General features: G+C 42.7%; 5 protein-coding genes and 1 long non-coding RNA gene across 10 annotated transcripts; 3 read left to right on the forward strand and 3 right to left on the reverse strand.

The window, feature by feature from the left end:
- Positions 1–6,136: 6,136 nt before the first annotated feature.
- COMMD1 (copper metabolism domain containing 1) lies at positions 6,137–72,242 on the reverse strand. Of its 2 annotated transcripts, XM_083606779.1 has the most exons (4): positions 71,440–71,730; positions 45,342–45,623; positions 9,714–9,845; positions 6,137–6,396 (listed from the first exon to the last, which is right to left on the reverse strand). In XM_083606779.1, the coding sequence occupies exons 1-3, from the start codon at positions 71,629–71,631 to the stop codon at positions 9,747–9,749; spliced, it is 573 nt and encodes a 190-aa protein (XP_083462905.1). In that variant the 5' UTR covers positions 71,632–71,730; the 3' UTR covers positions 6,137–6,396; positions 9,714–9,746. The 2 variants fall into 2 exon arrangements, with proteins under 2 accessions (XP_083462905.1, XP_083462904.1); XM_083606778.1 differs by lacking the exon at positions 9,714–9,845 and having other exon boundaries at positions 71,440–72,242.
- Positions 72,243–74,233: 1,991 nt separating this feature from the next.
- Positions 74,234–91,104, forward strand: CCT4 (chaperonin containing TCP1 subunit 4). The gene is made up of 14 exons (XM_083606678.1): positions 74,234–74,516; positions 76,843–76,895; positions 77,993–78,082; positions 80,620–80,728; positions 83,302–83,444; positions 84,476–84,597; positions 84,687–84,819; positions 85,436–85,575; positions 86,078–86,174; positions 86,575–86,685; positions 88,486–88,616; positions 88,710–88,944; positions 90,542–90,655; positions 90,945–91,104. Exons 1-14 carry the CDS (start codon positions 74,384–74,386, stop codon positions 90,957–90,959), a joined length of 1,626 nt encoding a protein of 541 aa, XP_083462804.1. The 5' UTR covers positions 74,234–74,383; the 3' UTR covers positions 90,960–91,104.
- Positions 91,105–93,451: 2,347 nt separating this feature from the next.
- Positions 93,452–104,476, forward strand: FAM161A (FAM161 centrosomal protein A). 4 transcript variants are annotated; one of them, XM_083606471.1, is made up of 7 exons: positions 93,452–93,834; positions 95,824–96,054; positions 97,563–98,747; positions 100,772–100,939; positions 101,118–101,217; positions 102,196–102,356; positions 104,060–104,476. In XM_083606471.1, the coding sequence occupies exons 1-7, from the start codon at positions 93,467–93,469 to the stop codon at positions 104,292–104,294; spliced, it is 2,448 nt and encodes an 815-aa protein (XP_083462597.1). In that variant the 5' UTR covers positions 93,452–93,466; the 3' UTR covers positions 104,295–104,476. The 4 variants fall into 4 exon arrangements, with proteins under 4 accessions (XP_083462597.1, XP_083462598.1, XP_083462599.1 ...); XM_083606473.1 differs by having other exon boundaries at positions 93,628–93,834; positions 95,819–96,054; XM_083606472.1 differs by lacking the exon at positions 100,772–100,939.
- Positions 104,477–107,142: 2,666 nt separating this feature from the next.
- Positions 107,143–109,371, forward strand: LOC310759569. The gene is made up of 2 exons (XR_014546421.1): positions 107,143–108,174; positions 108,209–109,371. It is a non-coding gene; the product is annotated as an uncharacterized lncRNA (long non-coding RNA).
- Positions 109,372–112,869: 3,498 nt separating this feature from the next.
- Positions 112,870–122,538, reverse strand: LOC310759475 (serotriflin-like). The gene is made up of 8 exons (XM_083606765.1): positions 122,443–122,538; positions 121,369–121,430; positions 120,802–120,906; positions 118,800–118,887; positions 117,196–117,344; positions 116,582–116,676; positions 114,613–114,701; positions 112,870–113,123 (listed from the first exon to the last, which is right to left on the reverse strand). Exons 2-8 carry the CDS (start codon positions 121,426–121,428, stop codon positions 112,996–112,998), a joined length of 714 nt encoding a protein of 237 aa, XP_083462891.1. The 5' UTR covers positions 121,429–121,430; positions 122,443–122,538; the 3' UTR covers positions 112,870–112,995.
- Positions 122,539–130,416: 7,878 nt separating this feature from the next.
- Positions 130,417–139,654, reverse strand: LOC310759024 (serotriflin-like). Its single transcript, XM_083605783.1, has 8 exons — positions 139,617–139,654; positions 137,763–137,822; positions 136,787–136,891; positions 136,035–136,122; positions 133,824–133,972; positions 132,364–132,458; positions 130,993–131,081; positions 130,417–130,557 (listed from the first exon to the last, which is right to left on the reverse strand). Exons 2-8 carry the CDS (start codon positions 137,820–137,822, stop codon positions 130,433–130,435), a joined length of 711 nt encoding a protein of 236 aa, XP_083461909.1. The 5' UTR covers positions 139,617–139,654; the 3' UTR covers positions 130,417–130,432.
- Between the last annotated feature and the right edge of the window lie 3,689 nt (positions 139,655–143,343).

Consider the following 143,343-nt stretch of genomic DNA (forward strand, 5'->3'; position numbering starts at 1 on the left):
AGGGAAGCAGTGATCATTGTCTACCAGTACTTTTAATACATGCTTTCAAAAATCCAGAGTTTTAAAGCAACTACATTCCACTAACAGATAAAACTTTATGCTTCAAAAAATAGGAAATAAAATGCATTAGGCAAATGGACAGAAAACAGAAAGTCATCTTGCAGGCAGAGCAGAACATCCTAGAAGACTAAAAGAGTAGGCAGTGAGTTGTATCCAACTCAATTCTACTCAGAGTAGACACAGTGAAATGAGTGGACTTATGTTAGTTGCCTTCTCTGAGTATCACTAACATTCTTTACATTATTATTAGCCCCCAAACCCAAACTCACAGCTGGAAAATTATTCTTGTCATTGTGTTATGCCTGTGAAATCCACTGATAACAAAATAATGGTGCATATGTTCCCAGGGCCAAAATCAGCCACGGAACAGCTGAAGATGAAGATGTTCCAGAGCCATTTCCATGCCTAATATTGAGGACAATCATAGAATCATAGAGTTGGAAGAGACCACAAGGGCCATCGAGTCCAACCCCCTGCCAAGCAGGAAACACCATCAGAGCACTCCTGACATATGGTTGTCAAGCCTCTGCTTAAAGACCTCCAAAGAAGGAGACTCCACCACACTCCTTGGCAGCAAATTCCACTGTCGAACAGCTCTTACTGTCCTCTATGTGACATCCTTTTAGGACAAGAAGAGGCAAGGTAGCAGTCAACAAAGTGCCACATTGGGTGAATATGGGATGATTTTAGTTGCAGAAAAGTTGATATATTCAAGGAAGAACAAAGTTGAAGATTACAAAGGTTTTGGCTGAAATTTCTAAGCTTCAGACAAACAAATGGGGGGGGGGGGAGAGAAGAAGAATAGAGCCCATAATATTTTAACACAGAGGGTTTCTCCCCCAACCCCTTGCATTCAACTTTATCTGTATAAATCAGAAGTAAATGATACTGTTCAATACAGCTGTCAATGGAAGCAGATTAAAAACAAAGCAGATTATTTTGAACTGCCACAAAAAACTGGTAGGAGAGAGAAACAAAGGTTACAATCCTGAACACAGTTAAGCTGTTTACAGGATGAAAGCAGCCTAACTGCATGAACTGCTCAGAAAAACAGTTTAAACTGTGAAGGTATTCTGTGTTAGTGCTTGGCAAAAACTAGATGGTTATACATATTACATGACATTTAACAGTGTCCAGAAACCCATCTAATTAATATGTGCACGTCAACTCAGTGTAGTGCATAGTTTCTTTAACAGGAACTGTAATTTTCTGTAAAGCTAAATTACAGTGTTTATAGCTTTGATTACAGCCTTCACTGAACCTTAGAGCACCACCAGAAGGTAACACATCAACTGCAGTAAACAAGCAATTTTGGAGGTGGCGTACCTGGCATATTGTATTTTCTTGTGTTATCACAATTACTAACTTTCTGGAAAGAGGTGCTGCCTCCACTATTCAGCTATGAACAATAACAACCAGTGAGTATTCTCCAGAAGGAAACTGGTTTGAATGCTTAACGGACAGTGTGATGGTGCAGAAATCTAGTTACAGTGCCTGTCTGGTACGAAGGTTGCAGACATCATGTGCCCTGTACAAATAATGTAGCAGTGAGGTATTGGAAGAAAAATGTAGATTGCTCAAGATGCTGAAGTCCAGCACCTACTTCCAAGGCAGCATTTCAGAAATCTAGACTGGCAGAGCTGAGGGAATTTTTACAAGAAGGCATACCTATGCAGAAGAGAGGTCCTCACTTGGACTGTAAGGAACCAGACTGTTGGCACTTAATGTAAAACCTATTTTGCATTTCCCTTTCTGCTTTGGAGATGGGGATTTTGGTGATAAGCTGGTATTCAGGCTTGAAACTTAAAATTGTGTGCTGAACAGACATAACAAATGTCATTCATATATCTCAGTATTTAATTGAGTTTTTACATTAAAAACAAAGCAAACTTACAAACAGAATGCCAAAATGGTTACTTTAAACCAAAGGCCTCAGGTTGCTAAGCCAGTTACGCCCCACGCCCTCTGCACGGATATGATGCCTTTGTGAGACCAAACCCGCAGTCCTGTGTCCAGTTCTGGGCACCACAATTTAAGAAGGATGTTGACAAGCTGGAAACGTGCAGAAGAGGGCAACCAAGATGAACAAGGGTCTGGAAACAAAGCTTTATGAGGAACAGTTGAGGGAGTCAAGTATGTTTAGCCTGGAAAAGTCAAGACTGAGAGGATATGATGAAGATGATGATTTATTTTATTATTTATTAAATTTGTATACTGACCTATACCTGCAGGTCTCAGGGCAGTCCATAGGATAAAATCAAAAAAGAAAACCACAAACTAATTAATCAAAATGAAAGCAACCTAATCATTCCCCCTCCAACACGTTTTAAAAGGGCATAGGGTGTCAACCAACCAAATGTCTGGTTGACTGATAGTACTCACCCCACCCATCTGACTGGGTTCCCCCAGCCACCATCTTCAAATATAGCCATTTTCAAATATCTCAAGGGCTGTCACGTGGAAGTTGGGGCAAGCTTGCCTTCTCCTGCTCTGGAGGCCAGGACCCAAACCAAGGGCTTCAAGCTACAAGAAAGGAGATTCCAACTAAACTTCAGGGAGATCTTTCTGACAGTAAGAGCTGCTCAACCAGTGTAATGGTCTCCCTTGGAAGGTGGTGGACTCTCCTTCCTAGTAGGTTTTTTAAAAAATGTATTTTTAAAAAATATTTTCTTGGTTTACAAAAGTATGTGCAATCTCTTTTTTTTTTTCCAAGTAACATTTTTTACAGATCAGTTTCATTTGTTGAGACATTAGGAAGAAAAGGGGGGAAAGGTGAGTGGGGGTGGGGGTCAGGTGGGGATGTTTCTATTATACTTAATATATGTGGGGTTTTGTGTCAGCGTCACTTGTGCAGGTTCTTCTATTCACTTGTGTTCCTTGGGTGGTGAGAGAGGTTGGGGTTGGCCTAGAGTGTGGTTGTTCCTTGCAGGTTTTTAAGCAGAGGCTGGGTGACCAAATGCCAGGGATGCTTTAGTTGAGATTCCTGTCTTGCAGGGGGTTGGACTAGATGACCCTCAGGTTTCCCTCCAACTCTGTGATTCTCTGACTTACAGAAATATTTTTCAGTTACTTCAGGATATCATCCATTTTTTTCCCTAAAATGATTCTGACTTTCCTGCCTCAGCAAACCTCTGGTAAGCTATTTCATATAAATTTGTAGTGTGTAAAATACTCCTTCCTGACATCTGCCTTGAGTTTCTTTGCAGCTTTCATTTACACCACACTGCTCCATCCACTGAAGAATTTGACATGATGTAGCTTATTTAAACTGTGTCCTTCAGTTCAAAAAACAATTCTTGTCCAAAGTATATTTGAGCATTCAATATAATTCTGTGATCAAAGGTCACAAGTGCCTCAGCAGTTAGATCATGGTTTTAGTGTTCTTGACTCGTTAGGCAAGATCACATATCATTAACCATTAATATTACAAAAATGTGGCAATAGAAACAAAACATCATTGCATGATAGGAGGCCAGACGTCGTTGTGGTGCTGAAGGGAGAAGTAAAATGAGATGGGGAAGGGGCCTTCAGATACTTGGCCCAGTTGAGGGCTTGGCTTGCAAGGACATCTGCTGCCATGGCACCCATGTGGGCACTCTTGGCATAGCCCACTGCACTTGTCCTATGACGAAGCAGCATGTGCTTTCTAGGGATGTGATTAAGAGGTGGAATGTGGCTGCTTGGTTCCTTATATTCTGTCCGATGTGTATGCTGTGCTATAAGAGGGAGGGAGGACCTTAAATCTTGTCTAATTTGTGCAAATTAAGGAAACCCACACCATTTATTATGTTGCATTGTTTATTTTGCTGGTTATGGGGAAGACCAAGGAGCTATGCCTGAAAACTCAGTTGCTATAAATTCTACTCATCAAGTCATTTAGTTCCTGGGATTCCACAAGGCATTGCCCCATTTCCTGGCCCAATTCAGTCCATCACCTAAATCAGAGGTGTAGGATCTCATGCCTGGGGCGTTAATATAAACTTCTCTATCTTGTCTATAATGCCTCTTGCTTACCTGGAGGTGTGAGTGTGTGTGGTTAGAAACTGCTGACTTTTGCATGGCTGAACTGAAGTCATAAAAGATAAGAGTCACATCTTCGACCCACCTTACTTTTTGCTTCTGGACCCACCTACTATTGCCATGCGGCTCCAGTAAGGTTGCTCCCGCTGGATTCCAACCCTAAAGATTCCTCACCCATGATATAAACCAGGGTTTAAACCAGGGGTAGGCAATCTAAGGCCCGGAGGCTGGATCCGGCCCAATCGCCTTCTCAATCCGGCCCGCAGATGGTCCGGGAATCAGTGTGTTTTTACATGAGTAGAATGTGTCCTTTTATTTAAAATGCATCTCTGGGGTATTTGTGGAGCATAGGAATTCATTCATTATTTTTTCCAAAATATAATCCGGCCCACCACATGGTCTGAGGGACGGTGGACCAGCCCACGGCTGAAAAAGGTTGCTAACCCCTGGTTTAAACTAAGTTGGGTTAGCATGAACTACAGTTCCTGAGCTTGTACATAATGTAGATCTGCAGATTGCTCCAATGTGAAAGCAAAGTTTTCACTCTCTTCCTCTCTTGCAGGCAGAGGACAGTAGAGTAGGAGCAGATGTTCCCAATAACCATCACATCGTGTTCATGACAATGAAACCAGAATCAAACTGTGGTTTGGTATCCAGTAGTAGTCCTTCAGAAAACCAGGTCTTCTGGGAAGAGATGTATTTTCTGCTGCCCCATAAGCAATGTTTTGTTTTTTGTTTAAAATATTATTAAAAATATGGAGGGAAGGGGAGAGAACTAGGACCTAGCATCAAATTATTTCTCACAATACCGTCAGAAAAAGTAGGAATGGGACCACACATGGGGGTCCTGGGCAAGAACCAGTTCTCCTCTTGAGGCAGATGGCCCCACTGAGAAATGGGGGTAATTTGAACCTTGTAAGCAAGCCAATGCCAAGGTAAAACTGAACACTTGACATGCTGAATAAATTAGTTAAAATATTGAAGGATGTTCTCAAAGGAGGGGAAAGAAAAATCCCAATAGCAACCCTGCCAAAGAAGCCCCCAACTCCTCCCCACAATCAAATCCATCCGCAGAAAGCAAGCAACAGTACTGTCACCCCTGAGAGGTTCTGGAGTTCATATATGCATGTCACTTTAATATTTTGCCTTACACTTTACATTTTCAATATGCACTGTAATATACCACAAGGCATTGCTCTAGAGATGTAACAGTTCATGCTGAAAAGTCTTTCTGATGTTAATTTGCTCTCTATCTGAAATTACACCTATTTAGGCTTTTCAAATGACTGCATAATAATTTCCAGCAGGGGGTTTTGAACTTTCATGCATTGTGCTTGAAGTAGCCAAAATACACTTATGCTTAATTTTCCTGATAGGGTCTGACAGCCTGACAATGGTTTCCAATTATGAACTCTTTGTGTATACAAACAAACAGCTGCTGAGTATGAAGGGAAATAAAGGTACATATAGGAATTTACTACAGGGATTTTGCTCCTGGGCCTATTGTCACATAGCAGCCACTGCCACAACTCACTGGAGGAAGGACTAGGCCTAGGCCTCACTGGCGCATAATGTAACTAGCCCCCCCCCCCAATGGAGGACCATCTGTGCAATGGTCTGAGCCACACAGCTCTTCCCCCTAAATAAGGGGGAGCTTGAATGTTTATAGGAATTGAGCCACAATGCACACACGAAGGCCTGTTTAGAGTACCTGTGCCACACATTATGTGCAGCGACAGGGCATGCACCTGCCCTTTCCCCATGCAAGCTGCGATGCCAGCTTAAGATAAATGCCAGAACTGGCCTTCACGTCTGAACCAGGACTCTTGTCTTCATTCCCCAGTACAATCTGTATGCGTAACTTTCCATTCTTTTCACTTTCACATTCGTTCTCATTTGAGGCAAGGGAGCTCTCTTCTGGTCTCAACTGCTGGAGAAGAAAAGTGAATAATAGCAATACCTCCTGTTGTTCTGCAGAGCTCTGCTATTAACTCTATTTTAATCCAATTACATCCTTTTGTTTTAGTGGGCGGAATGATCTTTGCAAGTGTCTATGCATGTTTTTCCTGAGTTACTTTTTTGTCATCTTTATTTCAATTCTTACATGACAGAAGAATAAACTAAAATATTTCACAACAACCATGATGACCAAAGGAATGAACAGGATTTAAAACATATTTTGTGCCATACACAGTTTTAACTCAAAAGCTAGTTTGATTGAGTCAGAGAAGTAATGCTGTCTTCAATCTCCGAAAGCTTCCTCAGCATTTGATTCAATTTGATCTCATCAAATTCCAAAGTCAAAAATTCAGATTCCTGGAACAAAGAAGGAAGGAAGATGTTAGGGAAAAGTGCTGGAAACTTAACAAAGGAAAAAATCAGGAGCAAGAAAGGCTATTTGGATGAGAACATCTGTGGACTGGTTCCAAATAGACATTTTCCTTCACAGAAATGCTTTGGAATAATGGCTGTGGAACAGTGAAAACAGAAAACAGTATGATGAAAGGAAATATGCATATTGATTTTTCTTCCAAAAGGAAAGTCATATGAGTATGTAACAGCAACACAAACTCCGCCTACAAAAGGTACAGCAGTAGGGTGGGGGGGAAGAAGTCCTGTGGGGCCTTAAGACAAACCAATTTGTTGCAGCATAAGATTTCATGGTCCCACTGTCCATCACATGCAGGAAGTGGTATAGATTACTGATGCGCACAGAGAGTCGCCAAGGATAGAGCTTGTCACATGGTCTACATGATCAATCATACAGTGTGAGAAAGTGACAGTCCTATTTTATAAGGCAATGTTTTTACATAAAGCTAATATGCATAAAGGTTAGCTTTCAAACTTCCTACATTCAGAAACCGTTTCTGCATCAAATTGTCTGCTGAAGAATGCCTACACATTTGACATAAATCCCTTGGGTGTAGCAGCGGTTTCTGAGAAGTGGTTGCTAGCATACACACACAGCCAGCCTCCTGGGCTTCATTTTTGCTCCAGAAACTGCTGCTAAACCCCAGTAGATATCCCCAGTATGTGGTTGCACTTTGTGGATTTTGCCCACCATTCCCCATCTTTTCATTTAAGAGCCCCGATAAGCTTTGGAGGAACTCTTCAGAGTTCTGTTGTTTGAAAATCGCAATACCAGGACAGTTGAAACCCAAACCAGACGCCTTGCAAACTAGTTACAGGATATATATTTTATCCGTCCCTGAATGCCAGCTTCAGTCAAGCAACAATGCTGCTCATCAGATAATTCTTATTTTGGCAGAGGAGCATGTTGGGCATTCCTCAGCACTGAGAGCAAGAAGGGCAAAGAAACTATTTTACATGTCAGAACTACTGATACTTACAAATATGCTGTACTGTAAAATAAAAGGATAAATATGGACTGACACATACATTAACGTTACAGAACCTGCTTTAATGTAAACTGAAAGACGCAGACTGAATGTTATACATATTAATGAGAATAATATGTTTTAAACTGAGCTATCTGTTTGTGTCTTTCAAGGAAAAGTCTCTAAGTCAAAGTTATAGTGAAGAATTTGCGGCATTTACAACAAGTCAAACCAAAACTATACATACAGGGATTTAAAATGCACACACGCACATGCACAAACACAACCTTGCTGAGTCAATTCTGGCTATGAAGAATGTATAGGCAACAGCACCCCCCCCAAAAAAAACCAGAGTCAGTTTTTGTTTAACATACTTTATCTAAATAGTCTCTGAACTGATTCATGCTAGCAGTCTTTTTTTCTAACAGAATCAAGCGAAACCAAAACGGTAAACAACCTTTCTGGCATAAAATTTCACATTAAAAACAGAGAAGAAAACAAGGATGAGCGCACTGAGAATGGAGGACCAGATACACAACCTAAGATGAGTTTTGCTCCATATCTCTTATACATATAAGGCTAAATAAGCCATGCTTATTTAGCTGAGAAACTGTCCCAAGGCCATGCTCCACATGAGAGCAAAAAGCACAGAGTCATGATAGTCATAGGGGAGGTTTGTTTCAGGATCAGGCTTCAGCAAAACTGATTGGCTGGCAATTGTGGCGACAGGTCCTCCTAGCTCTGGCAAGTGGGTGAGAAAAGAGACTAAAAGTTTTTCTATTGTTTGTGATATATTAGAACAAATTGAAAAGGTTGGAGATGGAGGAAGATGAACCAGTCTTCTAGGGCAGGCTTCTTCAAACTCGGCCCTCCAGATGTTTTTGGCCTACAACTCCCATGATCCCTAGCTAGCAGGACCAGTGGTCAGGGATGATGGGCACTGTAGTCCCCAAACATCTGGAGGGCCGAGTTTGAAGAAGTCTGTTCTAGGGAAATGCTTACTTGGGTGAAACTTAACTTTAAAAGGGGGGGGGGAGTTGGGGAGTGGATTTGATTCCCTCCTTTGGCCTGAAACCCTCACACTAAGAGAGAAATGTTAGAACTGAAAGCATTTTCCCTCAACCTTTCCTCTTGTGGAAGCAAATTCCATAGTTAAGTATTTGGCCGGTCCTGACTCTTCCAACATTCAGATACACAGGATGTCCATGAGTTCTAGAATTATGAGAGAGGGAGAAAAACTTTTCTCTATGCCAGGCATAATTGTATGTACTTCTGTCATGGCACCTCTTATTTGTCTTTTCTCTAAAGTAAAAAGCCCCCAATGCTGTAACTTTTCTTCACAGGGGAATTTCATCATCCTCTTGATCATTTTATTTGCCCTTCTCTGAACCATTTCCAACTACAATGTCTTTTTTGAGATGAGGCAACCAGAACTGTACACAGTACAGTAAGCCCACAACGTATGCAGAGGTTATGTTCCAGGGATCACACCTAAAGCCAAAATTGTGTATAGCCAAAACACTTTGAGTTCAATGGTGGGTGGGATTGCCAAAATAATTTTCTACTTTTTTTGCCATGCACGTAAAGCTGAACGCACACAAGTTAAATGTGCATAAGTTACGGGCTTACTGTATTCCAAATGCAGTCACACCATAGATTTGTATAATGATAGCAGCAGTTTCATTTACAGTTCCTTTCCTAATGGTAGTTAGCATGGAATCTGCCTTTTTCACAGCTCCTGCATGCTGAGTCGACATTTTCATTGACTCCAAGGTCTCACTCTGGTCAGTTTGGACTCTATAAGCATGTATGTGAAATTAGGATTTTTTTGCACCAATGTGCATCACTTTACACTTGTTAACACTGAGTAGCATTTCTATATCCCTCCACTGTCCATTTATTCCTACGTACAGAATCATAGAGTTGTAGAGCTGGAAGGGACCACGAGGGTCATCTAGTCCCAACTCCTGCAATGCAGGAATCTTTTACTCAATGTGTTCGAACCCACAACCCTGAGCTATCCCATATTCCACACTCTCTGCTTCCTGTTACTTAACTAGGTCCTGATCCCCAAGAGAACTTTGCCTCTTATGCCATGACTGATAAGATTCCACAGAAGTTTTTGGTGAGGCACTTTGCCCAAAGGTTTTTTGAAAGGACAGATACAACTATAAGCAGGGGAATTTTTTTGGGAAATGTATGCAGCCAATGAAATCCATGATTCACAGTCTAGCCTATTTCCTAGACAAGGAAATGTGAAAGGCTATTTTTGTCAAGCCTGTCAGTTCTGCTTACCCAGATTGATAAGTGCTGTCTGCTTTGCTGCAGTCAAATATGTTTCTTATCAAAGCCTTCAGAATGCATCTTCATTCCCCCTGCCATGTTGCCTGGCCTCCCACATTCTTCCCAGTGACATTTAACAGTACTCTGAAGGGACACTAACATCCTTTGCTAAATCGTATTTTAGGGACCCCTGAGTCTGTCCCCATAACTCAAAAGTTCAGTAGGTAATCCATTTTGGACAGGCACTATAATATATTTAGCATATGGGTTAACAAATATAACATGAACAATTTTCAGCTTTACTTTTCTCGTAGAGTCTTTTCTTTCCACATGATTGTCTTTCTAAGCCGGCTGGAGGCTGTAGGACGCATGGGAAAGTGGCGGCTGCTTCTGCGCTACTTGTGCATGTCAGCTGCTGGGCAGGGAGGCTGAGCAGCCTAGAAAAAGCCCCGCTGTGCCTGCAGTCTCTTTGGGGCTTCCTCTGCCCCCACACTTGCTCTGTGAAGGGTTGTCCTCACAAGCCACAAGGACTCGCCAGCTCTCTCCCACAGTTTCCTGGTTTGAATCTATTTACTTCCCAGCATCGTGCAGATACATGGTCAAACTTGAGTTGATCATGCGTAAGTGGGGGGGGGTGCCTGTATAAACTCATTGAGCTGTACCCAATGCTAGCCCTACTCAGAGTAGACATATGGAGGTTAATGGTCATGACTTCATAGTTGAGATTCCTGCACTGCAGGGGGTGGACTAGATGACCGTTGGGTCCCTTCCAACTCTACAATTCTAATTTCAATAAGCCTGCTCTAAGTAGGACTAGCATTGGATACAGCCCATCATTGCAGCAGAGTGGTTTATGGAAGACAGGCATAGGCAAACTCGGCCCTCCAGATGTTTTATTGTTGTTAGCCGCCCTGAGCCTGGCTTCGGCTGGGGAGGGCGGGATATAAAAAAAATTTATTATTATTATTATTTTGGGACTACAATTCCCATCATCCCCGACAACTGGTCCTGTTAGCTAGGGATCATGGGAGTTGTAGTCCCAAAACATCTGGAGGCCGAGTTTGCCCATGCCTGATCTAAGAGGATTTGTACACATGGTATTGCAGGAAGATGGCTGTTCATATAGATGCTTGCAAGTGAGGGGAAGCTAGAGGCACACAGTAGGTAAGAGTATTTCTGTAAAGGCCAAAATGTTCAGGAACTAGTGATACAGGCTCTCTATGCCCTCTCTGTATACCATGTGCAGTGGTCTTGCTTTCTTTGGAGAATATAGGCTGCAGTAAGCATCACCTGAAAAAGGTGCTTTTAAATCAATTTGACTATGCCTTTGGAAAATGTGTTCTCTTATGTTGAGAGTGAAAAATTGCTCACCTGAATTTATATGTCTCAAGAGACCTTGTTAGTTGCTGTTCAGTTAAGATTCCTCCCTCAATGGGACTTGCCTAGATGTAGCTACAAAGCCATTGCTGCTAATATAAATGAAAATAAAAAACCAATATGAAATGTGTGTAGACCCCAGAAAAGACTGTGTGTCTTGCTTTTTGTAGCTGAGTATGACAGCTAAGCACACACAGATCATATACAATGAGTAGCATCAAACAAAGGCAAACAGACATTGCCAAAGTTGCTCTTTTCATATAAAATCAGCAATCTCAGAAGAGACAAACTAGTCCATTGTGCAGTTAGGTAAGGATGTTGAATAAAATTATTTAACATCCTATTGCATCCACTACAACTGAATCCAATTGCAGGACTCAAAAAGTTATTTGAAGGACTATTCCTATCCTGTGAGGTTCCAACAATGTATGATCACCAAATAAAAGCTGGATAATTTCAAAGTTAATGAGATGCAGTACAATCTTAGTGGCCTAGTTGTTTTCATATGCACTACAATCTTGGCAGCAAAAGAAAAGAACAAATCACTATTCATTATAATGTCTCAATACAGTGCTACCTCGGACTACGAACAGCCCTGTTAATGAACTATTTGGTGAACGAACTCCGCAAAACCGGAAGTAGGTGTTCCGGTTAGCGAACGTTGCCCAAGAGGATGAACGGAAGCCAGATGGAGGAAGGGCACTGGTGGCGGGATGCCTCAGCAGGGAAAACACACTTTGGTTTAAGAACGCTTTGGTTTAAGAACAGACCTCTGGAACGAATTAAGTTTGTAAACCGAGGTACCACTGTAAATATAATTCTGACATGTACAGTGCAAACAAATGCATGTCTACCTTGAGGTCAATTAGATTACTCCCAAGTAAGTGGATACAGAATGGCAGCATCAAAATCTTGAAAGCGAGGCTTGTATCTGTGACTCCTTTCCATGGGAGAAGCATTTGATATGCAGAATTTTGTTTGCTCTCCCATAATTAGTTGGGTATTACATGATTTAAGAGGCTATGTTTTATAGGAGGAGGGGGGAAAGTTATCCGTCTTTCAAGAGGAATTGTTCTTTAATTCTTCTAATGTAGAATCAATCATATCCTATTGGAGATTAAATTGAAAGGATTGAAGGGACTGGAGCAAGTCCAAGAACAAAAGGAAAGCCTTGCATTTGCTACAGTGCAGTAAATTTAATTTCACTGCTTTTATGATATTACGTTTTTTCAATCCATCATTTATAACCCTTAAATCAAAGGAGGATTATTTACCAGCACTCAAGTTAACCTTTCCAGGCTCAGCTCCAGTTGGTATGTGTGAAGTATTGCACACAAAGAATTTGAAAGATACGTTCTAACCCACCATAAGCAGAATCCACCGGCAATTCTTCCTATACAAGTCCTGCTGAAATGAATGGTGAAGCACATACAATGCCCCTTTGTTTTCATGTATTCCATAGTAATATGCTGGGTTCTAAGACTGAGAAATACAAATAATAGTATTTGCGTTGCTAGTCATTAAAAACAATTGTACACAAGCTTATGAACTGTACCCTCCTTCAGGTTTCACTGTTCAGAACAAACAAAGTCTTAAGTAGGGTGGTTCCTTATGTGTTGCACAAAAAGAAAATATGTATCACTGAAGACGAGAACAAAGGAGGACACAAAAAACCCCACTAGTGCGGCATTAGCCTAACATGTAGACTCTGCCGTTGAATTTCTGCCAGTTGTGCAGCTGTTAAGGGGGACCTTCAAACACTCAGTGAGAGGAATCCATGTGTTCCAAGAGCAAAGGAAAAACGAGGTAAGGACAGTGGAGGGGGAAGAAAGGTCTCCACACTCCTGGGAGGGAAGAATGGTGGGTGGACTGTGCTTAAAGGTCAGAAGTGCTGTCACCCTGTCACCTGGCTTGCCTAATTTCAGTGGGACTGGCCGCAATTCCTTTGCAGACAAGGAAAGCCAATCCTCTCAATTTATGGTACAGGGGTCCCCACGTCACTCTTTCTCATTACTCCTCCTGCCTTGGGGGGGGGGGACTGTGCAGAAATGATGCTTCAGCCCTTTGGATCAAAGCAGTAACAGGGTGAAAGAACCAATTGAAACAATAGAGTCTTGGACAGTGAGAATTGCGGAAGGGGATGTTCCTAGGCAAAAGTTGGAGAGGAAGCCTGGAAACTGGGAAAAGATGACTGATATGAAGAAAGTCCAAAAGAACAGGGTAGATTTGGAAGTTTTGAGGTTTAGGCAGAAAACACTTGAGGAGGCCTTGGTGGAGAAAGCGAAGCAGAAAGTACCACCTCTGAGACAGAGAAAAGTTTGAAAGGAAGGCAAGTTGGATCTGGAACTTGCCTCAACTGACAGATGTCTCCTGATGAAATTTAAGTATGCCAAAATTAGGAAAATGAATGGGAAATAGTCTGGGAAATGATGATTGTTCATGTGCAAAATTTTGTAAATATTAGTACATTAGCAGGCTGTGATTAAATGCTTTCAATTAGTAGAGATGGGGATAAAATTAGAAGAAAAAATAATAGTTAAGCACAGATGTGGAATGCAGAAAGTTGTTTTAAAGGGTACTCTAAACACTTAAATGACATCTGTGTTAAATAATGGTAAATGATTTGAAGTGTTAGTAAGTTTTGATTAAGTACGGGTAATTATTAGAAAATTGGGTAAATGGATATAGAAATGTAAGAGAATTTTGTTTATATAAAGAACCAGAAGAGGGGATGGAGGGAAGTCCAGAGATTCCTGGAATCTCGAGGAAAAGGTTTTGAAAATATATTGCTATACATGGGGATTGGGGGGTAAAAAATGTTCTTTTTTACTGATGTTAATGTGGAATTAAATTGTGAAAAACAAAACAACACAAAATTTAATGTAGAAGTGCTGTCACCCTGTCACCTGGCTTGCTTCTCTAATTTCAGTGGGACTGGCCACAATTCCTTTGCAGACAAGCAAAACCAATCCTCTCAATTTATGGTACAGGGGTACCCACACCACTCTTTCTCATTACTCCTTCTGCCTTGGGGGGGGCTGTGCTGAAATTATGCTTCAGCCCTTTGCAGAAGAGATTACATCTAGGGAGCAGATGCAATCAAGAGAGGAGGGGGAGACTTTGGCTGTGTACACACTCCAGTTACTTTGCATGCAGTGCAGTGCTACTACTAGTTTATGAAGTCATGTAAGCATGTGGTTACCACATTCCACACTTTGCTTGTAGTTTCTTGAGAAATGCTGCATTTTGATGCATTTATCCCCAACCACTTTTTTATGGAAAGTTACCTTTGCCCTGTGTGTTTCAAATTTAAAATATGTATTAATTTTTAAGAAGTACACTACAATTGTCATACAGGAAGGTAACATGAAATGCTGTTCATTAACATGGCGTTTAAGGTTTATAGGGAGCAATTCCCTGAGTAGAGATGTATAGGATTGTGCTATAAGGCAGCTACAAAAAGTCCAGCGCCAGTGAACGCCCTCACATTTGTGATTCTCCATCTCATGTTTCTCTACATTATTGAAAAAGGGAGTTTTGTCATAATCACTTGGAACAGCTCCCCTCTCTGTGTTGCTAGGACACGGGTCATCCATAATTGATTTGGATTAGCTAGTTTTTAGAGCTGGATGTTTCAATATAAATAAAAACTGTTAAAATATCCTCTTCAAAAGTTTGCAGCATTAGCAGTGATGACATGGAAAGACCACGAAACAGAAGGTAATAATCTAAACACGAGAAAAATGACCACATTCCAGAGCACCAAGCCACTTGGTATGTGCACAGAGACTTGAGACCTTTATTTCTTAAACACTGGCCACCAAACAATGCTACACTAAAGGTTTTTTTTAAACATAAAGGAGTCAGGGGCATAGGGTGACTATATTTCATGAATATTGTTTACTTCTAAATAAGAAGTAGTCAAGGATGTACATATGGAGACCACTGTCTGCATCCTTAAGGGTTTGGATTGCATCCAAGTCAGAAATGTATGGTGGCAACCCAATCAGAAATTCTCAATGTGGCATGGAGATACTGCAGCAAAGTTTTGCATCTGTCAGGTTGATCTTGTTTAGCTCAAAGCTGTTCAGTACTTAGCGTGGGCTTTGCATGTATTTCAAGTAAGCAAGCAAAAGAACATTTGCAGGGCTCTCACCTCGCATTCCCCATCTCAAGGGGTCCACCAAGATTACCTAGGGCAGGAAAAGAGGGACGTGATGGCAAAGGGTCTCCACTTCCTCGGTGGAGCACCCTTTTCTACCAAGGAAAGGACTGGAATGAGTAGTCCCAAGGGGAGTGTGACAATGTTTGCATCAGTTCTTCCACCTCTGTATGAGGTGGCATCAATTGAAACAGGAAGCAGGAAGCACTTTCTGACACCTTGGCAATCTGGCATCAAATAACGTTACAGATGAAGCATTTGCTGAAAACAAAGTAATGTCTCGGAGCTTGCCATAGTCAGGTGATGGGGGCAGGGGAGGGCAAACACCAATGAGTGGGAGGACTCCATTGTGATTGATAGGTGAAACTTGTAATCAGAGGGAATTATTATACCAAGAAAGTAAATCTTTTTTTTCCTACCCCCAAAATCAACTTTAGAAAGTGTCTACCACTAAAGTCTGTCCCTATTTATCTGTATTTTGGCAGATTTCTTACTCAGTGTCACCCCTCTCAGGTCTGCACTTTTCAGACCAATTTTCCACAGTGCTTCCTTTCTCATTGACTATAAAACTGTAACATTTGCTCTTGTGGCTTAATCTTCTTGCCTTCAGAATGGGTCCCGTGCCTACTTTGTTTGTTTAGTTGTTTAGTCGTGTCTGACTCTTCTTGAATTCATGCTGGTAGCTTCGAGAACACTGTCCAACCATCTCATCCTCCGTCGTCCCCTTCTCCTTGTGCCCTCCATCTTTCCCAACATCAGGGTCTTTTCCAGGGAGTCTTCTCTTCTCATGAGGTGGCCAAATATTGGAGCCTCAGTTTCACGATCTGTCCTTCCAGTGAGCACTCAGGGCTGATTTCCTTAAGAATGGGTTTGATCTTCTTGCAGTCCATGGGACTCTCAAGAGTCTCCTCCAGCACCAGAATTCAAAAGCATCAATTCTTCGGCAATCAGCCTTCTTTATGCTAATTTTATTCAATTCTGTGACAAGATTAAAAAGTACAGGCATTTCTTTAAAACACACACATTCAAAACTTTAAAAGTGGTCAGCACAAAACCCCCTGTAATTACCGTATTTTTTGCTCTATAAGACTCACTTTTTCCCTCCTAAAAAGTAAGGGGAAATGTGTGTGCGTCTTATGGAGCGAATGCAGGCTGCGCAGCTATCCCAGAAGCCAGAACAGCAAGAGGGATTGCTGCTTTCACTGCGCAGCGATCCCTCTTGCTGTTCTGGCTTCTGAGATTCAGAATTTTTTTTTTCTTGTTTTCCTCCTCCAAAAACTAGGTGCGTCTTGTGGTCTGGTGCGTCTCATAGAGCGAAAAATACGGTAGGTAAGCTAGTAGGCCTGCAACCATCATCCACTTCTGTTAAAAAGAAAAAAAATTATAGCTCGATAGACCCTGAGCTACATCAAACTGAGGCAGGCTGTTTTCCAAAGCCCCAAATTGGGGTTCAAACAAAATTTGGTGGTTGGTGCACACCCCTGCTAATTATTTGTATAAAGAAGTCAAAGTAATTAAGATACAATTGTACCCTTAATGTCTGAAAGATTAATAATATAAAGAATGCTGCAGAAGTCCCGAGAAGGAACTTAGCTATGCAATAGCTGAGTGAATATTTGCACAGTGTTCTTTGAAGTAAATGAGGACTAATAAGGCAATTATGCCCAGTTCAGCTTTGATGACATCCTCTGGCATAGAATCCTAAAACTCAATTATGGTTTATATATAATTACATACTGCTTCCTTTTACCATTCTAAATTAATTACATATCAATGTCATTGATTTTCATTCTTCTCATTATTCTCTCTTATATTTGAACCGAGAACGCCTGTTATTTCTTGCTTACATGTGCCATTGAGCGGTTTCTACACAATGGTGAAAGTAACCTTCTAGGATAGTTTCACTGTTTGTACCAAGGAGAGAAAACTCATTTTGCTGCTTTTAGGGCAAAGCTTGCTCTTCTTTTTACTCTGAAAGGGCCTGCAAGCTCATTGTGTTCTTTAAACAATTAAAAATGCCATTTGTATAGGAAAGGAAAGGAGAGGAATGAGTAAAATGTGGAATCCTTATCAGATTCTAGAAGTGGAAGGAATACCACCAAGCCCATTTATTTAGCTAGATAAAGGCTGTAAAGTGCTTTGCAGTCTGAAAGTATGTGCACCCAAGAACACTTAGATTGAATTACTTGGGCCTTAACCCCACCCCCACCCGTTGTGGATTTTAATGGATGGGACATGGTTTTGAAACTATTAGTAACTGTGAGCACAAAACACAAAGGCTATTAGCTAAGTATTCCAAATGGGCAGCAACAAAATGCGAACTTGTGTGAATATTAGGACTGCAATTATGGAAGAAGACGGGAGTAGTTTTTATTTTTGATGTTGTATCTGCCTGAAGAAAGAACTGTAAATTATGGAAACAATACTTGATCTTTTAGCTACATGCCTCAGATAATTTTTGATGAAAATGAGTTTTGCTGCTAATAATAAGTGCTGCATAACTTGCAACGCATTTAATATATGTCAGGGAACTGCCATCGGAGCCAGAGGCGGAGGCAAGGCTCCCAAGCGATGCTGGAGAAGGGCCCACCAGGGAGAGAGACAGCTCATCGGCTGGGGAAGGAAATCAGCGTGACACCAGGGATAAAGGGGGGCAGATGGGGGAATCGGAGAGGGGGCTCCAGGACTCCTCGCTGGAGACCAGCGGGGAGAGCACGGGTCCTCCGCTACCCACACCCACCCTGCGCAGAAGACTTCCGCGCAGGGAGAGTAGGCGGAGACTTGGCGTCAAAGAACTTCTTTGCTGGAAGAGGTTCAAGAAACGCCCACTGAAGGATTCTGCTAGCGACTGAAACAGCCACGAAGTGAAGGGCTGTCCAGACAGAAAAGGTTTAACCAGGCAACCTCGCCAAGAGTGGCGGCAACTTACGCACGAGCAACCCCTATAACCATTACAATATACTATTATAGTATCACACTAGACTAGAGAAAAGGGGTTGGCCCCTGATTTTCTAACAGCCCTTTTCCGACCACATGGCAGCAGTCGCTCTTCCCCCCCCAAAACCTCATCAAAAATAAAGTATCACCTCTCCCAGAAAGAAAAACTTACTGTTTGTGATTTTATCATATGAACATTTAAGTTCTTTTTGCACTGCAGACGTAAGAGCAAAAACAAATATTACTGATATAAAACCAGCAGAATACCCTTCCATATTCTTCACAAGGTAGAAGATTCAGAGACTTCTGTCAGGTTGCTCACTGAAAGGTGTACAGCTTAACACAGATAATTTTCCTTGACTGGAGTGGTTGTCAGTAAGCATCCTTATCTTTAAAACCAAACAGCATGATGGAACATTTTGTGTAGGAATGGAAAGGCATTAAAAGTAAAACAAATACAAAAGAGCCAACAGTTAAATTAGGCAGTGTAAGCCAGTAGCCCTGCTGGCAATCTACAGAGACAATGCTTTCAAAGCTGAAATAAGCATTTGTAATGCTACTCCCATTTAAGTAAACAAACACACATTAGAATTGAATAAAATTATTCTGGCAGAAGAGCCACAGCTTCATTTTGTTACTCCATGATGCCTTGGCTTCACTTCCATTTTGTCAAGTGTTTACTGGAAGCAAACACAAAGAGCCCTGCTGTGTCCGCCACTGGGGAGTCAAGACGGTATTGCGCTTGAAGTCTCTTCACTATAGAACACAAAAGCTGTGTAGATATTGTTGTTTTTGGGGAAGCCATGGGAGCCTAACTTCCAGTTTCCTGGCTTTGTGGAGCTTGAGCCAGCACAAGAAAACCTTAACTCTGATTTGTAACCTGGCATTAAAAAATGCATTTCCCTGAAACAAAATACTGGGGTTGGTTAAACATAAGAGTTCTGTAAATATTAATTGTTTAATACAACTGATAGATCTCAAGGCTACAAGCATGTTCATTCGCACTCCAAACTCTAAACTGAACTGCAGCCCATTGCGAAGGGCACACATCAAGAACAGTGTTACTGCTGGATAAAGTTTGGATCAGATCCTAATAATTTATGTGGAAATTCTTCAGTTTGGTTGTGTATGTTTACATGTTTTCTTTACTGTCTGACTACTGCTGCTGCACCGGGAGTGTGGGGGAAGGCCGCTCCCTCCTCAGGCTATTTCCATCTGGCCTAGGGGGCGGGGCCCAGGCTCACCTCTGTGACAGCTTTAAGGACACTGGTGCTGCTGCAGCAAATGTTAAAGATGTTTTTATATATTTTAAGGTGTTTTAAAGGTGTTTTTACTGTTTACTCTGTTGTACCACTGTGAATGGTGGTTTTTATCTATGTATTTTTGTTTTGTTCCGTTCTGTTTTGGTTTGGGGTTGGATATTGAGTGGGGTGGGGATTGGTTTTGTTTGGATATAATTGTTTTTGGTTGTTTTGTTTTTCTATTCTGTAAATGGAGGCCAGTATGAGGCTTGGGATTGCTACCGTGGAGGGGCGAGGGAGGTATGGCGGTGGGGGCAGATGTTATAGGCGAAGGGGATCGAGTTACGGATATGCTCGTACCCCTTCCAATCTGCGCCGCATCCCGAGGGACGAGGGTAGGGTGAGCAAGGATTACTCACCTCCGTCACTGGTGTTGTGCAATGCCAGGTCTATAGGCAACAAAATCGCCACCCTGCGAGATTTCTTTACCTCACAGGGTGTCGACCTGGCTTGTGTGACGGAGACCTGGGTGCGCGAAGGGGAAACTGTTACCTTACGAGAGATGGCGCCCCCGGGTTTCTCCGTCCGCCACCAGTCACGGACTGTGGGCCGGGGGGGAGGGGTGGCGTTATTAATCCGGGAAGATTGTTCTTTCAGGGCTCTACCATCGCCATCGATCCCCGGCATTGAATGTGTTGGCCTAGTGTGGGGCTCCGAGGTGAGCTTGGCTGTCTGGCTGGTGTACCGGCCACCTAGCGCACCAGCAGCCACCCTGTCAGGCCTATTGGAGGCGGTGGCCGGCTGGGCCTTGGAGTTCCCTAACCTATTGGTATTGGGGGACTTCAACATCCATGCTGATGCCACTCCCTCCTCACAGGCTCTGGACCTGGTGTCTTCCATGGCGACACTAGGGCTCTCCCAGTTTGTTTCGGGCCCCACACATCAAGCAGGCCACACGCTGGATTTGATCTTTGGCGTTGGTATAGATGTGATCATGTTTCCTTCGATGAAGGTGCCATGGTCTGATCACTACGCTCTGAAAGCCAGGATTGATGTTCCACCCCCACCCTGCTTAGGTGGTGAGCCGATTTGGGCTCGACCGCAGAGGCTGATGGACCCTGATAGATTCCGTCAAGCCTTGCGGGACCTTGCTCCCCCTGGCGACTCATTGACTGAGCTTGTTGAGGGCTGGAATACCCAGCTCCCGGCAGCCATCGATGAGATCGCACCTAAGCGCCCTCTGCGACCCCGCAGAAACCGGGCTCCCTGGTTTACCGAGGAGCTTCGGAAAATGAAGTGGGATCTCAGACGGCTAGAGCGAGTATGGCGGGGTGCCCGTGACGGAGCCTCAAGAACATCTTATAGGGTTTTTATGAAAACCTATGAGATGGCAGTGAAGGCCGCTAAGAAGTCTTACTTCTCGGCCTCCATTGCATCCGCTAGCTCTCACCCGGCGCAATTATTTAGTATAATTAGGTCTTTAACGTCCCTTGAAGGACAGCCAAATTTAAATAACAATCTGACACACAGCTGTGAGGCATTTGCGAGCTTTTTTGCGGAGAAGGTCCTGTTGCTCCGCCATGACCTTCCTGCCAATTTGGATACAATAAATGAACTGGAGGCCCCTCGACTGTCCTCGGGTCCAGTATTGGACCACTTTGACAGGATATCTCCAGCCGATGTGGACAGACTCCTCCAAGCTGGAAAGCCCACCACCTGTCCTCTTGACCCGTGCCCGTCATGGCTGATTAGAGCGTGTCCAGACGAGGTGCGGGCCCCCCTGGGGGATATCATCAATTTGTCCCTTGGCATCGGGATATTCCCAGGGGAACTGAAGGAGGCAGTGGTGCGTCCGCTCTTAAAGAAAACATCATTAGATCCCTTAGATCCATCCAATTACCGCCCGGTTTCGAATCTTCCATTCCTGGGTAAGGTGATTGAGAGAGCGGTTGCTGAACAGCTTGGTAGGTTTCTGGATGAAACATCGGCTCTCGATCCATTCCAGTCCGGCTTCCGCGCTGGTCATGGGACCGAGATGGCTCTGGTTGCCCTAACAGATGATCTCCGCAGGCAGCTGGATCGAGGCGGGTCGGGGCTGCTGATTCTTCTAGACCTGTCAGCAGCCTTCGACATGGTCGATCACGAACTCCTAGACCACCGCCTTGCCGACGTGGGGATCCAGGGCACAGTCCTCCAATGGCTGCGCTCGTTTCTGTCTGGTCGGGGACAGAGGGTGGCGCTTGGGGGGAATTGTCATTGCGCCACTCCTTGGTGTGTGGAGTGCCTCAGGGTGCAATTCTCTCCCCGATGCTTTTAAACATCTTTATGCGCCCCCTCGCCCAGCTTGTCCGGAGTTTTGGGCTGGTTTGCCATCAGTATGCCGATGACACCCAACTCTATCTGTTGATGGATGGCCATCCTGACTCGGCCCCAGACACACTGACCAGATGTCTGGAAGCTGTGGCTGGATGGTTACGTGGAAGCCGGTTGAAGTTAAATCCTTTGAAGACAGAGGTCCTCTGGCTGGGACGGGACGATATGGGATTGAGGGGGCAACTCCCATCTCTTGCGGGGGTGCAATTAGTGCCAGCACCGTCCGTTAAGAGTTTGGGTGTAATCTTCGATACTTCCCTCTCTATGGAGGCGCAGATTACAGCTATAACAAAGGCGGCATTTTTTCATCTCCGCCAAGCTAAGCAGTTGGCCCCTTATCTCTCTCGCCCTGACCTAGCCACTGTGATCCATGCGACGGTCACCTCCAGACTGGATTATTGTAACTCGCTCTACGTGGGGCTGCCCTTGAGACTGACCCAGAAACTCCAGCGGGTGCAGAATGCCGCGGCGAGACTCCTTATGGGGTCTTCGCTGCGAGATCACATTCATCCGGTACTATACCAGCTGCACTGGCTCCCGGTGGAGTACAGGATCAGGTTTAAGGTGCTGGTTTTAACCTTTAAAGCCCTATACGGCCTAGGACCCTCGTACCTACGGGACCGCCTCTCCTGGTATGCCCCACAGAGAAACCTACGGTCTGCAAATAAAAACATCCAGAAGGTCCCAGGCCTCAGAGAGGTTAGGCTGGCCTCAACTAGAGCCAGGGCCTTCTCGGCTGCGGCTCCAATCTGGTGGAACGCTCTGTCACGAGAGACTAGGGCCCTGCGGGACCTGACATCTTTCCGCAGGGCCTGCAAGACAGAGTTGTTCCACCAGGCCTTTGGTCAGGGCGCAGCCTGATTCCCTCCTCTGGCAACCTGCACAGAATTTTGCTTAATGGTTGCCATCAACTTGATTTTAATTAATTTTTATAATGAAATATTTTTAAAATGTTGGATTATTTGATTGTTTGATTATTTGATTGTTGTTAGCCGCCCTGAGCCCGGCTTCGGCTGGGGAGGGCAGGATATAAATAAAATTTATTATTATTATTATTATTATTACTTGGTTACGGTGCAGTTATATTCCCCCCCCCCCCGTGTTGTAAGTTGCCTTGTGCATGTTTTGAACTGTGGACAGGTGGCATACACATAAAACCATGTATGTATGTATGTATGTATGTATGTATGTAACAATAATGCTTATTTTAAACTGCTAACCACATAGCAATTCTTTTTTGAAAGAAAAAAGAAAAGGAGCAATTTAAATCCCATTATATTCAGTAGGCTAGCATAGGCAAATCTGGTTTAGATCTGGAAGACACCTCCAAAACCTAGGAGCGAGGGGGCCCATTATTATTATTATTATTATTATTATTATTATTATTATTATTATTATCATCCCACCCTTTCCTCTCAGAGAAGCCCAGGATGGCAGTTATTAATTTCATAGTTTAGCCATCAAATGCTTGAGTAAACAGGAATGTTTTTAATAGTGAGGGAGACTGACAAAGCTCACCAGGGTGGGCATTCCACAAACAGAGCCACCACAGAGAAGGCCCTGTCACGGGTCAACCAGGCAGCAGCCAGAGGTGGTGCCACCAACAGGGCTCTTGTGCGGATCGTAATTAATGAACTTGAAAAGCAACTGTATAGCAAACTCCTCTCTCACACCCAACAGCACAGGTTCACTGGTATAAGCCCCTGCATGTGACTCTAGAGAAACAGGAAAAAAGACTCAGCAGGTTATGGGATAATAGAAATAGTGACGACCAACACAAGGAAGCCATAACTGGACTGGGGTTTGATATAGATCTCATATAACCCCTATTTTAAAACAGCTGCAGTGATTCCAGGCGCCATTCAAGGTGCTCACATTAGTCTTTAAAGCAACTTAGACCCCAGATATCTGAAAGACTTCTCCTTCCCTGCAGACCCTCTCCTCTCTGACGGCAAGGTGCAAAGGAGATCTCTTGGTAGTTCTGCCACCCTCAGAAGAGGGCAATCTGTGGCAGCCGCTTACTTGTGGAACTCCTTCCCCACAGACATGCACCTGGCACCTTCACTGTGCAGCTTTTGGCAGATGTGTGCTTTCAGGACTCCTCCTGATGTTGTATTTTAAATTGTTGTCACCCCCTGAGACCTTATGGTGAATGGTGGGACATACATTAAAATGATAACAATAATAATCCTTTGGTAGCTCAGTCAGTATAGCATGAGACTCTTAATCTCAGGGCTGTGTTTGAGCCTCACACTGAGCAAAATATTCTGGCATTGCAGGGGGTTGGACTAGATGACCCTGGTGGTCCCTTTCAGCTCTACAATTCTATGATTCTATAAGCAAAGCAAAGCAAAGCATGCATATACTTCATATACATTATGCCCAGAGAGGAGACAAAGGCTGTACAATAGTAGCTTATATAAGGACTCCCAGTAACTAGTAAATTAAGAGCTGGGTGTACAGCTATGTTTGTGCAGATGTGAGATTAAAAAATAAAACTAAAATATGATAAAAATCCTCAGCACATTTTGCTGTATGGTAATTAGGCAAAGCACAAGTGAAAATGTTTCAGATTATCTTTCGTCAGAGTGTATTAAAACCACTGGGATATGGGGTTATGAATAAGCTCTGAAACAGGCTAATGAAAAAGCATAATTTAGTCTCAGCCTCTTTCACCTCTGCTTAGAGACCAGCACTGGCTATTATTATTATTATTATTATTATTATTATTATTATTATTATATATTTATACCCTGCCTTTTACCCTGTCGAGATTCAAGGCGGCTTACAGATAAAAGCATCAAAAGCTAAAAACATACTGGGGAGAAATCGTTTAAAAAAATTAAGCATTAATAGAATTAAAACTATATACTTATTAAAATATGTTTAAAAACATGAAATAATTACAGTAAAAACAGTAAAAACACCATGGCACCAGCCCATTCATTAAAAGCAGTCACTTCTAAAAAGCCTGTTGGAACCCACACTTTGGGGCTCTCTCCCTGCTGGCACCAGGCAGACACCTTTGCTGAAGCCCTTTTGGCACCTGCACCTTTTAAAAACATTTTTGTTTGGCAGGCCTATCTAGGTATGTAGAGGTTGGCAGGTATTTTTTATCTGTTTACAGCTTAACTGTTGGTTAGAGTTTCTATCTACAGTCAAGCAATATATTTTGTTAAATAAACACATAAAGTAAATAATGGAAAATGTAATGTATTAAAAATACAGCAACGATACACTGAGCACGTTTTAGTGAAGATTGTTCTCACTGATATTCTCTGTCAGCAATGGTGTTACCCAGCTCTCTTTAGATATAACTATTCTGGAAAAAGAAAAAGAAAAAAAATGAAAGAAAATGAACTTGAAGGTACAGAAAGAAGGGTGGAAGCTTCAGTTCTGCAGAGACATCTGTGTGGGCGGACTTTTCTCTTAAACCTGTGCTGAATATCACAGCACACAAAAGGCCTAGGGGCCCACCCACACGGATCCTTTTGTCCTTGCTCATGGTCTGTATTTTCATTAAACATATAATTCATAATTTGTTGCACAAAGTAAGATCAGCTAAAGTATGGGATCTACACTATAATACTGTTCTTTCAGTGTCTTAAAGAAATTGAGCCAATAAAACGGGGCACATCAAAAATCTTTTAGCACCATGTTTGAAAAGCAGCTTTCCCAGAACAAGCTTTTCTACAAACTGCAATATTTCAATTTGGGGAATTAAGACAATGAAGTTTGCCTTCTTCTTTGACACCAGTTTTTGTATCCATAAGACAATAGAAGAGAACAACAATTTAATTATCCTCTATGCCAGGAAGGAGGTCCAGGTCTGTATTCATAAAACATCTGCTTTTCAAGAGGGACAGCTATGTTTGCAAGTGGATCTATATTGACAAACCAAGGTTTGTGATCAGCTAGGAAACCAGAGACAGAAACTGTGGTTTGCAAACTGTTGCTTGGCTGAATGTCTGAATTGACAAGTGATAGTTATAACCACAGTTCTGCTTCTAGAGATTTCTGAATAATGGCTAAGAAAGTGAACTGAACTTATGAAACTGTCCCGAGGATGGAAAACATAAACAAAAAAGAAGCTTAAAATCCATGCCTATTATATACTTGGAAGCTCAGACTCTGGCCAGTGCCCAGTTCACATATCACAGTAAAGCATAATTAATAGCTTACAATGAATGTGTCTTTCTGGGTGGTTTTCTCTTCTCAATTTGCAAACTGCTATTGCATGGATGAAACAAATGACGATCTGTGGCTTAGTGTTACATCTGAAACAAGAATTGTAGCTTATTTTGCTTTGAGCTTGAGGCTCTCAGTTGTTTTAAGGCTGATGAAACAGCATCAGGTACAGCAAGAGACTCTTTTGTTCTAGCCACACATGTTGATTGCAGAGTGTTATTTGATAGTAAAGGCACAGAAAACTGATAGTCTACCAACAATTGACCAATGGAAGAGGAAGATCTGGGACATAATGATCATTAATAAAGTAATGAGATATAAGCACTATGGGATGGAAGGATGCAGGCAAAATAAAATTTTCAACAAAATTGAATGGGGCTTCTTTTGTATTGGAATCAATATAAAACAGATGAATCTGTTACTTTAGATATATAAAGTATGACATAAGTAAGTATGTATAATATTGTACCTAAATATAAAATAAAAAACCTAAATATTAAGCTATTTTTAAAAGGGATACTGGTTTCTTTGAATTTTAGAATCTGGTTAAAAGAGTTCCACTGAGTGCCGCTCTGAATCCAACCCTATGATGGGGGGTTAGGACACAGCTTATCTGCAATAGCAATCATCCTGGGACACACCAGTTAGGATCCCATTGTGACAAAACACTTCATAATTCCACCTGTGCACTAAGTGCTCTCAAGTGTGATGGTTATTATTTTCAAGTCTGTGGGTGTTCTATTCTTCTAAATCTTTTGCTTAAGTAACAATGGCTATCTCCTGAAAAGAGCTTCCTTTAAAAATCCTTCTATAGTCTTTCTCATCAGTCAACTGAAATTATTATTTCAATACAGTAAAAATCATTTTGAACACTTTGTCCTTCGAGTTACCACGTCTGTTTTCCTCTCTTGTCTTTGTGTTTACTAAGCTATTTTTTGCACAGCTTTTATAATATCATCTACTAGTGATTGCTTAAGTTCTCTAACAAACCCTCTTCTCAAACCTTTCACTGAACTTTTGAAAATTACACTTCTTGCATACAAATCTCTCATTTCTGCTGCAGCCTGCTGAAGATAGAAACATTGGAAAGTGAAAAATGAAGTGATTTAACACGCCCACATTTCATTGCATGCCTGGACTGGACAACCACCTTCCTTTCTGTTCAGAACAGAGAGGTGCAAAGTGTTGTTCTCCCTACGTAAGTGTTGTGGTGGTTAATATACTGTCAGCCTCTTTCCCTGCTACTTATGGGGCCAAGGGACCATGCTCATCCCATTTTGTGGCCACCTTTTCAAAATTCCAAATGTGTCTACTGGCTCAGAAACATAGGCAACTTCACATTTAATCACTGTGAAAACATAGTTGGCTTTTATATCTTTAGGTTATAAAACTTCAGGTTCAAAGAACGTAGCCATTCCCACCCCCAACATAGTCAAAAGTGGAGAAGAATGCCAGTACCAAATGCTGCCATCTATTGTTGTCCCTGATAAAGAGAGATGGATTTACTGTCTTTGTACACAGAGTTTCAATTAGCTATCATGTCTAACAGCTATGAATTTGTTGAATTCTTTTCTGAAGCTAGTGGTCATCAAAGTAACAGCATTTATAAAGCTATTTGTTAGGACTCGGCAGTCTGCTTCCTAAAATCATAGAGCACATGTAAAACTCAGATAAATACATGTTTGTTTGTTTTTTGTATTCTTATTCTTCTATTTTGACAAAGTAATAATCATAAATAAGAATAAAAATGTGCACCCCACCACCGAGACCATTCCATTGTAACTATCCAACCTCCCAAAATTTCAACACCTCTTGTGATGGTTTGACCCCTTTCTGTTTTAATGGTACAAATTCTACAAACACCTTCTATATATCCTCAAAATCATTTCTCCTGCATATTCCCCATCTCACCTTAATGGCACATGTTAATTTATCATTAATAGCTATATCCCAGACCTCTTTATACCATTCTTCCATTTTATATTCTGCTTGCCCCTTCCATCTTCCTAGCTATTATAATTTGTGCAGCTGTCAATGAATTTGTGAGCAAGTCCTTCATAGCCTGTGAACCTTCCACCCCATCGTAAATTGATAATAATGCTACCTCTGGACTTTCGGTCAGCTTTAACCCAGTGATTTCTGTTAGCTCCTTAAACAGATATATATACATGTTGAAAGTATCTTATTTCGAAAAGAGGCAGATCTTCCCACTACATACTCCTTACTCATTACAGATATGAGCAACTGTCAAGCAGAAAAACTAACCTCTCCTGATGTAGCCCATGATAAATTATCAGCATACATAATCTACCCAATGAAAACGTACACCTCCCCAAAGTTTTACAAACATCATATCTGCAGAGCTTTAAATGGAGTTAACTAGCTGCTTACCAAGCTGCCTAATAGCAGCTTCTGGGGGCCAAAGTGTATCGAAATGACCAGCTGTGGTCAATTCCCTGTTCTGGTGCCCTGCAGCAGTGTGAGTGCTGATTTTCTTGTGGGTAGTGATGTGAGGTGAGAATATTTTCTGGACAATAGTCTCTGCTAGAAAATTCTCCAGAGAATATTCTCCACAAACTGTAAATTCTGTGTCGTCGACACAGCTGCTTTAAATGTACACACCTCATTAATCAAGAACATTCTCAAGAATATTCTCCAAAAGATTATTCTGGAGAATTTAACATCACAACTTGAGGATTCATCCCACAGCACTGCTGTAACATTTAAAGGTCTGACTGTAGGTCCTAACCAGGGGTCAGCAAACTTACCGCGTCTCGGGCCGGTGTCTCCAGCGCCGATTGCACAGCGGGCCGGAGGGCAGGGGAGCGCGTGCCCATATGCATGCGCACATGCTATTTCCGGTGCACATCTGGGTCGGAGGAGCACTGGAAATAGCTTGTGTGCATGTGCAATGGCCTCCTCCGACCCAGATGTGCACAGGAAATAACGCTTGTGCATGCGCACAAGCTATTTCCGGTGCTCCTCTGATCCAGAAGTGGGCAGCCGCGCAGCGCCGGTAAGAGCAGGCAGCAGCAGCGGGGGTTGCTGCGGGCTGGATAAACGAGTCCCTCGGGCCTTATCCAGCCCGCGGCCCTTAGTTTAGGGACCCCTGGTCCTAACCATACCATGGTTGCTCATGCAGAATCTCATTAGAAGCAGATTCTGCGTGCTAAGGACCTGTTTGACTGCCCCCCTCCCTGCATAATGGCGAACCTTTAATCATTACAGCAATCCTGCAGAAACCATCAGTTCCAATGCTTCTGCTGTAATGCATATGAAGTGCCTGAAATTGTTCAAATTGTATGATGAACAGCAGGGGAGCACCTGAGGCAAAAGGCCCCCCTGCTGCATCCTTGCCTCTGGATGGTATCCTCAAGGGAAAGTCCTTGCAGAACCTTGCCATCAGGAGAGGGTGCGTTGTAGCTCCACATCCTGAGTTTCACCTTGCTAACAACCCTGGCTTTAAACTGCATTGTCATTCAGAAAGAGAGAAGTGAACTACTATGGAACTCAACTTTCAGCCAAACTAAGGATGTGGTTGTCCTCTTTTTCCTGTCAGCATGTACAAATGTAACTAGTGAAGATTTTGCTATCATTTCATCTCAACGCGAGGGACAGCTGCTAAATTTTCACCTATTGGGTAGATGCTAGACAAAACTAGAGTCCTACCAGAAAATAGGATTTTGTTACTTGGTTGCATAATTAATTGGAAAGAATAATTTTAGAAAACAATTTCCCCTAAAATATAGATTAAATCTTTTATAATGATTAGCAGCCATGTGTTCATACCAGCTGGCAAAAATCCTCTTAATATTTGGCTTGGACCATACAGTACTCTGATCTCTCTCACTTCATGTGACTATAGAGCATCCCTGATAAGAGCATACTCACTTTAAACCCTTTAATTACAATCAATCTGTTGAAAGGTAAAGTTCATTTTGATGACACTGTGGAAAGCTTTCACTTCATTAAACTGACATCAGACAAATTTCCAGTAAATATCTGATCAATTTTTCTGTAACACATGGCAAGCTTAAAGCACATAATTTCAGAAAAGCCTTAAGCTTTCCACTACTTTGTATAACATATAGAAGTCAGCCATGTTTTAATGCTCTTTTTAATTTTGTTTTTATTTATTGTTATATTTCTGTGAGAGTTGCCTTGAGTGCTGCCTTTTTCAATACAGAAAGGTCTATAGAACAGATCTAATCAACATTCATGCTTCATTTTAAAATTTGAACAAAATGCTATATGCAATGTAAAAGAAACAAGAGATTACAGCTTTCTTACTAAAGGATAACTGCTACCGCAGGATTAAATAAAAATGAAATCAGTAGACCAGAAAGATTCATGGGTATGTTGCTAGGTAGACTGCACAAAAACATATGTGCTCCCTTCCCTATGCCATGAAAAAAGAGGGGGAAAAGTTTCCTACTTTAAAGTTAACATATCTTCGGTTCAAATATGGAAAAAAATGGCTTTCTTTGGCTGATATGACTGGAGCTCCTGTCAAAGCCATGGCGGACCCCGGGAGCACCCAAATGGCTCAGGCTGTTGACACAATTGCCCCTAAGCTGCCTCCCACTTTGTGGAGCCTGTTTGGCTCCCTAGTATATTCCAGAGCTTAGGGTGAGGAAACAAGCTGGGAAATGGCTCAAACATGAGTGGATGAAAACTCCAGTTGAAAGCAGTTGAACACTGTACCTAGTGGCAGCGAAGGCAGCAAAGAAGACATACTTGGATGGCTCTCTTGCATCCTCCTTGTGCTGTGGTCTAAACCACTGAGCCCCTTGGGCTTCCAATCAGAAGGTTGGCGATTCAAATCTGCACAACGGGGTGAGCTCCTGTTTCTCTGTCCCACCTCCTGCCAACCTAGCAGTTCGAAAGCACGGCATTGCAAGTAGATAAATAGGTACCACTGTGGCGGGAAGGTAAACGGCATTTCCGTGCACTCTGGTTTCCGTCACAGTGTTCCATTTAGCCAGAAACGGTTTAGTCCTGCTGGCCACATGACCTGGAAAGCTGTCTGTGGGCAAACACTGGCTCCCTTGGCCTGAAAGCGAGATGAGCACTGCAACCCCACTGTCGCCTTTGACTGGACTTAAAGGTAAGGGTAAAGGACCCCTGGTCGGTTAACTCTGTGCCATCCAGTAAAGCTTTCCCAGGTAGTGCAGGCAGGAGTGTATGAAGTGGGAGGCGGAGGGGGCGGGTGCCCCGGGAGCCACTCTGGGGTGTGTGCGACAAGATGGCCCCTGCCTCCCCCCCAGCTGTAGAGTGGCTGAGGGCACGTGCAGTCCGTATGGGCACTGCTTGCGCAGCGTCCATACGGGCTGCTGCTCTCACACGTCATCCATATGGGCGTCTGTATGGGCTGCCTCTCGCACGGCGACCGTACGGTCTGCAGCACGTGCGCACTCCATACGGGATGCCACACATGCACAGTCCGTACGGGATGCCACTCACGCGGCAGCCTGCATGGCCGCTGCACGCAAGCGGCATCCCGTACGGAGTGCGCATGTGCGGCATCCCGTTTGGTCGCCGTACATCCGTACGGGCTGCTGCTTGCAGGGCGTCCATATGGGCTGCCACACATGTGCACTCTGTACGGGCTGCCCCGCCCTGGGTGCTGGAGAGGGTTCCTCTGCCACTTAGTGCAGGGCCTTTTATGGTGTGGCCTGAACCAGTGGTATCTCACTGTGACTTGACTGCAAAGCACTGGCGGCCAATTGGATCCAATTCTAAGTGCTGGTTTTGACCTATAAAGCCTTAAACAGCTCTCCAGGCTTCAGGAAGCTATCCACAAGCCTTGGGAGCCCAGCGGGAGTGCCCGCCGGGCTTCCAAGGCTTGCGGGCAGCAGCCTGCAGCCCAAAGCACAGGGCGCACTGCGGAGCACGCCCTGTGCTTCGGGTAGATGTCCGCAAGCCTTGCACGCCCAGCGGGGGGTCCCGCCTGGAGCACAAGGCTTGAGGCGGCAGCCTGCAGCCCGAAGCACGGGGCGCACTGCGGAAGACGCCCCGTGCTTTGGGCAGATGTCCGCAAGCCTTGCGGGTGGCAGCCCCCAGAACGGGTCCCAGAGAGATGCCGAAGCTCTGGCTGCCGTTCTGGGGGCTGGGGTCGGGGGAAGCTCGGGCTTCCCCCGCCCCCAGCCCCGCAAGCTCCGGCATCGCTCTGGGACCCATTCTGGGGGCTGCCGCCCGCAAGCCTTGCGAGCCCGGGGGGGGGGAATAATTTTTTCCCCTTTATTCCCCCCCCCAAAATCTAGGTGCATCCTATGGGCCGGTGCGTCCTATAGGGCGAAAAATACGGTACATTCTTCTTCTCCCAAACTATGGCCTCTTAAACTGTGTTTAAACTGGGGGGTTGATTTTGTTTGTTATTGCGATATGTATTTCTGTGTTTTTATACTGTAACTGCCCTGTCATCTTTGGATGAAGTGTGGTATAGAAATTTAATTAACAACGATAATAGCAACAAGAACCACAGACAATTGAAGTGGACAGTGCTCACTTGAAATTAATGTCCTTTAGATTGATCTATCAGATTGATAGTAGCCTGTCCACGTGCATAATAAAGCTCTTGAGCTGAACTGCCTCCTAGTCATTCATGTTCTGGAAGGTCTTATTGCCTAAACATGAAGAATTAGCTTCCAGTGTGCATAGGTCTATATCCCAAGAATGCATGGCAACAGCAAGCTGAGTCCCACTCTTCCAAACACTCCTGGAAGTCCACAACCAGGCCAGTATGACAAATAACCTTCCCACATGCTTTGTTCCTGGCCTCTAAAATTTTGAACACAGCAACTCCAGCTAGGCATCATTTGTTTTAGTTTTATTTATTATTTTAAAGGTTCCTGCGTTGCCTTTCTGTGCAATCTGTCAGGTAGCAAGCGCCTATGCCTGCTTGGTCAATGTTTTTAAGACAGACCAGTCTCCAGAATTGACATATACTTGAACTGCGCTTCAGTTCAGTTCAGCCCATGGACGTAGCCAGGATTTATGTTGGGCAGGGGGCAGAACCAAGCTATCCGTGATGCTATAGGTCAGTTAGTTAAGCATTTATATTTATTTACTTGATTTAGGGGGGCAACTGGCCCCCTGCCTACGCCCATGGTTCAGTCTTAGTATCCCCATCGCTGGTGTGCAGGACTTCCAAAGCCAAGTCCTGTTGCCCACCCCCTTGTTTTCCCACGCAGACATTAGGCTCCACATTTACATTGAGAAGCAGGCTGGGGTCCGGGGAGCAAAGAGTGGAAAATGTTTGCTATTCTAGGGAAGAAGTTGGGGAATGTCACTAGAATCGTTGATGCCACCTGTCAGGGAACTGACATCGGAGCCAGGAGTGGAGGCAAGGCTCCCAAGCGATGCTGGAGAAGGGCCCAGCAGGGAGAGAGGGGACTCATCGGCTGGGGAAGGAAATCAGCGTAACACCAGGGATAAAGGGGGGCGGATGGGGGAATCAGAGAGGGGGCTCCAGGACTCTTCGCCGGAGACCAGCGGGGAGAGCACAGGTCCTCCGCTACCCACACCCACCCTGCGCAGAAGACTTCCGCGAAGGGAAAGTAGGCGTAGACTTGGCGTCAAAGAACTTCTTTGCTGGAAGATGTTCAAGAAACGCCCACTGACGGATTCTGCTAGCGACTGAAACAGCCACGAAGTGAAGGGCTGTCCAGACAGAAAAGGTTTAACCAGGCAACCTCGCCAAGAGTGGCGGCAACTTATGCACGAGCAACCCCTATAACCATTACACCACCCAAACCAGGACAAAGGAAGATACACCCAAAGCAGCGTGTGCTTTGTATGCTTGGGGCATTTCAGCACTCGCTTGAAGGTGGAATATGAGGTGTGAGGGGGGCTATCAGAAGGAAAATGGGCCGCCATCAGCCCCATACAGACATAGCATTGCTGTGTTTCCACATTTCGGCTTCAGTTCTTTATGAATAAAAACAAGCTTTCATTATGCCAAGCACTGCAAATACACACCCACAGAACTTGGGATGATAATCATGTGAAAGGTCTCACATCTAAAGACCTCAAAATAAATGTTTTGTCATGTTCCACATTTTTTCTGTCACCCAGCAGACATACAGAAAAGCTAAATGAGCTCTTTGATAATTGTCTGCTATGGGACAAAATGAAATTAGTAAAGGAAGAAGCCAACATTTGAAGCAAACCAGCTAGAATTCTCCACGGAGAAATGGGATTTATTGATCTCAATTAGGAAGATTTGTTCTTGCGTTTTTAAGCATTTGTTCAAAAGTATCATTTTCCAAATGCAGAATCTGTTCCAAGAACACAGGAGGCTGCTTTATACAAAGACCACTACATCTAGCTCAGGATTGTTTTATTTATTTTGCATTATTTAAGTTTTACTTTAGTTTTATCTCTCTCACACAACCTGATGAAATAAACCCAACAAAAAGTGGATTCCATAATAAAATATTAGTCCTTTAAGAGCTGCAAGGGAGACTGCTTGCTTCCCTTACCTCTCACAGCACAGGCTATAGCTGATGTTGTCACCCTTACAAAATGTTTAATATAAGTTGTGTCAAATACACACACACACACACACACACACACACACACACACACACACACTACTGTGATGAATAGATCTATGGAAATAGGTGTTTTTCAACTGGGGTGATACCTCAGATCAGGAATAGTGGTTTTTACTAATAATTCTCTTCTCCTCTGCAAAAACCCACCTTGAATTGCAGTTACACTAAGAATTATACCATAGATCAGGTTTCCTACTCTGTTGCCTTCCAGATGTTGCTGTACTGTAACTCCCAACATTCCTGGACACTGGCAATGCTGATAGGGCAGATGGGAGTCCAACATCTGGACAAGGACTCCTTCTTAATGATTTGTTAGCTGCGCTGGGAGCTGTATTTGGCTGAAGGGTAGTGTATTAGTGTATATTTCCTTTAAGTAAATAAATGAAACTTTCAACACCAAGGAGGTGCTTAGAGAGATGAAATTTCCAATAACATCATTAATTGTGGCAGAACCTGGTGACTCACTTCCTCAAGGACCATTACAAACTCCAGCCACAGCATCCTCTGTCACATGTTCCATCTGCAGCTCTACTGTCTCTAGCGTGGAGCTGGCTAGACATCCAAGATGCCAGAAACCAGGAAGCAGTGAATCACTATCAGTGCTGTTTATTTAACACAGTCAAATTTTTCAATATTTTCTGTTTATTTGTGAAACACCCAAAAGGCAATACACACAGGAAAAACTTGCAAGCATATTATTAGAAGAGGTGGTCTCTACTGAAAGCCTTTCCGCTTGTAAAATTTCACGTGCACCCATACAACCTTCATGTAGAAATGTGTGAAAGCAGACATACATCTCTAAGTCTGAGCCAGAAAGAGAGGAACTGAAAGGATAGTGGAACTATAACATGTATCTCAAGAAAAGGAGTTCCAGAAAAGTCTGTGCTTGCGGTGCCTTTTGTATGGCACAGCTGAGAGTTAAGCATAAGGACTAGGTACCAGTATGATCCCCTGGAACTGCCACCACTATTGCCTGGGTACTGCTGAGAGGAGCTCTGAGCTAGGGAAGGAGTAAGCTGATGGCACTTCCAAACATAAATATAAAAGAAAATGTAGGGAAAGATGTATGGATAATGGGTTTAGGAAGGTTTAAACTTTTGTCTCTGGGTCAGAGCCGTTCTGCCCAGACTGCCTTGGTTGTGCATACAGTGGTACCTCTGGATGAGAACGGGATCCGTTCCGGAGCCCTGTTCGCATCCTGAAGCGAATGCAACCCGCATCCACGTGTCTGCATGTCGCGATTCGCCGCTTCCGCGCATGCGCGTGATGGCATTTTGACCATCTGCACATGCACGAGTGGTGAAACCCGAAGTAACATGCTCCGTTACTTCTGGGTCGCTGCAGAGCACAACCTGAAAATATTCATCTCAAAGCTACTTCAACCAGAGGTATGACTATATTTCATACCTTCAGACTATGGGGAGACAGATTCACTCCTTACAGAGCCCTGAAAAGCAACATAATCTTGAAATAGCTGAGGCATGGGCTATTTCAGAAAGGTTTTTTTAAACAACTAAAACGAGGGCTACTCTTAACAAGGGTCCTATAATGAAAGTGTAACCCGTCCAAATATTCAGGCGCATAGAATGCAGCCACTCCCATGAGCCTAGGCTGCAGCTGTAGTACTGAAAAACTTGCAATAATCTGAGAAATATCTGTGGATAAACAGATTATTCTGAATTACAGTTTATGCAATGAATCCTCACAGCGATCCTAACATAGAAAGCAAGGCATAAAAAAACTACATGTGGGAATTGTTTAAGCATCGCACGAAAGATCTAGCTTTCAATAACGCTTTTATTAACTGACATCCTCCAAAAGCACTTCAACATTATCATTCTGTAATTTGCAGGAAAACACTCTTACATCTATAAAGTGCTGCTTACTATTGTTCTAGCTCCAAAGAATGAGCATATTAATAAGTTATAGAACACTAGCAGCCCTGCACCTGGCTTTGCTTGGGAATTCTAAGAACCAAATAATTAAAAAAAATCTAATCAGAACAGTTTTGAAAGGCTCAGTCTACCATCTTGATTCAATATGGCACCCAAGTCTACTATATATAGACAATCTTCTCCTTGTTCTCAGGAACCATTATGCAAACATTGGTTAGAATTTCTGGTGATGCGAGGAATGTTAACAAGAACAACAATTAGAGTTGTTCTTAAAGTAGTGGTTGAAATCGGGACAGTTTTGAAAAGTTCAGTTCACTACCTTGATTAAAAATGGTGTCCAGTTGCATCTAAACACAGATGAAAAACTTACTCCTTGATCTCACAGAATTTGTTTACGGTATCTTAAAAGCAAAGCTAACCAATAAACAACTTTCCAAAATAAACAGTGGATGCGTTGCCACGTGAAATTGTAAAATGATGACAACAGGCTCTAGAGGCTCTGTTTTACTGCTTATATATTCTTTGTTTGACAAAGGAAATTCAAATCTATACTTAACAAAATTACAGGACTTTGTACAAGTACAAATGCTTAAGGATTAAAAGGCTGACTATTAAAAGCAATAGTTTTCTGAGAAACAGAAAATTGACAGGAAGTCATGCAAGAAGGAATGGTGTCACATTCTTAATCTACAATTATAACTTCTTCTTTGGGAACTTCCACATCCTGCCATAAACCACATGCAGTAGTGATACCACCACAAAATGGAAATTCCTCAATACCCCTCCCCCCAAGGAATTACAACAGAAAACAGAGGCGATCAGTTACAGAACAACCAATAATGGCTTGAACCCAGAGTTCCTGTGAGTCAAATTCTGCTCATTGAAAATTCATGCAGAAATGAGAGGAGAGATTTGAAGGGACCCCTGCAACTCACTTTCCCCAGTATTATTTTCCACCGATAAGAAAAGTTATTATGATAAATATTTTTTTAATTAAATAATTAATGTTTTAACGACATCTATATAGCTTCTGGCAGGGTGAATCAACATGCGGCCCTCAGCAACATTTGATGCTCCCTCCCCCTGCCTTTGCGCTGTGTTTCCAAAGCTGGGTAAGCAAGGCACTTGGCTTTGAGGAGTCATGAGAGCTCCGACAGGGTCCTAGAGTCCCTCCGCCTCCTTCCCAAAGCCGAGTTAGCACTTACTCAGCTTTGGGGAGGAGGTGGGAGGGCTATAACACCCTGCCAAAGCGCCCCCCCCGACATACAACAAGGCAGTTTGCAGCCCACGGTTTCTGTATCAAAGTGCTCTTGCTGTGAAAAATTTCACTTGATATGAAAAGTCAGGCCACCTTGGCTTAGGGAGTGCACAGGGATATCTCTGAGTTTGAATCTGGCCCTTGAACTGAAAGTGGTTACCCACTCCTGGTGCATATGAAGGGCGAGCAAGGTTCAGACAGGAAGCAAACGGCAAGAGCTGGAAAAGGTGGAGAGGGAAGAGAACGAAGACTGGTCTTTAAGAACCACAGTTTCTATTAAAAAGACACACAGGAAACATAATTTTACTCTGTACCACCTGTTTGTGTACCTGGTTAGTGTGGGTTGCTTGTTGGCCTGAATTCTTTTTCATATGAATGTTTGAATACTTGGCATTTGAAGGCAGAGGCACATATACTGTAACTGACGTTTCTTGAAGGATTCATCATTGTGGTGAAATCAACATCTCCATCAGACACATATTTCCCCATCTACTTATGGATAAAAGCACTACTATGAATCTCAGTTTGCTAGGGTAAAAACATACTTTAGTTTGGCTATTGAGAGAGGAGCCACAGTAAAAGTGCCAATACATATTTTTGCTAAGATGATTTGAGCACCTCTGTAGTATGGAAGCTAATAACCCTAGCCTCCCCTACATGCTTAGAAAGGATGCATATGGGCTCAGTTTTCATGTCATGGCAAACGAAAGTTAATGTGGTTTACTGTGAAGACACGGAGGTGGACTGTTTTTTCCTTCCTGCTCAGGCTAGAAAGAAACAAACCACACTCCCTGGCTTAGTTTTATGTCCAAATGAGGGAGTATGGTTTGTTTCGCACCAACCAACCATAACTAGTCCATTCCCAAATCAAATTCATCCAGTTAATGTATTTGTAGATACTTTTGACATTCTCTTCACATCATATCTCAATTTTACAATGCATTTAAGTTCAGACATACATATCGGTATGTTGTAACAACTTCCAAAGCAATATAATAATATTAATAAGACTATCAAGGGTTCAGCCTCATTCTTCCTGAACTTTAATCTACATGTCCTGCCAGAAATCCGAGACAGCAGCTCAATGACAGAGGTTAATGGTGCCACTCAGAACGTGAATCGTTCAACCCCTGCTTCTGTTTCACAGCACCCAGGTTAAGGTGATTATTCATGTGAAATGTCAGGTATATACTTTGCGGAATGAGACATCTCCCTGTATCAAAGACCTATCCCTTGGATAAGGGTGTAAGTTCTCCCTCAGGAGTTGTCAATGAAATGTATGCAAGCTGAGATAGGGTTATACCAAGCTACGTTTTACTCACAGTAAACCTATTGAAATTAATGGAGATAAGTTATTCACACCGATTAATTTAATTTAAATGGGTGTACTCTGAATATTTTTAACAATGGATATAACCTAGTGACGGTAAGAGACACTAGTCTAGAATGTCTGAATCAACGTAGTCCTTTTACATTTAAGCATCACATCTGGCTACAGTGCTATATTTTCTTCTGTAATAATAATAATAATAATAATAATAATAATAATAATAATAATAATAGCTATGTGTCATGGACTGGCTGGATGAAGAGGAGTGTGAGGGGGCACTAGCTGGGAACCCCCAAGGAAAGAAGGCTCAGAGCCAGGGGACTAGTGGTAGGATCACGATGAGTAGTCCAAGGGAGAAAAGGGAGCTGACTGGAGGAACAGGTGTCAGAAGCTGAAGAGGCAACAGGGTTCAGTGAACAGGAAGACGCTGTGGCAGAGGAGGGGGTCCAGTAAACAGTCCCATTTCAAGAAATTAAACCATTATCCTTAACATAATCTGCATAAGAAATGGACAGTTAAGATTCTCTGAGCTGCATATTAAAGAGGGTTTAGTGGATTTGAGCATGATCATCTTGCTTCATTTCCTCACCTAAGGTCAGATATGCCAGGCAACTAAACATCACATGATAAATTCTACTTTGATTTAGTCTTTTGAGACATTGGCAGCTGCAGAACAGTTTCCGCCTAGTTCATTCTGCTTCTTCAATTAACCCATCACCACATTCTGTTTGCATGCTAATGAAAAACTAAAGTGACGTCTTTCAAGATTGGCAGCAAAATGAAATCTCAAGAATTACTATTGAGTTCTTGTCTCTTGCCGGTTTCCTTCATATGCACAAAGCTAAAGTCTGTTTAGCCTAACTATGCTTTGTTCAAGTCTCCAAACCCTGCTCTGCAGTTAACCACGGCTTGTTTGGGCCAACAAACCACAATCTAAAACTATGATTTGTTGTTAGCTTATGAATCATGTTTTCTTTTAAATATGGCTTGGTGTTATGTTTGAACCTGGCACCTTCCCTTAACCATGGTTTGATTGCCCATCCTGTCCAAGATGTTTGCTATGCTACAGAGTCTCAAGGCACGAATGGCTCGAGTGGCTAAGTTCACTAGTTCACTAAGCTAAGCGGCTGCTCCTCCATGACAAGCCTTTCCTTGCAAAGCAGGCAGCCTTGCTTCTCAACAATGAGAGGAGATGACTGCAGTCCAGTTAACACCTATAAGGGTATGAATGGCTAAGCAACAATGTAAAATTGTATAAAGTAGATGAATAAATGAGTAAATTAAATTAATATGGAATAGGCAGAAAATATAAAAAATAAATTTAAGGAACCTCAGAAAGAGGGGGAAGGAAGTCAGGTTTCAAAATGTTAAAATGATTGTAAAATTACTGAAATATATAAAATTGAAAATCATAAAAAACAATGTAAAATTGAATAGTACACTAGCACCGTCAAAATTACTTGTATTTTAATTACTTAGATTGAAAAACACAACAGCAATTCAACTGGGAGTGGTGGTGGTGGGGAAAAAACAGAAATCATTATCACTTGTAAAACGGCTAAGGCTTAAGTAGTTCACACAGTAACTCCACAAAATCCTAGGAGGATAAAACCAAACAGTGAGTTTTCAAACAAACCTCAATCCTCCCCATAAAAAGCTTGCAGCCTGCAGTTTGCAATTGGTTCCTCTTCTGCAACCACCTGGAGAACAATCTACACGGTGCCTGGACATCTCAATAACGTTGTCTGGAGCTACTCACTGACCTAAGATGCTTTGGGCATGTGCTTTCACAACACATTTTAGAGGTGGTCTTTTATGATCAGTGCTAAGGGGCTCAGAGATGCTGCTTCTAGAGATCACCATTCTAGGGAGCTCTCACCAAGCTAAATGACACACTGGGCAGCGTAGGTGACCCACAGGTATGGTCTGCAAATTCCTCCTGTCACAGACACCCTCCCTCACTGGCAAGCCTAGGAGCCAACTCCTAGGGGGTGAGGTCTCTTTGGTCCCTCCTAATAAAATATTTGAGAGGGCTGGGCCTCCCCAAAGTTGATGGGCATTGCCATTCAAATGGTCCTTGGAATCCCTTGACTCATGGCAGAAGGCACCCCTGAGGAAAAAGACACAATAATAGACAGAGGAGGAGGTTGGGGTCTTTAGTGATCTTTGGTCCTCTACCAACATCCAGGAGAAACTCACTCATTAGTTTAAGGAAGATGCCATTTTACCTGGCTCTCCAAGGAAATGTGCCAGCAGACCAAGGAATGCCTTGAAAACGAAGAACAAGGAAATCATCACTCGTAGCAAATGCTCAGGAGTGGAACCCAGGATGATGCCCACCCACAAGCTGGCAACCACCCTTCTAGGTAGGAGAGACGCGACTCCTGGCTACGCTGCGAGGAGTGGCATTGTGTTCCTAACCAGCATCAGTAGAACGGTTCACACCAACTTGCACAAGGAAACCAGCCTGTCAAGACAGACTCCTCACTGCATCCTAGGAATCTCAAGGCAGCGACAGGTGCCAACTCTGCAAAGGCCACTATGATCAAGCACTTCTGTTCCTTGGGCAGTACTCACAGCAGCCTTTTCCAAGGCTTGGACTGACTGCACGTGGTACCAACCCAGTGAGCAGCCCAAAGTCAGCCAATGCACTATCACCTGGGACACAGAAAGACCTACAGAACAGCCGTCTTCAAACACCTCCAACATCACTGTATACCAAAAGTTACTATTGCCTAAAGAAGCCATAGCAGTGCTCTAGAATGAAGCTTTTGGTGCTCCTCTTTTCCCACAATAGGTTAGAGGCAAGAACAAGAAGGGAGGCAGGCACTGGAGGAATTGCAACATCTTCTGTTAGCATTCAGTCAGTGCAAGGAGACTGGTTAGAAGTTGAAGATCTATCCTGCAGTGAGTTGGCACTTGCATGCTGGCGGAAGTGAACAGTGGGACAAAGATCCAGCGGACCTTTGAAGATGCCAGCTACAACTTTCACAGCTTAGAGCTCAGAAGCATTCTAGAGATGGAGCATATTCTGGGTGGGAGCTTATTTACAAAGTAGAACTTCCCACCTTTTCAGAAGCAACCTATTATTCCTCTTTTTTTCTGCTTGTTTTAGGTGGCACAGACAAGCAAACCGAGGAACGTGAAAACTGCACTTGCCTTCAGCAACAGGAGAAAGAAAAGGTGCTACTGACCAATGTGCAGGTTAAGGAACTGGATAAAGAACAGCATACATACACCGAAAGGAAAAATTTAAGAGCAAAAGGGAGTAACAAAAGATGCACCAAAGCCTCCCCTGCCACCTTTCTCACAAATGAGGCTCAGGTGCCAGAAGTGGACTCAGAGATGGGTGGGGGTTGGGAGTAAGTGGCAACAGAAAATATTCAAGGTGATCTTGTTCCCAGCTGTATCCTGCTAACACACATTTTCTTTTTGTTCAGTGTTTGATGATGTAGTAGAGAAATAATGTAGAGGAAAAATAACCACTGACATCGTGCACAGCTTTTAAACAACTGCATAATAAATCTGTTTTATTCCACTTCTCCCTCAGCAATGTGAACCTTGCCCTTTTATTATTGTTTTCTTTTTGTTTTTCACATTTCACTTTATCCAGTTACATAACTGTTCCAGCTAATACGTATATTTTCAAGGTGAACAAAGCTCAAGCGATTACATTTATCCTGGTCACTAGGGTGACCAATTTCTAATACTTTTCACTTAGGAGATAATATATTTTTAATAAATTGCCACTATTACACCTGTCATACAAAAGTAAAGTAAGAAAGACATGTAACAGTCGGGATTAAAGTTGCAGGAAATGGGAAAACACTACTGCACCTCCACATCTGTGCAACTACTACTCTAAAAGACATTTTGCATGCTTTCTCCTGCCTCTTAACACCTCTAACTTCGCTGCTTCCTTTGCTGAGCCTACTTCTAAAAAGGTAAAGGTAAAGGAGCCCTGACAGTTAAGTCCAGTCGCGAACAACTCTGGGGTTGCGGCACTCATCTCGCTTTACAGGCTGAGGGAGCCGGTGTTTGTCTGCGGACAGTTTTTCTGGGTCATGTGGCCAGCATGACTAAGCCGCTTCTGGCAAAACCAGAGCAGCGCATGGAAACGCCGTTTACCTTCCCGCCAGAGCGGTACCTATTTATCTACTTGCACTTTGATGTGCTTTCGAACTGCTAGGTTGGCAGGAGCTGGGACCGAGCAACGGGAGCTCACCCCGTCGCGGGGATTTGAACCACTGACCTTCTGATCGGCAAGCCCTAGGCTCTGTGGTTTAGACCACAGCGCCACCCGCATCCCTTAAAATATATGTAGAAACCACTATTTCATGTGATCAGTCTGTAATGGCAATCAACTCAAACAACACAAATTTGATACAACCACAGTTTTCCAACTTTCTATTTCTTCCCCTTTGAGATAACTGTAAAAATTCCTACACATTGCAAAGGATTCTGAAATAGATTCTGAGGGCATTCTCAGGTCATGAAGGGTGCCACCCAGGCCTAACTGCTTCTCCATTAAGTGCGCATTTCAAAATGCACTCAACATTCCCCTGAGATAGTGCCTTTCACAAAAAGTCCCACAGTTTCTCACAATCTGTGTACTTGGTTGCTTGTCCACCAAGGCTAAGCATCTCTTCAAGGAATCTCTGGTCAGTTTCTGTGGAATGCCAAGTTTCCTAAGAACACAAACTTAAAATGGCTGGCATATGGTAAGGATAACAAATGCCAGCACATTCTGAAACAGGGAGGGGAGAGAGAATTATTCAGGTCGCTTAAACTATTTGTACAATAAACTATCTGAGATAAAGGTCTTGAGAAAAATTCACAGGATGACGTTATCGTTAGCTTTGACCAGTTCAAGGAATATCAGATGAAGGATCTGATTTTAGTTATTTGGGATGAGTGTAAAACTAAAATGAGAAAGTGACTTTAAGAAAGTAATGCATTTAAGAGATGTAATGCTTTCAGAAACATATATTAAAGCAGTAAATACTTTTATCTTGAGCAGAGAGTTAGCCATAGTGCTGCTGCATGACATGCTTCTGTTTAACATTAGTAGGTGCCAAGAAGAACCAAAAAGCTGAGAACAGATCCCCCACCCCAAAATCTGGCTAAATCCTTATATATACCTAACTGTTCCTCCAGTGAACTGAGATAGCATTTGAACTTCGCAACAGCTCTGTCAGCTAGCTAAGTTGTGAAAGAGTGACTTGCCCAGTGAGCTTCAGAGCCAAGTAGATATCTCAAAATAGGTTTTTGCATGCGCAATTGTAAAGCTCTCATCGCAACAACACCAAGGCTCTCAACCAAAGACTCTCTTCTTCACACATGGTGTTTTTCTTACACAGAAGGTAACTGGGAGTCAGCTCCTGTTCTGCAATAATTCTACATGTGTAGAAGCAGGCTCACACATGTGTAATTATTGCAGAACAGGATTTGTGCAGAAGCAGGCTCGGGGACGCGGGTGGCGCTGTGGGTTAAACCACAGAGCCTAGACTTGCCAATCAGAAGGTCAGCAGTTCGAATCCCCATGACGGGGTGAGCTCCCGTTGCTCAGTCCCAGCTCCTGCCAACCTACCAGTTCGAAAGCAAGTCAAAAGTGCAAGTAGATAAATAGGTACCGCTCTGGCGGGAAGGTAAATGGTTCGCCAGAAGCAGCTTAGTCCTGCTGGCCACATGACCCAGAAGCTGTCTGCAGACAAACACCGGCTCCCTCGGCCTATAGAGTGAGATGAGCGTGCAACCCCAAAGTCATCCGCAACTGGACCTAATGGTCAGGGGTACCTTTACCTTTACATATATTTACCTGAAAATAAGTAAAACACTTTTCAACCATATTCACATCTAATGTACATTTGTTTAGGACTGCAGACACCAGTGATCAGCTGATTGGTAGTGCCTGGAAACAATCAACTGATTGTCGGGACTTTGAAAGCCCATGCACAGCACTTTGCAAGTCCTGATAACCAGATGCTTCTTGGGGCTTGCAAAGCACTGTGCCTTTGACTAGATTCCAAACTGTGCATACTAAAATGCTTCACCTGATATCATTGTGATGTCACGTGACTGACAAACCTGCCAGTCTTGTTCCACAGAGGATGGGGGAAGATAAAGATCAGTCCTGTTGGTGAGAACCAGTTCTCTACCCCTGAGTAAACAATAAACTCTAAGATTGTATCAATAGACACCCACAACTTGGCAGAGTGATCTGTGCCTGTACAGTTTCTCAGTTGTCTGACATTGTTGGAAGCTGAACCCCATGTTTAAGAAACATTTTCACACTGATAAAACAAGATAAAAATGGCTCACCTGTCCTTGCTTCCCCAGTTCCATTTCAACTATTGCCACAGGGTTGTTTAACTGGTCAGCGTGTCTTGACTGAGACTTTAAATCCACTCTCCAGCTGATGTTTTTCAAACTATTTTCCCACTTGCTTTGATTTATAAGGCTGTCTCGAATTTTCACTCGGTGGCTTTTCCAAAATTTGGCAATAACTGCAGCTTGCTCAGTTGTGATGCCTCCTGGTTTCTTCGTCTGTGCAGTCAAAAAAGCCTCTAGCTGATTTAAATCCATGTCAGCCGAAGCTATTGACTGAAACGAAAAACAAAAAATATAGATTCAGGTAGGCAGCTGTGTTGGTCTGACGCAGACGAAATAAATGGTCCAGTAGACAATTTTTTAAAAAAATAAATAAATTAAAAATATAGTCTGTATTAGTGTACTCTTAGAAAACTGAGGTATGGAATACAAGTCCCTAATAATACTACATTAGTTACCACTCCTCATTCTTGCAGAAGGAAACATAGAATGGATTCAGTTAACCAGTTCCCAAAACATAATGCAGTAGTATATAATCAAGGAAGTGCGGACAGTGAACAGAAAAGGCATAAACTCTTCCATAACATACATTATTTGGTCCTTAATACACGATAAGCAGCTGTGTGAACTGCAGGCCACCATACTTTTGTGCCTTCTATTGTAGCTGCAAGCCATGTGCCACTTCCTGTCAGGTTCTGAGTTCAGAGTTGATTTCCTCCCCACCCCCATCCAACTAAGTTACCTTCATTTTCCTTTGATTTAACGGCCTCATAGAATGGAGAACAGTGAATTCTGTCACCTGGGTGAAATACCTCAGCCCCGGATGTACCCCATGAAGTAATTCTTCTCCCACAAGGCAGAACTTTTTCGAGAAGCACAGAGAACTCATGAGAAGCGTGAGCGGTGAAAGCTGCTTGGTATTAGCCAGCAGGTATGTGAAATTGTGGAACTCTGAATATTTTATATTTAAGCAGGAAAAAGAATCATTAAAGGCTCTTAAAAATGAAAAAAAAAAGTTTGCTAAGCTGCCTAGAATAAATCTGTTATGGTTCTATTTGTTCCAAACAGCTGCCTTCTCATATCTCACCCTATGAAATAGTAATACTCAATCAATCTTTATTACGGTCCAGAGACCCAACAAATCGTTACAAAGCAATACACAATTCATACAGCCTACCTCCAGGTTAAACATGCATTTTGTTCAGAATATAGGGATCATTGGTTCTTGCAACCACCGATAAAAACTTTGCCACTGCTAATGTTCTAGCATTTGTCCGGTCTTCCAATAGGAACCTGACATAGCGAGCCTCTGATTTTCCCAGGAAAGGTACCAGCAAGGGTAGTATCAGTTCAGCCCTGGCTTGCTCATATTTTGAACAGTGCAACAAAATATTGATGTCTTGAGCACACGAGCAAAGTCTGTCCTGGTAGGTAGGGCACTCCTCTCAACCTGCCATCCAACAATACTTTCTAATGTTACTTTCATAATGAAAGAATAATTGATCAACAAGATGGTTTTTATATTAGATCCAAAAGGAAAGCAACCCTACTACACACACAACAGGAAATACAAATATAAATTCATTATGTTTTCTGAGAAATAGAGTCTGACAAGCAAATCACTATTAGTTTCCTGAAACAGAACTTTTCTTGACGACAGCTGTGGCTGAGATCCAGGAATTTGCCAGGCCAGGCCATGGAGACATTTCGTTTAGCAAACCCTCTAAATTGCAGATTGCTGCCATTCTGTAGGACGATGAAATGAAAGGCCTGGGGGAACAAAAACAATTCAGCTTCATGTACCATTTCATTTTTGGCTCTCTGCATAGGCAGGGAGAAGTTCAAAGGAAGGAGTCCCTTTATCACAACTTGAATGATAATTCTACTAGTATAAAAGTATTCTGACATCCTTTACTGGGGCTTATGGGATTTTCGACACAACATTATCTGCAGGAATCTATGTTCAATAGGCAAGCTTTACTGGAACAAGGTATATTGCAGTGGGTATGTGAAAGTGGGAGAACACAAACATAAGCTTCGCTTAAAAAGGGACCTGCCATTTGTTAAAGGTACTGTGAATTGTACCTCTGCGAGGGGGAACTATAGTTCCCAAGATTCTTTGCCTTAAATGGGTATTGGTGTGGATCTGGCCTTCGTCAAGTCTAAGCTTGGCTGAATAGTTTTCATCTTATGACTATCAACTGTGCACAAGAAGCAAATGGTTCTTGTTCCCATTTAAAAGAACATGTGTTTGTGAAGAGATGATGAAGCAATGTTTGCAGCAGCTCTCATGTGCAAAATGCACCAGGCCAATTTATAGCCCTAGGCACTGGCAATGACAAGCCATTCAATGCAACTCAGCCTAAATTGCGCCACAGCATTACTATGAGGATGAACAGGGTTCTCCTCAGGTATAATTGGTTATGTTTGGAACCTATGTAGAAAACGTATACAGTGGTACCTCGGGTTAAGAACTTAATTCGTTCTGGAGGTCCGTTCTTAACCTGAAACTGTTCTTAACCTGAGGTACCACTTTAGCTAATGGGGCCTCCCGCTGCCAAGGTGCTGGCGCCGCGCAATTTCTGTTCTCATCCTGAAGTAAAGTTCTTAACCCGAGGTACTATTTCTGGGTTAGTGGAGTCTGTAACCTGAAGTGTTTGTAACCTGAGATACCACTGTAATCAAAGCTGAAGGTACTTGACTGAAGTTTTTTTTTTATATATATATAAATTTTTATTAATTTTCCAACATATATTAAAACACAATACAAAAACAAACAAACATAAAAACACGTATAATTTCATAACCTCTTTTCCTTAAACCTTGTTTCAACGACTTCCCCATACCTCCCTTTTCTGCATCCCTGTTTTAAACTTTTCCAGCAACCCCTAATTTCAATTACTTATAATTCACTTTCTTTAATTCTTTTTCTCTTACCCAATTATTTGTCGCTGCAATTCTGTTTTACATTACCCATGACATTTTAGCACTCATCAATTTTACAACAGTTCTTAAGATAAACTTTAAATTTCTTCCAATCTTCTTCCACCGTCTCTTTTCCTTGGTCGCGGATTCTGCCAGTCATCTCGGCCAGTCCCATATAGTCTATCACCTTCGTCTGCCACTCTTCCAGCATGGGTAGTTCTTGTGTCTTCCAATACTTTGCTAAAATAACTCTTGCTGCTGTTGTAGCATACATAAAGAACGTCCTATCTTTCCTTGACACCAATTGGCCTACCATGCCCAGGAGAAAGGCCTCTGGTTTCTTATGAAAGGTACACTTAAGTACCTTCTTAATTTCATTATAGATCATTTCCCAGAAGACCTTGATCCTTGGGCACGTCCACCAAAGGTGGTAAAAGGTGCCTTCAGTTTCATTACATTTCCAGCAATTATTATTGGGCAAATGATAGATTTTTGCAAGCTTGACTGGGGTCATGTACCACCTATAAATCATTTTCATAATATTCTCTCTTAAGGCATTACATGCCGTAAACTTTATACCGGTGGTCCATAACTGTTCCCAGTCAGCAAACATAATGTCATGACCAATATCTTGTGCCCATTTAATCATAGCTGATTTAACCGTCTCATCCTGTGTATTCCATTTCAACAGCAAGTTGTACATTCTTGACAAATTCTTAGTATTGGGTTCCAACAATTCTGTTTCTAATTTTGATCTCTCCACCTGAAAGCCAATTTTCCTGTCCTGTTTGAATACTTCATTTATCTGGTAATAATGAAGCCAGTCTCTTACTTTAGACTTCAATTTCTCATAACTCTGTAGTTTCACTTTTCCCTCCTCTTGTTCTATAATTTCCCAATATTTTGGCCATTTAGATTCCATATTAAGTTTTTTCACTTCCTTAGCTTCCATTGGTGACAGCCACCTAGGGGTTTTGTTTTCCAACAGATCTTTATACCGAATCCAAACATTATATAGTGCTTTCCTAACTATATGGTTTTTGAAACCTTTGTGAATTTTTACCTTGTCATACCATATATATGCATGCCAACCAAACCTGTTATTAAACCCTTCCAGATCCAAAATGTCTGTGTTCTCAAGAAGTAGCCAGTTTTTCAGCCAGCAAAAAGCCGCTGATTCATAATACAGTTTTAAGTCTGGCAGGGCAAACCCCCCTCTTTCTTTTGCATCAGTTAATATCTTAAATTTTATTCTGGGCTTTTTGCCCTGCCAGACAAATCTAGATATGTCTTTCTGCCACCTCTTGAAACAGTCCATTTTATCCACAATCTGCAATGTTTGAAACAAAAACATTCTCGGCAAAACATTCATCTTAATAACAGCAATTCGGCCTAACAAGGAAAGTCTCAAATTTGACCATATTTCTAAATCTTTCTTAACTTCTGTCCAACATTTCTCATAATTGTCTTTAAATAAGTTCACATTCTTAGATGTCAAATTAATCCCCAGGTATTTCACTTTCTTTGCTACCATTAATCCGGTTTCACTATGAAACCTCTCTCTTTCAGCAACTGTTAGATTTTTCTCCAGTACTTTCGTTTTCTGTTTATTCAGCTTAAAACCTGCTACTTGACCAAATACTTGTATCAGCTCTAAAACTCTTTTCGTACTAGTGTCTGGCTCTTGTAAAGTTAATACTAGGTCATCTGCAAACGCTCTCAGTTTATTGACTGAAGTTTTGCATCAGGTGGGGGTTAAGGCAAGGTGAAGTTTTGTGTCGGGCTGTATTCTCACTATGGAAAATGTGAAGCGAGTTACAAATATTGGGTGAAATAGGCTGTGTGTGTGTGTGTGTGTGTGTGTGTGTGTGTGTTGCTGTGCCTCAGTAAGTGGACCTAAACAGTAATGCCTTAACTCCTCTTGATAACCACCTATCAGAAATGTGGTTGGAGGTGGGCCTGCTCCTGCTCTTGCTTGTCCACCAGGTTTCTCTTAAGTACAGCAGGCCATCAGGGAATCAGCAGAATTCTGATTCTGTCAGAATTCTAGGTCATGTAGGTGAAGCTGGGATTGCAGTGATTTTTAAGAAGTCCTTCGTTTTCACCAGGCGTCCTATTAGAGACCCATTTTTCTAAGTGCATGTTTCGGAAGCTGGATAATAGGGGCAGTACAGGATTCCTATTAGTGTACCGACCTCCCCGCTGCACCAAGGATTCCTTGCCCGAGCTGCTTCAAGTTGTGGCGGGTGTTCTCCTAGAGCTACCTAGTTTGGTTGTCATAGGGATTTTAACATCCATGCCGACACAACCTTACAAGAGGGTCACTCAGGACTTCATGGAAAACATGGCCTCCATGGGGCTGTCCCTGAATAAATCTGACTATACTCATAGCAGTTGACATGCCTTAGATCTGGTGTTTACCTCTGTGGATGTGGGTGATCTGACATTAAGTTCCAGTGGAACAAAAGAAGTGTCATGGTCTGCTAGACTTCTCTACGACCCTTCCCCTCTGCAGGAAGGTGGGACCAAAATGAATGGTCTGCCCCTGCCACTTAATGGATCCAAATGGCTTCCAAAGAGTGGTAGCGAATGTATTAACCCATGCAGATAGCCTTTCGGCTGATTTCCTGGTGGCCCACTGGAATGCAGAGTTAACCAGGGCTATCAACTGTCTGGTTCTGAAGTGCCCTCTCCAACAGCATGGCGCTCTCATGGCCCCATGCTTTTCCCAGGGGCTGAGGGTGACGAAGGTCAAGGTCAAGGACCCCTGGACGGTTAAGTGCATTCAACAGTGACTATGGGGTGCGGCACTCATGATGAAACAATCACTGAGACGGCTAGAGCACCGGGGGTGGAAAACTCACTCCAAAATGGACTTAACACAGGATAGAGCTCAACTTTGAGCACACCAAGAGGCGATAGCAACAGTGAAGTGGACCCTGTTTGCTGCCTCTGTTGCATCTGCGGAAAACAGTTCAAGGAGACTCTTTCAGGTGGTTTGTAGTCTAACAGAACCACCTTTACCATCAGGATCTGGTAACGACTCCAAGATCTCCTGCAACGATTTTACAAAGCTTTCTGCAGATAAAATTGCTCAAACTCGGAGAGAGGTAGACTCCCCCATTGTAGCAGGGCTGGGCTGGGGAGTGCCCGTACTCTGTTGTATGGGACCAATTTCAACCTGTTACCTCTGAGGATGTGGACAGGCTGCTTGAACAAGTGAAACTGACCACTTGTCTCCTTGCCCCTTGCCCACCTTGGCTCATAAAAGCCAGGCAGGGCTGGATAATGGGCTCCATGGGGTGGTGAGTCTTCCCAGAACAAAAAAACATCTTTGGACACAGCCATTATGGTCAATTATTTTCCAGTCTCAAATATTCCATTCTCGGGTAAGATGATTGAGCAGGTGGTCACTGAACAACTCCAGGCATGCCTGGAGGATGTGGACCATTCACATATCTTCCAATCAGGCCCCACTATGGGACTGAAATCACCCTGGTCGTGCTGCTCAATGATCTCCGGTGGGCTAGGGACAGAAGTAAAAGCTGTTTCCTGGTTCTACTGGATCTCTCAGTGGCTTTTGATACCATCAGCCATTGTATCCTTCTGGACCGTCTAGAAGGGTTGGGAGTTGGGGGCCATGCCCAGAAAGTGGTGCAGGGGGATGAGTGAGTCCATGGGCTCTCACTTGTGGGGTGCCTCAGGGTTCCATGCCCCCCCCCCCGCTTTTCAACATCTATATGAAACTGCTGGGAGAGATCATCAGGGGGTTTGGACTGGGTGTTCACCAGTATGTGGATGATACCCAGCTCTACCTCTCGTTTAAATCTGAACTGGTAAAGGCAGTGAATGTCCTGTGTGAGTGTCTGGAGGCAGTTGGAGGATCAGCCAAGTCTCAGGGGGGTATTCCCTGGAGGCAGAGTCCGTATGCAGAGGGCCTTCTTGGTGGTGGTGCCCACTCTGTGGAATGCTATCCCATCAGATGTCAAAGAGATAAATAATTGTTCAATCTTCCATAAACATCAGAAGGCAGCCCTGTGTCAGGAAGCTTTTAATGCTTGATGCATCGTGTGTTCTTTTATACTCTGTTGGAAGTCTCCCAGAGTGGCTGGGGCAACCCAGACAGATGGGCAGGGTTCAAGTAATATATTATATTATTATTATTATTATTAACAACAAAAACAACCAGGATCTAAAGTGATACTGCTGAATGCCAGTTGAGTACATTATAAAGCATCTGTGATATAGATTCAGGTAGGTAGCCGTGTTGGTCTGACGCAGTCTAATTAATATATATATATATATATAATTGTCCAGTAGCACCTTAGAGACCAACTAAGTTTGTTCTTGGTATAAGCTTTCATGTGCATGCACACTTCTTCAGATACCAATCTTCTTCACATCTGAAGAAGTGTGCATGCACACGAAAGCTTATACCAAGAACAAACTTAGTTGGTCTCTAAAGTGCTAATGGACTATATATATAATCTGTGATACAGGATTTGATCTTGGATTAGAAGGTTGACCAAGCTAGCATTACAGAGACTTACAAGTTGAATGAAGAAGGGGAGTTAATTTCTCCGAGTTGTGCCTGGCTGTATCCTCATTACAGCATCAGCCTAGACCTGGTGGGTAGGGGGTACACGAGGTGTAGCAGTATATATAAATATTTTAAATAAACAACTAAATAAATGTATGCATGTTGGGCTCCTTTTAGAAAGGACAAAATATAAATATAATAATAGGAATCTATTTTGGGGGGAAATATCCTTGATTCTATAAGATTAAAAATATAATAATAATCACAATTCACAGAGCACATCAGGCAAGTGTGTTTAATGCTAGCTTTTATAGTTCATATATTATAGAAGTTCTTAAAGTGTAGGCCTCTCTCTTTCATCTCCTAAAAGTATTTGTGGTTTTAGTCACTCCTTCAACTCTTTCCCAAATGGGTACTAAAGGTAGCGTAACACTTTGTTCTATAGAAAACTTGGGCTTTCCAAACAAAGACATTCTCTTGAAAGCCCTTTGCAAGGTCACAGCACTTGTGTGAGCTGAAAAGGAGTTTGCTTACACCCACGGATCTTCATAACCAGAAAAATGCAATCACAGGCAGGAAGTGTGCTGACCCCATTACTTCCTCACTGAACATAGAAACTGCAATGCTGTATTGCTCTGCCCATTAGGAAAAAAAAATAGTTACAAGTTGAAATAAGCATCCTAGTTATGCTTATGATTTATTTCATTATAAAAGTTGTACTTTGTCAGACATGGCTCCAGGGGGGTAGCCATGTATTCTGTTTCACAGAGCTCAGTCCTTTATTTCAAGGTTTCCTCTAATTGAAGGGCTGCCAGGTCCAAGGCCAGTTTAAAGACAAAGAACCGTAAGAAGGCAGAGACGGGGCTTTCAGCAATTAGCACCTGGAGAGCAGACTGAGCAGGCATGCAGATCACCTAGTCACGGTCTTTCACACTATGGTGAGACTATTGTATTTCTGAAGTTGCATCTACACATATAAATTAGCATTTGCAAATTGTATGCAAATATACCCCATTTTACCCACTTTTCGTTGATGTCCTTTTGACAATACATTATCTTGCCACATCTGGAAGCCCTCACAGGGGCAGACTGGTCTTTCAAATGTCAACAGTGCAAGAGCAAAACTTGGCGCCTCCTTCCACTTCTTGCCTCCTGTTCTGCTCAATTCACTACATCACAGTTGCAGCCGCCTGCAGCGCCCCCTAGACTCAGCGCTCAGTGTGGTGGGACCGGTCACGCTGCCCTAAATCTGCCTCTGGCCCTCAGGTCAGCTGACACCATACAGTATTGCTTTATATAAAACCAGTGCCATTTATCTTTATCATAAAAACAATACGACAGAGCAAAACAGAATAACCTGCCCAGCAGATTCTACCAAATACCAGTGTCAAGTCATGCAGCTGAATTACATCCCTGGTCTAAACCACAGAGCCTAGGGCTTGCTGATCAGAAGGTCACCGGTTTGAATCCCCACGACGGGGTGAGCTCCCGTTGTTCGGTCCCAGCTCCTGCCCACCTAGCAGTTCGAAAGCACGTCAAAGTGCAAGTAGATAAATAGGTACCGCTCCAGCGGGAAGGTAAACGGCATTTCCGTGCGCTGCTCTGGTTTCGCCTGAAGCGGCTTAGTCATGCTGGCCACATGACCCGGAAAAACTGTCTGCAGACAAACGCCAGCTCCCTCGGCCAGTAAAGCGAGATGAGCGCCACAACCCCAGTCATCCGCAACTGGACCTAATGGTCAGGGGTACCTTTACCTTTACCTATGTAAGAATTCCAATACTTTGGCCACCTCATGAGAAGAGAAGACTCCCTGGCAAAGACCCTGATGTTGGGAAAGATTGAGGGCACAAGGAGAAGGGGACGACAGAGGACGAGATGGTTGGACAGTGTTCTCGAAGCTATGAACATGAGTTTGACCAAACTGCAAGAGGCAGTGGAAAACAGGAGTGCCTGGCGTGCTCTGGTCCATGGGGTCACAAAGAGTCGGACACGGCTTAACGACTAAACAACAACAATGTAAGAATTAACAGTCCGAGATAGGACATATTCCTTAAGGAGGATTCATTTTTAACAGATAAAGAACTGCATTAAATGCAGCCTATTTGGTCTGTTGTCTGAAAGGCAACTATTTCAAGGGAACCAAATGGGGCAGGAAGGGAGGAACCTATGGGAAATGGACGACAAGCAATAGAACTTTTAAATGATCTTCGTTGCCCTGGAGAGGTCATGTGAATTACTCACCCTCCTTAACCTTTCCATAAAAAAACCACGAGTTCCTATTTATTACATTTCTTCAAGCATTCTGGGAAACCAGCTTGCTGCTTTGGACTGCTCCTCAATGTCTCATCTTGTTTCACTTAGAAAGCTAAAAATAGAAGACGGGTCAGCTCATGTTTTGAAGACACGAGGGACAAAAAGTTGCAGTTCTCTCTGGCTAAATTTAGCATAGCAGCACTCACTCGAGGTTACTGTAGGCAATTACTGCACATTTTGTTTTTTCTGCACACTACAGTAATGAACAAAGATGTGGACTGCTCCACAGAACAGTGGAAATACTGTATTGTTTCACAGACAGTTAAGAAAGGAATACATCTTAACGCTTGAGAGCTTCCACTTATTTGATTTCCAATTATGATATACCTAACTGTAAACAGAATTCATCTGAAAGCTTGTGTAAATAATACTCTAAAGCAAGCTGGATTTGATTTAAATCACTAGTCAGTAAGACTTCATTTAAATCATCCCCCCCCCCCCCGAAATCATCAGCCTTGCTGGCATCCTCTTAATATTGACAACCAGATGAAGGTTTCATTTTTCGAATAATGAATTTTCAGAGAAGTTTTTACAGTTATATAAAAAATTACTGATTTGGTTATACTATTAGAAATGCATAGACAGATAATTATTAAATTATTGTGAGGTTTAATAAGTTAACTGTTTATGTTTGGACAACTTTTCCACTGTGCTTTATTGGAAGGAGAAAAATAATCATTTCCTTAATAACAATGTAAACAATTTATTTAACTAAAAGCAATAACATTATAGCATATGTATCCATGTTTGTTAACTGATGTGGTTAAATGTTTTTTTTAAAACAAAACAAAACAAAAACTTTGACTGAGTTTTAGTACACATGAAAAACTTAAAACAAATCCTTATTTCCTGATGAATAGCCTTTGGACTATAATGCAACGTAAACAGAAAACTATATTTAGAAAGATTTTCCCTCCAAAAGCATTTTATTTTAAAAATCTGATTTAAATTTTAAAAATCCAAATTAAATTTTAAAAATTGGATTAAAAAAAATAATCTTTGATTTTTATCCACCCAGCTCTAAAGTTTTAGCTATAATAATGTGTGGACATGGTGCTTCAACATCACACTTGAGACATAGCCAAACCAAGGCCATGAGGTGCATAGTAAGATGTCACAATCCTGATATTTATTCCCCTTAAGCCCATAAGAACTAGACATACATAAGTAGTAACAGGCTCGGCAGCCATGCATATCTACCAATTAATAGTTTGCAATGTCACAATAAGATTACAGCCTGGGAGCTTTGGTTGTTGCACCTGGCCCGCAGTCCTGCAGTAGTCAAGGGCCACCTGCTTGGTGGGAGAATCTTGGCTCTCTTCTTTAATTTCAATTGTTTCCACAACGAAAACAAGCAGTTAATGTCAAAAGCCATTGCTTAGTGGGCAGAGTGCTGGACTAAGGGAAATCCAGGGAAGATGCAGCTATGAAGCTCCGCAGACAGTGTTGCATCTGTCTGGCTTTCTGAGCTGCAATGCATCACCCTTCCCCCTCCAAGTTAGTGATGACATTCAGTGTTGGGAAGGCAGGGGGGCAACACACACACAACCCCACCACCTGCGGCTGCATTTGTCACCCGCTCTTAGCATAAACTACATCCCAGGGCTGTAGCAATGAAAATATTAGAAGGGAATTATGCATGCCAGCCTGAAATCCTTGGGGGAAGAGGAGAATAAAAATTTAATAAAGTTGCTTTATTTAAGTTAATGCAATGGCTTTATAATTCACAGCCATCAATCAACATTTGCTGATTACAAAAAGTACAAAAACTTGTCGATTATCTTCTTGGGTTTGTTTGTTTTACAAAAATTATCGCTTGTTATTTGGCTGGTCAACTGAACAACATTTACTGTCCACGCTACAGGTTTACCATGTTAAATATTGAAACGGATTTCATAGTTTAAATACAGCTACTTCAAGAAAAATGGAGTGGTTGGGGAAATCAGGAGCTACCACAAGTTGTTTTGCACTGCTCCAAGACAGAACAAATTGCTCCCACTGAAACATTAACAAAAAGGAAAAAGGCAGAAATGATACACATAAGCCACCATGGCTGCCATGTTCTGGACTTGATTGGCCCTAGCATCTCCTTTGCCAGACGACCATGTTGCTTTTGTTTAACTTATCCGGTATATGAGACAGTTGCCTGTTCTTTCTCTACAACTATTTAGGCCACATTCTCTTAGTATCATGGAGAGTTGTACCAATTTTCACTGCACAAACGTACAACTGCAGTTTCAGCCAGATGGAAATGCAATATGGCCCAATTTAATAAACAAAACATGCAGACAAGCTGGCCTATCTATATAAAACTGAAAATAATTGGGAGTACAGAGTAGATTTAAGACACCCACAAAATTTAAGGCCCCTGCCATGCAGTGTTATGTGTGTCTACAGGATGGTCACCTCAAGAGCTGGAATGTGTTTCAAGCGAACCCCATGGCGGCAGCAGGCGATGCTCCTCCCACAGCTCCTGCACCACGCTGACCTCCCCATGCGTGGCTCCTCCCCCTCTTGGTAAGTAGGGGCAACCCTCAGCAGAACCAGGCGCGCAACTCCATCCTCCTGGCCCCGTTAGCCGATGGCACTATCAGGACTCCTTTGACTTGAACCACTGGCTGCTCAGAAGATGCTCAGCTTGTCTTCTGTTAGGAAAACACTGGAGAAGCTAGAAGGAGAACCTCCCTCTGAAAATTATTTGTACCACTGAGCCTAGAGCTTGCTGATGGGAAGGTTGGCGGTTCGAATCCCCGCGATGGGGTGAGCTCCCATTGCTCGGTCCCTGCTCCTGCCAATCTAGCAATTCAAAAGGACATCAAAATGCAAGTAGATAAATAGGTACCGCTCTGGTGGGAAGGTAAATGGTGTTTCTGTGTGCCACTCTGGTTCACCAGAAGTGGCTTTGTCATGCTGGCCACATGACCCAGAAGCTGTACGCTGGCTCCCTCGGCCAATAAAGCGAGATGAGTGCCGCAACCCCAGAGTCGTCTGTGACTGGACCTAATGGTCAGGGGTCTCTTTACCTTTACCTTTTTGATACAGCAATTGTGCAAATGGGCTGCGCGTCATCCAGAGAACTGCTAAGGTGATCTCAGACACCAGTACTTTTTTCTCTTTCCCTACTTTTTAAAATCCCACAAACTGCTTTTAACTCCCCCTGCTTTCAAAAGCAATTTTCCATGCAGCACAAGGTAGTTTTCACTACTGAAAAACGAAATTTAAAGCCCTCCTAGACCACAAGGAACTACCGGTAGTTTTAGGGTCTCTTTAATCCTTGTAATGATATTTAAGTCTAAAATAATTCAGCTAAAGAGATTATGGGGGGGGGAAGTCACACACAATAAAAGGGGAATAGTTATAAATGTTTTAAACATTCCGTCCAACTCTGGAGGTGGTTCTGTATTTTGTAGGGTTGTGAACTACATTAAGAAAGGTTTTATGGAATTTCAGGGACACTGACCTTTAAATAGAATACAGTTGGATGAGCCTGTTCATGCTAAAGCTTAGAAAACTGAAAGAGAAATAACAAAATCCTCTTGCCTCTAAAAGGAAAGGAAAAGGAAAGTGCACTCAGAAAAGTATTTAATGAGCTCTTCCAAATGGCAAGCAGCTAAGCCCTTGCCTTTGTGAGAAAGAGAGCTGTAATGCTTTGTACTTCAGAGGTCAAGAAAGAAGATCTTAAGCAGAAGAGCCTGGGATGGGGAAAATGCAGCCTGCCTCCAATCAATAATCCCTGTAGTGCACAAGAGGACACAGGCTCGGTCTTTATTGATTTATGCAACGCCTGGATGTAGAGGTGGTGCTTTAGAATCTAATAAGACATTCGAGGTTTGCTACATTCTGTAACCTGATTCCGAAATATGAGGAAACTGCAGGATGTATTCTGCAGGACTGCTTCGTGTGCAAGGAAGGGTTGGAATACTGTACCACCAAAGGGTTGTGAACATGTAAGCATACTATATGCTAAACACCCTGGAACTTTAGGTCGACCCTCAAGACCTGGAAATCTGATTTAAATCCAAACATGAGAGAGGGACAATTCGGAGAAAATGTGTGATACTGTTAACTGAATTCAACCTCATCTTCCAAAAATGGGTAGCTAGACAACAGATCTTTAAATTTCTGACTCACAAATGTATGTCTTATTTTCAGAGTGTTCTCAAAGTGCGCACACTTTATCATTTTAGTTGTGCCAAGTTAAAGGGTAGTTCTAGTTCATGTTTTAAAACAGAATTTCTGTCTTTAGTAGCACTGAATCTAAACTTGTGGAGGAAAACACAGGAGACTAGTACTTTAATGCTGGCAACACATAATTGCCCCGTTAAAAGTGTGTGAAAGAAACCTGGCCAGTCCAGAGTAAACTCCTAGTGCTTAAGCCCCTAGTACTAAAAGCAATACAACAGCATGCTTAACTTTGGCTATATTGTTCTTTTTAATTCATTCCAAAAAGCCAGACACATTTGTTTATCACAAAGTTAAACCAAAGTTACACATTTTATAATAATTTACACATTGTAAACATCGTGACCTACCTGTTTCAGGTTTAGTCTGTGTCAGTTATAGCTGACCAAGATTAACAGTGATGCGAAATAAGCAAAATAATAATTTGAACCCCTTATTTCATTTGACAGCATCAGCTATTCAGAAGTTTCCTGTTTTCTTTTTTGCTATTTATTTTATACGGTGTTGTTCAACAGAGATTTTAAATAGGAAAAGAAAAGAAGGCAACCAGAATCTGAATTGTGAAAGCTGGAGAAAAACTGAAGGGTTTTCAAAATCTTTATTCTCTAACTATACGATTAAGTAGAAATAAGCAATGTGTGTAACAGTTCTGTTACTTCATTAAGCAGGAGAAAGGGCAGAGAAAAGCAATAACAATGGAGTTGGAATATCTTCCCTACATATAAAGAATTATGACAAGGACTATGTTAACAAAAAAAGAAAAGACTGGGGGAAGATTGAAGACGATGGCTCATTCATTAAGACTGGAATAGGTTTAGGAAAAACAAGAATATGCCGTCTGTGAGCTTTCGGAGAAGGTGAACCTTTGGTATGATTCAGCTCTTTCTTACATCAACAAGATACAATGAAGTGCACTTTGTGCTGTTCTCATTTCTTCGCTTGGCCAGTAGGCATCAATAAATTAGACAGTTAACTGTCACAGTACATACTGTACAAGCCCACAAATTAAATGAGGCACTACAACAGTAGAAATAAACATTTTCAATTAAAGTAAGGAACACAGCACCTTGGCATAGTCACAGACCCCATGGGTGATATCACATGTTCATCATACTCAGAGTAGACCCACTGAAATCAATGGCCTTAAGTGATTTATTTCCTGTCTTCGGGGGCGGGGGAAGCGATTTGCAAAGGATTGTTGAAAATGGAAATCTATTCTGTGCAGACTTTATTAAAAGGTAGTAAATGTAGGAGACAACAAATGTTCTTTCAAATAATGAAGTCTTCAGGGTATAAAAATATTTATTTATTTGTGTATTTATAACCTGCACTGCTCTAAAAATATTTCAAGGTGCAGTACAATGTTAGGAGGAGTGTCACAAAGTAACAGCAAAACCAAAGAACTGCTTCTGAGCCAGAGATTTCTTATCAACTCTGCCTGTCAGTTCCTTCGGTTTTCAGCTGATCTTTGCCCCACACTCAGACTGGGCAAGCTAGTTTGGGCAGCCCATTCAAAGGCCAGGGTGAACGGCAGCATTGTTTGCTCATTAACTAGCATTAATTGTAACCAAGGCATGCTGAAGCTAAAGGAAGTCTTTGAATAACAGGACTGCATAGTTCACCATATTAAGTATTTTGGCTGATCCCCAAATCGTCTCTTCTTGTGAAACAAGCGATGTCGGCTCAAATGCTAGTTCTACCATCACTACTTTTCCTGTATAATGTTTTACTTACAGACTACAGTGGTACCTCAGGTTACAAACGCTTCAGGTTACATACACTTCAGGTTACAGACTCCGCTAACCCAGAAATACTGCTTTAGGTTAAGAACTTTGCTTCAGGATGAGAACAGAAATCGTGCTCCAGCGGCACGGCGGCGGCAGCAGGAGGCCCCATTAGCTAAAGTGGTGCTTCAGGTTAAGAACAGTTTCAGGTTAAGAATGGACCTCCGGAACGAATTAAGTACTTAACCCGAGGTACCACTGTAGTCTGAAAACAAAGCCAGTTAAGAAAAGGAACACATTATTTATTCCTTGCAGCAATAGCCATGTGTAATGCTTCTCTTCCTTTTCATTTTATTTTATTTATTACATTTCTTTCCCCTTTCTTCTACCATGGAAACTCAACTCAGTGTACATACAGGGAGGAATTCAATGCTGTGCTATTACAATCAGTGCAAGCGTATCTACTTGTTTCTGGCGACAGAACAATCTCTCCCCCCCCAACTGTTCTGGGGTCCTCCCCACCCCCCAAGATGATCAGGTGATTGCGCAGGTGGAGGCTGGAAGTGGGGGGAAAGCCTTCAGACTATGATCCGGCGCTGCTGTGGTCTAAATTTCCATACTTAGTAAATTGGGAAACCCATGTGGGTTTCAACAGGAAAGATGCTAATGATTCAATCACACTGCTTTGCCTTTGGCAATTCTTTATTGTGCCCTGCACCCATTTTTCCATCTATGTATTAATCCCATCCAGACCTGATAAGTACAGATTAATATGCAGCCCCCAAGATACCCACAAAAGGTTTTTGGAGAGCTAACTCACATAGAGAGCTTTATTGAGAGACTGAAGCAGTGGTCAACTTTGTGAGAGGTCTCTGATATAAAAGATAACACGGCTTCAGAATGAGAAATGCGGCCATTGCTTAGAAACACGTTCAGAATTGAAGGAACTTGAAAACCAAATCATCACATGAGCTGACTATAACCTTCTTGCAGAACAACAAGTCTTGTCGTGGCTTAGTGAGCCATCTGTACTACAAGGATGAAGGTATGTGTTACACTTTATTGTTATGAAAGTAGTGCTCTTCCTAAAGTGCAGTAGCAAACTCATGCTTCCATCTGCAATGCAATCCTAATCCCCGTGGTTTCTCTGGCAGATAGCTGAAGCACTCTGGTAACTGCTGTTCAATAATTAGCAGAGGTCAATCACAAGCATTTTAATTCTTAAGGATGAAAAGCACTGTTCAAAAAATAAGCCTGAAGAGGGAGTTGCTGCAGGAGAAGCTCTGTTGTGCTGGCTCCCTCTAGCACAACTACTCAGTTGAATCCGGTCCACAGGGACCATAAAAGACAGATCACAAGACTGTCCCACTTCCTCACACAAAAGCCTTACCAGTTCAACATACCATTAGACCCATTCAGACCTGCAACAGTGCCACTAACACGTGAGGTCCTTAGGCCTTTGTGCTCATGAAGGAAGAAACATATAAGCTTGTAAAATGATTTCGTGCAGGACAAGGCTATGAGTGGCTCCTAGTCATTATGTCTTTGTCCTATTTCTACTGTAAGAGGCAGTGATGTCTTTGAATGCCAGGTGCTGGGAAATGCACATGGGCAGGTATTGTGCTGCTCACATCCTACTTGAAAGCTTCCCCCAGGTCTATGGTTGGCCACTGTGAGAACAGTGATTTAGCAGGCTCTTCTAACATTCTTATTTGTGTCTTCCCTTTTCCAATTCACCACAATTGCATCATTCAGTTACATTATGCTGTAGGTACTTACAGCTTCTCAACTACTGAATATAGAGGGAGAACCAACAAAGCAGTCATGTACAACATAATATCTAGCATCTCTGAAATAAGCTAAGCAAAAAAGAAGCAACAGATTTAGGAAGCAATCCAAACTCCACCTTTCCACTGGTGGGGCTTTGTGGAATGGGGAAGCCAATGCCTCATACACAGCTCTCGGCATTCACATCAGAAAGTGGGGGGGGAGGGGGCAGGAAGATGAGTGGGCTTGTTTCCAGGTCAATGCTGTTCAGTGCCGGATTTATGTGTAAGCTAAACAAGCTCTAGCTTAGGCCCCACTCTCTTGGGGGCCCCCAAAAAAATTAAAGGGAAAAAAACCTGGATGTACCACATTTTTCGCTCTATAAGACGCACCAGACCACAAGACGCACCTAGTTTTTGGAGGAGGAAAACAAGAAAAAAAATATTCTGAATCTCAGAAGCCAGAACAGCAAGAGGGATCGCTGCGCAGTGAAAGAATAAATCCCTCTTGCTGTTCTGGCTTCTGGGATAGCTGCGCAGCCTGCATTCGCTCCATAAGATGCACACACATTTCCCCTTACTTTTTAGGAGGGAAAAAGTGAGTCTTATAGAGCAAAAAATACGGTACATTTCCAAAATATCAGATAAATAAAAGAAAGCCTACATACAGCAACAGTGTTTTGTGTTGTGTAGGTTCCTATTTGTGATGTGGAAATGGCTTTAGATACCTATTAAAGGTAAAGGTACCCCTGACGTTAGGTCCAGTCGCGGATGACTCTGGGGTTGCGCATTCATCTCGCTTTATAGGCTGAGGGAGCCAGCGTTTGTCCACAGTTTCTGGGTCAGGTGTCCAGCATGACTAAGCCGCTTCTGGTGAACCAGAGCAGCGCACGGAAACGCCGTTTAACTTCCTGCTGCAGCAGTACCTCTACTTGCACTCTTATGTGCTTTTGAACTGCTAGGTTGGCAGGAGCTGGGACCGAGCAACAGGAGCTCACCCCGTCATAGGGATTTGAACCACCAACCTTCTGATTGGCAAGCCCTAGGCTCTGTGGTTTAGACCACAGCGCCACCCGCGTCTGAGATACCTATTAGGTCCATAAATTACTATATAGCATATATTCAACACAAAAAACAGCGACAATTTGTTGTTGACAAAGCACAGCTGGACATATAAAGGGCCCCATTACCTTCAGTAGCTTAGGGCCTCATCAAACCTAAATCCGGCTCTGATGCCGTTGCACACTGGCTCTTTCTCGCCTCCTCCCTTGGAATGCCCCAGGAGGCCTCTTGCTCGCCCATGTAATTTTTGGAGGGCATCTGAGCTTGGAAGAGCAACACCTCTGCCTAACCTCAGCAGCCCAGCTTAAGCAGGGCTTGGGTTGCTCTGTTAGGCTACACTCTTAAATACACTTAACATGAAAGTGCATTCTCTTGACATCAGCGTGTTTTGCTTCCTAATGGGCTTGGGACATTAAAATATATGCATGGTTTTGAGAGAATTGTATGGCCTGCTTTGGATGCGATTGCGCTTACCCTACAATTAGGCTTGCAGGTCGAATGTTCTCCTAGATCTGGAATTTCTGGGTGTACAGGGTCATCAGTAGCCAGGATGTCTGTAAACAGTTTCAGCTGGTGTTCTAAGTTATAATCTTCTCAAGGGCAACGATTGGGAATGGACCTAACCAAAGTCATTAATCTCCAGCTCTCATCCCAACCAGACTACTTTTACACTGCACACAGGCTGTCATTCAAATGCACCTGGAATTTCTGACTTGCTCAAAGTGCAGAAGCTGTATTATTAACTAGCGTATGCTGTGTGGGACATGCAACACCAATTGGTTTCATCTTTTTGGCTAACTATTTACATCCAGGATTAATTCAAAATGCTGATTAAAATTGTAAAGGTTGTAAACAACGAAAATAATTCAACAGGGACAAATGAAAAGTTCTACACTTATGCAGAAAGAACCAGCTGCACAAATATAAGATGGGGGACACCTGGCTTGCCAGTAGTATACGTGAAAAGGATCTTGGGGTCTTAGTAGACCACAAGCTTATTAACATGAGTCAACAGCAAAAAAAGCAAATGCTATTCTAGGCTGCATCAGACCACACCTGGAATACTGTTTCCAATTCTGGGCACCACAATTTAAGAAGGATGTTGACAAACTGGAAGGTGTGCAGAGGAGGGCAACCAAGATGATCAAGGATCTGAAAACCAAGCCTTATGAGGAACGGTTGAAGGAGCTGGGTATGTTTAGCCTGGAAAAGAGGAGAGATGAGATATGATAGCCATCTTCAAACATCTTAAGGGCTGTCACATGGAAGATGGAGCAAGCTTGTTTCCTCCTACTCCAGAGGGTAGGACTCAAACCAATGGCTTCAAGTTGCAAGAAAGGAGATTCCGACTAAATACCAGGAAGAACTTTCTGACGGCAAACACTGTTCGACTGTGGAGCGTACTCCCTCAGAAGGTTGTGAACTCTCCTTCCTTGGAGGATGGATGGATTATTAAGCAGAGGGTGGATGGTCATATGTCCTGGATGCTTTAGCTGAGATTCCTGCATTGCAGGAGGTTGGACTAGATGACCCTCAGGGTTCCTTCCAACTCTGCAATTCTATGATTTAGCTACCTGAAGGACTGCCTCCACCCAGAGGAGCCTGCCTGCCTTGAGACTCTATTCTACGTCCCACCATCCAAGTCAGAAGTGGGCACAAGGGATACAGCCCTCTCAGTTTCAGCATCTAGATTGTGGAATGCCCTCCTGAACGATGGCCACTGGGTGCTTTGCCTATCATATTTACATATTGAACCCCCCCCCCCTTATTATTTCTGTGGGCTTTCGGCACTGCACGAACTCTATGGTTTTAATCTGTTAAAAACTGTTGTTTTCAACAATTAACTTTGTTTCATTGTGGCCCGCCTTGCAGTTCTCATCATCAAAAGGCAGGCTAAAAAAGCATTTAATAAAATATACAATGATATTGCATAACGGTTATAGCTTAAGTAAGATTCCATATTAATTATGCAACTTGTTTAATATTCAATCAGAGTTGAATAACAAAATGCTGCAGAAGTCAGCATAATATATTTTGTATGTTCTAAGAAACGATACATATTCATGAATTTTAAATCCTGAATTTTAAAACAAGAACTATGACCCACCTACCAGTGTTTGAATCGAAGCTGATATTGTATTGCCACCTAGAGGCAGAAAGTGAAGTAGCCTCGGCTTAAATTATTTCAGTAAGAAGGATGGTGTACAGATAACAAGTGGAATAATTTCAACTTTCAAGGCTAGACTATACATCCATAGTTTTTGCAGATGAATGTGAAGTTTCAGTCTGAAATATAGGAGACGTTACTGCTTGACAACCAACTATTCCAATTACAATTTCTATGGTAAACAGGCTGGTCAATGAGATGGCCAGCATCTAAAGTGGAAAGAGAATGCAATTGCCAATACTGGTGGGGTTTGCACGTCACTCTACACCATAATTAAAATGAACTATTGTTTAATGTAAGGTTTAATGCAAATAGGCAGCATGCTGCTCCAAAGTCCACACTTCACTTTGCCCTGTTGGAGAGGAAACAAGCCAGTCTGGCTACATTCAAGCCTAGGCTCATGGTTTGTTTGTCTCCAAACACAATGCAAGCAGAAGCCAAAGTTTGTTTCCTGGCTTACCACTCCTCATTTGTTTGGGGGAAACAAACCATGAGCCCAGCTTCACAGGCAGTAACAAGGCAGATTCTAGCGAGTTTCTTCACTGGCGTGGTAGCAACAAGAGCAGAGCAGAGAAGCGTGGCCCTCGGAGCGGCAAGCGCCAGCATGCTGCCCATTCACATTAAACCACATTTAATTTAATTAGGGTTTAATGTGACCTGCAAATCAGATCACTATGTGAGCAAATGCAGTACCCTCATGAAAGGGAATACCTCTGAAATACCAGTTGCTACAGATCACAGCGGAAAGGGGCTCATTTTGCTGATGCTCTGCTTGGGGGCTTCCCTGAGGCCTCTGACCAGCCACCGTGAAAGCAGAGTGCTGAACTTGGTGGGTCTTCTTATGTTCTTTTGAAAATGATTCCAAAAAGGTGTTCTGCAGGCCTAAAATGCAGTATTACTAATTCTTCTTGCAAGAGTACTAAATCTTTTTGCGCCGATACATTCCTACACAACAGAACTTTTTCCAGCATCATTATATTTTATTCGTTTTCTGTCAGGCACATCACTGCAGAAACTATATTTGCCCACACACTGCTAAGTCATGGGAGGAGGGGTTAACGAAGGTAAGACTCAAAGAAGGCACACAAAAAGAAAAGTGAGCAACATGTATTTGTGGGGAGGCAGAGAAGACCCAGACCCAAGAAATTTTTATTGCCACATATTAAACTGGAAACATCCAGAGGAACAGACAGGTAACAATAAACAGAAAACACTACAGAAAATATAATGTGTGCAGACATGTAAACTGAAATAAATTACATAAATGGGAAGAAATCAGAAGGCCCTTACCATTTGGCAATGTCAGAAGAGAATGTAAAATCACTCGCAAAATATTTAACAATGAATTACAGTACAGTGGTACCTCGGGTTAAGTACTTACTGTAATTCATTCCGGAGGTCTGTTCTTAACCTGAAACTGTTCTTAACCTGAAGCACCACTTTAGCTAATGGGGCCTCCTGCTGCTGCCACACCGCTGGAGCACGATATCTGTTCTCATCCTGAAGCAAAGTTCTTAACCCAAGGTACCATTTCTGGGTTAGGGGAGTCTGTAACCTGAAGCGTCTGTAACCCGAGGTATCACTGTATGTTAATTTCTATCCACCCATCAGAGGTAGAATGTCCTAGCTGCGTCCTTCACATAGCCTGAAGCACACTTATGAAAATAAATTATCTTAAAACAATTGTCCTGCCTCCCCAACAGTGATGTGGGTTTTTCGGGGGGGGGGGGAGATGAATTAAAAGTAATTTGCATTGGAAAAGGTTAGCTAGAGAGTAAGCAAATTTTGTATGTTTCTTGTTCTTCCGTTGAGTAAACAAAGCTAAACACTTTGAAACTACCAAGTCTGCCTGATATTTATTTGCAGTTGGCACGCATTCATTGCTACTAATGAACTTTATGAAACAGATTTTGTTTTACTTCATGGAAAGTTTTTGCTCTGCAGCATTGCTTCACAATAAGCATAGCTCAGGATGGGAATCGCCACCATCCGGCCCCCAGGGGCCCCTCCCTACCCTAAGGGCCACCACAGGGGCTTCTGCAGAACCCCTTCGCCCTGAGGGGAGCGAGAAAAAGAAGGAAGAACTTTTTCTAAACAAAGAAGTTGCATTTTCCATTCAGCTGTAATTTTTTTAAAAAGCAATGCTTACTGTTATAATAACCTTACATAAAGCAATTTGTGAGGTCCACCTGAAAGGAGCTATATAAATACAACAAATAAATAAGTCTTGCTTGCTCACATGGAGGTTAGAGAAGCGTGTGTGTGTGTAGAAACTACCCTATTGTACAAATTCGCATTTGTTGCATCACATACATTTGTAGTAGTTTGTTGGTTCCTGAGGCCTGTACCACCATTCCTAGATACTTGTAGTTTGTGACTTGTTCTAATTTATGGCCTTGGAGTTCCCAACTTCTAACCTTTGGTTTTTCCCCAAAAGCGAGTATCTTGGTCTTTTGATAGTTGATTTTGAGACATTGAGATTCACAGTATGCTGCGAGCTTTCTTAGTGCTCTTTTGAGTCCAATGGGGGTTCTAGATAGAATTACCGCATCATCGGCATATAGCAGGACCGAAATATGCCGATTTGCAAGCTTCGGCGGGTGTCGAGTTCTGAGTCATTGAGTGCAGATACTAAGTTATTTAGATAGAAATTAAATAGTAGAGGGGCCAATAGGCACCCTTGCCTGACTCCTTTGAAGGTTTTAATAGGGTCCGTTAGGTGTCCTAGGCGGCTGCACCTGACTCTAAGAGCCGTGTTTGCGTGCAGTGCCTGAATTAAGAGCAGGAGCCTTCTATCTATATTGGTATACATTTGCAGTATATTCCCTGCCTTAGCACATGGCCCCACAGAGATTGCCTGGAAGGGAATGTGGCCCTCAGCATGAAAAAGGTCCCTGCTTTTGAATGAGGTCACAACAGAAATGCCCTCAGCTACAGCATAGGGGCTCATTCTCTGAAGTAATATGCACAAATGAACAAAGGGATACAAATCTGGCATTCAAAATAAAAATAGAAATCTGACGTTAAAAAAAATCACAACATTCAGAAAGAAATGGTAAAACACTTCAGTCTCTCAGGATATTTTGTGGATGACCTAAAAGAAAAAAGCTTTTCAAACTAAAGAATTTCAAAGGTAAACTGCAACATTATATCGCTGATCAAAAATTTCTCAGCATCTTTAATTCTAGTTTAGAGCTCAGTTGGTACCAGGGATCTCTGTCCCAACAGAGATGTTGAAAGTAGTTTAGGAAAGACTCCTGCTAATTGCTCCTGTTGAGAATGATCACAGTGCTTCTATCTGCATATATTTGGGCACAGGCCTGCATTTCATGGTCTTTGGGGCCCACTGTTCAAAAAATCTCCTAGTCTGTACCTATATAATAGAATTTATACATGTAGTTGTAATCCTATTAAAATTTAATTGTTTTTTTAATTATTCTTTGCCTCTCCCATCCTGTTTTCAGCTGCTCTTATTTTATCCATAAGCCACCTTGAGTCCTTATCAGGGGAAAAGGCAGGATGTAAATATAATTTAAAAAATAATGTGTTTCTACATTCTGTGCCACCCAGACTGAGGTGAGCCCTGCTCCTTCCTTGCCAAGTATCTCATCCTGTCTCTCTCCTGGCGGCTGGAGAACAATGGTTAGTGTGTTGGACTGTGACCTGGGAGACCACAAAGCTCACTGGGTGACCTTGGGCCAGGCACCATCTCTCAGTGCAAGCCTACATGCCAGGGTTGTTGTGAGGATTAAATGGGGAGAGGAAGAAGAAGAAGAGTTTGGATTTGATATCCTGCTTTATCACTTCCCGAAGGAGTCTCAAAACGGCTCACATTCTCCTTTCCCTTCCTCCCCCACAACAAACACTCTGTGAGGTGAGTGGGGCTGAGAGACCTCAGAGAAGTGTGACTGGCCCAAGGTCACCCAGCAGCTGCAGGTGGAGGAGCGGAGACGCGAACCCGGTTCCCCAGATTACGAGTCCATCGCTCTTAACCACTACACCACACTGGCGGCATGTACACCACCTTGAGCTCCTTGAAAGAAAAGTGTGAAATATTAATGTAATAAATAAACAGAGGCATGCTGCCAGAGCCCCCCCCCCCAATTCCTGGAACCACCCCCCGGGGTTTTTTTTACTTGGCACTTGCTTTATGAGCAATGCTCACCACTTAAAAGCAACTAGGAAAATTTCCCAACTCTGGCTTTTCAATCTCCTTAGGGTTTGAGGGCCAGGCAAAGTTGTTGAGCTTTTCTGGCAAATTTGCAACAAGAAATGAAGGTTTTCAGTGACTTTTTGAGGAAAATTACTGAAGAAATGCCATTTAAGATTGCCATACGTCCGGATTTTAGCGACTTCCGTCCGGGCATGTCTGGAAATTTCTGGACGCATGGCAACCCTAACATGGTGTTTCATGAGAACCCAAGAAGAGCCCTGTACATTCATACCTCAGGCTGAGGTAGCTTTGGGTTGAGCGTTTTCAGGTTACGCTCCACGGCTTTGCCGCTTGCGCAGACGCACGTGCAGAGTTGCGTTCGCTTCAGGATGCCATTCGCATCCAGAGGTACCACTGTATCCTGATCAGGCCAATGGTCTAGCCCAGCCTCCTGGTCTCCCAAGTGGCTGAGCAGCTGCCTCTGGGCAACCAGAGACCCGGATCCGAGCACGCGATATCCAGAAGCATTGCTGCTTCCAATGGTGGAGCCATCCATATCGCTGTCTCCTCTGTGAATTGATTCACTGCATTTATATCCCAACTTTTTCTCCATGGAGGTTCTCATTTCATCCCCACAACAACCCTGAAATATACTCGGAGTCGAGTGTGGATTTCATGCTCTTTATTCAGCTCATAGTGGTGAGGAGGAATGGAAGTTTCCCCAAACTGTCTGCTTTATATACATTATTTACACAATGGGCCCCATGTGATTGGCTAATTCCGGGATTCACCTGTAGGCCAATCAGGTTGTGGCTTCCCTTCCACCTGGAGTTGGACTGGGTGGCTCCTGGGGACCAATCAGACTGCTGCATTCTGGATCCTATTGTTCTAGGACCAATCAGACTGCTGCATTCTGAATCCTCTTGTTCTAGGACCAATCAGACTGCTGCATTCTGGATCCTATTCAACTCAGTACATAACAAACCCTGTGAGGAAGGTTAGGCTGAGAGTGAGCTACTGGACCAAGGTCACACACACCCCCCCCCCCCCCGTGAGGGGGGATTTGAACCCCGATCGCCCAGGTCCTGGTCTGACGCTCTAACCACTAGACCACCCGGCCTGATTTGTCTAATCCTCTTTCGAAGCTATTGGCTGCTCAGCCGCGCCGCCCCGCCTTCCGCCCGCCCCGACGCCCCCAACGCGCCGCTTCATTGGCTGCCCGCAACTCTACCTGGCCCGCTGCCCCGCCCCCGTTACCTTGACGACGCCCGTCGTCTTGGCCAGCAAGGCTCGGAATTCCTGCGGCGCCGTTTCCGGGTAGAGCTGGTCCCGCAGCAGCTCCTCCGTGATCTCCGCGTTGCCGTAGTAGGTGGCCTGGGCGATGCCGTTCAGCAGCCCCAGCAGGGGCTTGGCGGCCTCGGCGGGAGGACGGTCCGCTGCGGCCGCCATCTTTCCCGAGGGGACTAGGCCGCAGCCGGGAAGATTGGTTCCGGCGCGACGGCGGCCGGGCGGGGACAAACCAAGCCGTAAGCGGAGCGATCCTACCCAGCTCGGCGGCGACCCCTGCTGGTCGCGGTAGTAATAACAATGGTAACAAAACAACAATAATAAACCACGTTGTTAATTAACATCGGAAACATTGTTTTTTCACGTTTGAGCTTGCAGGGATTTTTAAAGTGTTTTTTTTTTTTAACAATCAAGCGCTGCATTCATTTTATGAAGTAAATAAAAAGCACTGAAGTAAAGGCGTTCTCTTCAACGCAGGTTTCCCATTGACATGGCAGTGGGGCGTCGTCGGTGAAACCTCCATCTACACACAATGGCCTTTTAATGCATGTCTGGAAGTTGCTTAAACACAGGACCTTATTTTAGCCAAGCAACCGCGCAGTGCACGGGACCGGGGAGGGCTTCGGTGTAATGTGCAAAAGGCCACAAGTAGCAGGAGAAAGGCTTTGTGACGCTTTCTAGGGTCACATGGGAAACGCAATTTCCATCTTAAGCAAAGAAGCCCGTGCCCCTCAGGTCCTTGCTCTCTTCCTCATTTTTGCACATTGTAACTGTGATCCTATTTAATAGTTACAATCAGTGCTTTTTTCGTAAAAAAATATTTAGGGGTACAGTGGACCCTCTGGATACGGATTTAATTCGCTCCGGGGGTCCATGCACACCCCCAAAAATCTGTAACCAGAGGCGCTGCTTCTGCGCATGTGCAAGCGGCAAAACGCAGAAAAATACGTATTACCTATCCAGAGAGTTGCATAACCTGTACTCTCGTTTTCCTACTCATTGAAATACTGCCCCTCAATGAGGCCAAACTTAGATTCACAAAATAGGGGTATGCATACCCCTGTGTGCCCCCAGAAAAAAGCACTGGTTACAATAACTTTCTCGCTAGGTGCTGAGCTGGTCTCCCTATAAGACCAGATGAGGCAACCCTCTTAAACTGGCCTTTGCTGGAGAGGGCATATTTTATTGATTCCCCCTATCTGAAAAATACAGTAGAGAACACATTTCCTTTTGAGCTGCTCTTATTGACTCATGGATGAAGAGACATAGGCAACATTCTTTATAAATGTGAAAAGAGGTGTGCTACTAACACACATGTATTTCCATTCAAAGTATGTTTGTAAGGAATAGACAACTCATCGTAACCATGTAAACTTACATGAATCTCTCTCTACATTGTTGAAATATCTCTGTGGATCCATATTTAAAGGAAATTGCCTCCTTTTCACTGATATGTTGTTGTTATTATCACTAAAAATAGTGGTGCTCTCTCTTGTCACATTTAATTTATATATCTGGTCTATTATTCAGTGTATTAGCAAATCAGATAGGGTCACATGCTGCTCTTGTTGCATTACGGTAGTAACTTGCCTTTTTGTCCCATGACCAGTCAACAGTGTGTACTAGCATGAAACAGTGGAACAATGCGTTGTCGCCTGCCAAAACTACCTAGAAAAAATGTTTTATTGGTAACATATACTGCTTTCGAAATGTTTTGTCTGCACTTGGATGATTAGTTGGAATTTTAACAGCCCAGTCCTGTGAATGTTTACCCAGAAATCCCACCAATTTCAGTGGGGCATATGTTCAGGTAAATCTGCACTTGACAAAGTCTTATCTCGTATTTGTGTCAACCTGCTCCAATCTGCAGAGTTTGACCTTAACTACGGTACTTTATCTAAGGACAGTTTCATATGCTATGTTGTAAAAGTAGTAAGTCTACAGATTGTAAATTCATTGGGGTCAGGAACCTGTAGTCTCATGCACTGTGAAGCTTTATATATATTTGTTTATTTGATTAAATTTATGTACTGCCCTTCAGCTGAGGATCACAGGGTGGCAAAATCAGTATTTGTTTTATTTAAAACACTTATATCTACCTTTTTCACAAAGCGAGTTCAAAGTGATAAAGAACAACAGATCCATTATAAAAATGTGGAGTAGTGGTTGGATCTGGGAGATAAGGGTTGAAATCCCTGTTCAACCAGGAAGATCACTGGATGACCATGGGCCAGCTGCTGTCTCTCAGCCTAACCTACCTCAATGGGTTGATGGGAAAATAAAAGTGCTTATGCCACCTTGAGCTCCTGGGAGTTACAGGTGACATATAAATATAATAATAAAAATTAAAAAATTACAACAAATAAACACCAAATAAACATCAGTAACAGAGGTAGCGTCACTAAAATAAAACCAAGAGAGCAATAATTAAAAGCCTTCTGGACAGCAAAGTCTTTGTCAGACTGTTAGAAGGGGAAAAAGTTGATGAATAAATAAACGATATTACATTTTTCACTCTGAGATCAGAATTCAGAACAGCGCTGCCTGTAGGTGCCTATCGCACTCGCCAGTTCCTATTCTTCCCCGTTTGTAAATGTTTTTGGCTTCTTTCAGGTGTCTGTTCTTACGTGCTCCTGCTTCTCTTCTCCAGAGTTATACCACAGCAAACCATTTAAAAAATAATAGTAATTTATTTTTGGTGTGGAGGAAAGGCATTTGCGATAGACAGCCTTTGTGAATGGCATGACGTCATTCTCGGCGACTGCGGGAAAGGCCCTTTTCCTCCCCGGCGCCTTCTGGAACTTTCGTGCCGGCGAGGAAGCATCGGTTGGGCTGGCGCCGGAGCTTGGCGGGCGGGGGGAGGCAGCGCAATCCATCTCCATCGGGGGCTCCATCGGGGCATCCGGGGTCAGTCATGCCGGAGAATGCGGGCACGAAGGGCGGCCTGGTGGGCGCGGGGAGCCGTAGCTCCGGCGGGAACCGCGGCTCCTACCAGGACAGGGACAAGCCCACCCAGATCCGCTTCAGCAACATCTCGGCGGGGAAAGGTAATGTCGGGGCCCAGGCCGGGAAGGCGCCCCTTGGCCCCAGGCCGCGCGGGGGGGGGGGGAGAATGAGCGGAAGGCGCCATTGTCTCCTGGTAGGCGGCCGGGGGGGGGGTTCCTAGGCCGCGCCGCGCCCCTCGTCGCCCCTCCACCCCTCGGGGAAAGGGGCCTCTTGGCTCGTTCGCGGACCGGGCAGCGGCTCCCCTTCCCTCCTTCGCAGGTGGCGCTGTGCAGAATCCATTGAACGTGCTTGGGAACATAACACAGGGGGTTGTTGCTTTGTTTCGTTTTTCTTCTTGCTTTTATTACGTGCTTTGTATTCTGCATTTCTGTGCTGGGAGCCGCCCTGAGATTTTAGGAGGCAAGGCGGTATACAAATTTAATTAATAAGAATGATAGCAGTAGTAGGATTATAACCAAGCATGCTAGACCGTGATTTTGCAGAAGCACATTGTGATGCAAGTTATTTATTTTTCAGCTACAAATGTACCACTTGTACATACTGATTAAATATTGTGCTGTGAAACTTTGGATGAAAGGTGGTATATACAATTAGTTAATAATAATAATAACAACAACAACAAGAATATGAGCCTCTCTGGATCAATAACCCATCTAATCTAGCATCCTATTCTCACAGTTGCCAACCAGATCAGTATTTGGGGAATGATTCATGTTCTGCGTTGTTTCCTACTTTCTGGATGTCCCATGCTCCTATTATAAAGGAGTTGTGTTCTATGTTATAAATCAAGCACCGAAAGCAGTTGTGCCTTTTTGTTTTCCAATGCATTTCTTATAAACAAAAAACTTGATGTGGCAAGTTTATTCTAAAAGTGTGACCCAGAGGAAAGTTTGAGAACTGCTAAGTTATGGTGTTAGGATCAGCACAAAGGTAACCATGCTGAAGATTGCTGAAGTCAATCTTTTGCTGTGTGAGGGGAAAGGAAAGGGGGCATCTCTTCTGCAAAGCCGGAAGAGCTCCAAAGATGAAACAGTATTAATAGTGCAAACACAGCTTGCTGAATAAAAGCTATTGGGAGGACGGGACACTTTCTGTGTTGCTCATTCATGTACATACCTACTCAGAAATCAGGCCCTTGCTCCTTTACTGTTTGAGACTGCATGTGCCATGTAAGACAGAGTTGTTCCGCCTGGCCTTTGGCTTGGAGCCAATTTGATTCCCTCCCTCCCTCCCTCTCTTTCTTTTTTCTTTTCCTTCTCCTCCTGCGATGAGGCTACATTTTAATATTTTAATGTTCCATTATTTTAATGTTGTTTTTTATTTTTGTTTTTAAGTTGTAATCATTCATCTTGTTTTTATTATTGCTTGTAAGCCGCTCTGAGCCCGGCCTTGGCTGGGGAGGGCGGGGTATAAATAAAATATTATTATTATTATTATTATTATTATTATTATTATTATTTACATAGATAATACCATAACAATCATGAATAATTTGGAGGTGTGCATCTTGGTTATCAGAGCAAAGTAAATCTAATTGAACATATTGGTGGACTGTGGGCCCCGCAAATACTAATATAGAATTACAGTGATCTGAAATAAGCTTCACCTTTTATGAAAGGCATTCCTGTATTTTGTGTAAGAGAGTTGCCATTGTAAGATAGTAACAGCCCAGAGGACTGAGGAAGGCTTTCATGGACACTGGTGCTTTCACGAATTGGGCTGGAGATGACAGGGTTAACTTGTATTGAAAGCATTGAAGCAGTGTACAACAAACATAAAATCAGGATAAATGTAAGAAGACTAAAAGCAAAAAAAGTTGTAAAGAATTCACCAATCACAAAATCATAAAAAACTGGCCAATCTCATAAAATGTGCATGCATACCTGGAAAGGCCTGTTGACACCTGGAAGACTTCAAAAGGCACCTAAACATAAGTGAAGAAAATAAATTTAGGGGGCATCATAAGGTTGTTTGGGAACCTGACATGCCTCAGGATGTCAGCAAATACATTTTTACTGCTGCAGGGAACAGCTCCTCTTGTCCACAGAGAGAAGGGAAATTCCCAGAGGTGGTGGTGCTTTCAGTCCCATCCTCCATCACCTCCCAGGTATAGGCTGAGTTTGGCTCCAGACAGGGATAGATTTGTAATGGGATCAGAGCCCAAGGATTGCATGGGGTAGCATTTCTACTAGCTCCATCCCATCAGTTAGTGGTGTCCATGGCTAGGCTTTCCTGTGCAGCCAGCAGAACCAACTTAGAATAATTAGATGAGCATCAGAGCTTCAGGGATCTGCCATGTGTGGTTGCTGCCTGGTTCATTCCAATGTCTGCTGGAAAATAAAAATTACATTTTCACTTTTATTTTAGCGGTCGCAGATGCGGTTAGGACAAGCCTTGGACCAAAGGGAATGGATAAAATGGTACGTCTTGAGTGTATGCCTATCATCTTGTGTATGTAGCAAATTTTTAAATGGTGCTTATGAATTCTACGTAATCCATTTTCTAAGCTGCTGTGAAGTTATTTATTGTTAATAAACTTTTTCAGTTGTGTGGGGAAAACGCTTCATGATTAAATTGTCATGGAACAGGTTCCATGTTGAGTGGAATTGATTATTTTGGTTAGCACTAACTATACAGGCAGACAAACATAAAGAGATTGTGCTGAGAATGCAAACAAAGTGAGGTTGTTGGGTGGCAAGATGCTTCAGGATTTTGAATAGTGCAAAGGGAGGGCATATCCTTTGGGTTGAAGAATAAAGAGGACCTGGAAAAGAGTAAGGTGGGATTAAACTTTGTTCTTGACCTTTAGAGCAAAGAGGGTACCTAATGCTTCTTGTGGCAGTTGTGTAATTGGTGCAAATATTTCAGTTTTTTCCACCATAAACATGTGAAATGTAAATGACAGATTTATGTCTTTAAACATGTTTGGGGAGTGATAGCCTAATCAGGGCTCCAAGGTAGATGTGCTTATATGTTGAAGGGTGTGTATCTGTTCTATGTTATAAATCAAGCACCAATAGCAGTTGATGAACCAGCTTTGCCCTTTACAAATAGACCAGATCACTGTGATCATCTGGAGAAGCTCTCCTCACTGTCCCAGTTTTCACACATTTATTTAGCTTCAGCAGAAGCCAGAGGGGCCGGCTCATAGGGGTTGAGAATTTTTGGGCCCCTTCAGTATTTTCATGGAGGGGGCCCAGCCACCCCAATGTATGGGGTGCTCTGGTGCGGTGCCTGGCCTCCCGACTGCGGGGTGCCCAGCAGCGCCTGGCTTTCTCAAGATGTCATAAGCGAATGTCTCATGTTGCACATGTAACATCACAAGCATGCCTTGCGTGCATGTAGCATAAGGCGGCCCCCTCAATCTTTGCTGCCAGATGGCACTGCTGGTACAAGCCAAGGCTTTTAGCGTAGTAATTTGGAACATCGTGCCTTTCACAAACAGGCAGCCTAGCACGCACTCTAGGTTTCATTTTTCTCTTTCTTGAGTTGGTCTACAACACTTGTGTTTTTTCAGATCCAAGATGGCAAAGGAGATGTAACAATCACAAATGATGGTGCAACAATTCTGAAGCAGATGCAGGTCCTTCACCCTGCAGCCAAAATGGCAAGTAATATTTAAATTAAATTTCCTGTCAGTCCCCAAGGTGACATCAAATCATGCACATACAATCCTACACATTTTTAGCTGTTGTTTAGTTGTTTGTAGAAAACAACATCGGGCCTAGAATTTTGTGCTCTTCCTAGAATATGTGGAGCTCTTCCTTCTGGCGGCATCTGTCCAAAAAAGAAATATACAGGACTGTTACGATGATTCAGTACACATAATGTTGATCCTTTTGCGGAATCTGGGACATTACACGGCCCCTCCCGAAGAAACAACTGGCAAAAGTGCCACAGAAAACCACTACTGTAATTGTAAAAGGCTTATGGTCCACATAAGCCTGGTAAACATTTTTTTTTTTTAAACCTGAATTAGAGTTATTGGTGTACCATTCCAAGTAACAATGGACAAATGGCCGTTGCCAGAACATTCTAGTTAAAATTTAATGTTCATTGTGACAGATTGTTACAATGGATTTTCAGGCTGAGTGGCATGAATTAAATTATTACAGTATTTGACCATAGTGCCCCTTGGCAATAATAATAATAATAATAATAATAATAATAATAATAATAATATATTATTTATACCCCACCCATCTGGCTGGGCTTCCCCAGCCACTCTGGGCGGCTTCCAAAAAAATAGTAAAATACTATAATACATCAAACATTAAAAGCTTCCCTAAACAGGGCTGCCTTCAGATGTCTTCTAAATGTCTGGTAGTTGTTGTTCTCTTTGACATCTGGTGGGAGGGCGTTCCACAGGGAAGGTGCCACTACCGAGAAGGCCCTCTGCCTGGTTCCCTGTAACTTGGCTTCTCGCAGTGAGGGAACTGCCAGAAGGCCCTCGGTGCTGGACCTCAGTGTCCGGGTAGAACGATGGGGGTGGAGACGCTCCTTCAGATATACTGGACCGAGGCCGTTTAGGGCTTTAAAGGTCAGCACCAACACTTTGAATTGTGCTCAGAAACGTACTGGGAGCCAGTGTAGGTCTTTCAAGACCGGTGTTATATGGTCTCGGCGGCTGCTCCCAGTCACCAGTCTAGCTGCCACATTCTGGATTAGTTTCCAGGTCACCTTCAAAGGTAGCCCCACATAGAGCACATTACAGTAGTTCAAGCGAGAGATAACCAGAGCATGCACCACTCGGGCGAGACAGTCCGGGGCAGGTAGGGTCTCAGCCTGCGTACCAAATGGAGCTGATAAACAGCTGCCCTGGACACAGAATTGACCTGTGCCTCCATGGACAGCTGTGAGTCCAGAATTGCACCTGGTCCTTCAGGGGCACAGTTACCCCATTCAGGACCAGGGAGTCCTCCACACCTGCCCATCTCCTGTCCCCCCAAAACAGTACTTCTGTCTTGTCAGGATTCAACCTCAATCTGTTAGCCACCATCCAACCTCCAACCGCCTCCAGGCACTCACACAGGACCTTCACCGCCTTCTCTGGTTCTGATTTGAAAGAGAGGTAGAGCTGGGTATCATCCGCATGCTGATGAACACCCAGCCCAAATCCCCTGATGATCTCTCCCGGTGGCTTCATGTAGATGTTGAAAAGCATGGGGGAGAGGACAGAACCCTGAGGCACCCCACAAGTGAGAGCCCAGGGGTCTGAACACTCATCCCCCACACCACTTTCTGAACATGGCCCAGGAGGAAGGAGCGGAACCACCGTATAACAGTGCCCCCAGCTCCCAGCCCCTCTAGACGGTCCAGAAGGATGTTATAGTCGATTGTATCAAGAGCATATAATTGATTAATGACAGCTAAATCAGACCCAGTTGTGTCTACTTTGAGTATGACATTGGATATCACCCATAACCAATATTTAAAAACATTTCTTCAAGTGGTGTAGTTAGGTAATCTTATGTTCTGGGCTTAATGGTCTAACATAGGGTTGAGATTGGTGTTGAAAACTCCCATTCTTCTAGGTGCATTTTGTGACAGGGAATTTCATTAGCACGAGCAGTTTCTGAGCTCTGGGGCAGTACTGCGCCTAAGATTTCAGATTAAAACTGCAGAGTGGAAGGAAAGGAGGACCTTTTTCTGCCTCCCCACTTCCAGCTGCTCTCTGAAGCCCGTAGAAGAGACCCTCTTAAGAATATTAGGGGGTAGGCAGGGGAAGGACTAGACCATGTGGAAAATGAGCACAATATTTTAGCTTCAGTTCATTCATTTTCAGCTTTGCATTATTGTTATAAAAACAGCACCTAGACATTCCGTTGTTTCACCCATAACTTAGTTTTATGGTGCCATTTAGCTCCTAGCTTTCATATCTCAGTTTGTAGCACTGGTTGAGAGATTTCATTAGATGCTAATACGTATTAACTTCAATTTCCTCAAAATGTGGTAAGCTAGATCTGCTGCGTTTGGGAGCAGCACTGATCTCAACTGGATTAATACTTCCCCAGAGTTACTGCAGTGAGGTTTTGCAGCATATTCTGTATACTGTTAATCACAGAATATTATTTTTTGTTCTTGCGTTTTTTCTTGCAATTCAGGGCAAATAATAATAATTTTTTAACATTTGGCAACACACAGCTGGTGGAGTTATCCAAAGCGCAAGATATTGAAGCTGGGGATGGCACTACTTCTGTTGTTGTCATTGCCGGAGCTCTGTTAGATGCTTGTTCCAGACTCCTTCAGAAAGGTAGGTTTCACTTTTTAAAAAATACATAGATAATTTTGGCATATGAAATACCGTATTTTTCGCACCATAGGGCGCACCGGACCATAGGGCGCACCTAGTTTTGGGAGGCGGTAAACAAGAAAAAATTATTCTGAACCCCAGAAGCCAGAACAGCAAGAGGGATCTGGCTTCTGGGATACCGTGTGGCTGTTCTGGCTTCTGGGGTAACCGCGCCAAGCCTCTTCAGGGCAGCGGGATGAAGGCTCCCCCTGCCCAAAGAGGCTGCGCAGGGCTAAAGCAGAAGCCAGGACAGATGCGTCGCTGAAGGGGCACTGCACCTTCTCTCTCTCTGCGCAGCGCCCCTCCTTCACAGGAGAGGCGCTGCGCAGAGAGGGAGAAGGGGCAGCGCCCTTCAGCGAAGCTGGAGAAGGAACAGAAGAAGACCCTTCTGTTCCTCCTCGGGCTTTGCTGGACAGGCGCGTCGCTGCGAAGCGGGAGGAGGAACAGGAGACCCTTCTGTTCCTCCTCCGGCTTCGCTTGATAGGCGTGTTGCTCAAGGGGTGCTGCGCCTTCTCTCTCTCTCTGCGCAGCGCCTCTCCTTCACAGGAAGCTGGACAGGAAGCTGGACAGGCGCGTCGCTGCGAAGCGGGAGGAGGAACAGAAGGAGACCCTTCTGTTCCTCCTCCGGCTTCGCTGGACAGGCGCGTTGCTCAAGGGGCGCTGCGCCTTCTCTCTCTCTCTGCGCAGCGCCTCTCCTTCACAGGAGAGGCGCTGCGCAGAGAGGGAGAAGGTGCAGCGCCCTTCAGCGAAGCTGGAGAAGGAACAGAAGGAGACCCTTCTGTTCCTCCTCCGGCTTCGCTGGACAAGGAACAGAAGGAGACCCTTCTGTTCCTCCTCCGGCTTCGCTGGACAGGTGCGTCGCTGCGAAGCAGGAGGAGGAACAGGAGACCCTTCTGTTCCTCCTCCGGCTTTGCTGGACAGGCGCGTCGCTGTGAAGCGGGAGGAGGAACAGGAGACCCTTCTGTTCCTCCTCCGGCTTCGCTTGATAGGCGTGTTGCTCAAGGGGTGCTGCGCCTTCTCTCTCTCTCTGCGCAGCGCCTCTCCTTCACAGGAAGCTGGACAGGCGCGTCGCTGCGAAGCGGGAGGAGGAACAGAAGGAGACCCTTCTGTTCCTCCTCCGGCTTCGCTGGACAGGCGCGTTGCTCAAGGGGCGCTGCGCCTTCTCTCTCTCTCTGCGCAGCGCCTCTCCTTCACAGGAGAGGCGCTGCGCAGAGAGGGAGAAGGTGCAGCGCCCTTCAACGAAGCTGGAGAAGGAACAGAAGGAGACCCTTCTGTTCCTCCTCCGGCTTCGCTGGACAAGGAACAGAAGGAGACCCTTCTGTTCCTCCTCCGGCTTCGCTGGACAGGTGCGTCGCTGCGAAGCAGGAGGAGGAACAGGAGACCCTCCTCCGGCTTACAGGACAGGTGCGTCGTGGCGAAGCCAAGGAGCCTGCATTTGCTCCATAGGACGCACACACATTTCCCCTTCATTTTTGGAGGGGAAAAAGTGCATCCTATAGAGCGAAAAATACGGTAAATGGAGACTCAAAAGGATGAAAATGAAAGAGAAAACTGAAGATATAAACACCTGTGTAGTCCTAAGTATAGCATACGTGTTTTCTTTTCCCAAAGTATGTGTACTAGTGGGTCTGTGGGAGGAAAGGGGAAAAGGTGGTTGTCTGTTTTGGACTTACGATTTTTTGGATACGTTGATATATCATCCAAAGCCAGTTTGAAGTCCATATCATGATATCAGTTTCACAGTTTTTAACCTGGCAATATATTGTGAATCATTGTGTGTGTGTGTGCGCGCGCGCCATGTAAAAATCACAGTGTGTGGGGGGGGGAGGAGTGAAGCCAGCCAGTGCCTCTGCATGGCTCCATCCTTATTTCTGACATTATGATATATCAGTGTATCACAATGTTTAGCTGGTGATATATTGGCATGTTGAAAATCAAATATTGTCCAGCCCTACTCCTGACATGATATGATTATTGGATGTATCTAAATTTTTGTATTGGCACTATTACGTACCTGTGGTAATTGCAACATATCTCCCCCGAATGGATTTTTGTGTATATGTTCAGTGATACAAAGTTTTTGGAGGTTAGTAATAATAATAATGATGATCATGGATGATGATGAAGGAAAATATTCCAGAAAACTTTATTATAATTTTATTAGGGTTTTGGGGTTGTTGTTTTTTTGGAAGGAATTGGATCTTAATCAGAAAAAGAAACAATCGTTTTTATGATGGGCCTAAAGTGTTGTTTCATGCATTGTGTTTTCTCTAAAATAATGGGGGTGGGGTTCAGCTAAAATGGATGATTAGTGTTTTCTTTTAGTCAAGGCAATGGAAGGTTTGGAATTCTATTGCTAGAGTTCATTTGTCAACCAGTTTAATATTCAGGATTAAGGGCAATAAGTGGATGTGAGCTATATTAATGTGCAATATTGCAAAGCATATTTTATATGCTAATTCAACTGGAAACTTCGCCCCCAATGACTTGTTTTTAAGTGTTGTTGAATAAACTTAAATCAAACTGTTTTCTAGGAATTCATCCCACAATCATCTCTGAGTCATTCCAGAAGGCATTGGATAAAGGCACTGAGATCTTGACCAGCATGGGGCAGCCTGTTGAGCTGAGTGACAGAGAAACCCTACTTAACAATGCAGCTACTGCACTGAACTCAAAGGTGGGTAACTTGTGACATATGTGGTTACAGCATGTCTAGCTCGTGCTTTAAATAAAAATTGCATGCAACTGTATTAACTAATAATTGAGACCAAAGTTTGGACCCTCCTTACAGTAATAATGGACGCGGGTGGCGCTGTGGGTAAAACCTCAGCGCCTAGGACTTGCCGATCGCATGGTCGGCGGTTCGAATCCCCGTGGCGGGGTGCGCTCCCGTTGCTCGGTCCCAGCGCCTGCCAACCTAGCAGTTTGAAAGCACCCCCGGGTGCAAGTAGATAAATAGGGACCGCTTACCAGCGGGAAGGTAAACGGCGTTCCGTGTGCTGCGCTGGCTCGCCAGATGCAGCTTGTCACGCTGGCCACGTGACCCGGAAGTGTCTGCAGACAGCGCTGGCTCCCGGCCTATAGAGTGAGATGAGCGCACAACCCTAGAGTCTGTCAAGACTGGCCCGTATGGGCAGGGGTACCTTTACCTTTACCTTTTACAGTAATATTAGGAATGCTTCAATTACTTAGAATTGCCAGGCATTTCTTGAGAGGAATGTTTTATGGTGGTGTTCTGATCCTGCTTGCTAGCATTTAAAGAGAGGTGCTTCCTCTGCAGGATCCTTTGAATGTGTGTGGCATCATTATTTACTTGCAATGTTTCCTTTTAAAGAAAAGAGCCTTTGCAACTGTGTATTCTTTCCCCTTAGATCTTGCCCTGCTGCTCTTTAACTTCACCACTAAAATTGTATTGCCGAGTCAGAGATTTACTTAGAGATTCAGAATGGGAATTGCAACCTCCATACTGCTCTCTGGTTCTGTCTTAAATAAGAAAAGAAAAATTAAGAAAACAACATGCCAACTACTTACTGTTATGAGTCCTACCTACAAAGAAACAATATAAACTGTTGATCTCAGTTTGTTTAATTTAATGTAACTGTTAGGTAGATTGAAATTCAGATCTGTTGGTGGAAGTTCTTATGGAAATGTGCAAAACCAATGAAAACCCCCCCAAGTAAAATGTGGGTCTTCACTAAATCCCTGCAGGTTGTATCACAGTATTCTAGTTTGCTTTCTCCAATGAGTGTGGAAGCTGTGATGAAGGTGATAGATCCAAATACAGCTAGCAGTGTGGATCTTAGAGACATCAAAATTGTTAAAAAGCTTGGGTAAGTAGTAATCTCAAAATACAAATTCTGTAACCTATTTATTTTAAATTATTATTGTGCTAGTTTACTCTTTCAATACTTCTTTCTAGAGGAACAATTGATGACTGTGAATTGGTTGAAGGGCTGGTCCTCACCCAGAAAGTGGCCAATGGTGGTATAACCAGAGTTGAAAAAGCTAAGATAGGTCTCATTCAATTCTGCTTGTCAGCTCCGAAAACAGATGTAAGTTGCTTTGTTTAATTTGTTATGTCTGCATCATTATGAGCTATCTTTACACATTGATTGCAGCTTCTTAAAAATTCTAAGTATGCTAACAGTACATTATTTTATTTTACTTTCTGAATAGAATTACATGTCAAAAGCTTAAAATAGGGGTGGGCTGACTTGTATGATTGGTTGTTTACATAGATTTTATGTGGTCCAACAGCATATCAGATATTAAGCACTCTTGTTTTTAACAGTCAAAATCTTTGTTAAGGTTTCCTGTTAAGAATCAGCAGGAACTATTGGCCCACTACTGAACTGCCTGTATTTCTTCAGTTTAAGCCTGAAAAAGAGGTATTAGCATAAAAGAAATAGTCATTAGTGGCATATTCTTCTGTAAACTAAGCTTAGGCTTGCAACTGCTTAGCTTGCAACTGAATGCTTTGATTGTAGACAGTGAGTTATACTATACTACATATGGAAATTTTGATTAAGGGTAGCCAGCATGCTGGTTCCAACTGCCATCAGTCCCAGGCAGCATGGCCAATAGTAAGGAATTTTGGGAGTTGTATCACAATGTCTATCTCTGATTTAGATGCTTAGTTAAGCTTTATTATGCTTCTTCTCCTGTTAGATGGATAACCAAATTGTTGTTTCTGACTACACTCAAATGGACAGAGTCTTGCGTGAAGAGAGAGCTTACATTCTCAATTTAGTTAAGCAAATTAAGAAGACAGGATGCAATGTGCTGCTCATTCAGAAATCTATTCTGCGGTATGTTTATTCCAGTAATGTGCTTGCTGTCGAAGAATGAATGATATTTGGGATTAAAATTGTTCACAGTGTGATAAAGTTTAAGAGACTTGCTCTGAAACGTATTCCTTAAACCAGGGGCAGGCAACTGAATCTGGCCAGACATTCAGCCACATTTGAGGCTCTGACCAACTGTCAGATTTCACCCCCACACACGTGGTTGAATGTTTAGTCCAACCACCTATTATGTTAGGTGACTCAATTTGAGTAAAGTGGGAAGTAGAGAGGGAGAGGGCTTGTAGGCCTTTTGGAGAGATTTAGGAAAAGCTCCAAACCAATGATGCACTTCATGACATCCAGTTGGGCCCAGGATAAATAATGACATCTAGTTGGGCCCAGGATACGTAAAGGTATGTTCTGAGTCTTGGGAAATTCTGGGTCTGATCAGCGTAGCTTGCCCATCACTAATAACGCCTCTGTGATTCTGGTTGATTTTCTAGCTCATTCATTGTGTTGATTTCAGGGATGCTCTAAGTGATCTAGCATTACATTTCTTGAACAAAATGAAGATAATGGTGATAAAAGATATTGAAAGAGAAGACATTGAGTTTATATGTAAGGTAAGGAGGAGCTCTTAACTAGTTCTGCTGTAGGTGAATATTTGATTCAAAAAGTAATTGAAATTGGTCATAATACTGATTGGCGCTGCTTTGGAATTTGTTACACACTTTGTATGTAGGCTGTGGGAGGAAACAATACGTGAAAGAATTAGTAGGCTCTGTTTGTCTCACTTCTTCCCAAGGAAATAGTAATGTGTCATCTTGCTTATAAAGATGCAGCTGTAAACTGTCTTACTTCAAGCTTATACATGAGTGGTCAGAAGTAAGTCCCACCAAATTTAATGGGACTTCTTCCCAGGTAAGTGCATATAGGATTGCAGCCTGAGTATAAAGTATAGCGTATTGAACTATATCATATCTTTTTAATCTATGGTCCCTGTGTTGATTTATTTTTGAAAAGACCATTGGAACTAAGCCAGTTGCTCACATTGATCAGTTTACTGGGGATATGCTGGGATCTGCTGAACTGGCAGAAGAGGTCAATTTAAATGGATCTGGAAAGCTAGTAAAGGTAAGCAGAACTCCTGTTTAGCTATTTAGCTTGCTTCTTTATGACACTTGAGGAAGTAATTTTCATTTCATTTTCATAAAATGTATACATCGCTTGATTGTAAAAACCTTAAAACAGTTTACAAAAAGATAAAACCATAAAATCAGGATTTTTAAAAATACAATACATTAGAACAGGGAGGCCCAACTTTTCTTACTCTAGGTCTCTGTCAGAGCCCTCCTGCCTCCTTCCCAAAGCCCAGCGCCTTGCTTACCCAGCTTTGGGAAAATGGGACAGAGAGGGGGTCAAATGTTGCAGGGAACTGCCAGAAAGGCCTCACGGGTGGCGGATGGCCCCTGGGCTGTGTGTTGGACCACCTGCATTAAAACATAGAAAAAGTTAAAAAACTAAGATTACAATTCATATCATTACCAAGCATTTGGTTAAGCTTGTATAAACAGGAATGTCTTTAACAGAGCCCAAAACAAATGCAGTCGTACCTTGGATCCTGAGCACCCTGGAACTCTGATGTTTTGGCTCCTGAACAGAAGTGATTGTTCCTGTTTGCGAACTTTTTTTGGAACCCAAATGTCCAACAGGGCTTCTGCGGCTTCCTGCAGCCAATCAGAAGCCGTGATTTGGTTTTCGAGCGTTTTGGAAGTCGAACGGACTTCCGGAACAGATTCCGTTCGACTTCCAAGGTACACCTGTACAGTGAAAGTGTATCTATTGTTTGATATAAATAGGCAGGGAGTTCCACACTAAACTATTCAGGTATTACAAACGTGGAAGGGCTGTTATGTGGCACCTGTAGTGGTGCCAGTTCCACCGATTGAAGTTGTCAAGTGGGCACATGTTTGGTAAGGCAATCTCGTAGGTAAACTGGTCCCAAGTTACAGTTGTACCTCAGAAGTCGGAACGCCTTGTGAGTCGAATTTTATGGTTCCTGAATGCCGCAAACCTGGAAGTGATTATTCCGGTTTTCAAACGTTCTTTGGAACCCAAACGTCCAACGTGGGTTCCGCAACTTCTGATTGGCTGCAGAACCTTCCTGCAGCCAATCAGAAGCCGTGCCTTGGTTTCTGAACTATTTGGAATTAGAACGGACTTCCGGAATGGATTCTGATCAACTTCTGAGGTACGACTGTATTAAGGGCTTTGTATACTAATAGTAACACTAATAGTAATGTGTGTGAAACGCAACCTTCCATACAGAATGAAACCTCACCACCTTTGAGTTAATGATCCCTCTATCATAGTGCTCCTTCCCAAAAGAAATTACACTGAAGCTTTTACTGTGGGGTATTTTCATAACTTTTGGACTACTGTGAAAATGGCTCATTGAGGCTCTCATCTTCACCTGGCAAAAAGATAGTCCACCCTTTATTGGTATCTGGAGATTGTAGCAGGACTCAGGGAAGACAGTCATCTCTAATTTGTGATGGGCCAAGCCACTTATAACATAGCCTCTACAGCACACCATTAATGGAACACTGGGGTAATATGCTTCTGCTGATACAGCCCTATGAGGGAGTTAGACTGCTACATTTCTCACCGGTTGAAGCTTCCAACAATGTGAAGAGCAGCCTCAAGCAGGCATCACAGTATTTTACGTGGTTTGATGGACATGCATGATTGTCATCTTACTTCCATCTGATCAAGAACTTTATTCATCTCCATTGGGATTGTCCGGATATTGGAGTCAATTCTTTCTGCTCAGTCAGATCTAGAATGATCTTTGGGAGTGCTTCATTGACTCTCTCATAGGAGCAGTGCTGCTAAATCTCTAAATATTGTAGTGACACTGTTTTTGTCCTGCAGATTACAGGTTGTGCTAGCCCTGGAAAAACAGTAACAATTGTGGTCCGTGGCTCCAACAAACTAGTAATTGAAGAAGCTGAACGTTCAATTCACGATGCTTTGTGTGTCATACGCTGTTTGGTAAAGAAAAGGTAATGTATAAGATTTATAGACCAGTAAAGTCACCATTCAACTTTACAAATGCCTTTTGTTAACATTTTCAAACTGCAAAATTCTAATTTCAGGGCCCTGATTGCAGGTGGTGGAGCACCAGAAATAGAGTTGGCCTTACGCTTGGATGAATATTCTCGCACCTTGAGTGGCATGGAGTCTTATTGTGTACGTGCTTATGGAGAGGCCTTGGAAATAATTCCATCCACCCTGGCTGAAAATGCAGGCCTTAATCCTATTTCTACTGTGACTGAGTTGAGAAACAGACATGCACAAGGAGAGAGAACTGCAGGAATTAATGTCAGAAAGGTAAGGTGCAAAGTGGTGAGACAAAAGAAATACATATTATTGTATATTATTCCATAGAATTTTGTTTTTTATATTGGAGTTTATTATGTAGTTTATTGTATGCTGCTCACTGCATTATGCATAACTCAAAGGAACAGTCAAAATATCATGTATTTGTTTTCTTTATTTCTGGTGTTCCGCCTGTGAGTGTAATTTTACATGTAGCCAAAATGGTACCATCTGTAAAGAACAGAGAGATATCAAAAGGTTTTGCAGATTGCTGAGGTACAGGGTATATTTAAAGGCAAAAAAACCGGGGGCGGGGGGGGGGGGGCTAGAAACAGCCTGATTAAGATTGAACTTGATTAGTGGCCACAAAATGCTGACTGGTGGTTTGGCTGGTTGAATAGAAAACCAGGTTTGAAATGGAGTAGCTGGACTCATGAACAGCAGTTAAGCACTGCAACATTTTGTTGCAGTGGCTGGGGCAACCCAGTCAGGTGCGCAGAATACTACTACTAAGTGTAATTTCAATAATAATTGGCAGCCTCTGCAAAGGAATACAATAGAGGACTCTCTTGGGTTGCATTCAAAAATCAGAGCCGAAATGTTGACCCCAATTTAATATATTCAGTTTCATAAAAACAGCGTTGACATAAAATTCACTTGCATTCTCAAGCCTATTTTGCTGTTCAGCTGTGACAGTTGCTAAATGTATTTTTATTTTGTTTATTTGAGTTGTTTAATATTTTTAAAAATTCTAAGTGGTGTACAAGCAATACAAATTAACATAAAATGGCAAAATGGTATCATAAAAACAAATCTAGTGATACAGGGTCCAGTTAGAACTTAGACTCGGATGGATTCATTCAACACAGATCTTGGTCCAGTTGGTTCCAAAATATAAAACTTTATCTTAAATGCAAGAGCTACTCATTGGAACTTCGCTTTACTTATGTTTGAAAAATGTCAAGTGTGGTTTTTGAAGCTTGATAGTGGAATGTACCTAGAGATAATTGATTGTTGGGGCTTACTGATCCAAGGAACCAAGAATTAAATATTTGGCTCTGTCTGTAGATCCATCAAAAGTGACCTTTTATTGCCCAGAGTTAAGCAACAGAAGAAGTGGTTTGCTTTTATTTTCATGTTGTGAAATTTAATCTTTGATGGAAACCTACTATGTAACAACTGAGAAGTCTTTTATTATTATGACATTTTACTGGTGTTAGAAAAATAATTATATATAGAACTTGATTGCACAACTTATTGCGGTTTTATTAAAAATGGTAAAGATTAACATAGCGCTATAAAATATTTGATTATTTTAAGGCTACTTCAACTAGAATTAGTATAATTAAATATATTCCTTGGCTCCATGCCATCAGTGCCTCATATACTTACTGCACAAGAATATTTGTTTTTTCCAGAAGATGAGATCATGTACAGCATGCTCAAAAATACTTGTAAACTTGGATGTGAATATGGTTAAGTGAGTTGACTGGCCACCTGATGAGGCAGAAGTGCATTTCTCCAGAACGAAAATGTTGAGATACATAATTTCATGTAATTTATGCTAGTAATTTGTTTATAAACTGAGGTTTCCATTCTTAATTTGTAGGGTGGAATTTCCAATATCCTGGAAGAATTGGTGGTCCAGCCTCTGTTGGTTTCCATCAGTGCTCTGACCCTGGCGACAGAAACAGTCCGCAGTATTCTTAAGATTGATGATGTGGTAAGTTACACTTAAAGGCTAACATTCTTGCAAATGGATATTTCATAGCAGTTAGCAAATGTTAAATGACAATTCCTATTATATCACAATGTGAATCTGCAAGTTAACATGCTGCATTTGTAACTAAATGATGAAAGTTGCTGTTCAAATTTAAAGAGACAAATAACTTAGTGAAAGTGTAGATTAATGCTGGATGCAAACAATGATACAAAATAATGTTGGTGATGCAGAGACATTTGAAGGTAATGGTTAAAAGTATCATTCCATACCATTCTGTTTCTCTTTGCAGGTGAATACTCGATGAGATGACTAAAGAAACAGGACAGTGCAGCTCAGCACAATGTCGCAAATTTGGAATGCAGTTCCTTCACTGGACATTGCATAACTCCCAGTTACATTTCATGTATACTTGTCAACTTAAATTAATAAAACCTTAAATTCTCAAGGCATATCTTGTTTACATTGTCTTTGTAGCTAAACAAAGTGCCCCCGGCAGTTTATAACAATTGATTCTGTTAGAGTTAAAACCAGTATTGCCACAGAAACTAAAGTTGCCACTCTTGATTTCAACTGATAATTCACTTAAAAACGTTTATAGTTATGCTAGGCAGTAAGCCATGGTAGCTTCAAACTCAAAGTCAAACTTAACAGAAGAGAAGCCAAAGGGTTTTCTGAATAAGGATGGAAGTAATTTGTGTTTCTTGTCTGTCTGTAATTCCACATCTTTGCTTCAGCTGAGATGACATGTTTTCATTTCAGCTTTAATTAAACGCCTAAAACGAATGGTGTCAGAAGTTACATCAGTTCATGCTGCTGGTGACATGAGCTCTTGTACCATAAATCTAGGTCAGTCTTCTAAGGTGCCTCAAGACTTTGTAACAACAGAACCTACAACTAATACAATTGCCTCTACAATTTGTCCTGAGCGAGTCTGCCTAGACTTGCTGTCACCATTGAAAAAAAGCCAGTGTAATTTAGTGGTTAGAGTGTTGGGTGTGGGAGATCAGCATTGCCACTCTGCCATGAAACTTGCTGGATGGCGTTGGGCCAGTCACTCTTTCAGCCTAACTGACCTTGCAGAGTTGGAGGGGAAGAACCATGTAAACCATGTTGAGCTAGGAAAGGTGGGATATAAATGTCATAATCTGAATTAATAAAAACAGCTTTTATATTCTTAATGAAATCTGTTACACATCTGTTCAGAAGTAAACCACTTAGAGTATAATTAAGCTTACTCCCAAGCGTGTACATGATTGCACATTAGTGCAATGTGCAGGGATAGAAAGAAAACTAGAGAAATACCCAAATTCCTGTTTTATTTGGGACCTCTGCATACAAATCAATAGAGCAGAATGCACATGCGCTAATTCGGTGCTGCCATTGGGTTCAGAGGACCGCTATTAAACCATACTTACCTGTACAATAAACCGAGGTGCATATTTGCTGAAAGGTCTCTTGCAGTATTATCCATTATCAATGCAATTGCTACTTTTCAGTAAAGCAGACAGGGTTAGCTAAGTCAGTTCAAGGGCAGTAACCATACATCTTCTCTATCACCCAGTGCTCTTTTCAACTTGGGTAACCATATAGTTGTACAGCATAGAATGAATGGAGATCTGCCCCTGATAATGTATTTCATCAATAGAAACCCAATAAGGTAATAGATCTTGAAATTTATAGAGAGCTGTTGTAAAAAGTTTATTTGGCTATGCCTGAGGTAAGCAAGAACAAGCAAGTGGTAGGTCCTCTGCGTGGGGAACATGGAGAAATGCTGTTGGGTGACAGAGAGAAAGTGGAACTACTCAACGCTTACTTTGCCTCTGTCTTCACCCAAAATAAAAGTGATGCTGCCCAACCTGGTGATGACAGAATAAATGATGTAAGGAGGGAGCTGCAGCTCAAGATAGGAAAAGAGGTAGTAAGGGAACACATAGCTATTTTAAATGAATTCAAATCTCCAGGGCCTGATGAACTGCATCCAAGCGTACTAAAGGAGCTTGTGGATGTAGTTTCAGAGCCTTTGTCTATTATCATTGAGAATTATTGGAGAACAGGTGAGATCCCTACACACTGGAGGTGGGCAAATGTTCCCATCTTCAAAAAGGGAAAGGAAGACCCAGGTACCGTAACTACAGACTGGTGAACATGACATCGATACTAGGGAAGGTCGTAGAACAGATAATTCAACAGTCAGTCTGTGAGCATTTGGAAAAGGATGCTGTGATTACTAAAACCCAGAATAGGTTTCTCAAAAGTAAGTCATGCCAGACCAATCTGATTTATTTGATGGAATTACAAACATATATATATATAAAAATAAACCAAACTGCGGGAGGCAGTGGAAGACAGAAGTGCCTGGTGTGCTCTGGTCCAGGGGGTCATGAAGAGTCAGACATGACTAAACGACTAAACAACAACACATAATAAATAAATAATAATTATAGTAACAATATCCCTCACACGGCCTGCTGCTGTCACTTGCACACATCACGGGGTGTGTGTGCTGATGTGATGTCCACGCTGCAGAGTGGAACTTGGGGGAGGGAAGGTGGCCCCTCCATTTAAAAATTGGGGGAGCCCAGCCACAAGTCAGTGCCTATGCTCACTACAGTGTGGGAAGAAATAATAGTGGCCTGCCGTGCAGGAATCTCAGCTAAAGCACCCAGGACAGGTTGCCTCATATATATTGAGTTGGCGCCCGCCTGTCTCGGGAGACAAGGGAGATTATGCGTATTAGGGTCAGTGCGCCTGGATGTCACCCAGAAATCTGTTGGTTCGAGCCCAGCCAAGGACAAGACGGGGCTGGACTAGATGACCCCTGAGGTCCCTTCCAACTCTGCAATGCAAGAGATAAGAGAAAGGACGAGAAGAGCATCTTGGCTTCGCAGCCCCGCCTCGCCAGGAAAGGGCCTTTCTGGGAGAGGCGGGGCTCCGCGTTCGCCCGCGGGCGAGGGCTTTCTGTCCCGCGGGAGGCGCCGTCGCGCCGTCGCCTTGGCAACCGAGCCGGGCAAAGCGGCCTTGCGCTGCGCCGCCCGAAGAGAGCCATGGACGCGGCCCACCGAGCCGCCCTGCTCGCCGTCTCCTGCCTCCACACGCCGGTCGACCCGCGCACCAGGGCCCCGGTCGCGCTTTACGAGAGGGAGGGCGGAAGGCCCGCGCCGGGGGGCGGCGAGCGGCAGGTAGGCCGAAAGCGGGGGGGGGGGGGGGGGAGGGGAGGAGGCTGCCCCCTGGTGGCCGCGGGAGGGAACGGCAGGAGGCGCCTTTGCCCTTCCTCCCAGGAACAGTGGCACTTGCTGCATGTCTCGAGGCAAAAGAGCGGAGGGGAGGAGCTTATTAATTAATTAATTAATTAATTAATTAAATTTAATTGTCCCTTGTCCCCTGAAGGTCTATTAATACACACACGCACACATGCAGTAACCACAAAGAAAGAAAAATAATAATGAAGAATGTTCCCACCCAGTAATTAGCAGGCTACTATTTTGTCAAAGAGCAGGGAGGGGGATTAGGCTTAGATGGAAGTAAAATCTTCTCCTTGTTTTTGTTTATTTATTTATTTCGCACAATTCATACACCGCTTGATGGTTAAAAACCTCAGAGCTTTTAAGTAAAAGATAAAACAATAAAATCGAGGAAAATTCACAACTATAGTTTAAAACCTGCGGAAACAGATTAAATTTACCTGAACTTTCTAAGCACCTGGGTAGGCTTGTCTAAACAAATTTTTTAATCTATTTTTTAAGCTTAAAAAGGTAAAGGTAAGCTTGCTAGTCGCTTTTTACCCAGAAGATCACCAAGTGACTTGCAGCCATGAACACAATGCCTTAAGAGAAGGGAAAATATTGGGCCATGGGGAATTATACATCAATACATTGTCTAACGTAACATGTATGAAAAAAATAAAAGCAGCACAACCACCGTGTAAATAACTAGGAGAAATCAGCAACCAAAGCTTTTCCAGCTGTGATTGCAATGATTGGAAATCACAAATGCTAGCAGCTAAGAAAAACAGTTGTTAAACCAAATATGCTTAATAAGAAAGAAAGAGAAACACTGCAAGATTGACAACTCCTCTCAAAATCACCCATGCTTGTACCTTGAATGACTGCCAGGTTGGCACACATTTAACCAGCAGTGCTTTTATTAGCACAATGAAAACTCTGCTAGAGAAACATGTGCCTCTTGTGCACTTTTGCTTTAAACGGAGGTGGCAGGTCTTTCTGATGTTGGGAGTAACCATGACATATTATATATGCTGGGCCGAAAATGCTGACAATCCGATATTGCTGTAGGTCCAGTTTTGTTCTATATGAGTGGAAGTTGTACCTTGCCAGGCTGTGCTAAGGTCTGCCTTTCCTCTCTGGCATGAAGGAGGTGCTTATTGTAAAGTCTGTGTGCCTTTGTGTATGATGGATTAGGCTCTATGACACATGGGTCGTCTTCCTGCCTCCCCTCTTTTCTGCTGCCAATCATGTCACTGGGCTGTCACTTAGAACAAGAAAGGTAGCAGACTGAAAACCTGCTGTTTAATGAGTAGTAGTGTTCTAAGAATAAAAGCTTGCACTTTTAAATTTGTCAACTGCAAAGGTAATAACACTGCAAGTTTCGAAACATTCTAAATTCTTTAACTTGCATGCTCTTTTTTACAATCAAGTGGTATATAAATTGTATGAAACAAAGGAAAACCGATGGAATCAATTCTAAATTGTTTTACTTCTCTTATTGCATTTTGATTGAAGACATTATCATAGGTAATGTTTCTGAGAATTTGTAAGTCACAAATACTATAGGAACCAGATGGTATTTGTATACCAAGCCTACACAAATCTCTTAATGAGCTTTACATCAAAGGAGTCAAAATGAGTTTACGTGCAGCTAACCAGAAAGGTACATAGTGTTGTAGTATATCTGTTGATGAAATGCAATTATTCATTTGAAATTAGAAATAAAAATGGATTTAAATGTTTATTACAGTTGAGCAACTTTGGCTATAGGATGATGTCATGCAGATTGGACCCTACTTTTACCATGTCTCAGCAGTTTTCAGTGATGAGAGACGCCAAGTTCCACAGTTGATGGCACCTACCACTTGACCAAATTATTAGCATTTTATACTTATTTCTCCAAGGGGAATGAAAACATTATAATAATATTCTGTTTTAGGATAGTTTGAATCCTGAGAGACAGCAGCGTTCTACTGGGCATGCCGATTGCAGAGACTGGATAGACCTCTCCAAAATGTACCTTTCGAATCAAGAATATTATTTAAAGCTGGAAGAGCTTAAGTATGCTCACCTGGAGACCATGGCAAAATTGGAAAACATGTATCGGAATAAACTGTATCTAAAAGATGTTCAACCTTTAACAAATGTGGATGTGACCCACAGTATGAATGATAGGTATGGTTTATAATCTATTTTTGTAGTATTATTTCTCTGAAGATGTTAAATATTGTAGTTACAGGCAGCAACCCTTTTAGGGGTTGACACGTGATTGCTGACGCGCAGGTCTTTTGGACCTGGAAGAGGGCAGAACAGGGGGGACAGGGCATAATGGGGTGGGGTGTGCTTATGTGTGCTCTGCTGACACACGCAGGGGCCAGGAACGGAGCCCCTGCATGAAATAGTTGCTGCCTGTATATTATGGAGGAATCTGCATGCTGATAATCTCACCAAAACAGTGTTTTATATACTATATGCCAACAGCTTAATTTTTTAAAACTGCCAAAGAACCTTCAGTTCTAGATTATTGTATCTGGCCGCACTTGTCTCCCTGCAGGTAACTCAGAAAGAACAGCTGAAGAAGGAAGAGAACTGAGTATTGTGTGTGTGTGTGTTTCTTGCCTTGATTTGTTTGAAAATGTCCTTAATTGTAGGATAAACTCCTTAATCCTACTGAAAACGTCAGAACACCAACTATTGTGGTGTACAATAGGTTATATATAGATATAGATAGATATAGATGTTGGAAGGTAATTATTTAACTTTCAGAGTTACCGAGTGTGTAACACTGCTAATTGCTTAACTATGCTTAAGCAATTGGGAGTGCAGGGTTGCATCCACTTTCTTCCCCACTCGATCCTTTTGGACTGGAGTGTAAATTCTTCCTAGTGATTTAGCGCCAATTAACTATTACATCGGATGGTGGCATTAGCTGCTGCTAAGACTAACCAGGCTTCCTGCTTACACCAGAATCTGAAGCCATAGCTTAGAAAAGTAATACTGAAATGGGACTGAAATGAAATTTTGGGAACATAGTATGCGGCTTTAATACCAAGTCAGCCCATTGATTCATCTAGTCCCATATTGCCTCACTGACTGGGAGCTGCTCCCCAGAGTTTCCACTTGGCTTCTTTCCCAGCAGCACCTGAAAATTCCAAGGATTGAACCTGGGACATTCTGCATGCAAAGCAGATGCTCTGCTAATGAGCTGTGGCCTGTCTCCCTATTCATAGTAACAAAGTACTTTTGCATAGGGTTTTCCAAAGGTTTTAGAACACTGTGCAGATACTCCTTAGGGAGCGCCTTCTAAAATTTATTTTCAGTTTTGCTAATAGGAATACTTCTTATTTTTACTTCTATTCTCTGTCTTTCAGGAGACCAGTGATGTGAGTTCTGATTGCAGACATAAAGCTAACATCCAGCCTATGGTTGCTTGGTCCTAACACAAATATTTCACTAAACTGTACATTTTATCATAAGGAACAAATGCAGTTTGGGGAGAGCTCTTTTTCAGGCTTCTGGTAACAAAGGCGATGAGCTGGGACACAACCAGTATAGCCCAACCTGCTATACTGGTGGGATTCTTTAGACTTGAAATGCTCCTCCATTCTGTTATTCATCAAAGCAGTCTGGTTATATTTTGCTGCTTGTAGAAAACTAACCTTCACATTATTATTTCCTTTTAGATCTTGGGAGCCAAGCCCTTTTCAACCTCAGAATATGTGTAAATCATTTTCTGAGCCTGATTTGAACAATTCTTTTCATTCAGATTTATCTCATATATCTGATAAAGAATTAGAGTTAGAAGAAAATGACAGTGAAGACAGATCACTTACATTTGGTAAGGAGCAAGCTGAAAATTCATGGGATGGGTCATCTTTGGAGGACTATTCTCACTGCAACCAAAGTATTTTATCCAAATTGCAGACTTTGAGGAAGAGCAGGAGGAAGGAAAAAAAGTGGTCCCCAAAGATCACAATACCTGAGCCTTTCCAGATGACTATCAGAGAAGCTAAGATAAAACAACAGAACATAAAGTCAAAGTCACTGATTGAACTGGAAAATAACTTGCTGAAGAAAGAATTGGAGGAGGAAGCAGAATGTCAAAAGAAATTCCGAGCCAATCCAGTGCCAGCTTATGTCTTTTTCCCTCTCTATCATGATATTATGCAGCAGAATGAAGAACGTAGAAAGTCACTAAGAGAGAGGAGGCGAGAGATCCTTCTAGCTACACAAAAGCCATTTCAGTTTATTGAGCGGGAAGCACAAAAGAAAGAAATGAAGAAAATGCAGTTGAAGGACGTTTCTTCACCTGAAAAGAAAGCAAAAGTATTCAAAGCAAAGCCAGTTCCTAAATTTGTTTATAGTTCAGAAATTAATGAGAAGCTAAAGGAGGAAGAACTTTATAGAGATATTAGAATTCAGATGAGATCAGAAGAACTTCTGCGCAATTCATCTCTCCCTAACAGTAGGTTAGGAAACAGAGGCATTAATAAGAATAGGCAGCAAAATCATCTTGAGCTGACTAAAGAAGTGGAACAGAAACCAAAGACCAAAGCCAAGGTCCCAGATTTTGAAATTTTACATCAAAAATTCCTGAAGCGGCTTCAGAGACAGAAGAATGTGAAACACATTACAGCCTGTGAACCCTTCAATCTCTGTACACCAAATATAGCATCCCACAAAGAGAAAATTCTTGAGGACATTCAAATGGATGAAGAAAAATTAAAGGAAACACGCTGGCCCTATGCTTCTTCAAGAGCTAAGCCTCAAATGAGGTCTTTGAATGCAAATTCATCTCCTTCAGGCTGTGAAGAATCTGTATCTCCAAGAATTACAGAATCTACAAGACGACGACTACAAGCAGTCAGGTGAGCTGTTCACAGGCCTGGACTGATGTAATTGTCGTGAGTTTAATTTCAAGTTGCTTCTGGAAAATAAAACCATGTTGATGCAATAAAGTACTAAATACTTGTTTTAGTTATCACTGCATATCTTAAGTGAAGTTAAAACTACGATCCACATGGGATAAATAAAACTAGTATTCTCTGTTTATAATGGTTTTACTAATTGCATGTGGATATTTTTTTATATAAGTAATTTTTATTGGTTTTCGTATCTGTTTAACAACAAATAAGTAGACAACTAAACATAATCATGTTAATCATATTAATTTTGGTTTTTTTGATAATGAAATATGAAGATTATCTTTGAATGTGTGAAATTCATGCTATTTTGGAGAGGAATTCAGTGTTGCAGTAAGGCATCATTTCATCAGAGCAAGCATTTCAGATGAAATGAACCCCCCTTTCCTTCCTCCATGTGCTGTTCTGGGGCTTTCAGGGAATGGGGGCGGGGCGGGGGGGAGTCCTTCTTCTCCCCATAATTGTTTTAAGCCACACTCCATTGTCAGCAGCTGATTTTGCGTCCCCTCTTCCCAGATCTTGTGTCTGGTGTTGGGGCACCAGTCACTTTGCCCTAGTTACACAACTGGCAAGACCAAGGGGGGCAACCATTTCCTGAGTTCAGTGTTCTGATGTAGTGGTTGTAGCAATGGATGTCTCCAGAGAACTGTGGATGGATGGTTGGCTATGCTCTCTTTTAGGGCAAGGAAACCATCTTTGATTAGTCTCACGGTGGAGTATTAGAGGAAGTACATTGTTACATTGCATGTATGTCTGAACTCACATGCATGTTCCACACTCGTGTATTCATACACATGCTACTGAGAGGTTTAGGATAGAGTTATGATGTGCGTCCGTTGTGCCAACAAGAAGTTCCTACACCAGAGATGTATTCTATGAAATGAAAGTGTCAGAATAGATAAATGTTGCTTCAGAAAGCAAAATTACAATTTAAGCAGGCAAAGAGTGAGTGAAAGAATCCTTAACTGTTCTCAAAAGCCTATAGAAAATGAGCACGACAATTTCACCACAGAACCCACACTAATAGCAAGTCAATAAATGGAGCGGGGGAAGGTAGACTTGTCCTTGAAGCGAAGGTTGTGTTGTTTCCTTTGGAGTGCTAAGTAAGAATTCTTTCTTGGAGCTTGGAGAGCTAACTAACCATTGAAAACCACTGTAAAATTTTTAGCCAATTCATTCTAATGGAGAAGGAAGGGAGCTCTGAGATGAGCAATTCCTATAATTTTAGTATTTCTATTGTTCTGTTGTTTCTTCCCAGAGTTTCCTGCCTATTTCCCATTTTCTTTATTTTGCTTAATAAAAAGTTGAAAGGATCTAGTGAGCAATGACTGAACTGTTTATCCTTGTTTACTTCCTGTCTTAAAGTTACCTTACTATTATCGTGATCATCCATTCAGGTGTTGATTAGATGTTATTAGTTGCTGCTAGATTTACACGTGCTGATATTTACACAAGGTATTTGGAGCTCAGGATGTCTCTTCAGTGCCTTCCAGGACATATTTTTGAGATACGGCTGGTACCAGCATCAAGAAAGTTCATAATGGGGATCTCCTGTTATATTAAGTTATGCCAACCTTCTTACTCATTCCATGATCTACAATAATAAGTCATAGAAAAAGTTGAGATTGACACATACCCATTCACATCATTTTTTATTAAATATATCACAAGACTAACAAAATATTCCAGCAATTCAAAAGAAAGAAAGAAAAACAATTGCGCACAATCATGTATAAGGGTAAAGAGATAAAACATATTTTTAAATAATAAAAAATAAACTTACACAAAAGAGGCAACATGGCAGTATTCCAAGACAGGACACAGGCACCAGATGAAATAATATTTGGGTGGGATTTGCCATCTGTGTGAAGTACATTACTTCTTGATCTGTGTAAGTTTATCCTTGAAAAATTCTATAAAGCCTTTTCTCAATTTAAATTTATTTAGTTCTACTTTATTTTGTTATTCAGGGAGTCAGCAGAGGAAAAAAGAAAGGTAGAAGAAGAGAAGAAGAAAAATAAAACAAAACAAAAAGAAAGAGCAAGAAAGCTACAGAGACTTATATACACCCGGGCTGAGGCAAATGATCCCCATCAAAGTCTAGCTCAGATGCATAAATCAAAGTTTAAAATACTCAGGTATTCTGCTATTGTAGCCTCCAAATCCTGACCCAATAGGTGCAAGATCATTAGTTCCGTAGCAGGCCCTCAAAGTGTGTAACATAGTTTAGTCTTGCTGCTTCTATTTTTATTTTGCTGTCAAAGTTCATGATTAAATTCCATACTATTTCCATGTCATGGTATATTAAAAAAACAGGAAACATGAAAAGCAGAGAATGAAAGAATATCTCCAGGAGCTGGAAGAAATGGAAGAAAGAGTGAAAAAGAGGCCGCTGTTGTTGGAACAAGCCACACAGGTTATTGACATCTCTCATATATTGGGGTGCCAGCTTTCTTCTTTATCTGATGATCAAGAACTGTCATTGAGGTGATGCAAGTTATGCCACCCTCCCAGGCATCACTTCTGTACGCCTCATTTCATTTGTCTGTGCTTTCTCAACCAGCAATGATTGCTGCCTTCCTGGTTATAATTGTGTACAGTAATGTCCCAGTTAAGCTGTCTTATTTTATACTCTGCATTCCTAAGCCACCCACCACAGTGTGAATTTAACTGTGATTATTTACACTTGTTTTGTTTACTTGCTTGATTTCTAGTCTGCCTTTTGATCCAGAAGGATCCCAAGCGGCTTACTTAAAATAATGCAAAACATTAGGTTTGCTTCTTCCATTTCTGGCACATGGTATTGCTCTGTGGTAGTATGTCTTCCCTTCTACCTAAGGCTGCAAGTCAAGGGCAGAGATGGATGAACCAGCCCTAGCTGAGCAGATATGTAATCTAAACTTTTAATATTTTTAACATGTAATTTAAACATTTAATGTGTTTGCCGGCGCAGAGGTGTTGAGTACCAAATTTAAAAACGCCACTGTCTAAAGCTTTGTGTTTGTGTTCCACAACATTTTCATGCTCTGAGGTCATGGATGTTTGGCAAGCAGTGTACACATCAACAGCTGTATACAGTGGTACCTCAGGTTACAGACATTTCAGGTTACAGACGCTTCAGGTCACAGACTCCACTAACCTAGAAATAGTACCTTGGGTTAAGAACTTTGCTTCAGGATGAGAACAGAAATCATGCGGTGGTGGCGCGGCGGCAGCAGCAGGAGGCCCCATTAGCTAAAGTGGTGCTTCAGGTTAAGAACAGTTTCAGGTTAAGAACGGACCTCCAGAACGAATTAAGTTCTTAACCTGAGGTACCACTGTATATTCTTTAAATTTAAGAGTATCTTAGTAATGTATTTTGTTATTCTTTTACTCTACCTCTCCTAAAATATAGAAAAATGCACAAATAGCAGCCGAGAAGCATTACTCCGGTATTCTTCGAGAGCTGGGACTATGTGAAGAGTTTGTTTCAAAGAAAGGTGAAACAGCTACAGAAATGCTTTTGCAGGACCATTCCAGTGGTGGCTCTGACATTTTGACAGCAGACGGCGAAAGGTAAATACTGCCAGTGGTTGCCATAGATCAGGATGGGCAACTTGTGGCCTTCCAGATGTTGTTGGACTCCAACTGCCAGCAACTGCCCAGCCAATGTGGCCAAGGATCAAGGATGATGGAAGCCGTGGTCTAAAAAAATTGGGAGGGATGCAGATGCCCCATCCCTGCCCTAGATGTTTTAAGAGGGAGACTGACAACTTTAATCTCAAACTGCCCCTTTTGCTGTAGCTTATTCTAATAGCACAGAGCTCTAAAATCCAAAGCCTCATGTCCATGTGGTATGTCTGTGCCTCCTCTCTGGAGAGAGACTTAAATCTCCATTGGGTGACAGCATCATGTGAGTCAGCATCGACTTCCCTTTCCTCGTTTTTCCTCTGCTATCCCAGTCTGGTCTAGTGGGTTCCCCAACTCTCCAGAGCACATTTGGGGGGCATGCAGGGGACTACATGGGAGATGGTGGGAGATCTGTCCTGCCAGCTGTGGTCATTCTACTGGCAGATGGACACTGTTGGATTTCACCCATTGAAAAGAATGTGAAAATATTAACCGCCCTTATACCTGCAGTTGATTGGTGGATTGATGAATTGATGGTAAAAGTACTCAAAGTAAAGCAAACTGCCAAAACCTAAAAGTCCACGGATGCTTCCTCTATCTGGGATTATGCTAAGTGTGCATTTCCCTTTTTACTCAGTTATTAGGTTATTACATCAGAACTGCAAGAACTGGAATGGGCAAGGTAATCAAGCAGCCAAGAGGTTTTATTTGCAGCTTTAGGAAGATCAACAGCAGACTTGGAGCTCTCTAGTGGACATGACAATAGCTGCCCTTATTTTTCAGGAGTGTTCCCTAGAATGGAGGGGCTGTGAGGCCACCCCCTGAACCATCCCATATATACCAATCATGTTGGAACATTAGTAATTTTAGCTTGATAACTTCTAATGGAGCTGACCTAGCTGGGCTTGTGGCTGATTTTGGAGACTGACTGGCACTTATAGCTAGAGCTAGGTCCATGAGTATGAGGACCAACCACATGCATGGCTCCAATATCGGAGTGCTGATTTTAAAAACAAGGCTATTCTGTATATTGCTTCACACAGAAAGCTGGCTGTTTGGAGACTTGCTTCAGGATGTCCTCAAGAAAGGACACAGTGATGGTTTTATCACTTACTGTTTTCTTACAGTCAAGATGGAGAAGGGCAGGCATTTAGACTTTGCATGCTGCTCCAGGATTCTTTGTTCTTGTGGGCTTACGATCCATTTCATCTGGGGGACAGTGATCTTCTGTACCAGTGCACCCTTTGAATATATGTTCATGGCAGCCTGATGGCTTCTTTGTTCATGAGGCATTCCGAGACTGATGGTTTTGTCTCTGCAGATGCCTCCTTTGAGGGTATCTGGGAGGGTTCAGGGCACATGGGCGGGGGGAAGGAAAAGTGAGAGGACCTGCTGCACAAAGCATAAATCCTTGCACTGATGGACCTGTGACTTAGTGCTGCATTGGATGCAAGCCATAATGCTACACAAGTTGAAACTAAATTTTACAATGCAATAACATTGTCACCAGTGCAGTAACACGAAATCATGCCAGTTGACAAATTTGAAAATAGCTGCTTGTGGCTGTGATCTGATTGGGTCATAATATGTATTCAGCTGTTCTTCAGAGGAGGCCAATGGGCAGTGTTTTTCTTCTGTTTCTCCTGCAGTGATAATGAAAATAAATCAGGAGATGGAGAATCTGAGAGAGAATGGGAGAGCTCACAGCTCCATTCTGCCCAGTCTTGTGGAGAGGAGGATGGTGATGAGGAGGATGTAGAAGCCTCTGAAGAGGAGGTGGACATGGAAGCTAAGCCAGATGACGATGGCCAGGAGGCTCCTGAGTATGAAAGTGAAAACAATGAACAAGCTGCCACAGAAAAACCCAGTGATGATGAAGGCTAACTGAAATGCATGTTGTGTGGGTTTTTGTATTTTGAATTTATTCTGTTGCTCCAAATAATATAAGAGAGGGAGAAAATGAGACAACTGGTGCAAATAGAGTTTTGAAGCATTTCTAATGTGCTGATCAGCTGTGAGTTTTCAACTGGCTTATTTTATTTATTAAATTTGTAGACTGCCCTATATCTGCAAGTCTCAGGGTGGTTCCCAGGATAAAATCAATATAAAACCACAAAATTCATAATCAAAACAAAAACAACCCAGTAATCCTCCCCCCACATTTTAAAAAGGCGTAGGATGTCAGCCAACCAAAGGCCTGGTTAAAGAGGAACGTTTTTGCCTGGCACCTAAAGGTGTGTAATGAAGGCCCCAGGCAAATCTCCCTGAGCATTCCTCAGATGGGGAGCCACTGCAGAAAAAAACCTGTTCTTGTGTTGTCGCCATCTGGATCTCGTGGCGGAGGCACACAAAGAAGGGCCTCAGAAGATGATCTCAGGGTCCGGGTAGGTTCATATGGAGAGAGGCGGTTCTTGAGGTATTGTGGTCCTGAGCCATTTAGGTAAACGCACTGAATCCACCAGGATCAGAATGAGCACATACATTAAAACCAATATCTGGGAGGATTTATATATTTTGTGGTATACAGGGTTCTGTATTCTGTTCTCTGCAAAGACTGGACCTGGGAAGCATTAGGTAGGGACAGAATTGGAAGTCTCCATTCCCTCTGTCAGAGAGGTTTGGTCAACATACAGCTGATGACATTGAAGGGATGACTATAATACATGTGATGTGGCACAAGAATACCATACGGGAGTCAGATGACATATCTGGTCAAAGTATGGATGGATTGATTGATTGAATTTGGATACTGCCCTATAACTGCAAGTCTCAGGGTGGTTCACAGGATAAAAGCACAATATAAAAGCACAAAAGACAAATAAATAAAAAAGAACAACTCAGTAATTCCCCCACCCCAACACATTCTAAAAGGACATTGAATGTCAGTCAACTAAAGGCCTGGTTAAAGAGGAACATTTTTGCCTGGCACCTAAAGGTGTATAATAAAGGCCCCAGGTAAACCTCCTTGGGGAGAGCATTCCATAAACGGAGGAGGCCTGTTCTCGTGCTGCCACCCTGCAGACCTCTTTTGGAGGCAGCACATGAAAAAGGGCCTCAGAAGATGATCTCGGGGTCCGGGTAGGTTCATATGGAGAGAGGCGGTTCTTGAGGTATTGTGGTCCTGAGCCGTTTGGGGCGTTATAGGTTAAAACCAGCACTTTTCATTGGGTCCAGAAACTTAACGGGTAGCCAGAGCAGTTGGACCAGGATTGGTGTAATCTGCTCAAACTCTCTTGCCCCAGTGAGCAACCTGGCCGCTGAATTCTGCACTAGCTGAAGTTTATGAACTGCCGTCAGAGGCAGCCCTACATATAATGCATTGCAATAATCCAGCCTAGAGGTTACCAGAGTATAGGCAACAGTAGTTAGGGGCATGGCTGGGCCACCAGCCAAAGCTCATAAGCTCTCTGGGCCACTGAAGCCACCTTTCATTTACTCCTTTTATTATAAAAAGCAAAGGTAGCTGTGTTGGTCCCTAAGGGGAAAAAACCCCTCCAAAATCTGTTGTGTATTGAGTCAACAAAATCTACAGTTTGCAATACCTTATTAGGACAAATCGAAATATCACAAAGCAGTGGCAAGCATTTGTGTTTTCCAAAATTCTTAATCAGGCAAGATATTACATAGAGCAAGGGCAGGGGAATGAGGAAAAATAAGCAAGTATAAAGTATATAGATTTTAGTAGAGGTGTGCATCAGCTGTGTGTAGAGGCTGAATAACAAGGTGAATTAGGCTGATTTGAGGTATCCCCCCAAGCTGAAGCACAATGTATATAACCTCCCTTCTCAAAACTGGGTAAGTGCTCCCGCAAGGCCATGTGATTTTCTGCTTGTTTTGTACAGAATAGTTCTGTTTTTTTTGTATATCTCTCTCTAGGTCCATGGGCTTTGTAAAACACGAGACTGCCAAAAATGTTGCTTGTAGAGCCCTGAAGAGATTTGGATTGAATTTTGTTAAAGCACAGCAGCAGAGGATACTTTTTAAAAGTTAAAATTTACGTCTTTTTCATAAATTCTTTGCTGCCCCGCTTTAATCAAACCAAAAGAAAGCTCTCCAGGACGTTTTCTAGAGAGCCTCATATTGTGAGGCCTGTATCAGACGTCTGAAGGCCTACCTTGGAGGACACAAACAGCCACAGGAAAATTTTTTAAAATGTAGAAGCAAGAATACACGTCACATGGACCTTCTATTTATTGTTTTAAGATAAGAAAGAGCAAGAGACAGTCCCCTTTGAATAGATGCAACTGCTATGGATTTGGGTGTTTTAGTTGGCCTACTGAAGTCATTGCCCTAATATAGATTATGAAGGAAATTGACAGCACAAACTCCAACTGGACAGGCTTTGTCTGCAATTTGGCGGCCTTAATCCATTCTGGAGAAGGCCAGTTATGCCTCTGTATTTTTTCTACTTTGGCCAAAGCGGGGGGGGGGGGGGGGGGGCAAGTCCTAGGTATTTTTTGATTCTGCACTATAGAGCTCTGTTTTATATAATGCAGCTTGGAATCCAAAACATGGATTGAAGTGATGAGAGCACAGAGCATGGCAGGAGCAGAGAGAAATTACATATAGATTCAAAGCGAATCTTGGGCCCTGGGGACAGTCTTAGCTTTCAGACACTGTTCCAGGGTAGAGATTGCAAACTGGTAAGTCTCTGTTTAGTGCTGTAGGTATCAGGTTTTGCATTTGGGATTCTGGGACAAACAAGCAATGGCTGTTCCATATATATATATATATATATATATAATGTGTGGGTGTGTTTGTGGGTGTGGGTGTGTGGGTGTGTATTTATTTCATAAAATTTATATACCATTTGTTTGGGGGGGGGGGGAAACCAACAACCCTCAAAGAGAAATGTGGCATTCTAAATGTTAGTAAAACTAGAGATTAATTTTAAGTGATATCTTAAGTAAATTAGTCAATTGAAGCCCAAACTATTGCATAGGGGTTGAAGGGTGTGTCACTCTCAGAACGCAAAGTTCCTCTATGAATGGTAAAAATCATCTCCCTCTGGTTATACATTTTGCTCTGAAGCTTGGAGAAGCAATGGAAGCTTCTAGTCCACAAGAACCCCACACCCACCGTAGGGCAATGTTTTCCATTAGGAAGCACAGCCCTACAGCGCCATCTGGTGTTACATGTTTATAACAATAAAATGGATGAATGCAGCTGAGTCCCAGGTGAATCAGTGCAGCAGAACTTAGAAGTGGGGGAAGTTGCCAAGAGCTGTACTTCTAATGATTGCCAAGATTCATCTCTAAGATACAAATACTAGATTTGTAGCATCTGTGAACACTTGTTACTTCAAAACATAGTTGTACCCTATTATTGACATTTTTTAATAGTTTCTAACTTTTATTTATACTGTCTTCGCTATTCCTTTCCATCTGAAGAAATTTCAGATCGCAAATTAGATCATCACACAATAATTTTATTGAGTGAGTGGTATGGCATGCACTATGACAATAACTGAGGTGGTACCTATACGTTCGGTCTTAGCGCTTGCCTAAGATTCCTATGCTACATCATTTATCAAATTATTTCTACGTCACATTTTGGGGCACAGTCCAATCAGGTGGCTCACAGTATAATATCAATATAGACTCATCCTTTGAATTTTCAAAATGTAAGTTTACTGTTCTGTAAAGGGGTTGTGAAAATGATACTTTTCTCAGCAGTCATGAATCTCAGTATAGTGATAAAACCTTTATACCAAAAGTTTTTTGAGAGTGATGAGGAAAATATAAAAAGTACAAAAAATAGGTAAGTGTTGCAGCCATTAGGTTACTTTTTAATTATAGTTGGAAAAACAAAATGACTTAATATGCGTAGCAGTAAATGCTTAGCTCAGGGGTCGCCAGTGGTACTGTAGGTCTCCATAAATATCTCTTCAAAAATCCACAGTACAGAAGAACTTGTTCTTCCTACTCAGTTCCTGTTTGCATTGGCTCACCTTCCCCCGCGCTGAACATGCCCCCATTTCATCTGTTTTGAACAGAGGAGAGGTCCAAAGAGCTTCCTTCTGAGAGCAGGTGTGGCAAGGGCTAGTCTAGTTGCCTTGCTTTAATGAGGCAGATTGCCCACATCACTTTGTGGTCCTGTCTCTCAGATGCAGTAGCAATGGCACCCCCCCCCCGTGGCAGCCATGTTGTGTTATGCCACACTTCTGTGGCAATCCTTTTGTATTATACCACATCTCCATGATAACCCTGTTCATAGGATCATAGCATTGTGGAGTTGGAAGGGATCTCAAGGCTCATCTAGTCCAGCCTCCTGTAATGCAGGAATCACATCTAAAGAGTCCTTGAGAGATTAGCCATCTAATCTCTGCTTCAAATGAGTGAGTGTCCACCACCTTCCAGGGAGTCTGTTGCGATATGCCGTAAGACATTTTCTCAAAATTTCCTCACATATGACCACTGACCCCAAAGAATTGGCAAACTGCATCTTAAACAGACATAGCATGCAAACTGCACATTTTTTATTTATTCAGATAAGATTTCATCAGTTACTCCAAGAGTTCCCCAGGTCTCAATGCTAGTCTACTATCAGGAAATCTGAACGCTTTAAACCTTTGCTTATAATGTGGCTCCTTTAAAATTCAAAAGGACTTTTGCCATTGATTCAGCATTGTGTGGCTTAATCAGTGTTGCATTGATGCATTACTTTAAATATATACAGCATTTCAAAAATAAAACTTTCTTACTGTTACAGTGTTCCTAAACATTTTAAAAGCACAATAGTAATATCAGACATACACTTACATTGGCTATTAAATAATTATATTAAAATGATGAGTACAGTGAAACAGCTTGATGGATGCTTCTCTTGATTTCATTGAGAAGGTTACACTGGTTAAACTTGTATCTGGGGTCCTTAACTTGTGGTCCATGGATGGGCTTGAGAGGATCCATGAACTGGGCAGAAAAGCAATGATTTTTCCAATGCAATAAATTGAATGCAACATTTTGTGTTTATGTGCTTTCATCAGATTCTCAGGAGGGTTCATGACCCAAATAAGGTTAAGATCCTCTGCCTTACTTGTTAACTCGATGTCAAGTTTAAGGTTTCCATTTCCATGTTCTGTTTTTATTTCGCCTTTCTTCACCATCTATCTTCTATATGGAGCTGCTTTTTCCAGAAACCATTACATCTCATAGAAGACTGTTTTCCGTCTCTCTTTAAAAAAGGGTGTGTCTTTTACACTTGGACATTGAAAACACAGTGAATTAAGTTTGTGTTTCAATATTGAAATTAAGAAATTGTAAAATGGTTCAGACATTTCAAGACTTAGCCCTTGAAGTATCATAGTATTTTTCTATTTACTGTCCAATAGACATTCTTAAAGCCATCCAAAAGTACAAACATACCGTAATAATTTTTCCCCTCCTAGAAAAGGCTTTCTCTCAACAAAGAGAGGGAACATCTGATCGGCAAGGTAATGTTTCCTGGCACCTGAGTTTCCTGTCCACCAGAGGCCTTGAGATGTTTCTGTTTCTTGAATAGCAGTTATCCCACTGTGGTTAGTCACAGGGCAAACGTCCTTTAAAGCTGGTGGAAGCACTTTGAGATGTCGGGTGGGAGGTGACAGTTGTCATTCAATGTGTGTGTGTGTGTGATAGAGAGAGAGGGGGGGAGAGAGAGGGAGGGAGAGAAAGAGTCATCATAGCTACTAGAGGGCTGTGAAAATTTCTGTCCCGGGCTTTTTAGACTCATCTACCCCGTGCTTTTTTTCTAGAAAAAGAGGTGCTGCAACTCACCATGAACGCCTCTCTTCTTCTCATAATGACAATGGCACCCACCTGAGAGGTGCCAGAACCGAGTTCCAGTGAGCTCTGGCTGAAAAAAGCCCTGAGCACCTGCCATTTGCATCAGGAAGGCAGCTGAAAATAGGGGTAACTCTTCTCTACTGTTCACTTATATATGTTTATTGCAGTATTTATATCAGAGCCTGGCAATAGTTTCAATAAAAGTGGTTTGGATCCCAAGATATGTTAAGGAAGCTTCCAGCGCCTTCCTTCCCTCTAGATCCCACTGGACCCCTTGAAAAGTCTCTCCAGGAAGCGAGGCCACCATCTGAGATAAACAATAAAGCTCTGTATTTAGGAGCATAAAATCCAAGGTGCAGATATATGTTTGAGAAGGCCTAGAACAACAGGAACATTGTTTCCGGACCACAGGAAGTAATAGTTTCACACTGTTCTGTGCTGATCAGGCCACATGTGGAATGCTGTGCCCAGTTGTGGGCACCACATTTTAAGAATGACACCAATTGCAGTGTCTCTAAAGAAGAGTGACGAGGACAGACAGGGCTCTCAGAACCAAGTAATAGGAAGAGTTGAGTATGCTTAGCCTGCAGAAAAAACGGTTTAGGGAGAACGTGATAGTGGTCTTCAAATACAAGTTGCACGTAAGTTGCAGGTCCTCCATGTGTCCCTATTTTCCAGCGACGTCCCTAATTTAGAGAAGCCATCCCCGTTTCTGATTTGATCCCAGAATGTCCCACTTTTCCTTAGGATGTCGCTATTTTCATGGGAGAAATGTTGGAGGCTATGGAGTTATTTGACCTCCAAGCCATCTGAAGGCAGTTCTGTATTGGGAAGTTTTTTTTAATGTTTAATGAAGTTTTTATATATGTTGCAAGCTGCCCAGAGTGCTAAGGCCACCAATAAGATGTGTGGGGTGTAAATAGTAAAATTATTTTTATGTAATGGGACGTCCCTATTTTCATCAGAGAAATCTTGGAGGGTATGAAGTTGGGGACATCACCTTGCCAACAAAGGTCCGTATAGTTAAAGCCATGGCTTTCCCAGTAGTGATGTATGGAAGTGAGAGCTGAACCATAAAGAAGGCTGATTGCCGAAGAATTGATGCTTTTGAATTATGGTGCTGGAGGAGACTCTTGAGAGTCCCATGGACTGCAAGAAGATCAAATGCATCCATTCTTAAGGAAATCAGCCCTGAGTGGTCACTGGAAGGACAGATCATGAAGCTGAGGCTCCAATACTTTGGCCACCTCATGAGAAGAGAAGACTCCCTGGAAAAGACCCTGATGTTGGGAAAGATTGAGGGCACAAGGAGAAGGGGACGACAGAGGACGAGATGGTTGGACAGTGTTCTCGAAGCCACAAACATGAGTCTGACCAAACTGCGGGAGGCAGTGGAAGACAGGAGTGCCTGGCGTGCTCAGGTCCATGGGGTCACGAAGAGTCGGACACGACTAAACGACTAAACAACAACAACACATGAAGTTGGGGCAAATTTGTTAACTATTGCTCCAGAGGCAAGAAGTAGAAATGATGGACAGAAGTTTCCAGAAGCAAATTTCAGCTAAGGATTAAGAGAAGCTTCTAATGGTATGAGCTGTTCAGCAATGGAACAGGCAACCTCAGGAGATGTAGGCCATTTTTTCTGGAGGTATTTAAGCAGAGGCTCAACAGCCACCTGTCTGGGAGTGCTGCAGTTGCATCCTGCATTGTGGATACTGGACTCAGTAGGGGGCTGGACAATGACTGCCAAGGTCCTTTCACGTTCTGTGGTCTTATGAATAGAGGGTGTGCCGTAGGGGACTGCTGAGGGAAATTCCTAGATCGAACAGAGAGCTTCCTGGCCTTCCAGAGAGGATTTCAAGGGGGAAAGAAAGGGATGGGACATTTTCCCTCCTTGAATTTCCTTAACTAAGGATCCAACCCTGTCTCTTCCTAGAATGGATTTATCATAGTTCTTCTGTTCCTTCCACATGCCCCTATTTCTTTGTGTTCTCTATACTTGGTTATATGATTCTTAACAATACTTTCCATCAGTTTCCCCAGAAACATGAAACTAATTTCCAGGATCCTCCTGCCTCCCTTTTAAAAATTGCTGTTACATTGGCTACTATCCAGTCCTCAGGTGTGCCATCTGATCTGAAGGACAAGTTATATATTTTCGTTAGAAGATCAGCTACCTCATATTTGAGTTCTTTGAGAACTCTTGCGTGGATGTCATCTGGACCCAGCAATTTTTCAGTTTATATTTTCTCTGTTGATGCTACTGTATTTAAATAACTTTTTTTGGTCGGTTCTAATATTTTTAGCAATGTGTTCCTGTTCCACAAATTCTTTTTTAAGGATCCCTTACTGTCTGCTTACCATTTTGTGGCCTAATTTTGTGTTCCTTTTCATTCCCTTCATTTGAACAGTTTAAAACCTCCTTAGATTCCACTTCTTAACTGCACTGGCACCCTCTTGGTCTTCATGTTACCTTTGCTGATCTGTGGCTTGCACTCCAGTTGAGTTTCTAATATTGTTTTTAAACAACTCCCTAGCATTCTGGAGCGATTGTTTCAGTTTCTCATTGGGCATAGGATGTTAACTATGCTATGCAGTGTGAGCCCTGGTGTAGCAGCTGCTAATTTTGTAAATTGTAAATTTTCTTCCCGTCCCAACTTCCAGTCCCACCTTACACAAAAAATACATCCATGTATGCAAGATAATTTATTTTTCAATTTTAAAAGCATGTTTACAAATTTCATTTGGAAAAGATCATTAAAAGATGCTGAAGGTGAGTTTGTGGAGTTCAACGAAAATCATAAGTGCCAAAAGGAGACCTATTTTATTTCATTCTTACACAGGCAAGAAGCAGTGCAGTCTTTCAGCATGTTTGGTTTCGTACATCCTTCTGACTTCACTAAGTCAGGGCAGTTGATGAACTTATCAGTATGTTTGCAAGGGTTGGCTGAAAGTGAAAAGAAGAACACACTACCATCAGTCTGGACATTAACAAAAGCAAAACATCCCCAATAGATTCAAACTCTAGGGATGCTTTCATTTTTAGTTCATATACTGGAGCTTAAGATCAAAACTGAAGATTATACAAAAGAAAAAAGAACACTGAACATATTATTTAACAGTTGTTCTAATGGATGTAATAATTAAATGCATAAACAGTTTAGCAACCCTGACCATAACTCAGAAGAAAAGGCCTGAAAAACAAGCCTTATGAGGAATGGTTGAGGGAGTTGGGCATGTTTAACCTGGAGAAGAGGAGACGGAGAGGTGATATAACAGCTAACTTCAAGTATCTGAAAGGCCGTCACATGTAAGATGGGGCAAGCGTGTTTCCTCCGGCTCCAGAGGATAGAACCTGAACCAATGGAGTCAAATTACAAGGAAGGAGATTCTGACTAAACATCAGGAAGAACTTCTGACAGGAGGAGCTGTTTGACAGTGGAATGGACTCCCTTGGGAGGTGGTGGACTCTCCTTGCTTGGAGGTTCTTAAGCAGAGGTTGAGTGGCCACCTGCCCTGGCTGCTTTGGTTGAGATTCCTGCAATGCAGGAGGTTGGACTAGATGACACTTCCAACTCTACAATCCTGTGATGCTGTGAAATTGGACAGGCTTTGATTGCCACATCTTAGGAACATTATGTAGAAATCCCTACATTCACCTTAAAAATATAAAAGGTTATTGTGACTCAGGAGGCAGAAGCCTTTCTGCAGGTGGTATGACCTCCCCACCATCGATGGAGAAGTGGTACTGCCATCAGTGCCAGTTTTGGGCAAGATGGTGTCCATTTGGGGCAAGATCTTTGGTGCTGATGGGAGCGCTTCTTCTCCGCCTTTGGCAGATGCGGCAGGGTGCGCGGTAGCAGCAGGAGCAATTAGGTGGTGGTGGGAGTGGCAGCAAGGCAAGGCAGAACTTCTCATTTCACCTCTAGTGGTGAAACAGGATGTGCTGCCCTGGCTTCCATCAAATTCAGTGGGATTTTCTTCTGAGTAACTAGGTTTTAGCATTCAAATTTAGAATATAATTGGCGATATCCCTTCCATTCTACAAAAAACCTTGTAATCTTGGGGGAACAGAGATATCTATATATCTATATGGATCTTCGTAAGCAGCAGTGGATCTCTGCCTGCCCATCTCCTGCTTTCTTCCTGGCTAAACTGTCCGGGCCGAGCATCCCTTTGGCAGTGTATTGTGCATGCAGTGCAGAAGTATCATATCTGGATGCAAGACTTCCACATCACACCAGCGCTGCTCCCAGTGCACATTGGGGCAGATCCAGAAGTAGGGCCTCTAAGCAGAAATCAGCACAGCTTTTCCTACTATCCCTTATACTAACTTGGTGACAGTTAACAGGCCCAGTGAGTTCTGAATTCTAACTGAGTGCCCTTTCTAAAGAAAAGATGAAGAAGCTTTAATATTTGAAGTTATTTGTACGTACTGCATAATTTGTTGTCACAAGCATGACGGCAGTCCCCACAAGATGGTCCGGACTTATATGGGGTTTTAAGTAAGCCGTGTATGTTCCCTCTGGAATGAGAAATGCAAAAAAGTGCACAGTTTTTTTTATTTATTTCATGAAATTTATATAAATATATATTTTTTAAAAAACCCCAAAGCAGCTCAGTCCTGGTATGCTGTAGCCGGTTGTTTGTATTCAGAGGGAGCAATCTAGTGGCGTCAGTTCAGTAATGCTGTGCTCTAGGTGCTAGTGGGAATGGAAATGAGGCTGGGATGCCTTGGCTGGAGAGTGAAGAAGTCTTGCCTGTAGAATTACTAGAAAGGCAGGACATCACATTGGGAGGGATAAAACACAACTCACTTTATTTTCCTATGTGCAACCTAAGCTGCTTGCACAACACCACATCCCTGTTTCTAAAGAGGGAAGGGTGACAACTCAACATCCAGAACAAGCCAATGCAAATGAACTTAATGAACACAGCACGTTGTAATTTGGATTATTCTAATGGTCTGTGAAGTTTATTCTGTCCGTTGACAATCTGCTATTAACTCCCTTTATCTTCTGCACCTCCCAGTGTTATGTAATCTCTCAGGAATGTTAATAGCCGGATACCTCTTCCAAAGGGCTGGGGCTGTATCATCAGTAAAGAGAATCTCACGGGCGTTATTCACAGACTGTGCCATATGTGCCCACTAGCAATGCAACAAAATATGATCAAGGGGTCCCTGTATCTCCACACACTTTTCAAGAGCACCCTTTACCCTCCTGGGTAAAACTTCCTGGGTTCTGAACTTTTAAGAATTTGGCTCTGCATTGCTTGTCAAAGATGGCAGCTTTTGTTAAGCCCCTTTGAACAGGGCTTTGCAGCTGCCACTGCTCCGCCTAACAGAGGTGCCTGAAAATCTTTTTCAGCTGAGCCAGGTCTTTGTCTGCCCCCATCTGCTCCTATATGACATCAGGTGTAGGGCAGGCAGGTGTGGCTTGGCTTGGCTGAAATATCCTGGTGGGTCAAACAGGGAAGCCAGGTTGGAGGTTCCCAGCCCTGGTTTAGAGCAAACTTAATAAATATGTAAATGAATAAAAAAGAACATTCTTTTCTGAGGCACTGTGGCTCACTTAATGCTGAATATGCTGCTGGTGTGAATTGGTGGATGACGGAAGCTATGGGCACTAAGAGAGGAGGATTGCAAGGAGTGGGGGCACTGCCTTTTGTGCCTTTCCACAGTATTAAAGCAAGGTTAAACCATAGCTAAGGGACTCGGGTGGCGCTGTGGTCTAAACCACAGAACCTAGGGCTTGCCAATCAGAAGGTCGGCGGTTCGAATCCCTGCAACGGGGTGAGTTCCCGTTGCTTGGTCCCTGCTCCTGCCAACCTAGCAGTTTGAAAGCACGTCAAGTGCAAGTAGATACATAGGTAGATTCCGGTGGGAAGGTAAACGGCGTTTCCGTGCGCTGCTCTGGTTTGCCAGAAGCAGCTTAGTCATGCTGGCCACATGACCTGGAAGCTGTACGCCGGCTCCCTCGGCCAGTAAAGCGAGATGAGCGCCGCAACCCCAGAGTCATCTGTGACTGGACTTAACGGTCAGGGGTCCCTTTACCTAAACCATAGCTAAACTGCTGCACCAAACCTTAACAGGACTAAAGGTCTCCAACTGTTGCCAGAAAATTCTTTTGGGATTTTGACTCAGCCAAACACAACACAACACAACACCAGCTGCTGCCACCTGATTACCCAAGGTAATAGGAACAACCTGGCTGTTTTTGTTTACTAGTTGGCTAGCAACCATTGACATTCCGAGTTACTGCTTTACTAGTGTGCAAACTTCCTGTGGCTGTTATGAGAGTCTAATGTATTTCATATTTATGTTTAAAATGTGTTGTTAAATCCCTTGAAGACGTTGTGTAACAAACAGCTAACAAGCTCAATAAATAATTAAATAGTACATACGCAGGACAGTAGTGGCAAAAGTAGAGGTATTTCAAGCGGTTTTGAGGGCAGTGGGCAGCATAACAACCAATTTTGTAAGACCTGTACCAAACCACCTGTAGATATAAAAACATCCACACAAGAAAATACGTTAGAATCTAACTGTTTTCATAATGAGCCAGAAAAACATACATTTAACATCAGCATTAAAAATAAAACAACCCCTAGATTTCATCACTTTGTGTTGTGTTATTAGGAGCACCTTGAAAAGGGGGTATGATACTAAAGAATTTAACAATTTCCAAGTAACAATTCCAATAATTTTCTTCCTCTGGGAGATGCAGCTCAGAAATGTATACAGCTGTGAATGTGAATGGCATCATGGGGGTCTGAAGAAACCACAGAAATAAACGCACAGCAAAGATAAAGACAATCCATTGTCTGAACTTCTGTGTGAAAAATATGGAAAAAGTACTGGGTGGAACGCGAGGGAAAAACCCACCTTTTTTCGGTTTTCTTCCTTCCTTCTGTGAGGTCCCAGGCAGCAGCAAGCCAAGATGTGAGTGGGCTGTCAGGCATGGATTGACTAGCTGAACCATGCGCTTGAGAAAGATACAAAACGGTGTTTGAGTTACCTGAGTGAAATGGCCAATTACGGCCCCTGGACGGACTGCTCCAACACCGTACTTGAAATCTTTCACCTCGTTGTACCAAGCTTGAATCACGTCATTCCATGAAGTAGCGTGAGATGATGCATATATATTTTCACCGCATGAAAAGCCATCTAGAAGTTGAGACGGGAAGCATTAACAAAACTCATGATTCCTGACCTAGGAAATTCTGTAAACAAGAGGAGTCATCCCCTGCTTCAGGGGAACATGCTGCAACAGGTAAACGCTTGTTTATTCAAGCAGAATTTGTTCACCCGCAAAGGAGAGATTTTATTTACCGTATGTAACCCATTTGAGCCAGTGCTTGAACAACACAGAATCTTTGCTTAATTGGGAATGATAAATCTTATAACTTCTTTGATACAGTTCTATTTGGGATACCTTTTGATGTTCCATGTTTCTTGCTTAGCGTTTAGGAGTTACCTATATCTGATTAAACTGCGAAGCAGCTGTTCAGTTTTAAACTATGGGGTGAAAGGGGGGATATAAAATATGAACTGGGCACACTAAGGGTAGTGATTGATGTATAATTGCCCAGGTATTTGTCTTTATATTAAATTTTTGTTATACAAGAATATCTTTATTTCAACCAATATTATAATCCCTCTTTAGAGACAGAAGTCTTTGTTTCAGTAGGGTACATTCTTAGCTAGAAGTGTTTCAGCTTAAAGCATTGTAACCACGTCAGTGGCACAATGTGATATCACACATACAGTGCATATAAATCACTTTTTCTTTACCAGTCTAGCTGAGTCCCAGATGTGGGCAGAATTTGTGGTTTACATTTGATATGGAAAACTGAGTTGCAATGAAAGGTAGAGGAAGAAAGAAGAGTCTGCATTTTGGTACAAGCAATAAATAATGAAGAATTAATTTTCACAAGTAAACTTATTCAAAGGTGTTACCAGAAAGAAACATTTGTCAGTTACTTTTAGTAAATGTTAAATGAGCTTCCTTTTTCATCTGATTCTGATTCTTTGGTGATTAAATTACCAAATTAAAATATTCTGAATTTAGAACCTGTCAGCGTATAAGACATTAAACATATCTAGTATACAGTCCAAAAAGGCTAATCTCAGCTGTGCTGTATAAATTGCTCAATAGCTGGCATCCTTTGATGAATTCCAAAGTAATACCTTCAGTGGAAGAAAGTGGAAGCTGAAAGGTCTTGTTTTAAAATGTTACCATTTCTGAATTGTTAGTGACTGCAAAAGATTTATTATTTTAGTGATTAACTACATACTTCCAGGATCCGGAATGAACATGTATGAACTGCTGTGTGGTGCTTTAAAAATTGTATGCATCTAAGGTGGATGCTGCATGTATAGAGGCAAAGGTATGCTGATTTCTGAGTTTGGATGTTAGAAAGAACTCGAACATTCCTCTGTATTATTCCCTTTTTGTGGCATTCTTCCAGTGTTTTTTTTTAAAAATATGCTTTTTAAAAATTATGCTCAGACTGACGACTGCAAGGTTGTTGAAGGAATAAGTGAATGCTGATTGAATGTGGATTATATTATAGATCTCTCTAAAACATTTCTACAGTGCTTACTGACAGCTCTACTTGCCAGCAATTCTTTGGTCTGGTGGGCTGTGGGCAAAACGACATTTCTTTGCCACGCGTTCGGCATTTGCTCTCGCAGCAGGACTCCATTCCTAAATGAAAAAAGATGTAGCAAAGGTGAGAATGGAGGCATACTGTAAAGATGGAGAAGATAATATCTGTCTGATCGCTTGTCACCTTTCAGCTTTCTTCAAAACCTTGATGTGTATGTCCATGTGTGCACGCATGTTCCCCTTTAATGATAGTTATTTTGTGGCTGGGTCATGGCTTGAATATATGAAGGAAAAACAGAACTGCCGTCCTTTCCCATCACTCTTTCCAGTCCCAACCCAGCACTTGCCCAAGATATATTGACACCTGAGACAAAACACAAAATGGTGCCCCCCACTAGGAAAGAAGGGGGGAATGAGGTTCTACATCAGAAAAAATGGGGGGGGGATAAAGATCAACAATGGGAACAAGCAGGGAGTGAAGAACTACATTGGGAACAAGGGAGGGAATCAAATCAGCCTTACCTGATGGTTGAGCTGGTAATCACAGGCTCTCATGGGGGGAAAGGGGCCATCTCTGAATCATGCCAGGTGGGTGCAGACCCCAGGAGACCCCAGAGGGCAGTCCCAGCTATTTCCTCCTTAGAAGTGGGAGGGGATGAGCAGTCCCTCCTATTTGCTGAGGGGGAAGCGGCATGGGGGGGTACCAAGGTGGTAGCAGACCTGTCCTCCGAGGAAGGCACCACTGTGGCAACAGTGACAGGCAGCATGTTCCTTGCAGTCAGAACTGCTGCCCCTGTGGATTCTGCTGCCTGAGGCGGTTGCCTCAGTTTGCCTCATGGGAGGGCCGGTTCTGCCCCAACCCCAACGCCTGGATGATCTTAACCATGGTTTAGCATCACATCTGCCTGACTCCTGTCAGCCCTGCTTAATGGCAGTAACCATCATTCAAACCCTGATTAAGAGACTGATGCGGGTGGCACTGTGGTCTAAACCACTGAACCTCTTGGACTTGCCGATCAGAAGGTTGGCAGTTCGAATCCCCACAACGGGGTGAGCTCCCATTGCTCTCTCCCAGCTCCTGCCAACCTAGCAGTTTGAAAGCATGCCAGTGCGAGTAGATGAATAGGTACCACTGCAGCGGGAAGGTAAACAGCATTTCTGTGCGCTCTGGTTTCCGTCACGGGGTTCGATTGCACCAGAAGCAGTTTAGTCATGCTGGCCACATGACCCGGAAAGCTGTCTGTGGACAAACGCCAGTTCCATCGGCCTGAAGCGAGATGAGTACCACACCCCATAGTCGCCTTTGACTGGACTTAACCATCCAGGGGTCCTTTACCTTTTACCTAGGAGACTGAGTTAGGCACTCTCAGCTACTACTAAGTTACTACTGAGGTAAGTGCATATTCCTAGCCCACTACATGGACAAGTGGAGGAAGGGAAAGCATACATGGTGTTTTTTCTCCTGGTTGGACAAGAACATGTAGGAAGTTAAAGCAAGCAAGGGCTGGATTATATCTGTCCAAGGGAACACAAAGTGCAGAGGTGAGAAGTGGCATCAATAGACTCTGAGCCTGCACTATTATTACTAATGATTACCGCAACTCATTAAGCTGAACCTTGCTTGCTGAACATGAATCGGCATGACTTCCTTAAGCTGACTCTAATATCGCAAGCTAAGAACACCCAGCCAGCCAACTGAGGAGGCACCAGGGGTAGCCTGGTTACAGTCTGGTTCCCCATTTGCATTGTATTTCTGTTGAAATCATACTGATTAGTTCTAAATTCGCACTTATACCTATGAATTAGCATATGCAAATATCATGTGCCTGCTTGTCCTTTTTAAATTAAAAAATGATATTTAAATGGCATTCCCTTGTGAAATGCAAATCTGCTTGTGAGCCTCATTCTTGAAGTGATCAAGAACAAGTTTTCTGCCTGCAAGAAAGTGTGGTAAACATGCAAAGCACTTGCCAATGCACTTGGAACTATGAATTTCTCCTCTTTCTATCTTACCATCTTCAGCATGTTGCTTGCAGTGGGCTTCACTTCTCTCCGCAGGGCATTGTGCTTGTCAAGAATTTGCTTTTGGTCACCTGGTCCAACCCCTAGTGCATGTGCCTAAAGTGAGAGAGTGATTAAATTCCTCTTGCATTTATTCATAATATATTACACCAATATAATTTTAGCACTGTTTCTGTAAGAATCATGGCCATGGTGAAAACATGCCATAAATGAAATCTGACATAAACAAAATCTCAGTTGTAAGCTGTTGTTAACTGTTGGGCAATGCCATGGCATTAACGTCTCTCTGATGTACTCTGGATAAATCCACAGTTATTGAAATCAACTTCCTCCATTAAGTATGATCTTCTTAAAATGTATTGTCTTCACAGATGAAGCAGTGAAGCACATTTTGGCTAATTAAAGAGAATGTTTAGGTTGACGAAGCTCCAATCCCGTATTTGAAAACAACCCAGCTAAATTTAGTAACTTTTCATGTCCCACTGACTGAGATAGGAGAGAGTTAAGCATCTCTCAGTATTGCTACACTACACGACATAAAAAACAACCACACTTTACCCTTGAAGCAGGCTGTTGCAGCACAGCAGCAAGACTCAGCAACACGATGAGCAGGATCATCTCTGAAAACAAAATAACACTGGAGATATTATCTTAGAGTTTCTGTTTAGATAAAGAACGTACTTATTGAAACATGGTGCCACTCTTCTGAGTAGTAGTTTAAATTTCAAAATGCTCATGTGGCACCAGCTGAGAAGTAGATTTGTGCCTCCTAGAACAGGGTTGGTGGCAGATCAGAACCTGCTGGAAGATCTCTGGATGCAATGGATGAATAAGGCTTGCTTAAGAGTGGCAATTTATTTTAGCAGATTTATACCACACCCTCCCAATGAATGCACAACGCTTAAAATAGCTTACAACTTGCTGAAACCCACCCCCACCCCAAAATCAGGCAGTTAGAAATAATTATTGACCTGCAGTAACTCGGATGCAGATTTGTATTTACACACACTGTATTTACACATACAACGCGGGTGGCACTGCGGTCTAAACCACTGAGCCTCTTGAGCTTGCCAGTCAGAAGGTCGGCTGTTCGAATCTGTGTGACAGAGTGAGCTCCTATTGCTCTGTCCCAGCTCCTGCCAACCTAGCAGTTCGAAAGCAGACCTGTGCAAGTAGATAAATAGGTACCGCTGTGGCAGGAAGGTAAACGGCATTTCCATGCGCTCTGGTTTCCATCACAGTGTTCTGTTGCGCCAGAAGCGGTTGAGTCATGCTGGCTACATGACCTGGAACACCAGCTCCCTTAGCCTGAAGCTAGATGAGCACCACACCCCATAGTCGCCTTTGACTGGACTTAACTGTCCAGGAGTCCTTTACCTTTACCTCCCACGAGAAAGCATGACAGTAAACTTTTGTAAAACATACATTAGATACACCCCCAGCATTACAGCCAATGAAGACAGATGGCTTGAGTGCAGATTCTTCAGTAGGAATTTGATCAATAAGATGCATCCTCCTGAGCAATTATTTTTATACAATTTATCTTAACTCTCCTAGCAACCTTCATGTAGGTGGTTATGGGATACAGCGGGCTAATGTATAGGTTAACAAACACCCCCCCTTAAACCTTACCTTATTATTTCAAGGAAGACTTGAAGTACCTTCTTTGTAGCTTCAAAGAGGTTATGGAAATCAACGGGCGATGTTATGCTTATATACCTCTCCTGTTTCCTGCTTTGCAGAATGACTCAGTGTCCAACCGTAAATTACACACCTCATTGACCAGTCAGAAGTTTGAATCTGTCACATGTCTTTTTAACAATGTTTTATTTCCTGAAAAATTCCAACCAGCATCTTATGATGGATTGATATCTGTGCCTTTTCTTTATCCTGTGGCATCATTTTATCGCTGGTAGATCTAAACACATCATTGACTCAATATACATTGTAATGAGAGGAATTCACAAGCTATTGCTGCTACCAAAGAGGTTTCTTCCTTCCTTCTTTCTGTGTATGAGGTAATGCACTGGTGGTGCCATAATCTAGTAAACAAGGATGTACGGTAAGTGTTTTTAACCTGTTACTGCGGATGTTGAAGTGATAGGAAATCTTCTTGTTTTGAAAGTTGGACCCATTCCCTCCCTCCCCTGCCCCACTCATTTGCTGATTCCCGCATCTATTGAGGCATTGATGCCACTCAGCTGGTATTCCTGGAGATGATGTTATCACACGCCAACGGCCATTTAAATCTTCAGTATTTGCTTATGTTCAATTAGCATCACAGTGGAGATATAATTTCTGCAAATACTTCCTGTTGCATGTGCTCAGTTCTGGATTACCCAATAAGCAGACCAAGAATGTCCTTACGGAATCAGCAAAGCAGAGGCACCATAAAATAAATAATAAACGAGAGGATTTTTTTGTTGTTGAAAACTTTGATACAGTGGTACCTCGGGTTACAGACACTTCAGGTTACAGACGCTTCAGGTTACAGACTCTGCTAACCCAGAAATAGTACCTCGGGTTAAGAACTTTGCTTCAGGATGAGAACAGATATCGCGTGGTGGTGGTGCGGCAGCAGCAGGAGGCCCCATTAGCTAAAGTGGTGCTTCAGGTTAAGAACAGTTTCAGGTTAAGAACGGACCTCCAGAACGAATTAAGTTCTTAACCCGAGGTACCACTGTATTTCATATTTTTTTAAAAACACTGAAGTAGTCACTGCGGGGAAAATGTTTGATAGACTTCCTTACACTCCACCCACTTTTCTCTTCCTTTTTTATTACTTCCCCCCACCTAAACCACAGGGCGTCTTACTCAAGTAGATAGCGGTAATGTGACGAAATCAGATCCCCATCATGTGTTGTAACAAAACTATGTCTTATTATTGATATAGTCCTCTGAGTTATGGATATAATCTTATTGAGTATTTGAAGAAACAGAAAATCAAGTGCTACATTACTTGTGCTGAGTTTGCAGAGGTCAGTTTCACGCTATTCTCTGTGGCTGCCCCTAAGCACATGCCCCCGACCGGCACATTCATGATGCAGAATGCTGAAGACACACCCCTTGACCCCGACTTATTTTTATGGTTGTAACACAAACAGGCCTAAAGTGGCTGGGAACAGAAGAGCAAAAATGTATTATCATTACAAAGTTTAACGCTACAGTGGTACCTCGGGTTAAGAACTTAATTCGTTCTGGAGGTCTGTTCTTAACCTGAAACTGTTCTTAACCTGAAGCACCACTTTAGCTAATGGGTCGATTTCTGTTCTCATCCTGAACCAAAGTTCTTAACCTGAGGTACTATTTCTGGGTTAGCAGAGTCTGTAACTTGAAGCGTCTGTAACCTGAAGCATCTGTAACCTGAGGCACCACTGTAATTCATTTCAAGACACAATATGACAATCCAGTTGATTTGTTTTGATGATACAGACATCCATTCATTGTAAATTAAACTTACAAAATTCTGAAATAGACTTTAAAAACAAATCACTTGATACCAGTTGGCTAATACATATAAAACTGACTCTGGATTTATAGATATGGGTACAGCTGCCCACAAACCTGACCAGGCTGTGACAGGTGTGGAGGAGGTGTCTGAAGTTACTCCTTTCTCCTAAGATGGAGGGGACACACAGAGAGACACCTTGTTGCCCATATTGTTCTGTCACCGAATGTAACCCAAGTCCAACTGTACAGTGAAACACACCTTTGTAAACCCCTCCATGGCCTTCTAACATCTTTCTGTTCTTTTTAAAATCTGAAGCATTAATCAGGGCAATGCCTTTTCTCTTCCTGATGCAGAACTGCAGAGAGAAAGAAGCACTGAGGTGCTCATTAACATTTCAGACTCCGCCAGCAGATCACAGGGATCACACAGATACCGATCCAGGAGCCGGCTATTGAGCCTCTTCCCATAAGTGAGTCCTGGAGTTCCCGGATTGATAGTGCCAACTCTATGTCTCTTAGAAGGGAATTCCACAAGGTAGGAGGCTTTAAAAAAAATGGTTCCACTGAGAAAAGTAAGAAATTTTATGGCTACTGCCGACTTGCCTGCAGAAGACATATCAAAAGATATATTGCCTTATACTGACTGCAAAGAAAGCCCAGTACCGCGAGAAAATTATGAAAAAACAAGTAAATGGCAGTGCGATAGGAACAGCACTGCACTTCAAAGACAAATTTCTGATATCTATGCTGTAATTGAAGTTGAAGCTAATATGAAGAGTAGAGGTGAAGAAGCACCAGGTAGATTTTCTTTTCTAAAGCATATGCACTTATCTGATGAACAATATATTCTCACAACGATGCAATATGGAATGATGGAACACAGTGTGTATTTCTAAGTGTGCGGAGGGTGTACAATGTATTTTTCTAACAAGTGCTCTGCCCTTTTTCTCAGCTAAACAGAATAAAGAACTCTCAGGACGGACTTGATTCCCTTTCTGTGCTGTGTAGGGAAGCAGACATGCAGCGGCGGAGCAAGCGGATCGGGTGCTTGGGGCGGTGGGTGGGGCCAGCTGCCCGTGGGGTGAGCCGGGGCAGGACACTCCGCGGGGCCTCCAATGAGAAGAGTTTGGATTTGGTATCCCATTTTATCACTACCTTAGGGAGTCTCAAAGTGGCTCACAATCTCCTTTCCCTTCCTTCCCCGCAAAAAAACACTCTGTGAGGTGAGTGAGGCTGAGAGACTTCAGAGAAGTGTGACAGGCCCAAGGTCACCCAGCAGCTGCATGTGGAGGAGCGGGGAAGCGAACCTGGTTCACCAGATTGTGAGTCTACTGCTCCTCCCACTCAGCCGTCCTGAGTGGAGGCAGAGGGGGAGGTGGCGGGAGGACCATTTAGGCATCGTGGAGCCTGCGCGAGCCTAAGCCACCGTGTCTCTCCCAGGAGAGACGTGTGGCTCGGGTGCACTGCAGGCCCTGCGTTGAGTGCCGCCCGACATTTTGTCACCCTGCTCCCAAGCGGTGGTCTGCCCCCACCGCACCCCCTTCCTCCGCCACTGGAGACATGCTTCGTCAAGTCAGCTTCGATGAATTCATCCAGAATTTTGCAATCAGAAAATCTAGACAGAACAGTGATTTTAATTTCAGCGCATGTAAGTTTCATGTCATTTGAAAAATATTATTTTATTTTATGGTTTCGTATTGCTTCTTTAAAAATCACATACAGGGTTGCTTAGGGCTTCTGTAGGTCTTAATCCAGCCCTTCCTGCGCTTCTCTAACCTATTTAGGTAGAGCATGACAATCGGGAAGCAAAACACAGTAAGTAATATTGTAAGTAATTTCTTGATTTTTACAAGCTGTACTGCTCAAAATCAAACATATGACTAGAACAAACTATATCTTGAATGCTTCTTGATAAGTTGTTGTTGGCACAGGGCCAATAATATGTCATTCATACCTCACTTACTAGATTGAAGTTTTGCCTCTTGTTTTGGTTTTCTAACACAATATGGGTTGGTTTGGGAAATAGTGCGAAGATTGTGCTGGGCTCCAATACTATACCTGTCCTACGGAGTCAGGGGTCTGGAGGGTGGTCTCAGTTCTGCATTGGGAGGCTTTCTTTCATCCACTTCTCTTTAAAAAGAAGAGCAATCCTTCCCACTTAAAAATCAGCGGCCAGGGTGTAGAATGAGGATTTATTGCTCAATTAAAGTACAATCATGGCCTTATATGCATATTAAATTCTTAGATGGTTAAGTCCACAAACCCATTGTCCATGAACTGGCCTATTGCAAACTGAGTCTGAGTGGTCCCATTGTGTTAATTCTGGCTATGAAAAATATTAGTCATTTCCATAAATATATTTCTAAAAAGAACACTTCCAAGTGTTCTTACAACTGAGGACCAGTGAAGGTGGCTTTTTGCATTTTTAGACCCAGAGACCTCCCCCCTAAATAAACACACAATTGACTCAAATTTTAGTTTTGGTTTTTGGCAGAATTTAGGCCACAACTTTATTGATTTACAGAAAAGTGAGTGGTTGCATAGGCTCTGGTTCGACTAGCTCCCTGCACCCTTGCAGGTAGCGCTGACCCAGAGCTCTATCATAGGTCAGCCAAGGGTGAACACCTGAGGTAGGTGAAAAGCCCAGGAACAGACTCTGTCCACTCCCCAGATGCTCCCCTGGACTCAGGCACAGACACAACCCCCCATTCCCCCATCCCTATCACCTGAACCAGTGCCTATCCACAACCTTACAAGTTGTGACGATTTGCTACCCAGCAGGCAAAACCCAAATGGCAACAGCCAATCAGCCAATTGGGGAAAATTCCTGCCCTGCCCCTGTCCCAACGGCAGATGACACACAACAGCATAGCAAGGTCAATCAGAAAATGGCCTAAAAGTAGGGAGAGGTGGGCGGGTGTTCCGATGCACGAGCCGAAAGAGGAAGCTCTGGGTCATGTGCATGGGTATAAATAGGTCCCTCGAACCGTTTGGACTGCGTCCCATTGGCCAGATTGTACCCAGCAACGAGGGACCTACCAATCGGATGTTGTGGCTGTCCAATATACCCACCCACAACCAGGAGGTCAGTCTCCAGGTCTCACTGCAACACGTGCCCTCTTTTAAGGTGGACATGCTATATAATCATTTTCACCACTGTGAAATAATGTTTAAAATTCATCTTATAGCAGGTATCTATTTGCACTCCAATCTTGTGAATGGTTCAGCCTACAGTATATGCTCAGGTTGCTATGACTAAAAGATTTTTTTAAAAGCAACCTATGTTTGGAACATTAAAACATTGGCCTCTTCTCAGGCAAAATGTTATACTTCCCCCCGCCTCATAATATAAGAGGAAACTTTGTCTAGGACTGCCTCCACTGATTGCAATTAATTTTATTAAAGAGATTATTAAACATTGTTGGTTACTTTGTCATTATGGAAACAATATGGGCTGCTTGAATTAGCTAATAAATGCAAAGGCATCAAAAACATATCAGGAAATCAGAAATGAAACAGCAATCCCCAAGTAACCCCCCCCCCATATTTGCAAAAAAAAAAAAAAAAAATAGCCTTCAGATTATTTCAAAAACAGGGACAAATCTGGTGAAAAACACCATTGAAACCTTAATGATTCAGGATCATAAGAATTTACTTAGTAGGTTGGGCCTAGGTGGAAGTCAGATGTGTTTGGGGCATTAAAGTGTGCCCGGCAATTGTGGTTTCTTCATGGCTCCTGCTCCAAGGGTTATCATAATCCATGGAGATGGGTTGGCAGCTGCAGAAGCTGGGGTGAGTGGCAGGTGTGGTGGCCTCATCAAGATCACCATGGTGTATGGCCTCTGGGAGCTGGGTGGGCATCCTGGCCAGCTTCCCCCACAACAGTGTGCTGTTTGGAGCCCCCTGAGAGGCAGCAGGGTTCAATGGTTGCAGTGGTTGTGGGGGTTTCTCCTGGGTTCCCTACATTCCCCTTCTCCTCCCCCTATTGTGCAGCCCATCAGGGGGCAGTTTTCAGTCCTCCCTGCTCCATTCAGGGAATGCAGGGTGGTTTTTCTGTGGTGAAGGGGGGGTAATTTTATCATACACACCCATTTGCTCTTTGGGGCAGGTTACTGTTAATGTTTGGGGCTCCTGTCAACATTTTTCAGCCTTTGACAGGCTAAGAAGTTCCATAAATTATGACGGAAGGTAGATGCAGTGTGACTTTCCCATAGCCCCCCCCCCCAAGTTCCCCCCTTGCCCATTTGTTCTTGAGGGTTATTGTGTGCCCTAGTACTTTGCATGCTTCATACTCTCAGGGAAGAAGGCTTATCCCACTAGCTCCCTCCATACACCTCTCAGTTGTTTTATTGGAGCTACAGGAATTCCCCTACCAGTCAGTTGTTATACACCTACACTTTACAAGGATGCATACATACTGTACATGGTTACATGCACCACAAGTCATCCAATGGGGGCTGCGTGATGACAACCGTACATTTTTATGTACCGTATTTTTTGCTCTATAAGACTCACTTTTTCCCTCCTAAAAAGTAAAGGGAAATGTATGTGCGTCTTATGGAGCGAATGCAGGCTACGTAGCTATCCAAGAAGCCAGAACAGCAAGAGGGATTGCTGCTTTCACTGCACAGCGATCCCTCTTGCTGTTCTGGCTTCTGAGATTCAGAATATTTTTTTTCTTGTTTTCCTCCTCCAAAAACTAGGTGCGTCTTGTGGTCTGGTGCGTCTTATAGAGCGAAAAATACGGTATATAGGAAGAAAGGCAGCACACTTGGACAGTGAATGAAATATTATGGGCACAGAGGAACGTGCTTAAACAAACACTCCAGTATACAGTTAGATTGTCCTCCTCTGGCCAGTGTCAGGCTAGCAGCAGGTACAATAAGTTTGTTTGATTTATTCTGCTGACCTGGGAGCCCCTTACCTTCTTGAGTCTCTAGTGGGACTTGGATACAGACATGCCGTTGTTGCTAAGGGTGCTCAACACCTGCTGCCATCTGGCAAAATATCACCTTCATGTTTTGGCTTTCTAAATTTATAGATGCTTGGATTATCTTTCAAGTCAGTGAAGCCAGGGCTGAAGGCACTTCCCCAGACGGTGGTCACCCTATTTGATGCAAGTCTTAGGAACCCCTGCCTGGATTTAGCACGTGTCACTTCCAGCGGGTGGGCCGGAAGTATCTAGATTGCCCCATGCCCAAGCCAAACCTCTTTCATCTGTATTCAATAAAACTGTGGCCTGTTTTGACCCCAAAACCAGTCTTATTTGTCTCTTATTTATATGGGTTGGGGAGCCTGATGCCTGGTCCCACACGAGTCAGGGCCCCCCTCTTGTTTCTGGGCCCTTCTCTCCCCAACAACTCTAAATATACCTGCTTAGGGATCTTTCCTGTTTAGAGTAGCTGGCCCTCCAATATCTCACTGATGAAAATGGGTTACCAGTGTTATGCTCCCACAAAGGGGCCAAATAAAACTAATGCCAACTCTTGTTTTTGTACTGCTTCACTGGGCTACAGCATCACACCAGAGAGACTTTTCTTGCCCGTTGCTGGCGAAAAGTTCAATACAAATGTGGGTCCGTGTGTGTGTGTATAAATACATAAATAATGTGATGTGAAGAAACTCATGACAAAGCCAAGAAAGCAAACATTTCCTCATCCTCTGTACTTTGGTTGCTACGTTCCACTCTTGGTACACAAGCCACTTCGCAGACCTTGATAAACTGCAACAAAATGCTCTGATCATGTGCAGTCTCACATTCTAAACTCAATTAACTCATCAATTTTATTCTCTTCCTGGCTTGAGAATTTTCACCTGTGTTATGTCAGGGTGGGCCCAGGTGTAGCAGCTGCTTATGCTGTGTTGATTTCATTTCATTTGTCCGCCTTCCATTCACATTTCATCAGCCATACATTGTGTCCTTCTTGGGATCTTTTGCATCTCTGTGTCTGTTATTTTTCCTGCGACTGTAAGACCCTACTCCCAACTTCCATTCCTCCCCATTAGGCAAAAAGAAAGAATGAAAACATCCATGCATGCAAGACTTTTTATGAGTTTTCCGATTCAAAAACAAATAAACAAATTTCATTTGGATGGGATTTGTCAGAAGATGCTAGAGGATGAAAATTAAATGAGAATGCAGAGTTCAACGAAGATCACGTAGGGGGACCCCCTATTTTATTTCAGTGGGACAATAGCAAGAAGCAGCACAGTCATTCGCAAGGCTGCCCTTGCACCCTTGCGATTGCACGGCCTCATCACAGTTGCTGTACTTATTATCATGTTTGCAAGGATTGGCTGAAAATGAAAAAGGACAAGAACACATCAGAGTTAACAAAAGCAAAATGCCCCTGTGATTCAAACTCAAGAGATGCTTTCATTTTTAGTTGCTATAGTGGAGGTGATTTACAAGAAAAAGCCCCCCACTTAAAACATTATTTAGCAGTTGTTTTAATGAATGTAGGAACTGAATTAGTAATTAGTTTAGCAATCCTGGCTGTAACCCAGAATAAATTGGGCATGTTTTTAAGGGTGGATGTGCAGGTCATGAGAACATTTACATAGACATCCTGCAACCACCTACAGAATAAGGAAGGTTATGGGGTCTACAATTTTGTGCACATCTACTCAGGAATAAGCTTCCATCAAATTTACTGGGATCCATTCTTATTAAGTGCCCTTTCTAAAGTACAAAAAGGCATTATGATAATATTTGAAGTTATTTCTACTCACTGCATAATCCATTGTCGCATGAGCCAGGGCAGTCCCCACAAGGTGACCCAGACTTATATGGGGTTTGAAGTGATCCTACTATGTTCCCTCTGGAATGATGAAAGTGAAAGAGTAAACAAGGATATATTTGACTAGAATGATCGTATAATCTCAGTAAATGATTTTCTTAATTAGAAAAGTTCTATTCCATTTATTTAATCAATGACCTTATAGCACAAATATTGTGCAATGTGAGGAGTAGGGCTGTGAACTGGTTTCAGCTAAAGCCTTCAGCCTGAATTGATTAAGGTTAATTCAGGTAGACCTGGGCTTTGGATGAGTTGGGTGGAGACAGCACTGATAGGATCACCCTCCCAGAGTGTTTGGGCTGTCAGGAGAAGGGACATTGTGTGGGAAGAAGGAACTTTGGCTGCACTCCTCTTCCCAGCAGGGGAACACAGCCAGGTGGTCAAACTGAGCAGGAGTGAACACTTCTGTGCCTGCAGTGCAGCTGCAGGAGTGGGGGGGGGTGAGAGGAGGAGATGCAGTATCTTCTTTGCCTCCCAAATATATGTTCAATTAGGCCTATTACTATGAGTTGTTCTATTCAAGTCCAGGAAAATGTAGACCAGCCAACTAACTCTTCAAATGACAAAATCCAGCACCTGGTGGGGCTTGAATGGCTGGGAGCAAGGCTAATTAGGTCTCTGGGTTGGTGGTTCCCACACCTGGTTTACAACAAGCTTAAAAAATTAGACTAAATGAGAACATTATTTTCTGAGGCACTGTGGCTCACTTAATGTTGAATATGCTGCAGGTGCGTATTGGTTGATGACAGAAGCCATGGGCACTAAGAGAGGAGAGCTGCAAGGAGTGGGAGCACAGCCCTTTGCTTCCTTCAGCAACAATATGAAGGTAAGGTTAAACTGGATTCACCAGTGCACCAAACCGTAATGGGTGGTGAAATTAGGGAGGGCCTGTCACTGAATATTCACCAGAGGAGGAGTGAAAATCTCCAGCTGTTCAGAGGACCCAATAAATAAATAAAGTTTTCCATAGATTGCCAGAAAATTCTTTTCTGGGGTGTTTTGACTCAGCCCTTTAAAAAAAAATCCACTGTTGTTTCCTGATTTCCTGGCAAATGGCTCAAAGCTAATAGGAACGACCTGGCTGTTTTTGTTTTCTAGTTGGTTGGCAACCATTGAAATGCAGAGTTAATACATTACTAGTGTGTTGCCCATGCATCCTGTGGTTCTTAATGAAGTTGTTTCATTCTGTTTTTATAGTATAATGCCTTTTTATTTATGTTTTAAATGTGTTGTAAGTCCCTTAGAGACCTTGGGTAAGAAATGACTAAGAGGTTTAATGACGGACTGACTGAATGATACATACGCAGGGCAGTACTGGCAAACGTAGTAGTATTTTAGGGAATTTTGAGGGCACTGGTTCACAGAGCAACCGACTTTGTAAGACCTGTACCAAACCACCTGTAGATATAAAAACATCCACACAAGAAAAACAGTTAGAATCTAACTGTTTTGAGCCAGGAAAACATTCATCTGACAATACCATTTAAACTCCCCCCGCAAAAATAAATCAATCACCACTTTGTGTTGTGTATAATTAGGAGCACCTTGAAAAGGAGTACGATACTAAAGAAATAAACAATTTCCAGATAACAATTTCAATCATTTTCTTCCTCTGGCAGTAGCTGCTCAGAAATAGCTCATTTGGTAGATCATGAGAGTCTTAATCTCAGGGTCGTGGATTCAAGCCTCACCTTGGGCAAAAGATCCCTGCCTTGCAGGGGATTAGACCAGGGTCCAACTCACAAGAGACTGCGATCAACTCACAGAGTTAAAAACTGGCAGTGATCTACCCCCGTTTTTGGGGTTCAAGTCAAAGTTGTTGAGCTTTTTCTAGAAGAGCCAAAGTTGTTGAGCTTCTGGGGGGAGCAGTGATCTACCAGTGATCTAACACAAACATCCAGTGATCTACTGGTGGGTCACGATCTATCTGTTGGACATGCCTGGACTAGATGATCCCCACGGTCCCTTCCTACTCTACAGTTCTGTCAGTCTATGATTCTATATACAGCTGTGAATAGGAATGGCCTCATGGGTGCCTGAAGAACCCTCAGAAGCAAAGGTGTAGTGGAGAGAACGATGATCCAGTATCTGAACTTCCTGTGTGAAAACTATGAATAGGAATATGTGCGAGAGGCCGACCCTGCCCAAAGTGACCCACCAAACCAAAAGCAGTCTACCTGCCATGTGATGTGTCACCTATTGGGGGCACAAGAACCTTCCTTGGTTTCTTTATCTTTTCTTTTGCACAGTCCCAGTAGTGTGGTGGGAGAGCTGAAAATAATGCCAATGTATTTCACATCTGGCAACCAACACACCCTTTGGCTTCAGATAGTACATGGGTAGACTGTACAGGGCGCCTCTCAGGTGCTATGCTAAGGGAGGTGTTCACGGTGAGTTCCAGCACCTCTCTTTCCAGAAAAATAGCACTACTGCAGACGAGTCTAAAAAGCCCAGGACACAAATTTTCACAGCCCACCAGCAACTATGGTGGCTCATTTACCAGAACTAATGCATTTAGTGTTAATTCTGAAGTCTATAGTTGATTCTGACCAAATTAAGCCTCCTAGGAGCCACTATAGCTGCCAGAGGGCCATGAAAATTTGTATCCCAGACATTTTAGATTTGTCTAAATATGGATATCTTTTTTCCAGCTCTCGTACCCCACTACAGGCAGCAGCAAGCCAAGATGCAAGTGGGCTGTCAACATGGATTGACTAGATGAACCATGCACTTGCCAAAGATACAAAACGGTGTTTGAGTTACCTGGGTAAAATGGCCAACTTTGGCTCCTGCAGGGACTGCTCCAACACCGTACTGGAAATCTTTCACCTCGTTGTACCACTCTTGAATTACTTTAGACCATGGCACAGGGCCACTTGACATGAGCAAATTTTCACCACATTGGAATCCATCTAGAAGTAGAGACGGTTAACATTAACAAAAGTCATGATTAGTGATTCGGGGAATTCTATAAACAAGGGGAGCTCTTCAATGCTTTGGAGAAACATGCTACAACCGGTAAAACTTGCTTATTCCAAGCAGGATTTGTCCCCCCCCCCCAGATCTGTCTGCTTAAGTAAATCTGTATACATTTGTATGTACAACAATAGTTCCAAAGCAAAAGGTATAGTGCGCTCTCTCTCTCTTCACCCCCATAACAGAGTATTTCAACAATTCAAGAAAGGGAGTAAACAACTGAGCATATTCAAGCATAAGTGAAGGAGATTATTCCTATTATTTATTAAATATGTTAGTTGCTGTATCTTACCCACGGCAACCTAAAGTGACTTCCAATCAATCAATCAATCAATCAATCAGGCAGCCACACCGCTCCCACCCCACCATGACACTAGCTAAACCATAAAACCAAGAAGAAAAAGAAATACATTAAAAAATCCCACCCATTTCTAAAAGGCCATAGATAGTTAAAGGCCAATTATAGTTAAAGAGGTCGGGGTTGGGGAGTAGAAATGTTAACCATTATTAGTAGCAGTGCAGTATTCCTGTTGTTATTATTAGCATTCCGGTTATTGTTTTTAAGTGTATAATAGCTTCTTGCTAAACACAATAAACCAAACTGACTGATAGCACTAAGGTTATAGAGGAAAGTTTTTGCCTGGCTCCTAAAGATATATAATGGTGGTTCCAGTTGAGCCTCTCTGCGTAGAGCAGTCCGCAAAATGGGGAGCCACTGCAGAAAAGGCCTAATCTTGAATTTACACCACCTAGACCTTTCATGGTGTGACACATGAAGAAGTGTCTCAAATGATGATTGCAGGTATATAAAGAAAAATAAAGATATAGAGAAAAATATTAAAGAAACTTGTGCAAAAGAGGCAACACTGTACAGCAGTTTACCAAGATAAGGGAAAAATGGCCAATCAAAAGCCTCATAATCAAGAACAGCACAATATGAAAACACATTTGCCATCAGTTACTAAATAAGTTACATAAATCAACAGAGAGCCACAAAGTCCACTTCCCCTCTGAGAGCCTGGAGTTGGTGGGTCAGTTTCTTTGATGTGGCCATAAATAATGCTTTAAAGAAACAGATCATAATAGAGTCTGTGGAAGCAGGGCTTTTTTCCAACTGGAACTCAAGTGAGTCCCATTACCATTCTCAGAGAACGAGGGAGTATGCATCATTGGTGTAAAACAGTGGTGTCCAAACTTTTTTCAAAGAGGTCCAGCTTTGATGAAGTGAAGGGCCGTGAGGGCTGTCCAAAGGGCTGCCCAAAGTTGTTGAGGTTTTTGGGGGATTTCCCCCCAGAAATAAACTGCTAAAGGGGCTGGATTAAACTGACCAGCGGGCCAGATTAGGCCCCCGAAACGGACTTTGGACACGCGTGGTGTAAAGTGTGTGTACAGACAAACGGTGGCGGAGCATATGCTAGTGCTGCCCAGGGTGGGACGCACTCCTGAGGGGTGTGGGGTGCGGAGGGTGCCCTCCCAGGTGCAGGATAGCCACTCGGGTGCATGGAGTGGCACGCGCACCCTGCAGCCGGGGGGTGGAGTGAGTCACCAATGGTGGACATTCAGTGTCCCGCCTGCCTGCGACTCCCAAGTCTCCCTTGAGCTGTCGAAACAAAGGGGAAGAAAGAAATGACAATGGCAAAGCGGCGCAGCTCCCCCTTCCCCCTACGGCTCGGGGTAGGCTTGGGAGTTGCGGGCGGATGGCGTGCCAAATGTCACCCCCCTCAGCGAAGACACCACACCCACCACACACCCCTTCCTCCACTCCTGCAGACAAAGCTTAGCTGGTCAGAACTGAGTGTGGAATTCTGACCTCAAATTTTTGAAAGAACCAGAACATTCCACTGTTCCTCTTTTAGTGGCATTCCTCCAGTATTTTCAGTATTATCTGCAGAATGACAATAGCAGGGTTGCTGAAGAGTTAGTGAATGGTGACTAAATGTGGATTATATTTCAGATCTCTAAATTATTTCTACAATGCTTAGTGAAAGCTATACTTGCCAGCAGTTCTTTGTACTGGTGGGCTGTGTTGATATTGACATCTACTTGCCCAGTTTCTGGCATTTGCTTCCGCAGCACCACTCCATTCCTATAAGAAAAATATATGTATTAAACATGAGACTGGATGCAAAATGTAAAAATGGAGAGGTTCATATTTGTCTGATCATTCTCACCTTTCAGCTCTCTTAAAAGAACTTGTGTGTCTTTTTAATGATAGTTATTCTCAGGCTATGTCATGGTTTGAATACATGAAGCAAAATCAAAGTGTGCAGTCTTTTCCCTCTTGGGCTTAGTATTACATCTGCCTGACTCATGTCAGTCATGGTTAATGGCAACAGCCAGCTTTCAAACATGCTGAGTTAGGTGCTCTCAGATACTACCTGGGTTGTGCGCACGTTTTTGTTTATTCTTCCTGACCCATGCCAACCATACGTAACAGTAGTTACCAGGATCTGTAAACCCACTTCAAACCAAGGTTAAAATGCTGAATTAGGTGCTCTTAGCTACTACATAGCTTCTGAGAAAAATGCATATTCATTGTCCATGCAGTGGACAATGAATGCTTTTAATCGTATATATGAATTAAATAAGTTAATGTTATTGTGTATTTTAATTATAGATTGGGTTTATAGTTGCAAATCATGTAGTAGCTACTAGGGAATATAAATTAATAAATAATAAAAGATATGTATAAACTAGCGCATGCAATTTTCTGCCAGCCAGAAAGCGTAGTAAACCTTTAAAACACTTACCATCTTCAGCATGTTGCTTGCTGGTGGCTGCACTCCTCTCCGCAGGGCATTGTGCTTGTCAAGAATTTCCTGTCGCTCACCTGGTCCAACCCCTTGTGCATGTGCCTAAAGTGAGAGAGTGAGTATTTTTTCTTGTATTTATTTATATGATTATATTTTTCATTACACCAATGTAATTTTAGCATACTTTCACTAAGAATCATGGACATGCTTAAAAAGTGTGCACTTGCTTCTGTCAGGCTCTTCTGCCATAAATGAAACATCAGTTGTAAACTAAAATTGAAGGGATGTATTTTAAGTGTTCTGTGATAGTGTAGCTGACCATTTTTTTTTTTTTTTTGGTTTGGATTTGATATCCCGCCTTTCACTCCCTTTAAGGAGTCTCAAAGCGGCTAACATTCTCCTTTCCCTCCCCCCCCCCAACAAACACTCTGTGAGGCGAGTGGGGCTGAGAGACTTCAGAGAAGTGTGACTGGCCCAAGGTCACCCAGCAGCTGCAGGTGGAGGAGCGGAGACGCGAACCCGGTTCCCCAGATTACAAGACTACTGCTCTTAACCACTACACCACACTGGCTCCATGGAGCAGATCAACAGGTCCTCCAGTTGGGTGATGCAGAGGCGTCAAGATGTCTCTGGACTCCTCTGGATAAATCCACTACTGAAAACTATGAGAAACTTAGCATTACTTTTAGTGGGATATGTAACTGGACCATCCTTCCATCATGTTTTAAGGTTAACCCAAGTTAATTGCATTTGTTTGGACTTCCTGTTAAGTATGATCTTTTTTTCACTTCAGTGTGTTTATGGATGAAGCAGTCAAAAGCATTTTGGCTTATTAAAGTGAAGGTTTAGTTGGCCCAACTAAATCTTGTATTTGAAAACAATCCAGCTAACTTTAGTAACTTTTCATGTCCCACTGACTGAGACTGTTTAGCATCTCTCAGTATTGCTACACTACACAACGTAAAAAACTTACTCTTGAAGCAGGCTGTTGCAGCACAGCAGCAAGACTTAGCAACACGATGAGCAGGATCATCTCTGAAAACAAAATAACACTGGAGAGATTATCTTAGAGTTTCTGTTTAGATAAATTGAAACATGTTTAGATAAATTGAAACATGGTGCCACTCTTCTGAGTAGTAGTTTAAATTTCAAATTGCTCATGTGGCACCAGCTGAGAAGTAGATTTGTACCTCCTGGAATAGGAGTGCCGCAGGCAAGTGTCTCCTCCAGAGTCACCACTTTGCATCTGACTCCACCCCACTAAACTATTTTGCTTCTGTCTCTGGTTAGTGGACACAGTGGCTGCACTGAAAAACACCACCTGAGCCCTTCAAATTTCCTTTATTATGCAGCCATCCTTTCCTTTCTTTTCCCCTGCAGTTCACTGAATTGCCCCTCAATTTGCTCTGGAGGGGCTCCCATCACCCTGGAACAGATTCTGTAAGTATGGGGCTGCAGCAGGAGGAGAAGAAAGTGAACTCCCATTTTTTAAATCTGTTGTGCAACAGAAATCTCTTCCAGTACATGCAAAAATTCACAGGTGGTACAATCACAGCTTCTCAACTAGGTCCTTTCAGCCACACTGATATTGTGCTGGCACCTGATTAACGGCCTGTTTCTGTGCGCTGCTCTGGTTTCGGTGTTCTGTTGCACCAGAAGTGGCTTAGTCATGCTGGCCACCTGACCTGGAAAAACTGTCTGCGGACAAATGTCAGCTCCCTCAGCCTGTAAAGCGAGATGAGCACCACAACCCCAGAGTCATTTGTGACTGGACTTAACTATAAGGGGCCCTTTACCTTTTACCTTATATCCTGGATGGATGTACTTGGCTATGAAGACTGCCTCTAGGGCGGAGCTTCTAAGCCATATTCGTTCCATTTCTCTTCACATCTATGGACACTGGACCACTCTACAGTAATGGTAAATTCACTTAGGTCGTTTTTATGGCACTAGCACAGTACTTAGAGAGTCCTCGTCTTTGAGGGTGTGGAATTGTCCTCCCAGTTCTTGAACATCACATTGAGACTGCATGGTGTTTACAGGTCTTCTAGCTCCTTCTGTTTGATAGGAAGGAGTCTGGCTTCAAAGTATGTGGGCTATGCTTTTCTGTGGTTTACCTCTTTGCTATAGCACCCAACGGGGAAGACGCTGTCTGGATGACCCAGGAAGGACACAACCTTGTGCCAAAATGGTGTGACTGTGGTTCATCTCTGGACCAGGGTGCCAGAATGCATAGGATCACAAGTAGTAAAATAAAGTGGGAAATAGGGCACATGTTATGTGTTCACTAGCTGAACTCTTTTACTAGCTGAACCTCTTATGGAGAAGTATAGAAGGATTAGAATGAGTAGAATTGTTTTGAGGCAAAAAGAAAGGGAAACAAGGATATGTTTAAATGTGTGAAGGTGTAGCTATACTACGAATACAGTCCAGTGCAGTTCACTTCCAAGAAGGTTTCCTTGATACTCATACCTACTGATAACAGGGTTACCGTACGTCTGGAATTTCCTGGACATACCCGGGATCCGGCTGTCGGGAACAGTGCCTGGGAGCAAATCACTCAACAACTTTGCCCCCTCCCCCCCCCCACAGCTCAACAACTTTGCCTAATAGAACTCCACACCTTTTGTGTCTGGATTTTCATGAAATATGGTAACCCTAGTATGTTTTATGAAATAAGTACATAAATAATAGAAATTTGATCAATAAGTTGTAACCTCCTGAGCTAACTTAAATTGTTTAACTCTGCTAATAAACTTCATATAGCAGACTACGGGATATAGCAGACTATGGTATAAAACTGGCACCCTCCCTCCCAAAAACTTACCTTCCTCCTTGTTTCTAGTAAGACTGGAATAACCTTCTTTGTAGATTTAAGGAGGTTCTGGATGTCACTGGATGATATTATGCTTATATACCACTCCTGTTTCCTTCTTCGCAGAATGACTCAATGTCCAACAGTAAATCACACAATTTTGACCAGGGAGAACTTTGGATTTCTCTTACGTTGTTTAAAAAAAGATTATTTCCTGAAATTGATTAACCATCTTCTATGCAACAACAAAGCATCTCTTATTAGTGAGCTCTTTCATGCCAGCCCAGCCAACTTCTTATGAAGGATTGATATCTGTGCATGTTTTACCTCACTTGGGCCGGTTCACTCCAGTGGAGATCCCTCCGTGGGCCGGATTGTGTGTTTGTGTGTGTGTATGTGTGTGAGCCCACCCGCGATTTCTGTTGCCTGTGCCTGCACAGACGTAATTTCCGGTGCTGCGGAAGCGAGTGCCCGTGCTGCGCTGCACTGGTTTAGCGCAGCACGTGGGGACTCACCGAGCGGGTGGCTCAGTTCGGGGACAGCTCGGGGGCCGGTTAAACAACCCCCATGGGCCGCCTGTAGCCCATGGGACTTAGGTTGCTGACCCCTGTCCTATGGCATCATTTCATCACCCATAGAGCCAAGCACATTTACTTAGAAGCAAGTCCCATTTCCCCCCAAAGCAGAATGTATTTGCAGCTGCAGCCTAAGACTCTAAACCAACTGCAAACCATCATGAATGGTTGAAGTTATGTGAAGTAATGAATAATATCCTGCAAGGAGGGAAGATACTGGACTCCTGGAAAGATGCTCACATAACGCTGATACCTAAAGCGGACTCAGACAAATTGAATATAAAAAACTATAGACCGATATCGCTTCTTAACAATGATTATAAATTATTTGCTGAAATAATGGCAAACAGACTTAAGAATTATCTAAAAAATGTAATACACACGGATCAAGCTGGATTCCTTCCTAATAGACAATTAAAAGACAATATAATAAATATCATCGAATACCTGGAAAAGAAGAATGAAATTCCTGCAGCATTAATTTTTATCGATGCAGAAAAAGCATTTGATAATGTATCATGGCGATTCCTATTAAAGTGTATGGAGACAGCAGGGATAGAAGGTGCTTTCATGGAGGGAATCAAAGCAATTTATTCAAATCAAAGAGCCAAACTGATTATTAATAACAATTTATCTGACACATTTGAAATTTCAAAGGGTACGAGACAAGGCTGCCCCCTGTCACCGTTTCTATTCATAATGGTATTGGAAGTAATCGCAAATAAGATAAGGAAAACACCAGAGATACGAGGAATTAGAATTGGGGTGAAAGAATTCAAACTGAAAGCATACGCTGATGACTTGGTAATATCAGTGGAGGACCCAAAACAGAGTATTGACAAAGTCCTGACATTTCTAGAGGAATTTGGGAAAGTAGCGGGCTTTAAGTTAAATAAAACTAAAACTAAAATGATGGTTAAGAACATGGGAGAAGATCTAAGGAGGCAGTTAGAATTTCAATCGGGAATCAAAGAAGCAAAAAAGGTAAAATACTTAGGAGTGTGGCTAACGATGAAAAATATAAATTTAATGGCTGATAACTACATAAAAACCTGGAAGGAAATCCAAAAGGAACTAGATATTTGGAATAGGATAAAACTCTCCTGGTCAGGTAGAATGGCAGTAATTAAGATGTGCATACTGCCGAAACTATTATTCTTATTTCAAAATGTCCCAGTGATTAGAGGAAGTGTAATATTCAAAAACTGGCAAAAAATTCTCTCTAAATTCATATGGCAAGGCAAAAGACCGAGAATTAGACTTAAATTGTTAACGGATAGAAAAGACAGAGGAGGATTCTCGGTCCCAAATCTGAGATTGTATTATGAAGCCTCGTGCCTTTGCTGGTTTAGAGAATGGATTACCTTAAAAAATACAGATCTGCTAGATTTAGAAGGCTTCGATTTAAGATTCGGTTGGCATGCTTATCTCTGGCAGAATAAGGAAAAGGTGCATAAAGTCTTCTCAAACCACATTATCAGAGGAACACTGTTAGAAGCGTGGGAAAAGAATAGAAAATTATTGGAAAAAAATACCCCCTGGTGGCTATCGCCTATTGATATATTAACTATTAAAAAAACAAACATGGAAGGTGAGAGATTGACCTATGAAGATCTCCAGGAAAGCTCGGAAAGAGGATGGAAAATTAGACCATACAAAGAGTTAAAAAGCAAATTAACAGGTTGGTCGCAGTATCATCAAATTAACGCCTTATGGAAGGAAGACCAAAAGATTGGAATGAATGAGAAAAAATCTAAGTTCCAGGTAGAGATAATAGAAAGTAAAATTAAACTGCTATCTAAAATGTATAATCAGCTATTAGATTGGGACACCAAGGACGAAAAGGTCAAGGAGGTTATGGTAAAATGGGCAATAGACATCGGATATAATTTGGATTTTGACAAATGGACGAGGTTGTGGACTAAAGGAAGGAAATTTACAGCCTGTACTACCCTTAGAGAAAATATGGAAAAGATGATGTACCGTTGGTACATCACCCCTGTGAAATTGCAAAAAATGTATAAGACTGGTGATAAAAGGTGTTGGAAGTGTAAATCTAAAGAGGGAAGTTTCTACCACATGTGGTGGAAATGTGAAGAAGTTAAAAAAATTTGGGAATCCATATACAATGAACTGAAAAAAATACTTAAATACACTTTCGTTAAAAAGCCCGAAGCCTTCCTTCTGGGAATGATCAGAGATGAGATTAAGAAAGAAGATCATATAATGCTTCAATACGCAACTGTAGCTGCCAGGATTCTGTTAGCACAAAATTGGAAAACCCCAAATATCCCGACCGTTAAAGATGGGCAAATTAAATTATTTGAATATATGGATTTGGCAAAAATGACGCAGAACATCAGACAGCAAAAAGGTACAAAGTTTATTGACGATTGGACCAAATTCATAACATATATGGAAACAAATTCTAAAAATCACAGTAGGTTTAATATAACCCTTGCAATGTGTAGACAATATAAAATGAAAAACTGCAGAATGGATTTAATATTTACATAACCCAAAACCAAGATGGAGGGAAGTCAACCGTTATTTGTTGTTAATTAATGTTTGTCTTCTGGTTTGTTCATGTGTTTTGTTTAGGTTGATGTTTTCTTTTTTCTTTGGTGTGTGTTGTTTATTTTTGGTTTTCTTTTCTGTGGTTTGGTTATAGAAAATGAATAAAAAGAAGTAAAAAAAAAAAAAGAATGGTTGAAGGCACTGAGTCATAATAATAATAATAATAAATTTTATTTATATCCCGCCCTCCCCAGCCAAAGCCGGGCTCAGGGCGGCTAACAACAATCAAATAATCAAACAATCAAATAATCCAACATTCTAAAAACATTTCATTATAAAAATTAATTAAAATCAAATTAATGGGAACCGTTAAGCAAAATTCCACCAAAGGCCTGGTGGAACAGCTCTGTCTTGCAGGCCCTGCGGAAAGATGTCAGGTCCCGCAGGGCCCTAGTCTCTTGTGACAGAGCGTTCCACCAGATTGGAGCCGCAGCCGAGAAAGCCCTGGCTCTAGTTGAGGCCAGCCTAACCTCTCTGAGGCCTGGGACCTTTAGGATGTTTTTATTTGCAGACCGTAGGTTCCTCTGTGGGGCATACCAGGAGAGGCGGTCCCGTAGGTACGAGGGTCCTAGGCCGTATAGGGCTTT

This window comes from Podarcis filfolensis (genome assembly GCF_964270895.1).
Source record: "Podarcis filfolensis genome assembly, chromosome: 3".
NCBI lineage: Eukaryota > Metazoa > Chordata > Lepidosauria > Squamata > Lacertidae > Podarcis > Podarcis filfolensis.

What these genes read in the sequence shown, in the direction of transcription:
- LOC310759024 (XM_083605783.1), bottom strand. Translation starts at nt 137,822, where the DNA reads ATGATCCTGCTCATCGTGTTGCTAAGTCTTGCTGCTGTGCTGCAACAG. An exon ending in CAAGCAACATGCTGAAGATG is followed by an intron (nt 136,123 to 136,786) that starts GTAAGTGTTTTA and finishes TTTTTCTTATAG; the next exon opens with GAATGGAGTGGTGCTGCGGA. An exon ending in ATGCGACAATGGATTATGCA is followed by an intron (nt 130,558 to 130,992) that starts GTGAGTAGAAAT and finishes TTTCATTTTCAG; the next exon opens with CCAATCCTTGCAAACATGAT.
- FAM161A (XM_083606471.1), top strand. Translation starts at nt 93,467, where the DNA reads ATGACCCCTGAGGTCCCTTCCAACTCTGCAATGCAAGAGATAAGAGAA. An exon ending in CGGGGGGCGGCGAGCGGCAG is followed by an intron (nt 93,835 to 95,823) that starts GTAGGCCGAAAG and finishes GTTTTAGGATAG; the next exon opens with TTTGAATCCTGAGAGACAGC. An exon ending in TGTTGGAACAAGCCACACAG is followed by an intron (nt 101,218 to 102,195) that starts GTTATTGACATC and finishes CCTAAAATATAG; the next exon opens with AAAAATGCACAAATAGCAGC.
- COMMD1 (XM_083606778.1), bottom strand. Translation starts at nt 71,631, where the DNA reads ATGGCGGCCGCAGCGGACCGTCCTCCCGCCGAGGCCGCCAAGCCCCTG. An exon ending in AGACGACGGGCGTCGTCAAG is followed by an intron (nt 45,624 to 71,439) that starts GTAACGGGGGCG and finishes TTTTCGTTTCAG; the next exon opens with TCAATAGCTTCGGCTGACAT. An exon ending in AACTGGGGAAGCAAGGACAG is followed by an intron (nt 6,397 to 45,341) that starts GTGAGCCATTTT and finishes TCTTTGTTCCAG; the next exon opens with GAATCTGAATTTTTGACTTT.
- LOC310759475 (XM_083606765.1), bottom strand. Translation starts at nt 121,428, where the DNA reads ATGATCCTGCTCATCGTGTTGCTGAGTCTTGCTGCTGTGCTGCAACAG. An exon ending in ACCAGACCAAAGAATTGCTG is followed by an intron (nt 117,345 to 118,799) that starts GCAAGTAGAGCT and finishes CTCAACTTCTAG; the next exon opens with ATGGCTTTTCATGCGGTGAA. An exon ending in TTTTGCCACTACTGTCCTGC is followed by an intron (nt 114,702 to 116,581) that starts GTATGTACTATT and finishes TTCTCATTCCAG; the next exon opens with AGGGAACATACACGGCTTAC.
- CCT4 (XM_083606678.1), top strand. Translation starts at nt 74,384, where the DNA reads ATGCCGGAGAATGCGGGCACGAAGGGCGGCCTGGTGGGCGCGGGGAGC. An exon ending in TTCACCCTGCAGCCAAAATG is followed by an intron (nt 78,083 to 80,619) that starts GCAAGTAATATT and finishes GGCAACACACAG; the next exon opens with CTGGTGGAGTTATCCAAAGC. An exon ending in TTCCAGACTCCTTCAGAAAG is followed by an intron (nt 80,729 to 83,301) that starts GTAGGTTTCACT and finishes ACTGTTTTCTAG; the next exon opens with GAATTCATCCCACAATCATC.